At 43.4% G+C, this 104500-nt stretch overlaps 2 protein-coding genes across 3 annotated transcripts; both read right to left on the reverse strand.

Moving 5' to 3' along the window:
• Positions 1–14148: 14148 nt before the first annotated feature.
• On the reverse strand, positions 14149–75948 carry LOC310773934 (sodium/potassium-transporting ATPase subunit alpha-1-like). 2 transcript variants are annotated; one of them, XM_083633941.1, is made up of 23 exons: positions 75794–75948; positions 53057–53170; positions 51773–51832; positions 49843–49944; positions 48329–48430; positions 47390–47503; positions 45579–45713; positions 37224–37341; positions 36665–36933; positions 35789–36097; positions 34155–34289; positions 33755–33947; positions 31243–31418; positions 30887–31023; positions 30147–30297; positions 22800–22968; positions 22500–22654; positions 21312–21435; positions 19527–19672; positions 16703–16833; positions 15719–15820; positions 15390–15481; positions 14149–14496 (listed from the first exon to the last, which is right to left on the reverse strand). In XM_083633941.1, the coding sequence occupies exons 1-23, from the start codon at positions 75803–75805 to the stop codon at positions 14468–14470; spliced, it is 3075 nt and encodes a 1024-aa protein (XP_083490067.1). In that variant the 5' UTR covers positions 75806–75948; the 3' UTR covers positions 14149–14467. The 2 variants fall into 2 exon arrangements, with proteins under 2 accessions (XP_083490067.1, XP_083490068.1); XM_083633942.1 differs by lacking the exons at positions 33755–33947; positions 34155–34289; positions 35789–36097; ... (7 more) ...; positions 53057–53170; positions 75794–75948 and adding an exon at positions 33500–33522.
• A 4735-nt stretch (positions 75949–80683) lies between these two features.
• Positions 80684–101590, reverse strand: LOC310773936 (sodium/potassium-transporting ATPase subunit alpha-1). The gene is made up of 21 exons (XM_083633944.1): positions 101558–101590; positions 99019–99120; positions 98569–98670; positions 98316–98429; positions 97294–97428; positions 96840–96957; positions 95593–95861; positions 94538–94846; positions 93810–93944; positions 92602–92794; positions 91981–92156; positions 91320–91456; positions 90070–90220; positions 89467–89635; positions 89192–89346; positions 88790–88913; positions 88071–88216; positions 87757–87887; positions 86002–86103; positions 83455–83546; positions 80684–80866 (listed from the first exon to the last, which is right to left on the reverse strand). Exons 3-21 carry the CDS (start codon positions 98650–98652, stop codon positions 80838–80840), a joined length of 2769 nt encoding a protein of 922 aa, XP_083490070.1. The 5' UTR covers positions 98653–98670; positions 99019–99120; positions 101558–101590; the 3' UTR covers positions 80684–80837.
• Between the last annotated feature and the right edge of the window lie 2910 nt (positions 101591–104500).

Genomic DNA, 104500 nt, shown 5'->3' on the forward strand with positions numbered 1-104500 from the left:
CGTGTTGTGTTGTTGTTTAATATCATTCATAACAACACTTTCACTAACGTTAGTGGAGACCAGACTAGTTAATTTACCTGTTGGACCAGACCAGAGTAGACTTGAAGCTAAATTAAATTAATGTGGCGTCAGTAGCTCTGTCTGTAACGTTAACGAGTCTGCAAAAAAACAGCGAGTTTGACGGACAAACAAACGTTATTAGCTAGCTAACACTACATAAAACAAACACAGAAGAAAGGCTAGATACGTCGGACAAGCATGTTTACCAACCGTTTAACCATTTAAATTGAAAGTAGTCGGCCGAAAACAACGAGAGGGTTTGACAGCATTTATTTGACAACACGCACATTTAAACCTGCCGCCTTCCCCAAGTGGTACCCGGAAGTAAATTTGTTTACATGGTGACGTCACGGTGATTTGGTCTTGACCACAGGTAAAACAGCTGGCGTTTTGAACAGGAAGTCGTAACACAAACGGGTCAAGTGGGCAGGGCTACATAAGTGGAGATGTAGACAAAGAGAAGCAGAAAAGTTTAAGAAAGATTTAAACTTTGAGACCATTGAGATGTGGATTGCACAAAAGGGGCAGTTTCATGTATTTTTGTCTCATCTACAAGCTGAAGTTTATTTTTATTTTGTCTTTTAGGACAGGCAGCCTAACTGTGCCAAAAAGGAATATGGATGGTAATGGCTCTGATATAAATTTGTGGGACGAGGGTATTGAATTTCAGGTCTCAGCAAGGATAGATATCAGATAATAGAAACAGGAAGGAGCAGGGACAGATAGGAGTGACATGTAACAAAGGAGGTAGACACAGATCCATACTGTACACATCACAAAACCCACATGATGTTTAGTGAGCATCAAAGAGCACTTATGAAGAACGATTGGTTTAATGATAACATCTGGGTCCCTATAATGTTATTCTACATCAAGACAGGTCAATATTACTGCCAATCACAATCCAGATACAGTGCAGTGCAGGCTACCTTGAATAAAGTATCACTCACTTCACAACAAGTCACTGGAGTCATATCATTATTTGGTGGCTCAGTGGTTAGCACTGTTTCTCAGAGCAAGAATGTCCCGGGTTCGAACCCTGGTCTGTCCCAGGTCCTGGTCACTCCTCCACTCCCTCTGCCGATCTGGGGAGAGCCGTAGACTAGCACCATGCTTCCTCCGACACATGCACAGTTACCAGCCGCTTCTTTTCACCCGACAGCGGGGAGCTTCACCGGCGGAACGTAGCACATGGGAGGATCAGGCTATTCTCACCTAGCCTGGGTAAACCCATCCCCCACGTGACCTGCTCTCAGACCTGTTCTAATTCTCACCAGTTCCCTTCTGCCCCAACCAGGCGCCCCGACCGACCAGAGGAAGCGCTAGTGCAGCGACCAGGACAAATACCCTCAATCCAGCTTCCCACCTGCAGACACAGACAATCGTGTCTGTATGGACGCCTGAGCAAGCCGGAGGTAACACGGGTGCGCGAACCTGTAACCCTTGTGTTTGTCCCAGGTCCTTTCTGTTTGGAGTTTGCATGTTCTCCCCGTATGAGTTCCCTCCGGGTGCTCCGATTTCCTCCCACCATGAAAATGCATGTATGTTAGGCCAAGTCAATGGGTTTCAGCCAGAAGCAAATACAGAGACAAGAAATGCTAGTAGCCTAAGCCAGTGCTTTTCAAAGTGGGGGCCGGGGCCCCTGGGGGGCCGCCATTAGGGGTACCTCAACAAATTAATGGAAATGCTTAAAAAAATCTTTATGGGGAAGGAAATGATTCAGTTATATTTGAGTTGAGTTGAGTTGAGTTGAGTTGAGTTGAGTTGAGTTGAGTTGAGTTGAGTTGAGTTTAACTTTATTGTCCCATAGGGAAATTTGTTTTAGGCATTTGTGCAGCAGCAATAGAGCGTGACAAACGTGACAGACAGTACATATTATATAAATGCAGCACAGCTGATGACAAACAGCACATAGACAATAGGACAACATAGTCAGACATGATGGCAGCCTGGGCTACGGGTTAACAACCCTACCTAACCAAGTATTGCACTGTCCCAAAACCGCATTTCATTTCATTTCATCACATAAAACCAATACCATCATAAAACCATAGTTCCTTAAAAACCATTAAAACCACTAACTGTAAAAGGATAAAAGATACAAAGATAAAAATGTATATATAAAGCTAAGGCAAGATAAGATAAGACAAGACAAGACAGGCTGCAGGGACAGCTGAGATCGAAGTGAGCTACCATGTGTAGTACAGTGTCAAGGGACATAAGGGACACTACCCCCTAGTGGGAGGACAGGCAGTTTATTTAATAAGGCTAAAGATGTTGGGAGGAAGGAGCGCTTGTAGCAGTTACTCTTGTAGCTACAGGCTCATAAGAGCCTTCTGGAAGGTAGTAGCTCATAATCAGGGTGTAGAATGTGGGTGGGGTCGTCCAGAAGTTTGAGAGCCAGATTCACTACCTTTTTTTCGAAGATGGTCTGGAGGGGAGGGAAGTCCCTCTGCCCTATGATCTTCATAGCTGTTTTAATCATTTTATTGATTTTAGACTTGTGCTGGACAGAGAGGGTGCCGAACCATGCCTCCATACCATACCTTATTAGGCTACCCAACACTCCATTGTAGAATGTTAGCATAATCATAGAGCTTACTCCAAACAGTCTCAGCCTGCGGAGAAAGTGGAGTCTTTGGGCTAATTTGCCGCACATATAATCGACATGTATGTTCCATTTTAACAGGTTGTCGATTTTTACACCCAACTAACTTGTTCGATGCAGCTCCCCCCTATGACCACTGGGTCGTGGACTTTGACCGCTTTGGGATCAAAGATCATTTCTTTGGTTTTAGATGTGTTTAGGATTAGATTAGATCGTTGTCCTCACACCAGGCCTCAAAAGCCAAAATCTCCCTGTGATACACTGAGGGACAATCATCTGCACACAGCAGGCTCAAGATTATTGTGTCATCTGAGAATTTCTTAATACTACAGTGGTAACACTTTATAATGACGTTCAGTCGAATGAATGAATGAATGAATGAAAAGTTTGGGAACCCCTGGCCTAAGCTATAATAGCTTAGCTTATTCTCCATCTCTCTGTCTCTTTATCTCTCACTATAAAGCTCACAGCATCTGTCACCATAAACTAGTCGCCTCAAAGTATATCCTCAGAGACACAGAGGGGGGAGAGAGAGAGAGATGTGTGTGAGCGATGTGAGTATGGCGTTGACGACACACGCTCTCTGGAGCACTAGGAGGATCAGACACACACACACACACAGAGGCTCTGTGTGCGTTTCTGTGTCAGTTAACACTTCAGCTCTGTCAAGATATCACCCATCTCCCAGCTGACCCGAGTGACAGCTCCGCCACTCTGAAGTCTGTGTGTGAATGTAAAGGCTATATGTGTCTTTTCCACTTAAAGTGATCATGTCTGCCTGTACAGTAATAGAACATTTGCTAACACTAGTGTATGGAAGCTGTAGAATGCTGTTATGTGTGCTCTCGAGATAGCAAAGCTCATTTTCATCACGGGTTCATCAATCAATTACTTTATCTCGTTATCTTGTGAAAACAAATGAAAATGAAAAATGGAATTTCCATCTGTTAGACCTTGATCATGCGTGGATCAGTACTCCTTGATCTGACGTTTTCAGCTTAAATCAGTTGCTACAGTTGTCAAGATGTCATCTATCCATGCTGGCATGGCACGACCTGATCTCTGATAAACATAGTAATAAGGGGAGATGACATTTTGTTTCCTCGTGATAACGAGTTGATTATCTCATCTCAAGCTTATTTTCTTGAGCTAACGAGATAATTAACTAATGATCTCGAGATAACAGCATAAACAATATTGCAAGCATGTCCGTTCTCAGCTTCGTTCTCGGCTTCCGTAGAAGCGTGCCTTTTGAAGCAACGTGCGTGCTACTGTATAAATTGGTTATTATATGTCTTCCTCTTCCACTATAATCACATTAGAAAGTTACATGTTTATTTGTTTAAAATCATAATTAAAGTTGGAAATAAGGTCCAGGTTGTAATTTTTTTTTTAATTCTCCTTTAATCCTTCAAGTTATGAAGCTGCTCTTACTTATACACTGTTGCCCATTCATAAACTCAATGTGCAAAGCATCTTTTCTCTCTGAGATCCATGTCATCTTTACATGGTCCCTGACAAATAAACGTAATAAACAAAACTAAAATGAACAATCCATACCGTCCTCTCTTATTTAAAATGTGTTCCCCATCACTTCACACGATAATTTTATACCCAGAAGAATATTGTAAAGGCGTTCAAACCTTTGACCCCCTTACTATACGAGGGATCAGCCGAGCAGCATTTTGGTAAACAAACCACGTCACTGGGTGGCAACGGCAATGGAACCCTATGGAGCGTGAGTTTGAGCGTCTGACTCTAACCAGCTGACCGTGTTTACAATGTAAAAACTGCGACAGTTCACACAACTTTAACACGACATGCATATACATCAAACTCTTGAGCTAATTCTGCTCTCACTCAGAATGTCAAAATATAAGCGATGTGTTGTATACTTTTTGAGATATTAATGTTTGTTTGTCAGAACTAATACTGGTTAACTGCCGCGGGGTTCCGCATTTCTGGGTGGCAGTGACGTCGCGCTGATTCGTCCTATTGATGTAATGTTCTATCGATGTGTACTCTTGCACTTATTGTACAAGAACATTATAGGTAAAAACTTGAAATGTAAATGTAAAAATACTAAAACTAAAAAATACTAAACACTGATTTATTATGCATTAACTAACCTTAACCCGAAGCCAAATTAAATATAACGTCAAGTAAATGAGCTTTATGTCATAATTTTGTTAGTAAATGTAAACTTACATGGTTTGGCTGTCTATTCTAAAATATTATTAATTCTGAAATAAATTAAAACATGCATGAATCGAAACAGTCCAATTTCATCAAAGAAATCCACTTCAGGATCATTATTTATGAATCTAGGATGGTAAAGAAGCTCCCAGATCAGCCAGTCTCAGCTTCATATCTAGATGAAAGTCGGTACAATATTGAACATGCAGCATGGCTACTGAATTAATCAAAACACAAGCACTTTAATCAGTTGTCAGGTGTCACTGCTAAAAAGATATTTAATTGGGACATCCCTGGGCAAATTAAGTGAAATCCCTCTTTGATTTGCCATTTATCTTTCATAGCAGGTTACTTTGTGACACCCGAGAGACTATGAGTAATATGTTTATTATGGTCTGTTGACTTATGGTATAAACCAAAACTAAGAACCTATCATCTCATAAAAGACAGTTACTGTGTAGAACCCTATGTGAAGTTTGATTTTAACAGATGAAAAAGATCTCTGTGTGCACACAGTTACACTAACTCTTCCCTTAGGTTTAATGCTACCCCTGAAGAGGGTAGACTCTGTTTACTACGTTTGTTGTGAATTACGTGAAATTGAAAACGAGCCTATTTATGTAGACTTTTTTGAGTTGGACGATTATGAGAAACTTGAGCTGTGTTTTAAAAAAAGAACCTTCCCCACAGCAAATTTTATTTGTCAGGCATGGGAGCAAAGACGGAACTTTTTGTTTGGAAAGTGATGTAGCCTATTGATCTGTATTGTTGTCTGAGCAGTGTGCTGACTTGTGACCTGTGATATTTTAAATGTACCATTGTAGCGATGTATTGTTGTATTTGTATTGTATTTGTATTTTGTATTATTTTGTATTGTGTCTTGTAAACCCATGAGGGTTGGGCTGTGAAGTGCATGACACTTATCAATCAATTATTCAATCAATCAATCAATCAATCAATCAATCACGCTGCTTGTTTTACCGGGATGACGGCTTAGAACTGAACAAATGCCAAAATAAACTTAAATGTATACTGAGCAGGATTTCTCCCCTTGAAATTGCATTTCATCCAACATCCAACTAAAGTCACTGGAGTTTTGGTCAGAATGAATGTGTGTGTCGTTAGCTGACAACTAGCCTCCGTTAGCGCAGTAGAAAAGCTGATAACTACAGTAAGCTAACCAGCAGGTACCTGTCCAACAGAAAACAGGCCGACTCCTCCTCGCTCTTAATCCCCATTCAATACTCGCCAACGGGTGAACACAAAGCCCAGATTCACTGTGATGTTGGAAAGTATCTTGCCTGCTTGGCATTTCAATGTTGCAAGTTGTGTTTCAAAGCAGCAAAATACAAAAAGCTACTCAGTAGTAGGCTATGCCTCAACAAGGAACTCAAGGATTGGCTTAGGATAAAAACCAATGTCTTAATTTAGTCATCACAAAAGGGGCCAAAAACATGAATAAAGACATAGGCTAAATGAAAGCTCTCTGTGTTATTAGAGGACTGTTTCATACATTAGGCTTTTAGCCTCTCTCTCTCTCTCTCTCTCTCTCTCTCTCTCTCTCTCTCTCTCTCTCTCTCTCTCTCTCTCTCTCTCTGCTTGAGGTGGGAGTTTGTCAAGTTTGCCAATGGCTTTAGAGCTTATCGCTAGCTCTCTCTCTCTCTGGGAATATGCCTCATAAATAAGATACATCATATTTTTTATCTGAAATCTGTCTCTGTCTCAGAGAGTGTGTGGGAGTGTAGCTAGGCTACAACCGATAGTGTCTATCTTATTCTTAAAGTCTCGCACTGCATCGTCTTTTCTGTGTGTGTGTGTGGGTGGGAGGACAGACCACATAGCAGCTCTAAACACCCAGCTGAAGCGTATTGGATTAGGCATTCCAGTGCCGCTTATAGGGAACTAAAACACACACACACACACACACACACACAGCTTCTGTAAAGTTCACACAATGTTATGAATTATCTATCTATTATCTATCAATCTATGTATCTATGTATCTATCTATCTATCTATGTATGTATCTATCTATCTATCTATCTATCTATCTATCTATCTATCTGGTGGCTCAGTGGTTAGCGCTGTTGCCTCACAGCAAGAAGGTCCCGGGTTCGAACCCCGGTCCATCCCAGGTCCTTTCTGTGTGGAGTTTGCATGTTCTCCCCGTGTTTGTGTGGGTTTGCTCCAGGTGCTCCGTTTCCTCCCACCATCAAAGACATGTATGTTAGGGTTAATACTCCTGGCTGTCAGTGCCCCTGACCAAGGTACTGGAGTTGGTCACTGGGTGCTGCACTGCGGCTGCCCACTGCTCCTAGTTCTAGGAAGGTTCCTAGTAGAGGATGGGTCAAATACAGAGGATGAATTTCCCTATGGGGATAATAAATAAAGGATAACTTATCTATATATCTATCTATACAGGCCTACCAGTTGAATTTAATATTTTACTAAGTTATTCAGAATCCTCTTTATACAGACCCCCCTCCCAATCATTGACCAGCTGACTCTAGAATAAAAATAATTATAAATAGTTAGTCATAATAGTTGTATGTGTTCCCTGTGGTTTTCTGCTGTTCCTCTCCTGTCTCTACAGCTCTGCCCCTGCATGCAACTAACCAGTCCTCCACCAAGTGGGTAAATGCTCCAGGCTCCTGTTCCAGGGGGAGGCGGTGTGGGCTGCTCTCAGCCTGGGAGTTTAGTGCTCCAGGCTCCTGTTCCAGGGGGAGGCGGTGTGGGCTGCTCTCAGCCTGGGAGTTTAGTAGGGCCGTAGCCTACCCAGTACCATTTTTTCACATTTGAAATGTGTTTGTTGTTGTATTTGAACTATTGAGGTTTTTCCACGAATATTCGAATAACTGCCGTGACATCATCCTAAATGATATAAATAAATAAATAAATAAATAAATAAATAAATAAATAAATAAATAAATAAACAAACAGTACAAAACAAACTATGCACTATAGCCTATTCACTATACTGCCCTCCAAATCAAAACCGGAGTAACTACAATTTTGGTCAAAATTGAGTTATTATTGAAATTGAACTTTTAGATATCTGTTTTATCATGTGACAAATTTTCTAAGTTCAGTCTTGCTCTATATTTGAGAAAACAGAGTATAAAAGTTGCAGTAACTACGAAATCCAACCAAAAACCAGACAAAACTGCAGTAACTACACTTACTGCACTTTGATTTGCTTTCACAGAGCTTCAGCTGGACTTAAACAGAGATAAATGCAGTAACTACACTTTGAGGTGTAGTTACTGCGTTTACAGACTGTTTTTGGTTGGATTTTGTAGTTACTGCAATTTTCCCGCTCTTTCCATAACAAAGCCCAACATATCAATCACTCATAATGGCACAATCTGTTTAGTTAATCCAGTCAATTCCCAATATGAGAGCGCACTGACAGCTGTCCAAATTGTTAATGAATGAGTCTTCAGTGTCTTTAAAATTGTAAATGCTGTATTCCTAGCTAATAATCCATAAGAGATCATCCACTCCACTGGGAAGTGTTAATCTGGCTGTAGATAGTGATAATTGTTTGGTATCACTACCTAGCTCATCAGGACAATCTTTTTCATTGCTGGATAAATTATCAGCATTCAGACTCAGTCTGTAATTAATTTTATTCAAAATAATTGTAATATGCTATGTAATATACTGTATATGTTCTTGTATGAATTATCAATCTGAAAAGCTGATCTGATTTGTAAAGAAAACCTGTTCTAAATTAAGATAATAAAACAACTGTGCTCATTAATTAATTGTGTCAGAATGATGACCAAAAAGCAACACCAGTGGTGAAGATTACATCAACTGACTTCAGGATTCCCTGAATTTATCTGTTACTTATCCATTTAAATGTTTTAAACATGTAAACAATAAAACAATTAAATACAGATATGATGTGGTATCGAAATCAAAACCGATTACAATTGTCTCATGAAAAACAAGACAGGAGAAGCACATTAGATAGTTACTGCGCTTTTCCCTTGTACTACCTACACATCTGTTTAAGGTAATACACAGACAGAGTGCCGTATCTGCATTTCTGGGGTCATAGGTCAAGTAATTGATAATTGTTTTGCCCCCAAAAAATACTTTAAACATATACATATTTAATAAGCGCATTGCCACTTTTCAACCTATATCTAATTTGGCTGGACAGTCAAAAAACTTTAAAGCCATTTTTCTCAGTTTCAGTGTTGGCGTAGTTACTGCGGTCATGATTTGTAGGGCAGTATAGTGAATGATAATTTTAACAAAAGTTACTGTAGATTGAATATATGAATTAAAATTGTGAGAAAAAGTAGTTTTCCACTATGGTTCAGGCCAAACAAAGTGAATTGTGTAGGTGATCGCACCCTTAGGTGCCATTTAAGAACTTCCAAGGACTTGTTATTGTGCTCTTTTTGAGTTCAGACTGGGACTATTTTCTTTTCTCTTAATACTTATTCTCAACTAAATTATATTTTATTCTTTCAATTAAAATGAAGTAGTCAGCCATTATGTGCTTGGCTTTCATGCCAGGGAGCATATATGACCCCCCCCCCCCCCCCCCCCCCCCAGTCTGCAGCCCAAACACAGGCTTTTAATTAAAACATCACAATGCTGTGATACCATGGGAGAAACATGACCATATCTCACACACACACACACGCACGCACGCACACGCACACACACACACACACACTGTATCTACAGGAATGCTATCAACCAGTAGCACACTCAACTGAGAGGGGCTGCCTGATAAGACTTGCCCTTGTTCTGTTGATAAAACACACGTCACACACACGCACGCACGCGTGTGACACACACACACACACGCACGCACACACACGCACACACACATGCACACACACAGATAGCAGCCCCAGTCTGACCATTGAGTCGATCTCGCCAAGATGGCGGCACGGTTTTGATGTCGGTTGTTAGCTACAGGAGGTAGACAAACCAAAATTGTATATAAGGGCATTTCTAGCCTATTACCTTAACTGGCTGCATATCAGCTGTTTCTACAATGCCAGTGGAATTCTAGATTGAGAATCATTTATCTAGAAAATAAATTGCTGAAGGCTCCAATGTGTTCAAATCCCAAACCCAGCATGGAAATCAAGTTTTGGGAACACAGTTTACCCTGTAAACTTTACAGGGTTCCTACACATTTTCCATTTAAAAATTCCATATTTTTTTCAGACTCAAATTTCCAGACTTCTCTGTCAGACCATATTTGAGATCTGAGTACACAAGGGCATCACTTTGTGTTGAAAAGTGGTTGGGGGCGTCCCCATTGTAAATGACACCTATGGCCACACCATAATTTGGAGGTTTTGGGGTTTGAGCCTCAGTGAAATCTTGGACTTTGAAGAACTTTTCAAATGAAGACAGAAAAGCTCTGACAGAAATGTTTTGACTTTGTCAGACTCAGTGCCTCACACAGTTTGGTTGCTGCCCAGCAGTTTTGAGGTTGTCAAGCCTCAGTGAGTTTTGAGTTTTCATATCTATTCTTATATCACCATATTACCATATCCAAAATCTAAGACCATATCTAGTCTCATATCACCAAATTACCATATCCAAAATCTAAGACCATATCTAGTCTCATATAACCATATAACCATATCAACATCTAAGAACATATCTAGTCTTATATCACCATATTACCATATCCCAAATCTAAGACCATACAGTATCTAGTCTCATATCACCATATCCAGCATCTAAGACCATATCTAGTCTCATATCACCATATTACCATATCCAAAATCTAAGACCATATCTAGTCTCATATAACCATATAACCATATCCAAAATCTAAGACCATATCTAGTCTCATATCACCATATTACCATATCCAAAATCTAAGACCATATCTAGTCTCATATAACCATATAACCATATCCAAAATCTAAGACAATATAGTCTCATATCACCATATTACCATATCCAAAATCTAAGACAATATAGTCTCATATCACCATATCCAACATCTAAAACATCTAATATCATATCACTGTATTATTACCCCGACATCTAAGACCATATCTTAACCTCCACATGTGCATTACAGATATCAACAACTGAATGGCTTCAAATTTTCTACAGTTAAACACAGATAAAACTGAGATCATCGCAGAATTACATTTCCTCCCATCTTGGCCCCTTCTCATCTAACATTACTAACTCTTGTAGAAATCTCGGTATCATATTTGACAACTATCTCAATTTCGAATTTCTAAATTCCGTTGTCAAATCATATTTTTTCCAATTAAGAAAAATTTCAAAAATTAGGTCATTCTTATCCACTAGAAATCTGGAAACAGTAATTCATGCATTTCTCTCATCACGGTTAGACTACTGCAATTCACCTTTCTCCTGTCTCACACAACAAAACATCAATAAACTTCAGTTAATTAAAAATGCCGCAGCTAGACTCATATCCAGGTCCAACAGGATAGAACATATCTCTCTTAAAATCACTTAATTGGCTCCCAGTTCATTTTAGAATTGATTTTGAAATTTTAATGATCACTTTTAAGGCTTGTAGAGGACTGGCTCCAGAGTATATAGTTGACCTCCTGAACCCCTACGAGCCAAACCGCAACCTGAGATCCTCTGGGAGGTCACTCCTGGCCATTCCTCCATCCAAACTTATAACTAAAGGTGACCGGGCCTTCTCTGTTCAGGCTCCCCGGTTATGGAATGACCTCCCAGAGGAGATCAGGGAAGCGACCACACTGTCTTCTTTTAAGTCATCTAAAAACTCTATACTACTATTTTAGACTTGCTTTTTATTGATCTTATTGTGATTTTATTGTTTTATTCTCCTTGTTTTTCATTACTACACTTTTACATGTATATTTTATGTCTACCTAGTGTCTTTTAATTGTATGCAATTTCATGTATTGTCTGCCTTTTGCCTTTTTTAATCTGTATGTAAAGTGCTTTGTAACTTGTTTTGAAAAGCGCTATATAAATAAAGGTATTATTATTATTATTATTATATCTGGTTGTTTCAGGCAAGTAAAATAACGGTTGGGTTTAGGCAACAAAAGCGACTTTTAGTTGGGTTTAGGTACTGTAGGGCTGGGCGATATTATTGAAATCAAGATAACCATATAAACTGATCAACTGTTTAGATCCCAGAAGTAAAACCTGAATTGATTAAGACTTAAAAAGGTTTCACACCCGACAATGTCATACTTTCAGATACAAGAGTTTGCCAATAGTGTGGACAAAAGTTACATGTGCATTTCTTGAACAAATTGAGCACAAATTTGCCATCACAACTGTTTCCTGAAGTGACATCTGTGGAAGTAGGATGTGCACCCCTATAATCCTCTAAATCTGTTTAATTGTATTAAAAACATGGATTTCCACTGTGCTCAACTCTAATTAGGGCTGTCCCACGCACTTACAAGAGTGGTTCTCAAACCTTTTTCTTTTTTTTTCACGTCAAAACTGACAAAAATTAGACCATGGACCCCCATTTGATAAGATTTTGTCCCAGGGTTCCCGATCTGATAAGATGTTTTTGCTTTTAGATGTTTTATTACATAAAGTACATGAAACGCATGACCAAAATTATACACTGTCATTGTGTTACTTATGGATGGAATTATAGTGAAAATAAAGTCCCAAAAATCCCCCCTTTTGCTGGGGACCCCCTGGAACACCCTCAAGGACCCCTGGGGGCCCCCAGACCCCACTTTGAGAACAATTGACTTAAAAGATGGGCTGAAAAGCACACATCACGACTGTTTCCTTCTTCTTCTTCTTCTTCTTCTTCTCCTCACATCCTCAATGGACACAGATATTGGAGTTCGTATGGTTTCTTGCTCACTTAGTTCAAGCAACAGGCAGCAGCATTGTGGTGTTATCCAACCTAAGCCACCTTACTCACACATCTCAAGATGCTGCATCTTGAATCTTCTCAATGTGAAATAATTACACTTTTCTACTTTCTATAGCTCAAGAGTGGTATGGGTTGAGTCCCAGTCAGTGTTGCCAACTAGCTATTGGCTGCTCAAAAAGATGCTAGAAGTTGCCCGATGATGTCATGTGGTCATTTGCATATCAATACAGTCTCCACCATAGACTGTAAAATAGGTCTCCACTCGCGGCGGAGGGAGGGAGGCTACACTGTGTGTGGGAAGCGCTGTGACCGCTCTGGATGACAAGCAAGTAGCATCAGCCATACTAATTTATTGGTAAATAATTATAGTGTATATTCTTGGGATTCAACATTTTAGCATTGTTTCCATTGGTCATTGTTCCCCATTGTCAGAAAAAGTCGCTTTTGAGAAATGGTCACCAGAGGGTTCTGAGAAGTCGCTAAATTGAGTGACAAAGTCACCAAGATGGCAACACTGCTCCCAGTAAATTGATCAAACTCCTTCACTCAGACTGTTAAATTAGCTGGGAAGGGACAATGAAGTATGGCATCAAAAGCAGCCATGACGGGCCACACCCACTGCTCTTGAATAAATCTCTAAATATTAAGACTCAACAGAAAAAAGACAGCTGGCAATCCTACATGTCTTACAGTAATAGCCTTATTCAGGTTAAGCTATGCAACTTAATAGAGAACCAAAGTGGAACGTCACTTCCTGCTTCAGCACTTTACCAGAGATTTTCATCCGCCATTTATTCTCCCATAGACATTTCATAAAATGCTTATAAAAATAGTTTTACTTGTTCAAACCAAACGGTACAGATATATTTAGAAACTGGAGAGATCGCATAACATTTCACAAAAATGCGGGTTTAAAGAAAATATTTTAACAATGTTTTTTGTTGTTTTTTGGACAAAGTGAAATGTTCTATGGCCTCTCCCGATTCTAAATATAGCTGAACCGTTTGGTTTGACCAATTTTTATAAGCATTTGTACGAAATGTCTATGGGAAAATAAATTGCGGAAAAGAAGATCTCTGGTACAGTGCTGAAGCCTCTCTATACAAGTAAAGAAAAGATTCCTGATATTGCCATGAGGCAAATGCAAACCATGGAAATCAACATTCAATGGATGTTTAAAGTTAAACATTAAAGTGTGTCTCATTACCTTAGTATCAGCCTCAAGCCAGTAATGGAAAATAATGATACATGTTGACACTCTTTGGTTGGGGGTAATTGAACCTATGACCATTCAGTTACAGAACATCGGCACACCAACTTGTGTGCAATAGATGCACAAACACACACATTTCACACACACACACACACACACACAAACACATGTGCGCGCACGCACACACACACACCAGAGGAAACGTTTGTGGGACCTGACGCGAGCGCATTTTTATTGAACGTTTATAACTGTTAAAAACATGTATAAAATTGGTCCTGTTTCAGAAACAAGGCACGCATAGTCATGTCAATGTTCATAGGTCATGTCATTACTAGCATTTATCATTATCATCATCAGCACGTTCCATCTCAGTGTTTGTCTAATAGTAGTATCAAGCATTCCCTAATATAAAAACACCTTCCAATTTTTTCACAGAGGTTAAAATTTTAATCCGAGCAGCAAGACAATATTCATGCAAAGACGGGAGTGGAGGAGAAGACGCGGGCTGACTTGACTGACAGGCTGACGGGTCTTAATAGTAGGTCTCCCGCTCCACCCAACCTGGACACACAGGGAAAGAAAACACAACACAAACAGGATTTAGCGTCAATTTATTGCACTCCTTAAGTGACTATGGCTGTTTCAATTAAGTGATCCTAAATATTGCCAGGAAACGAGAGTATGTACGAGCAGAGAGGAAAAGCCTGGGGGGTGGGAGCGGGGGTGGGAGGTAGGAGGGGTGTCCACATGAAATCAGGCGCTGTGGTGAAAACGCGTCCTGCAGGGTTGCCACTCTTTTGTAATGTTACATTTGAAGGACTTTTCAACGGCAAATTATTTCAAAATTACGGGCCAATAATTCACAGAGATGTTCACATAAGTGTATTTTGTGACGCAGGTCAGTGGTTCTCAGACGTTTTCATGTCAAGGACCCCTATAAACTGACACAAATTATACCACGGCACAGACCCCCGATAAGATTTTGTCCCAGGATCCCCATCTGATAAGATTTTTGCTTTTAGATGTTTCATTACAAAAAGTGTATGAAACCCATGACCAAAATAGTCATACATTCTGTCATTGTGTTACTTATGGATGGAATTATAGTGAAAATAAAGTATTCCCATTTTTGCTGTGGACACCCTGAAACCCCCTCAAGGATCCCTGGGGGTCCCCAGACCCCACTTTGAGAACCACTGACATACTGTAGGTAATACAGGTTTCAGCAATAAAGCTGAACAGATGATGATGATGATGATGATGGAAGAGAGACTGAATGATTATAGGAATAGTATGAGCAGCATCGTGTGTCAGTCTGCTCTGTTTGAACGATGAGCCCTGTGTGTGTGTGTGCGCGTGCGTGCGTGTGTGTGTGCGCGCGCAACGTGTGTGCGTGTCAGTGTGTGTGTGTGTGTGTGATGGGAGTGTAATGAAAGCATGGACTCTGGTCTCACCTCCCGGGCTGCGTCTGAGGATCAGCTTACGGATTTCATCATAGACAAAGATGAGCAGGGAGTAGGGGAAGGCGCAGAACCACCAGTTGGGTCTGCAAAACACAAACACACAGGAGAGATGAGAAATCACAGTCCAGAACTGATCCAACGCCCCGAGCCTGGATGGATCCAGTGGTGTGTATTGCAGGAAGTGGGATTACACAGTCAGGCAGATATGCACTCAACTTCAGCTGGGCTCAGATCACAAATTAAGTTTTAAATCCTAACCAAGTTTGTGTGCGTGTGTGTGTGTGTGTGTGTGTGTGTGTGTGTGTGTGTGTGTGTCTCACTTGAGAGGGTACATTCTGAGGGCGACGTCCATGCCGGGGCAGTAGGAGAGGAAGGCAGCCAGGGCCGTCTCCTCAAACAGTCCAAAGATCAGGATCTTGTTCCTATAGCAGAGGAGAGAGCACTTAGTTTTCCTTATATAGGATATAGGGCTTCCCACACTTTCTGTCAATAGGCCTCGGAACCCCATTTTGTCTGATTTGATTGTCCCAGCGATCCAAATCTGACACAATTTCCAGTTCAATTTCAGGTGTCTACACTGTAATTGGGGAGATAACAGTGGAGAAATTGAAACCTGAGACAAAAATGTGGTATTGTGTATGTGTACGAAAGCAGGTGTGAAATTGAACTATTCCTCATTTTTCAGGGAGTCAATCTCTGGATTTTATATTCTTGACACTGAGCCCAGACACAGAAAACATAGTCTGAAGTGGGGTTTCATAGAATTCATCTTGTTTCAAGCCTAAATTAAATATAGAGGGGTAGCTGGAGTTCTTCGCAGGAAAGCAGAAGAACTACATTCAGGAAAGGAGGTGTGACATTCAAAACGGCACCTGTGTTTTCGATTCAGTTGCTGAAGATTTTATGATGAGAACTAAATTAATTTGCAGGCGCAGCTCTGATCTTCAACATTTTCCATCCAGAATTAACAGATCAAACTAAGTGGATGTTTGAGGCAAATTTGAAAGAAATTCCCTCAAGGCGTTCCTGAGATACTGCGTTAACGAGCATGGAACGGGCAGTCATGAGGACACAGTGACCTTGAACTTTGACCACCAAAATCGAATCAGTTCATCCTTGAGTGCAAGTCGATGTTTGAGCCAAATTTTAAGAAATTCCCTCAAGGTGTTCCTGAGATATCACGTTAACAAGCATGGGACGGACGGACGGACAGACAGACAGACAACCTGACAACATAATGGCTCCGGCCATGTCTAGCACCAGCGGAGGCATAATAAAAATTGGACAGGTGTAGCTGTACTCACTTCATGCCCTGCTGGAAGACAGAGTTCCTCCTGGTCTTACAGATAACCAGATCGGACCACTGGACGATGACGATGCTGACGAAGAACGCCGTGTGGCAGGTGAACTCCACGATTTTTCTTTGCTCGTAGGTCTGAGGGGAAGACGCACGTTGTCAGCACAGTTAAACCAGGCAGTGATGGATAAACCAAATACCAATAAGAGTGCAAAAGTCACGCCCTCTTCCTGGTTCGGCATACTCACTAAGGGATTTCACCCGCCATTCATTTTTCCCGAGACATTTCAGAAAATCCTCATAAAAATAGTTTTACTTGGGCAAACCAAGCGATTCTGCTATATTTAGAATGAGAGACCATATCTGTGATTCCCAATCTGAGGGCCACGGCCACAGGGAAATACATCATCTTAGTCTCATGTGTTGATCAGAGTTGTGATTAAAGAATTGGGTGGGCCCCGGAAGATTTTCAGATTTCAAAGTGGGCCGCAGTATTTTCAAGTTTGGGAACGCCTGTCATAGAACATTTAACTCGGACTAAAACATAGAAAGAAAAAAAAGGCGGATAAAAAAATAAAAGAATTAGCGTTGTCTTTTTAGTTTTGGCCCAAGTGAAATGTTATATAATTGTATGTCTATGGAAAAATGAATCTCAGATGAACTCCCTTGCTTAGGCCTAACCCGGAAGAGGGCACGACTTTGGCACTCTATGTTCATTTGGAAACAGAAGGTTGACAATACTTGTGTAAGTACTGTAGTAACACTGGTATCTAAAGCTGTTTTATACTAGCCTGCTGTAAGTACTGTAGTAACACTGGTATCTAAAGCTGTTTTATACTAGCCTGCTGTAAGTACTGTAGTAACACTGGTAAGCTGTTTTATACTAGCCTGCTGTAAGTACTGTAGTAACACTGGTATCTAAAGCTGTTTTATACTAGCCTGCTGTAAGTATTGTAGTAACACTGGTATCTAAAGCTGTTTTATACTAGCCTGCTGTAAGTACTGTAGTAACACTGGCAGCTGTTTTATACTAGCCTGCTGTAAGTACTGTAGTAACACTGGTATCTAAAGCTGTTTTATACTAGCCTGCTGTAAGTACTGTAGTAACACTGGCAGCTGTTTTATACTAGCCTGCTGTAAGTACTGTAGTAACACTGGTATCTAAAGCTGTTTTATACTAGCCTACTGTAAGTACTATAGTAACACTGGCAGCTGTTTTATACTAGCCTGCTGTAAGTACTGTAGTAACACTGGTATCTAAAGCTGTTTTATACTAGCCTGCTGTAAGTACTGTAGTAACACTGGCAGCTGTTTTATACTAGCCTGCTGTAAGTACTGTAGTAACACTGGCAGCTGTTTATACTAGCCTGCTGTAAGTACTGTAGTAACACTGGCAGCTGTTTATACTAGCCTGCTGTAAGTACTGTAGTAACACTGGTATCTAAAGCTGTTTTATACTAGCCTGCTGTAAGTACTGTAGTAACACTGGTATCTAAAGCTGTTTTATACTAGCCTGCTGTAAGTACTGTAGTAACACTGGTATCTAAAGCTGTTTTATACTAGCCTGCTGTAAGTACTGTAGTAACACTGGTATCTAAAGCTGTTTTATACTAGCCTAGTGTAAGTACTGTAGTAACACTGGCAGCTGTTTTATACTAGCCTGCTGTAAGTACTGTAGTAACACTGGTATCTAAAGCTGTTTTATACTAGCCTAGTGTAAGTACTGTAGTAACACTGGCAGCTGTTTTATACTAGCCTGCTGTAAGTACTGTAGTAACACTGGTATCTAAAGCTGTTTTATACTAGCCTACTGTAAGTACTGTAGTAACACTGGTATCTAAAGCTGTTTTATACTAGCCTAGTGTAAGTACTGTAGTAACACTGGCAGCTGTTTTATACTAGCCTGCTGTAAGTACTGTAGTAACACTGGTATCTAAAGCTGTTTTATACTAGCCTGCTGTAAGTACTGTAGTAACACTGGCAGCTGTTTTATACTAGCCTGCTGTAAGTACTGTAGTAACACTGGTATCTAAAGCTGTTTTATACTAGCCTAGTGTAAGTACTGTAGTAACACTGGCAGCTGTTTTATACTAGCCTGCTGTAAGTACTGTAGTAACACTGGTATCTAAAGCTGTTTTATACTAGCCTGCTGTAAGTACTGTAGTAACACTGGTATCTAAAGCTGTTTTATACTAGCCTGCTGTAAGTACTGTAGTAACACTGGTATCTAAAGCTGTTTTATACTAGCCTAGTGTAAGTACTGTAGTAACACTGGCAGCTGTTTTATACTAGCCTGCTGTAAGTACTGTAGTAACACTGGTATCTAAAGCTGTTTTATACTAGCCTAGTGTAAGTACTGTAGTAACACTGGCAGCTGTTTTATACTAGCCTGCTGTAAGTACTGTAGTAACACTGGTGTCTAAAGCTGTTTTATACTAGCCTAGTGTAAGTACTGTAGTAACACTGGCAGCTGTTTTATACTAGCCTGCTGTAAGTACTGTAGTAACACTGGTATCTAAAGCTGTTTTATACTAGCCTACTTTAACACTGGCAGCTGTTTTATACTAGCCTGCTGTAAGTACTGTAGTAACACTGGTATCTAAAGCTGTTTTATGCTAGCCTACTGTAAGTACTGTAGTAACACTGGTATCTAAAGCTGTTTTATACTAGCCTACTGTAAGTACTGTAGTAACACTGGCAGCTGATTTATACTAGCCTGCTATAAGTACTGTAGTACTGGTATCTAAAGCTGTTTTATACTAGCCTAGTGTAAGTACTGTAGTAACACTGGCATTTGTAAATGCTCAAGCACCAACAGGAGCACTACTGACCCACTGTTGTCCATAGCTGTCTTCCAGGTCGTTGCAGTGCTTGTTGTCCCAGGACACTCTGATTCCCAGCAGGCGCGAGGGCAGGAAGCCGTTCTCAGCCAGGATCACAAAGTAGGTGAAGAACCCGGCCAGTGCCTGGATCATACCTGCAGGAGACACGCATGGGCAGATGATGGCTAAATATTTCTCAGTTGATGAATTAAAACAATTCAATTTGTGATTCACTTTGTAATTAATTGTGATCCCCGGCTCCTCCAGTCTGCATGTCGAAGTGTCCTTGGGCAAGACACTGAACCCCAAATTGCTCCCGATGGCTGTGCCAGCACCCTGCTGGTAGCTGGCCGCCTTCGGTGTGTGAATGGGTGAATGTAGGCACATTGTAAAGTGCTTTGGATAAAAGCGCTATATAAATGCAGTCCATTTACCATTTACCATGATATTGTATGAGCTTTTGATGAAAATTGGCCTTCTGGTTTTTTGGGGAAATTAAGACAGATCAGTACATTTGATTAGTCTTTTGAGGAATTGTGGGTATTGAATCATTATAGTATCCGTGGATGATGAATAACCAAGTAAATCAATGTGTGTGATTACTTTGTATTTTGAGCAATTTAATCAGGTGGCTTATTAAGAATAAATGACTAAATAAATGAATAGAATTTTATTTAAATGGATTAGATAAAGCTACCTTGCTTGGCTAGCTATAGACAATTTTAACAAAAGGTCCCCTGGCCCTTGGGTATAGATATTTCAGTATCCCTGCCTTAGATGCACAAACCCCAAAATACCCCTTTTTTACAGATTACGACCCGTCAAAATGTTGTCACTTTGCCAAACAGTGCTTGTTTCTAAAAACAGACAGACAATCAGCTGGTTCCCCTGATGACTACCAAAGCAGGTGCCATGCTGAGCTATTTAACCCTCCTCTCACAACCAGCCCTTCTGGGCTCCCTGCAAAACATCTTCAACTTGTGTTCTATCTTCAATTATTTTTGTTATGAGCACAAGGGAAGGACTTTGACAACAGGATTTTATTCAAACAAGAGTGAGTAAATCCCGGACAAAATGTCAAATTGTCTCAGTCCAACTGATCTCCCCCACCCCTTTCAATCAGAGTAGAAACAAATGAATTGAGTTCAGAGCACGAGGTTAAATCACTTGTTAAAGATGAGGATTTCAGACTTTTCAAGAAGCAGGCTCTTATAAGGAGGTTCAGGAAGTGTAAAGGTCAAACATTACTTCATTACCGAAGAGGGAAAATCAAAAGCCAGCGGCACTGGCCCATCATCATCACTCACTCACTCACTCACACACACACACACGCGCATGCACACATGCGCGCACGCACGCGCATGCACACACACACACACACACACACACACACACACACACACACACACACACACACACACACACACACACACACACACACACACACACACACACACACACACACACACACACACACACAAGACCCAGTTCTCTATCAGTGGGAGCCTATTTCTAGTGCATGCCTCTCCTCCAGTTATCTCAGTCAGGACCACCCAGATACGGACCTGCCTTTCTGGACGAATCCTGCAAGGCACAAAGGCTTGGAGGCCAAGCTACTTAAATGCCATTAAAGGTTTTATATATAAATGTAAAAATCAGCCCTAGCTGAATGAACAGATTCAGCTAAATCTCTTCAACATAAATGGTGAACAAGTGAAAACAGAAATTAGTTGGGGCAAAAAAAATACCAACTGCCACCATTCCAAGGTTAGAAGAACTTAAAGAAGTGTTTACCAATCTGTCCGTAGGCTATACTGATGAGCCTCTCATTGACCAGTTTGTCTGTTTTGGGGTTTCTGGGCTGCCTCTTCATGATGTCGCTCTCAGCTGCTTCGTAAGCCAGGGAGATGGCAGGAACCTGGGAGGCACGGAGAAGACATACATTCACATCATTTGTACAAGTGAAATTCCATCTTAATGTGAAAATATGTTCCAGAGAAATCAGAATTTTAGGTGTATTGTGGTCGGACATCATCTCATCACCAGTCTATCTTTCTGGCTCTTGGAAACATCAATGCTTGGTTTCAGAAACACACTGCAGGATCGATGTGAAAAACCTAAGCTATTATACTCCAATGTTGCCAAAGGATAAAAAAAAATAGGAAGATTACAGAAATACTGTATTGATATTTAATAACACTTAAAATGTTACACTAGAATATCTTAGAAATGCAACACATTATTCAGTGGCTCTTTTCGCCTGGTAAGTAAAATACATAAACTGATTGCTAAATTGTACTGTCCCTTGTTGTGACTATTCATGGCCATATTGCCCAGCCACAGTATATTCTGTTCTGCTCTCCTCTTCCCCCCTCCCCACCTCCTCCCTTTCCCTGCTCTCTCCTCCCCCATATTCCCTGTTCCCCACCTCCTCCCTTTCCCTGCTCCCTCCTTCCCCACACCCTCCCTCACATTCCCCTGTTCCCTGTTTTTACTGTCCCTTGTGACTATTCACGACCATTATTGCCCAGCCACAGTATATTCTACCTGTTCTGCTCTCTCTCCTCTTCCCCCCTTCCCCTGCTCCCTCCCCACCTCCTCCCTTTCCCTGCTCTCTCCTCCCCCACATTTCCTGTCCCCCCCCCACCTCCTCCCCAACATTCGCCTGCTCTCTCCTCCCCCACATCCCTCCCCACCTCCTCCCTTTCCCTGCCCTCTCCTCCCCAACATTCCCCTGTTCCCTCCCCACCTCCTCCCTTTCCCTGCTCTCTCCTCCCCCACATTCCCTCCCCCTGTCTCCCTTTCTCTCTGTCTCTCTCTATCATACGATTGTTCAATCATGTTGTGTTATTATTACTACTGTAATTGTTATTGTTGTGTCAGCTAGATTTAGCTAGACATATTCTCTGTGAAGTCCTCTGAGACATGCTTGTGAATTAGGGCTATAGAAATAAACTTGACTTGACACGTGTGGGTCCTCACCATATCAGTTCCCAGGTCGATACAGAGGATGGTGACGGTGCCCAGAGGCAGAGGAATGTTGGCGATGATGAAGAAGAGGAAGGGCGTGATCTCAGGAATGTTACTGGTCAGGGTGTAGGCGATGGACTTCTTCAAGTTATCAAAGATCAAACGACCTGACAACAATATGATACATTATAAATACAAGTCAACATAATTAATCGTTTCATTCCGGTTTGGAAAACTGGTCTGGACTTTCCCAACCTAAATAAACACTAATTGAAAGTATTTTGTCTCATCCTGTAAGAATGGCTCTCTTACCCTCTTCCACTCCAGTGACGATGGAGGCAAAGTTGTCATCTAACAGGATCATGTCAGCAGCCTGTTTGGAGACGTCAGATCCGGCGATGCCCATGGCGACGCCGATGTCGGCCTTTTTCAGAGCTGGAGAGTCGTTCACGCCGTCACCTGTCACAGCCACGATGGCTCCCTGCAGAGAGAGGAGAGAGAGTTAGATGGACTGATGTCACACTGTCACGATGGCTCCCTGCAGAGAGAGGAGAGAGAGTTAGATGGACTGATGTCACACTGCCACGATGGCTCCCTGCAGAGAGAGGAGAGAGAGTTAGATGGACTGATGTCACACTGTCACGATGGCTCCCTGCAGAGAGAGGAGAGAGAGTTAGATGGACTGATGTCACACTGTCACGATGGCTCCCTGCAGAGAGAGGGGAGAGTTAGATGGACTGATGTCACACTGTCACGATGGCTCCCTGCAGAGAGAGGGGAGAGTTAGATGGACTGATGTCACACTGTCACGATGGCTCCCTGCAGAGAGAGGGGAGAGTTAGATGGACTGATGTCACACTGTCACGATGGCTCCCTGCAGAGAGAGGAGAGAGAGTTAGATGGACTGATGTCACACTGTCACGATGGCTCCCTGCAGAGAGAGGAGAGAGAGTTAGATGGACTGATGTCACACTGTCACGATGGCTCCCTGCAGAGAGAGGGGAGAGTTAGATGGACTGATGTCACACTGTCACGATGGCTCCCTGCAGAGAGAGGGGAGAGTTAGATGGACTGATGTCACACTGTCACGATGGCTCCCTGCAGAGAGAGGGGAGAGTTAGATGGACTGATGTCACACTGTCACGATGGCTCCCTGCAGAGAGAGGAGAGAGAGTTAGATGGACTGATGTCACACTGTCACGATGGCTCCCTGCAGAGAGAGGGGAGAGTTAGATGGACTGATGTCACACTGTCACGATGGCTCCCTGCAGAGAGAGGGGAGAGTTAGATGGACTGATGTCACACTGTCACGATGGCTCCCTGCAGAGAGAGGAGAGAGAGTTAGATGGACTGATGTCACACTGTCACGATGGCTCCCTGCAGAGGAGAGAGTTAGATGGACTGATGTCACACTGTCACGATGGCTCCCTGCAGAGAGAGGGGAGAGTTAGATGGACTGATGTCACACTGTCACGATGGCTCCCTGCAGAGAGAGGAGAGAGAGTTAGATGGACTGATGTCACACTGTCACGATGGCTCCCTGCAGAGAGAGGAGAGAGAGTTAGATGGACTGATGTCACACTGTCACGATGGCTCCCTGCAGAGAGAGAGGAGAGTTAGATGGACTGATGTCACACTGTCACGATGGCTCCCTGCAGAGAGAGGGGAGAGTTAGATGGACTGATGTCACACTGTCACGATGGCTCCCTGCAGAGAGAGGAGAGAGAGTTAGATGGACTGATGTCACACTGTCACGATGGCTCCCTGCAGAGAGAGGGGAGAAAGGGCTTATGAGAAGAAGAAAAAATGTTTGTGCAAATGATACAGAGGAAGAGAAAAAAAATGTATGTCATTCCCCCATCAATCAAGATGAAAGGTAACCATAGAGCTGCAACGATTAGTCGACAGAAAATTAATGGCCAACGTTATATACATGTATAAAATCGATTAATCGTTTATTTTAAGAAAAAATATATATACTCTCGTTCCAGCTTCTTAAAGCAGCTACAGGGAACTTTCGCTTTATTATTGTTGCGGCGCCTGTGGACAAAAGTGGTACTGTTCGCCTGTAAAGAAAACAGCATTAATTGATAATGTAGGAAGCATGTGTACAGCTGTTGCCAGTTTCCAGGGGCACTATTGCTGCCATGGCAGTAAATGTACTAATACCATTTGAATCTGTGGTTTCTCAGCTTTGAAAGCAGCCAGACATGCAGCCAGACATGTAATCACTTATAGTATGTTTTCTGTCGTTTTTGTATTTTTGAGTGTACCTTACTATCTAGGTTTCTTTTTGAGTGTGCTCTATTAATTATGTATGTAGCTCTTACTGTTTTATATTCCTCTGTTTTTATGTTTCGTGCTAAATCCGGCACTTTTTACACTTTTACCATGTTTCAGGTGACTGTATCTGTTTCATGTTTTATGTGTTAATTAATTGTGCATTGTCCCGTCCAAATAAACAAATAAAGTAAAGTAAGCTTTCATTTGCCATCTTGTTGGACTTACTAGTGCAAACAAATAGAAAAAATCCAACCATTACATTGACCACTGTGCTGTATGTACTGCCCTTGGAAACTAGTAACATCTGTATGAATACAATTATTTTTGTAATTGTGTATTAAGTTAAGTTAAGTTAAGTTAAGTTAAGTTAAGTTATCCTTTATTTATCCCCGTGGGGAAATTCATCCTCTGCATTTGACCCATCCTCTACTAGGAACCTTCCTAGAACTAGGAGCAGTGGGCAGCCACTGTGCAGCGCCCGGGGACCAACTCCAGTTCTTTTGCCAGTACCTTGGTCAGGGGCACTGACAGGAGTATTAACCCTAACATACATGTCTTTCTTGATGGTGGGAGGAAACCGGAGCACCCAGAGAAAACCCACACGGACACGGGGAGAACATGCAAACTCCACACAGAAAGGACCTGGGACGGACCGGGGTTCGAACCCGGGACCTTCTTGCTGTGAGGCAACAGTGTTAACCACTGAGCCACCGTGCCGTCCGGTAATAAGTTAAGCCCACTGAAAGTTGTAATGTTAGCTTGCTCACCAGCTGGCTCAGTTGCCAGTTGGCTGAAACATTCACTATGTACTGAGTGCTGGCAGCACTAAAAATGATTTGATGGAGATGTGGTGTGATGTCAATTTTTGATATCAACATTTTTCAAACCTGCATTTTCATTTTCAAATTGAAGTACATGAGTACTGACTTACCAGAAAATTGTAAATAATTTTTCATCTGTAATTCACAAATTAATTCTTATCCTACTAGACAAAGCAATAACCTTAATATACCATTGTATCGTACATCCAGAGGTCAATTTTCATTAAAATATCATGGAGCCAAAATATGGAATTCAAACTTACATTTATTGACTGTTTCTCTATCCCTGTCTGTGTACAAAAAAAAACTAAAAGGTTTTCTAATGTCTGGTACATTTGGCACTGAGTGAGCTATGGCATTTCTGAGAGAGGTCTAAAACCTCATTCTCATTTTTATTTCTCTTTTTATTCCTATTTTTTTTATTTTTTTATTTCTTTCACTAATCTGAGTTATCATTGCATTGTAAATGGCCTAAATGGTAAATGGCCTGCATTTATATAGCGCTTTTATCCAAAGCACTTTACAATCAGTAGATAGTCTACATTCACCCATTCATACACCAATGGCGGCAGGCTGCCACGCAGGGTGCCTACACACCATCGGGAGCAAGGAGGGTTAAGTGTCTTGCCCAAGGACACAACGACAGCAGCTGGGAGGGAGCGGGGATCGAACCGCCAACCCTTGCGTCATTGGCCGACCCGCTCTACCTCCTGAGCTAAAGCCGCATTGTAATGTTTGTTCAATGTTAACTGAGTAGCTTGTATTATTATGTTTTTCTCTTGAGGTGAGATCTTTATATAAACCCGTAGTGGGTTTCTATCTCACCTGCACATGTTTTTTTCTCCAATGTTGTAAAAAAAAAAAAAATTGTTTCTGTTTTCCTTTAATGTGCAAATAAACATAAACATAAACATGGAGGTGGGAAAGCCATGGGACAGAGAAAAGCTTTTATAAGATCTATTTTTGAAGGAAGGAATTGAAAACGAGGGGGAAGAAATAATGTATTTTCTTAGCATAACAAATGTTTGAGTTGATATGATGAAGCCATCTGGATGAAGAGGCGAGTCTATAAAAAATCAAATTCCATGGTGGTACTAAGTGCTTCTTCCTTTGAGAGACTTCTTCACACAGAATAATGTTCTGTTCCATTTTTATTTTGGATTCAGTTTGCGTGCCCATGAGGCATGAAGCTGGCGGTTCTTGCCAGTGTAGTTTGCAAGCAATCAAGATTTAATGCTGCCAAGTGCTAAAAGCGTGTTAATGAACTAAAATTACCATAATTCATTGCACCTATGACACAGTGCATCTGTGCTCCTTAGAGTCACTACACTGTGTGTTTGAAACATAGCCAATAATCCGATAGAAGTATCTAATGTGGCAAGACTTCAGTGCCTGAAGAAAATATGAGTTACTGGGCTCGCTAAATGAAATGTCAATAACAAGTCATCAATAACGCCGCTCCTGCTGCTGGCAAAGTAAACCTACAACCTGTGGGCAACACTGGAATATGTACATCAAGTTTATTTGTTCTGCAAGTTTTCTTCAGAAGAAAAATAAGAGACTGTTCTTTCAGTACTTGCACTTCTACTTCAAGCACCACAAGTGATCTTAGAAAGCAAGAAACTACCGTAGATATGCTAAGCTACTACGTTGGAAAAGAGGTTAGGTCCACACAACATTCCACTGCTCAGCATGGGCGAAGTTTGTGTTAGTTAAAGGGGTTCACTGAACCCCCTAGTGGCTGTAGCAAAAAAATTATGTAGGAATTTAAATATGATCTATAGTTAAAAGAAATATATAACATAACTAATCTTTTATTGTAATGCATTTCTCTAATGCATCTATACAAAGGGTAAACTATATGTGACTGGGATTATTTTCAATGTTTATTATAAAACATTGGTTCTAGTCTAATTTCGCTCTCTTATCATTTTGCACACAGAATGGCTCCAATAAAACTGGCTCTGGAACCGGCAGCAGTCATCTACATATCATAACATTTAAACATGAATTAATGTAAATGGATGTTTATTGCTAGCCTGGTAAACCAGCCCGTCACATTTCATTTGGTCCTGCGTGACGGTCTGGCCCCAAAGCCAGTGGGGGGGTTTAGCAGAAGCGGAAGAGCGGAAGAGCCAATCAGCGACTGCGCTGTGATTGACAGCGCAAGTTGGCCAATCAGGAACGCTACTAGCACTGCACTAACAAAACAATAATGGCCGCCTCCTTGCCTGATCATCTCGAGGAGTAATGTCAGTGTTTGTCTAGTTTAAACAGCCATAAAGGGCAGTTATTGCAGAAATAGCCTCAATAACAACAATTAAACAAGTACAGGAGTATCGCCGCAACCGCAGAGTTTTTCGGCTTTTGTTTTTGCCATTCTCCCGAGTGGATTTGGGTTTAACTGTAGACTGATTGGCTGAAGGAGTTGTCTGTCAAGGCAACTACGCCCGCCCATTCTCCCGCCCCTGCTAAGGACTGGGTGAAGAGTTGGGGCCAGACCGTCACGCAGAACCAAATGAAATGTGAGTTCACGTGATGGGCTGGTTTACCAGGCTAGTTTATTGCATCCCTATTAAAATTCAATCGTGTTTAACTACATACTGATTTAAGAATACACAATTTACATGTGGGTAAAACATCTCTTCTCTCTCTGCATGCTGAGGCATTTGCGCTTTTGTCCATCACGTTGCTGCAAATAGGTCATTGTATGCATTGTTTGGCTCTTATATTTGCGCATTTGCAATGATATTTGATTATCTGCATCTGCCCGCTCATTTGGGTGCGCTGCTACTTTAGTAAATGCGCTGGCGGTACAATTTTCACTGTAATTGCTTTTGTGCTGAGCCTGGCGGTAGGTCCACGTTAATGTCAATGTTCAACATGTTAGTAGATCCGGGCCCTTATGTTTGTGTAAATTAGGCTACTTAGATTGGAAGTGAGGAGATTTGTTCCAGCAGACGGCTGAATTTAAATTTTGTTTTCTGAATTTCTATGGAAGGCTTGAATTTATTGAAGTTAGGCTATTTGGTTCAGGTTTTGTGGTTTGTGAGAGTTTGGTTTCTATGGTAATTCCCTCAATATTCCATCACTTACTGGGCATATTAGTCGGGATATGAAAATGCACCTGGTGGTGTCCTAATTATACAATTTTCTCTAGGTTTTCTGTGAAGCCCCAACCTTAAAGTTCAAACTTTGCCTATGCTGCTCAGCCTAAGCCCTTGTTCACATAGGATGCCTAACGTAAGCAGAATTGAAGCTTGAGGCAGGTGCGGGTGGTGTGAACGGCTTCGCCTGTTAACACGTTCACTGCCATTGGCGAGTCAACTCGTCAAGCAGAAACCAACGGTTGACTGCCAATGGCGAGTCAACTCGTCCCAAAAAAAAAAAAAAAAATTTGACGGTGGGACGTTGATCTAACCCTTTTACATCTCCTATATAAATATGGGAGCCACCGAACGTGTACAACCCATTCCACCGACCCACTAAGTAGCGACAGTGCTCTCCAGACTAGAAAAAGCCGAGCCAAAACTGCAGGGGAACGCGTGAGGAAACCATTCTCATACTGTAAAGTGGATTGGCGAAAACGCTTTCGCTTTCGCGCATTATCGCGCTGGGAGCTGGCGGTGGGGGATTGCAAATTTGCATAATAGATTATGGGTGCAACACACTTGGAAACACCGGCAGAAAGCCCACAATCGCACGCAGCTTCATTCCAGCTGAGCTCACAACCGAAACGAACGAGCCCCATGCAGACTCGCCCAAAGAGCAGCCGCCAGCAGCCAGGCAGCACAGACAGGCAGAGCCTCGCTTGTACCGCTGCAGCCCCGGAGGGAGGAGAACACACACGGAGGGAGGAGTTTGAAGGAGAGGGGGGTTTCCTGCTGCTATGGAGGAAATTACTGTTCAAAACTATTGTTTAGATGTCTGACGTCTTACGCCAAAAATAAATGGTTAAAGTGACTGTTCTATCGAATTTCACAAAAAGCCATTTATCTCAGCTTAAATTTTCAGACGCTGAAACCATGCTGTATTCAACTGCTAATGTCTACATAACTACTAACTCTACAAACTAACTCTTTTAGACAGAGAAAGCACACATTCTATTAGTTCTTTTGAGATATTTTGTGTTCACAAAATCTTAGCAGAAAAGAATCCTCGGCTCTTGAAAGATGAGCCAGAATCCTCAAAAAAAAACCTTGGCAGAAGCTACCTACAGTATTGAAAAAACGGCTGGCAGTGAATGTGTTAACAAGGACGCCTAAATGAAACTTGTGGGTTCGGCGTAGGTTGAGCTTATGTTGAGCGTTGCTTTGGCATCCTGTGTGAACGGGGGCTAATCATATTCTCATGGATGCTTGATTCGTCCATGACGTTAGTCTTCAGGTCAAACTGATAATCATTATATTCATATATTCATTAAATTCATTTACACATCATGGCTTCGGCACATGTAGTACCAAACTAAAAACACAAGTACAATCATTCATTGCGAAAGTTCATAATGGCAGTAAACTCTTTTTCATCACACGTACACCCTCACTGGTGTTTCTACCTGTCTCTGGCAGCCCTCTACAATGATCAGTTTCTGCTGAGGAGAGGTTCTGGCGAAGACAATCTCAGTGTGGTACTTCAGGATGTCATCCAGCTGCTCTACGCTCAGATCCTTCAGGTCTCCACCATGGACCACGCAGGCCTTGGCATCTCTGGAGCGGAGAATACAACACAATGAGGACACTCTCTCACTCATCCTCACTTTCACACTGACATATTACAGACCATAGCATTCCTGAAAGGGAGTCACGTTATGAACACCTCTCTAAAACAGAAATGGACTTTGGCACTGAACCCAAATTCCTTACAAGAGCACAGATGGAGTAAAAATCCCCAGATCTTCTGCTGAGACATCTGCCAGAATTACAAATAGTTGGAAACTTGGGTTAGGAATATGGAGTAGGTCAAAGGTTGCGCCTTAGGTTACACAAGTGGTATCCCAACAATACATCAGCCAATTTTACCAATTAGCACACGTTCAAGCAGAGGGAGCAACTAGAAGTGAACTCACTTGGTATAATGATCATAGCGAACATTAGATTGAACATCAATGAATTAGACAATAACTTGGCTTTTTTTATACACAACAAAATGGGATCAGAACAGACCCTTGGGGTACTCCACGGACAAGCTGTGGAACGAGTAGCACAGCCAAAGACAACAAGCTGTATTGATTATTGTTGTAATGGTAACACGTTTGGCCTTGTACTTGTGCATGCACACTTTTCAGTAGAGTCGTACCTTGGGTTGACTTCGTTGATTGGAATGTTCAGACGAGCTGCGATGTCCTCAACGGTCTCGTTGCCTTCGGAGATGATGCCCACACCCTTAGCGATGGCCTTGGCTGTGATTGGATGATCACCTGTTACCATGATCACCTATGAGGGAAGGAGAGCGATCAAGCGTTTGTGCTGCGGAGTTTGGAATCAAAAGGGGACACTTGATTTAAGCCTGAATATCATATTGATATGATATTGTTGTGCTGCCATTTGTAAAAAATGTGTTTACCCTTGGTGAGACAAAAGGCATACAACAAATTATACAGAGAGAAAGAAATGGCTCTAGGCATATAGAAGTATGAGTATTTCAGGGTGTACCTTGATTCCAGCGCTCCTGCATTTGCCCACAGCGTCGGGCACGGCAGCACGAGGAGGGTCGATCATGGACATGAGGCCAACAAAGCACAGGTTCTCAGTGGGGAAGTTCACCTCCTCTGTGTCAAAGGCAAAGCCCTCTGCAAACTGGTCATCGGGGAGACTGTAATGACAGAAACCTGGATGGGAGGCAAGGCGAGAGGCAGTTCAGGTACCGAAGAGGCGATAAAGTGATCTCCTACTACTCCATCGGCTCATTTATTCATCCGCGTTTCCTTCTTCAGATTTCTATTGAACACATTGCACAAAGGTCATCCATCTCAATCCCTGACTCCTTAACCAGCACACACACTCCAAGGCCACACATTTATAGGCAGTTGGTGCTCTGGAAGGCAAGCTCAGACACCCTTTCATGCACGCACATCTCCTATTGCTCAACCAACCAGCCAACTTACCCAGTACTCTCTCTCCAGCGTACCCAGTACTCTCTCTCCAGCTTACCCAGTACTCTCTCTCCAGCTTACCCAGCACTCTCTCTCCAGCTTACCCAGCACTCTCTCTCCAGCTTACCCAGTACTCTCTCTCCAGCTTACCCAGTACTCTCTCTCCAGCTTACCCAGCACTCTCTCTCCAGCTTACCCAGTACTCTCTCTCCAGCTTACCCAGTACTCTCTCTCCAGCTTACCCAGCACTCTCTCTCCAGCTTACCCAGCACTCTCTCTCCAGCTTACCCAGCACTCTCTCTCCAGCTTACCCAGTACTCTCTCTCCAGCTTACCCAGTACTCTCTCTCCAGCCTACCCAGCACTCTCTCTCCAGTTTACCCAGTACTCTCTCTCCCAGTTTACCCAGTACTCTCTCTCCAGCTTACCCAGTACTCTCTCTCCAGCTTACCCAGCACTCTCTCTCCAGCTTACCCAGCACTCTCTCTCCAGCTTACCCAGCACTCTCTCTCCAGCTTACCCAGTACTCTCTCTCCAGCTTACCCAGTACTCTCTCTCCAGCTTACCCAGCACTCTCTCTCCAGTTTACCCAGTACTCTCTCTCCCAGTTTACCCAGTACTCTCTCTCCAGCTTACCCAGTACTCTCTCTCCAGCTTACCCAGTACTCTCTCTGCAGTTTACCCAGTACTCTCTCTCCAGCTTACCCAGTACTCTCTCTCCAGCTTACCCAGTACTCTCTCTCCAGCTTACCCAGCACTCTCTCTCCAGTTTACCCAGTACTCTCTCTCCAGCTTACCCAGTACTCTCTCTCCAGCTTACCCAGTACTCTCTCTCCAGCTTACCCAGTACTCTCTCTCTCCCAGTTTACCCAGTACTCTCTCTCCAGCTTACCCAGTACTCTCTCTCCAGTTTACCCAGTACTCTCTCTCCCAGCTTACCCAGTACTCTCTCTCCAGCTTACCCAGTACTCTCTCTCCAGCTTACCCAGTACTCTCTCTCCAGCTTACCCAGTACTCTCTCTCCCAGCTTACCCAGTACTCTCTCTCCAGCTTACCCAGTACTCTCTCTCCCAGCTTACCCAGTACTCTCTCTCCAGCTTACCCAGCACTCTCTCTCCAGCTTACCCAGTACTCTCTCTCCAGCTTACCCAGTACTCTCTCTCCAGCTTACCCAGCACTCTCTCTCCAGCTTACCCAGTACTCTCTCTCCCAGCTTACCCAGTACTCTCTCTCCAGCTTACCCAGTACTCTCTCTCCAGCTTACCCAGTACTCTCTCTCCAGCTTACCCAGTACTCTCTCTCCAGCTTACCCAGTACTCTCTCTCCCAGTTTACCCAGTACTCTCTCTCCAGCTTACCCAGTACTCTCTCTCCAGCTTACCCAGCACTCTCTCTCCAGTTTACCCAGTACTCTCTCTCCAGCTTACCCAGTACTCTCTCTCCAGCTTACCCAGCACTCTCTCTCCAGTTTACCCAGTACTCTCTCTCCAGCTTACCCAGTACTCTCTCTCCAGCTTACCCAGCACTCTCTCTCCAGCTTACCCAGTACTCTCTCTCCCAGCTTACCCAGTACTCTCTCTCCATCTTACCCAGTACTCTCTCTCCAGCTTACCCAGTACTCTCTCTCCAGCTTACCCAGTACTCTCTCTCCAGCTTACCCAGTACTCTCTCTCCAGCTTACCCAGCACTCTCTCTCCAGTTTACCCAGTACTCTCTCTCCAGCTTACCCAGTACTCTCTCTCCAGCTTACCCAGTACTCTCTCTCCAGCTTACCCAGTACTCTCTCTCCAGCTTACCCAGTACTCTCTCTCCAGTTTACCCAGTACTCTCTCTCCCAGGCCTCCCAGTACTCTCTCTCCAGCTTACCCAGTACTCTCTCTCCAGCTTACCCAGTACTCTCTCTCCAGCTTACCCAGTACTCTCTCTCCAGCTTACCCAGCACTCTCTCTCCAGTTTACCCAGTACTCTCTCTCCAGCTTATCCAGTACTCTCTCTCCAGCTTACCCAGTACTCTCTCTCCAGCTTACCCAGTACTCTCTCTCCCAGGCCTCCCAGTACTCTCTCTCCAGCTTACCCAGTACTCTCTCTCCCAGGCCTCCCAGTTCCAGGTAGGCATTCTGGAAAGCGTCTTTCATCTCGTCGTCCAGAGGCTGCTCTTTGCCTTGGTTCAAGATGGTGGAGCAGCGGTCCAGAATCCTCTCTGGGGCACCTTTCATCACCAGCAGGTGCTTGGACTCTTCAGGTGTGCTATTCTTGTGAATAGACAGCTGGGGGGTGCAGAAATAAATGCATTAATGGCTATTAATGTTTTATAAAGTGATTTACAGAGAAAAAAAACTAAAACATAGAAGAACAAAAGTACAATCATTTATAAGCCAGGCTGCTGCACTTGTACCTTAATGAATCCAGCTCCTTAACATTCCCTAATGATTCAAAGAAACCCCACTAGCTGCAAGCTAGCAAGTTGCCATTACCTGGTACTTGTTGGTGGAGTTGAATGGAATCTCAGAAATCTTGCTGTTTTTGTCTCTCATTTCGGCAACTGATCCGCAGCACAATTCAATACACTTCAGCAGAGCGGACTCAGAGGCGTCACCAGCCACGTCTCTCTGGTAATGGAAGATGGACAGGAAATCAATCATTTAAAAATTGCAGGCACAAATCAAATAATCATGAATAGGGGCTGCAACATATTTCAAAAAGAAAATAACTAGTTGTACACATTGATATAGGTTGATATGGATAATATATTGTTCACCAATTGGAATTGTGGTGGCATGTTGAGCTAAATTCTTGTGATTTGTCTTTATTTTTGTGTGTGTCTTCTGACTATTGATATGAGCGCTGCCGCTACACTGCATTCTTACACTAAATCAAATTCCTCGTGCGTAATCTGATTACCTACTGTGGCAATAAAGGTGATTCTGATTGTGAAATAAGTAACATTCTAAGAGGCTAAAGTTAGCCAGACTTTAATTACTCAACAGTCCATCACAAATAATTTCCTTAGCCTTTAATCCACTGGATGATCCTATTTGCATCACAATGTCTGTCTTGGTGCAGCATATTACATGCCTTTCTCTATTAACCTAGAATGCAACAAATCTCTACTTAGACAGAAATAGAAAGTCAGTGTGTCTGCTTGGGAACTTGGCCATAAAGAAGAAGAATGCTACTTTTCTAGATGTTTTTCCTATATAATTACTGGCCTTTATAAGCACAAAACCTGTGCCATGATGCCAGCTAGACATTAGGTGATTAACACACACACACGCACCCACGTGCACACGTTCACAGGTGATTAATGCAGGGTGGAAACCAGAGACAAGGCTCCAAGGATATTCTAAGAGCCAAGAGACACGTGTGTGTGTGTGTGTGTGTGTGTGTGTGTGTGTGTGTGTGTGTGTGTGTGTGTGTGTGTGTGTGTGTGTGTGTGTGTGTGTGTGTGCGTGTGCGTGTGCGTGTGCGTGTGCGTGTGCGTGCGTGTGTGTGCATTGGTTAGGAATAATGATGTGGTTAAAACTTCTATGTGTGTACAACACTCAAGGGAGAGTGGTATGAGCTGGAAAACAACCCTGCTGGAGTGGTAAACATCTCAGCAGAAACTAAATAAATTTGTAATTACAGCATTGAGCCATTTTGTCTCAGCAGAATTTGATGTTGTTGTCATCATGAAGGTGCCCTCACACGTAGCTCAGACATTTCAAAATTGGCAAAGTCCACCATATGCCTCAGGTCGGTTTTTTACAAAATAGCCAAGATTAAAATAAATAAATAAATAAATCACTTGGTTCCTCTATAATTTGAAATTCTTCTGAAAAAGGGTACACTATGAGTAGAAAATGAGTAGGATGTTTGGTAATTATTATTATTTTCTTATTTTGTTGTCTTGTTGAACAAAGCTTCAGACAATACAGACCTAAGAACCCCCCTCAAAACTGACAGTCACAATGACATTGCAAAATAATGTACCGCTATTTGGAATATTAGTTTAAAAGATAGTAGAATAATAATAATAGTAATACGTTTTGACACTTGTTTTAGATGGGTCTTAGTATTGGGCTTACTAATTCAAATAAACAGGAGAAGAAATTCAGTTGCAACTTACCTTCAGGATGGCAATGTTGCTCTGCTCTGCCAGGAAGACGGCGCGGTTGCAGAGTCCGGCGACGCGGGCCAAGGCGGCCCAAGTGGCGGAGCTCTTGTCGAAGGATGTCCCGCTCTGGTTCTCGGTGGTGTCGGCCTCATGGATCTGGTTGTCGAACCACATGTGGGCCACGGTCATCCTGTTCTGGGTCAGCGTGCCCGTCTTGTCGGAGCAGATGGTGGAGGTGGAGCCCAGAGTCTCCACGGCTTCCAGGTTCTTCACCAGGCAGTTCTTCTTGGCCATGCGCTTGGCTGTCAGGGTTAGACACACCTGGAGATGGGAGGGCTTGGTCAGTTAAAGGGGCTGGTAAATGACAAAGGAGAGACATTTCCTCTGGTTTGTAAAGTACAGGTCAACCCAACAAGCCAAAATCTACCTCGTGGATTATTTGATTTGTTTAAATCAGTAAGCATTCCATCACATCAGCACTGGGCCATTTTGAAAGGCAAACAAAGGGTGGCAGAAGCAACACATGGTACTCTTTTGGATGAAGAAAAAAGTAAAGTCCTTAAGTTCACAGGTGCTCCAACTAAACAGGAACCAGATTTGTAGAAAGAGATACTACTGTAGCTCTGAGAATGAGAACCTCCAGTGAGAATAAACTCCTTTTAAGCTGTACAATATCCAAGATGCTCTAAATCCAATAAGAAGAAAAGCATGAAAGCTTTAAACCTAAAAAGCCTTTATTGTCATGGCTTGGACCCAATATGTTTGGACCATATGTTTTTCATCAGGACAAAGGCTGAGTACAGGCAAAGATCAGTGTGCTATACTGGTGGAGACATTCTTCTGGATCCAGGATTGGACCTTTATGACACAGGGCGCGCCAGGACTCACAGTGACGGTGGCCAGGAGACCCTCTGGCACGTTGGCGACGATGATGCCGATGAGGAAGATGACGGCCTCCAGCCAGGAGTACCCGAGGATGAGGGAGAGGACAAAGAAGGACACGCCCAGGAAGACGGCCACACCGGTGATGATGTGGATGAAGTGCTCGATCTCTATGGAGATGGGAGTGCGTCCGACCTCGAGTCCGGAAGCCAGGGTGGCGATACGGCCCATGACGGTACGGTCTCCAGTGCTGATCACAATACCATGGGCGGTTCCTGGGACAAAGATGGTAAAGAATGCAATGACAGCAAAGATTGGATTAGACCATTAGAGACAACACCACATGTATATATTTCTGCGTATGACAATAACACTTCAGTTCCTACAAGTACAATAAAGATTACATATCATTCTTTCTGTGCTACTCTATTGATGTTTAAATAACTCCCAGTTAGCTGGTTCCAGCAAAAACTCCTCTGGCCCCACTACCGAGCCTCCCAAACAAACTGTAGCCTTGGCAATGAATAGCGGAAAAAGGTTGTTTTGATGCAGCCTCTAATCATACCTTCAACACAGTTGGTGGAGAAGAAAGCGATGTTCCTGGTCTCCAGTGGGTTGTCATTGGAGAAGTCTGGAGTACGAGTCTGGGGCTCTGATTCACCAGTCAGAGAGGAGTTGTCCACCTGGGAAATGGGAAAAGTGAAAAGACCAACAAATTACACATTAGCCGTTTTCCCACATGCGTACCGGAAAATTACCTGTAAGTCAATATCGGACATTTCCCTTCACACTTCGGCTCGCGCATGTGGGAATCTATCAGCGAATTTGCCTGTATGTTGGGGGGCGGGGCGGCACTACAGAGCGGGTGGGGAGTGACGTGTCGGCAAAACTCTGAATGGTGAAATACAGTACGCTTGCTTGTTTATCCGTTCACCTGCGTCGCGTTGAAGCACTTTTTACAGACTGGCTTCGTTTGATGTGTCCGGGCTTGCCTTCGCTGTCGGCAACGTAAGCAAAATACTTCCACATTTCGCTTCGTGCATTTGCTTCGTCTGTGTCCCTGTCGGGCTGTGACTGAAGGAGGAGGAGGACTGTGGCCACAGAGAGCGAGCAGGCAGCAGAGAGGAGAGGAGAGAGGGGAAAATCAGCACGCCCACACATTATTATCACAAGATCATTTCGCCAGTTTGCTTTAATGTGCGCGAATGATTAGATTATGCCCGCTGGAACATTAAGCAACGTGTGTACACCTCGCCCATGAGAGTGTCGCGGGAAATGACTGGACCCGTTCTACACTTGAGTCCGCTATAGCGCATACCGCTCTTCTGACTGGCTCAAAACTGGTGAAATCTCCGCGATGACGGGCTCGCGCTTATACCGGCACGACGACTTTCTCACATGCAGGCATTAGACCACGTTCCGGTCATTTAGCGGTACAAAGCGCATGTGGGAAAACGGCTATTGAAGGTGATCATGAAAAACAAAGAAATGTAGCTTTGTCCACTTTAGGGGGAAAGAATCAAAGGTGTTAAAGGAACACGCCAATATTTTGGGAGATTCGCCTGTTTGCCATCTTCCCGATAGTAAGGCGAGAAGATAGATGCCTTTCTGATCTCTGTGTGTATTAGTGTGTTTAGTGTTTTTAGCTGAAATCTTCACTGTAGCAGGCTACAGTATCCGCTGGCCACCTTCTTGCAGCACCTGGCTACAGTTACTATTTCAGCTAAAACGTTGTTTTTGCGTGTGGTGTAAATTACATTTTTTCAAGTCAACTTGGCATCTCAAGGCTTGTGGAGACTTGGATTACGCCAGGTGAGCAGTATGGGAACGTGATCTTTGCCCCCCCCCCCCTCCCCCTTGTGCTTTACATTTTTGTTTGTGTTAATGGGAGTAGGCTAGCCAGTACCAATGATCCATTCATTGTGCTAAGCTAACTACTACTATCGAAGATGGCAAATAGGCAAACCTCTCAAAACTGTTGCTGTGTTCCTTTAAATGTGTGAACTTAAGCTACTGTACTGTCCCCTCCACTGTTGCTGCCTTCTCTCTATGGTTAAAATAACAACTGGGGGGCAGATGGATGACAAGGCGTGTGGCAGATTTGGGTCAAGTGGCACTCTGTGGGTCCATAAAGGAGAGACAGCAGCACTGAATGATGCAGAGGTGGGCGGCAAGATAACAATGAATGATGCAGTGGTTGATGCAAAGGCGGCACTGGGCATAATTGGGTCAAGTGTTGTTCTTGGGTCTCTGAGTTTAGTTCAGGACCCAAAACGGATCACAGACTTGTTTCTGTCCCCATATCGGACTACTAGTCACGACAAGGCATGATGCAAATGACTAGAATCGGGTCTTTGATGGAAAAGTTTAAGAGGGCAAAGTAACTGTAGTACAAAGACAGAGACTAGTGAAGTACTAGCCTAAACACCATCCTGAGAATGTGATCTCACACATTCTGTTTCACTCTACGTATCAGTCTGGACTCCAAGCCGTCCACATCGAGTTCAGTGGCAAGTGGGAGTATTTGCCTTGACAGACAACTCCTTCAGCCAATCAGCGTTGCCAAATAACTGCACTTACAGCTGTGTTTACTCAACTAAGGTTACAGTTACTGCTCATTGCTTCGGGACCCGACATACTGTTTTGCAAGTGTCCCTGATTGGTCTTCTTTTTTTTTTCTTTTTTTTTTTTTTATTATCTTTAAGAAAGAACATGAGGTATAACATACATGGACCATCATACCCCACATCCCACATCCCCCACAAAGAACATCAAAACACAACAAAACAAAACAAGAAAACTGCATAAAATACACAATAATCCATGACCAAACAAAACCACTGGACAAACAACACAAACAAAAACAATGCATTCAGTTCCTATCCTAATAAGCCTAATGACACTGGGGTAAGAAGTTCTTAAAGTCAAACTCTTCATGTGATTGCCATATTTTGGAGATGTCTAAGAATCTGCCTTTGCTCTTGTAGTAAATATTATCCAACGTATGGTAGCTTGAGAGTTCATTCCACCAGTGAACTACAGCTGGGGGATTGGATGCTTTCCAATTTAAAGCTATGCATTTCCTAGCTGCCAACAGGGCAAGATCTATGTATTTGCTTTCATATGTATCCCAACTATCAGACCTACAAGTTCCCAAAAGACATAAGCGAGGTGAAAGGGGAATAGATACATGTAAACAATGTGATATTATCTTGGTTACAGATTTCCAAAATAAACAAAGTGAATCACATGACCAAAACATATGAAAAAATGTTCCTTTTTGTTTTTTACAACGCCAGCAAAGAAATGACATCTCATTGTTCATTTTGTTGAGTTTTTCTGGAGTATAATACACCCTATGTACCATCTTAAATAAAGCTAACTTATGTCTTAGGTTGTAGGAACATTTATGAACTTTCGTACAAATATACGACCAATCCTCCTGCTGTATTTCAATATGGAGATCTTGTTCCCACTTCTGTCTTACATTATCTGTATTTACCGTTAGACTTCCAATAAGAGCGTTGTAGATCCTTGATATAACTTTTTTCTTGTTCTTTTCCTTATTATTTAATATAACATCAATTTCTGATGGTTTGGGTTCTTGGAGAGAACCCTGCTCTGTATTTACTACATTTCTTATTTGGAAAAATCGAAATAAATGGGAAGAAGGAACTCCATATTTGTGTTGGATTTGAGAGAATGAAAGGAAAGTCCCATTTTCAAACAGATGAAGAATTTCCCTTATACCTTTATCAAACCAAGGTTTAAACGTATCATCTTTACAACACAAGAGGCTTGGATTTTTCCAGAGTGGAGAAAAGGGAGAAAGAGGATTGGTGTAACCCAACAACTTATGGGACACTTTCCAAATACGTAAACTGTTTAATATAACAGGATTCTTAGTGATTTTGGCCACATCTCTGAAATCAATGTATGGTAGGTGTTCCAAATTGTATGGACAAATATTTAAGGATTCTATTCTTTTCCATGAACATGTAGTGTTTACAAACCACTGTTTTATCTGAGTAAGTTGAGCTGACAAAAAATAATAATAAAAATTGGGAAACTTCAAGCCACCAGTTTCATATGGTAAATACAACACTGAGATCCGAACTCTTGGAGATTTACTGTTCCAAATAAAGGAAGACAACAGACTCTGTACCTTTTTAAAGAATGACTGTGGTGGTATGGTAGGGAGATTTTGAAATAAATATAAAAATTTAGGCAAAATCGACATTTTAACTATATTAACTCTACCCATAAGAGAAATTGGGAGCTGGCCTATTCTCTTTAAATCCTCTGTAATTTTATTAACTACCGGAAAATAATTCAAACTGAGAGCATCTTCTAATTTTCTAGGAATGAACATACCTAAATATTTAATACATTTATTGGACCATTTCCAATTGAGCTGATTCTTCAGTGTTGTATAGTCAAAGTTGGAAATCGGCATTATCTCTGTTTTATCCCAATTGACTTTGTAACCTGACAGTTTCCCAAATTTTTCAAATAAAGATAACATAAAAGGTATTGAATTTACAGGATCATGGAGATATAACAAAATATCATCAGCATACAAAGAAATAAGATGCTCCTCCTCCCCAATCTTAACACCTTTAATATGTTGATGAGATCTAATCATTGCAGCCAATGGTTCAATAGCTACAGCAAAAAATGCTGGGGATGTTGGACAGCCTTGCCGCGTCCCTCTTGAAAGCAGGAAGGGTTTAGAATAGTTTATATTTGTTTTAACAATGGCCATAGGGGAATTATATAGAATTTGTACCCAATTACAAAATTTTGAACCAAAATTAAATCGTTTGAGGACAGACATAAGGTATTTCCATTCAACTCTGTCGAATGCTTTTTCAGCATCGACAGAGAGAATTACATTCTGAGAATTAAGTTCATCAGTATGGTAAAGAATATCAAAATATCTGCGTAAGTTATCTGTAGAAGTACGACCATAAACAAAACCAGTTTGGTCTAAGTGAATAAGACTTGGTAGGACTTTCTCAAGCCGTAAAGCAAGGACTTTAGCAATAATTTTATAATCTGCATTAAGAATCGAAATTGGCCTATAGGAGGCACAATTAAGAGGATCCTTATTTTTCTTATGAAGTAGGGTAATGGCAGCCATACATAGAGATTGAGGAAAACAACCCTGGTCTAAACTAGCATTGACCATGGAAAGAAAAAGAGGAAGTAAATATTTTGAAAAACGTCGATAAAACTCAATTGGAAGGCCATCCAACCCCGGAGATTTGCCATTTTGAAGTATAGCCATAGCAGTTAGAAGTTCGTCTGAGGATATATCTTCCTCTAGAGTTATTCTATCCACTTCTGTTAGAGTGGGCAATGGAATATCATCTAGAAAAGATTTGCACTCATTCGGTTCATATTGTGAGGTAGATGTATAAAGTTCAGTGTAATATGCTTTAAATGTATCGTTAATCTGAAGAGGGTCCATTGTGATGCATCCATCTTGTTTTCTAATCCTAAGAATTGTTCTATCTTCTGATTCCTTTTTTATCTGCATAGCTAATAATTTCCCTGCCATTTCACCCTGATCTACGTATGATAATTTGGATTTTATTAGAGCAAGTTCAATGGCATATGTATTAATAGAATTATATTTTAATTTAAGATTGTCTATCTGCAATAATATTTGAGGATCTTTAGTAGAACAATGTTGCCTCTCCAGATTAATTATATCGTACTCAATACATTTTAGCTCATTCCTTGTTTTCTTTTTCAAAGACGAAGAAAAGGCTATTACACATCCTCTAATATAGGCCTTAAGAGTGTCCCATATTATTAATGGACACACTGAGCTATTTCTGTGTGCCTCAATAAAGGTTTCTAAATGAGTATTAATATAAGTTGTAAAGTCATCTTTAGAAAGTAATGTAATGTTAAATCTCCATGGTTTTGGATTTGGTGGTAGTTTTTCCAATTCTAATTCAAAACTCAATGCAGAATGATCTGAAAGAATTCTGGCATGGTAAGAGCAACTTGTGATTCTTGAGATGTAGTTAATTGGTGTAAAGAAAAAATCAATTCTCGTATAAGAATTGTGCACATGAGAGTAGAATGAGAATGCACTTTCCTCAGGATGAAGTGTTCTCCAAACTTCATACATTCCTAGGTTTCTTGTACTGTTTACCAAAGCTGTTGACATATTGGGTAGTGCATATTTACTTTGAGAAGATCTATCTAATTTTACATCCAGAACACAATTGAAATCACCACCCCAGAATATTGGAATATTATACTGCAGTAACATAAGGTAAATATCATTAATAAATTTAGAATCATCGGAATTAGGACCATATGTGTTTAATAAAATGACCTCTTCTTGAGCTATAAAACCTCTAATGAAAATATATCGCCCATAGGGGTCAGTTCTAATTTCTTCAGAGGAAAAGGGTATGTTCTGACGAATCAGAATAGCAACCCCTCTGGAGCTGGATGTAAATGTGGAATAGTACACTTTCCCAAACCACCTAGATTTAAGCTGATCATGAGCAGATGGTAAAAGGTGAGTCTCTTGTAAATAGGCTATGTCTATTTTATTTTCCTTTAAGTATGACAAGATTTTCCTTTTTTTAACAGTGTTCCCCAACCCCTTTACATTCCAACTTAAAAACTTATACTTTGGCATTATCTGAAAACAACATAGTAAATATGGACCTGAAATGCATTACATACAAAGACAAGACATACACTACAAATAACACCCCATACATTAAACCCGCCCCCCACCCCCCTAACCTTAGATACTCCCTGTGGAATTCCCCTTCTATCCGATGATAGAGGTGCTGCATGTAGTAGTCAGCTCCCATGTTATTTTATGAATAATCAAATTTGACTGTATCCTATAATTACTATCAATAATAGCAATCAAAACTAAACAATATCCCCATTGAGTGGTTCTACAGGCCGTTGGGTCATTTGTAGGAAAGATAAAAAAAGAAAAAAGAAAAAATAAGATTTTTTTTTTTTTTTTTTTTATTTAAATAGGCTATATATAAAAAATAAATAAATAATAATCAGCCAAAAATGTAAGCTATTCGACAAGTTTATCCATTATCAAAAGTTAATTCAGTGTGTGAATCCAAATGGCCTTATTTCCTTCACCCAAATTTTTCATTTAAGTAGGCTAATATAAGGCAGCATAACTAATAAATAGGCTACATCAAATAATAGGTCATATTAGTGATCAGTCGGGCCATTATAGCTCAAAACATACAGCAGTGCTGCCAGTGCATAACATAAAGGCCACTTTGGATTCAATCAATGTTAATGTGTCTGGCCCATGTGAACATAGTGATGTCAGCAATCATCATGTCCCATGTTATATCCCCCCCCCCAAAAAAAAACAAAAAAAAACATTGGCATTAGTTAGAAATAAACATTTAGGAAAAACAAAGAGAAAAGGAAAAAATGCACTCTCGGTCACGGAGGAATGGTAGCCTATTATACCTGTGTTCACCAGTCCTTGCCTCAAGCATCAGTTAATGTGTCGTGGTCTCTCCCGGTGCCGTGCGTAAAACAGAGGATGCTGCTTCAATCTGTCATTTATGGGCACGGAGATGCCAGCAGTCTCTATGTCCATGTATATACTGGCAAAAAGGAAAAGAAAAAAAAAAAAAAAAAGAATAACACGCTCACTCTAAAGGGATGGTTTGATTACCTGTTCATAATAAGTCATCGCTTCTTTAGCATCCGTAAATGTCACCGTGGTCTCTCCGTGGGTGATTATCAGCTTACATGGATGTAGAAGACCGTATCTCACTCTTGCTTCTCTCAGCCGCTCTTTAACGTCTTTGAATGCTGCTCTCTTCGTCAACAAGTCAGCCGAAAGGTCCGGATAGATGTGTAGTTTCTTCCCCTGAAACTTCAAATTCCCAGCTGCAACCCGGGAGAGATTCATAATGGCCCGTTTGGTTTCCAAACTGAAGAGTCGAGCAATCATACTTCTTGGGCGCGTCGGGGAAAGAGGGCCTGTACGGTGTGCAATATTCACATAGGGCTCCGGCCCAAGTTTGTCAGCGTCCACGCCAAACATTTCCTTTAGAAGGGCGTTCACAAAGGCAGATGGCTTTCCTTCTTCTGCTCCGTTTGGAATTCCAATAATCCGAATATTGAATTTGCGGCTGTGATCTTCGATTTGTTGAATCTTCTCTCTCAGTGAGATATTTTCTGAGTGTATGCTGTTATATTTCGTCTCCATTTCGTTCAGCCGGCGGTCGTTGTCTGAGACTGCATCCCCCACCTCCCGCAGCTTAGAAGTTGTATCTTTCATTGTTTCCTGCAAAGCGTCTATTGACTCCTTTATCGGCTGTAGTTTTAAATCAAATGCTTTACCAATTTCGTCTCGAATAACCTCACGGATAATCGAGGTAAGCTCCGCACGGTCCATGGCTGGTTCTTTGTTACTTCGCAGATTCCAATTCTTCCCCGGGACTTTTCCCCTTGGCATTACCGACTTATTTAATAAGTAGGCGAATCAGCAGGTAAATCAGCGACATATTCAGGCAATCTGGTTGAAGATATTAGTAGTAGTCTTGACTAAAATCAGTCATATTAAGAACTTTTTAAGAGGGAGCGACGCGGTGGCGTTCACTTCATGCTGCCGGAACCAGGATTGGTCTGATTGGTCTTCTTGTCTACTATGAGGCAGGTCCCTGATTGGTCCATGCACTTAATGTAATTTCTGGAAATCACTGGGGGGGGCGGGCTGGAGGCCAGACTTATCCGCAGAACGAAACAGAATGTGAGTTCACGTGATCGGGATGGTTTACCAGACTAGTGAAGAACAACAGCATCGTAAAATGATTGCCTTTAATGTTATGATGAGGAACATTTTGAAACTACATTTCTTGAACATGCGTACCGGGCTGGAAGCACCCACCTTGCAGCCCTGAGCAGAGATGATACGCAGATCAGCAGGGATCCTGTCACCTCCTTTCACTTCCACCAGGTCTCCCACCACCACCTCCTCAGCGTTTAGGTTCTTCTTCTCACCGTCACGGACGACCAGGGCTTGCTATGAGACCAGGATGACAGCAAGATTAGCAACACTTTTGTAAGACAAAGGCAAAAGTGACACTCACAGCTCTGCATTTTAATTAGTTCCAGTTCCATTTCCTTTGTGTAATGCCTTATGTCTTATTACAATGAAAGCAGTTGTCATTATTAATCTCCAAATCATTCAACATAGGTCTAATGAGACTCACATGTCTAGAGGACTGCATTGTTTTAGGTAATGTTACTTTGTCTTCATAGATTTTAATTAGGATTTGACTAGATGATGATAGTGAAATGTTTTTCACTGCAGTGGATTGCAGGGCTGTTTTGAGTGAGTCACGGATGTGTGCATGAAAAAAAAAGTTTTTCATTTTCAAATCTATAGCGAAGATACTGGTATCCTCTGAAACTAGAAGACCTAAGGCACCCATTGGTGCCAGACATGGCATGCTAGCTTGTAGGGGTGTCACGGTACACAAAAGTCACGGTTCGGTACGTACCTCGGTTTCGGGGTCACGGTTCGGTACGAAAGGAAGGCAAAGGAAGGCATATCCCCCCACTTTAAATCTTTATTGTACACAAGTTTGTAAACATAGTGCATGTGTGGAGTAGCCTATTACTCCCATCCACCCCTCCCCCACTGTCTGACAGACAGCGGGGTGGGTTTAACTTTCCCAAGTATGCTAACGTTATTGGATGCAAGTTTTGTTTACCATAATGATTACGTTCGTCATCATAATGGATTATTGGAACATGACAAGGAGTCATCCCCTCTTCCTCACCGCATCTTGCTTGTCATCCCACGCGATGTAAGTTGCTTGTTTACAAGTTAACAGCTTTGTCAGTGTTGTGTAACGTGTTAGCCGCAACGCGCAACTATAAAGGACTTTGTCACGGCTACGTAACGTTACATTAGCAAGCAGAAGACAGACAGAATTTGCAAAACAGCTTATTGCCTGAGTAATAAAAGTCATTAGGATACTGCTCTGCACTTTTTTGACGACGGTGAATGGGGAGCAGCTGGACGCTTCAATGTTGTTGTGGTTTTGTGAAGTAGCATGGAAGCTACGGCTTGTAAACATGCTGGAGCGACCCCCAGTAATGTTTCCTCTCCACAAAACGTTCCATTCAGTGAACGCGGATTTCTATAGCCTTTGTGTTGTTTTGGTGTGTCTTCTGTGGTGTATAATTCAATTCAATTTAATGGCGTTCAAACAGTGTTTAGGTGCTTTACCACCACTTCTGGATTTGACGTATTCGTCATGTCGCTTCACGCACCGAACCGTGACACCCATACCGTGAATTCACGGGACGAATACACGTACCGCGACACCCCTACTAGCTTGTCAGGAAGGCTAAATAATGCTCCAAAGTTAGGCTACATTTTGGCGAGGAAAAACTGGCATGGCCATTTTCAAAAGGGTCCCTTGACCTCTCGCCTCAAGATATTTGAATGAGAATGGGTTCTATGGCATGCCCACGTTATGCTAATCCCATGCAGTATATTTAGGGCAGAAACAAGAAGAGAAAATCTGATATTTGGGTCACGACTTAATGACTAAGGAAGAATGTGGGTCATGAGGCTAGATCACTTGAGAACCACCGATATCCAGTTTGTCATTTCTTCTGTGTAAAACAGATGGAACAATGAAAATAAATTGATGGATGGTCTCAATGAAATGCATGGGGTAATACCTGTGGGACCAGGTTCTTGAAGGAGTCCATGATCTTGGAGCTCTTAGCCTCTTGGTAGTAGGAGAAGCAGCCAGTGATGATGACGACAGCAGAGAGCACAACACCCAGGTACAACTGTGCAAGTCAAAATATAACAGCATTTATATTTGCACTTAATGCATGATGAGTTGGGAATGATAGGGACGCTTTCTCCTCACTTTTCAATAGACACACATCGCCACATACATCGTCAGCTCTCCTGAGATATTGTGCCATAATTTTACATCAACCCTTATATTCTGCACAATCATAAGCTAAAACAAAATCTGTTTGCATATTGCAAAGTATTAATGCAACATTTTCAACTTGCCAGCCTCAAACATGAGCTGGAAATCTTTAGCTGTCCAATATTTTTGGTCTTCATTACATAATTATTGGTTAACTGTCATTCTGAGAGAATCTTATAATATCAGTTCAGTTCAGTTATGTTTATAGCCCCTTATCACAAGAATGTCTCAAAGGGTTTTACATAACATCATCACAGTCATATACATAGACATCATACACACAACATAGGTTACATATTTCATATACATACTACACATTTTACTAGCTTACAATATAATACTACACAAACAATACAATACACTACAATATCTTTGGACTGTGGGAGGAAACGGGGCACACAGAGCATGCAAATATGGGGAGAACTCCACACAGATTTGAACCCACAACCTTCTTGCTGTGAGGTTACAGTGCTAACCACTGACCCCCCGTGCCGCAAATCAACATATTGATTGATTAATCAGACACACAAATGGACAAATGATACAAAGGACCTCTTGAAATAGCAACATATGACAAAATAATCATAATAGATACTTGTCAGTTTTTGAGTTTTACATTAATGTGTGACATATTGTCATATCAAAACAGTATATTTTAAGGGTGTTTTCTTACATTGTCATTGGCTGGCTCGTCCTCCATGACAGCCTGGATTCCATAGGCCAGGAAACAGAGAAGGGCTCCGGTCCACAAAAGCATGGAGAAACCACCAAACATCTGAATGAGAGAGGAAAAGGAGTGACTTTCTGTCTCTGAGGTTTGACCGAGTACCTTCTGATTAGCTTAATACACAGAAGATGAAAACCCTTAAAGGGACAGCTCACCCTAAAATCCAAAATACATATTGTTCCTCTCACCTGTAGTGCTATTTATCCATCTATATCGTTTTGGGATAGTTGCCTGAGTTTTGGAGATATCGGCCATAGAAATGCTACCTTCTCTCCAATACAATGGAACTGGATGGCACTCGGCTTGTAGTGCTCGAAACACCAAAGAAATACATTTGAAAAACTCACCAGGATTGTCTCTTTCCAGAAATCATGACCCGGTTACTCAAGATAATGCACAGACTTTGTTGTGAGCAGTTTCATGTAGGAACTATTTTCTTTTGCAGTCTCATGTAGGAACTAGCTAGCAGCTAGCGGCTGTAGTTCGGTCAAAAGAAAATAGTTCCTCCATGAAACTGCTCATGACAAGGTCTGTGGATTATCTTGAGTAACGGGGTTGTAGGGAAGTTTGTGTGGTTGCCTTGTGTGAAGTGTGAAGTTGCTGGATCTTAGGTAAGGGCTCACGGGCAGTGATCGGTTAGAACCACAGAGATGTCTTTCAGGCGAATTTATTGGAATATCAGGCAGAAGCAGTATACAGAGTGGCATACAGATTGCAGAAAGGGGAACATAGGACACATATCATAGCAGAACAACACCTTTTATACCCCCCCCCACATTCGATGTATGATATCGTTGGTGATGTCACAACGTCCGGGGAGGTATGACATCATCGGTGACCTCATAAAGTCACGTCTGCCATCACAGTCAGCCTAGACCGTCTGACTTCGCTGATGACCTCACAGGGGAAACTCTGACATCACCGATGACCTCACGAGGTGAACTCTGACGTCATCATCGATGATGTCACGGCGGTGTCATCATCATTACGTCGTTGGCGCCTTGGTTCGTGGGCGTCAATTGCCCCAAGAACAGGCCTGATGGTGGGCCATTATGGACCATTTTCCATAATGGTCCATTGGAAAGAGACAATGCTGTTGAGTTTTTCAAATGTATTTCTTTGGCACTTTGAGCATCACAAGCCGAGTGCCATCCAGTTCCATTGTATTGGAGAGAAGGCAGAAACTCTGCGGCCGATATCTCCAAAACTCAACGATATAGATGGATAAATAGCACTACAGGTGAGAGGGAACATATGTATTTTGGATTTTAGGGTGAGCTGTTCCTTTAAAGGCAATCGCTTATACTTACTGTACAAGAGTTAAATGAGAGACAACCTCTGTGTTAAAGAAACTAAGATTTGACCGTTTTGACCTCCCTTTATGGTCAGGCTCAAACATTTTGAAACATTCTCAACTCCAGCCAAAAATGTCAAATTCAAAACAGAGATTTTGGTTTGACCTGTTTGCAGAACTTGACCCACTCTGGGGTGGTGGGGGGAGGGGTGAGGGCGTTGGGTCCGTCACGGGCTAGGATCTCTGCCGCCCTCGCACTAGTTAGACCCTAAAGTAGAGGAGAGAGACAGAAAGAGAGAGGGAGAGAGAGAGAGAGAGAGACAGAGATATGTTTCTTCTTTATTCTTGGCAATAAACTATTTTGATTTTCTTTCCCAGATGTTCCAAGATGTGTTCAATCACTGGCAGATAGGTAACAATACATAGTCCTGTTCTTATACATGTAGGTGCTTAGGAATAAACCACAAGGCGTGTATGATTTACGCTGAAGGTAAATAGTGTGGGAACTTCATCCAATGGCAGATGGGTGAAATATAGCAGTGCCACAGTGAGAACTAAGAGATTATTTGGCCAGATGGAGCCACATCATAGGCAGGAAGCATCACTGGGAAGACATTTTGGACTTGGCTTCTTCATCAAAATAGACTAATCAACAAATCTCTCTTCTGCATTTATGATAACATCTTAATAGTCTGCCACGTCTTTTATTATAATGAATATTGATGCAGAACTTTTAACCAAGTCTTATGCATATTGCCTGCCAGGCACCCCCCCCCACACACACACACACACACACAAAACAAGCCTATTGCTAACATGCATGCAAGTTCTGCTGGTGCTCCTAGTTGCCTAGCAACAGGGCATCAACAGAAAAACAGGGCCATCTCCTCCATCAGAAGGTAGGAGGAGGAAAACGGAGGAGGAAGGCAAAGAGTGTAGCGGCCAAGAGGCGAAGATCTGGTGTTTTTTTGACAACAGCGCATTTTGGCCTGAAAACGCCTCCTTGCTCCAATGGGAAACAGCACAGAACCATGACAGAGACACACCGTGACGGGGAAGAACACAGGCCGTTTCTGTAGAGGTACTTTTGTACAGCACTTTGTAGGCAGGACGTATTACTGGTGTCATTATGGTACTCTCCTTCAGACCAAAATGGCGGATTTGCTGTGCACTGATGTTGCAATGGAACAGCCTATTAGCCTTCTGTTCTTAGCAATAAGCTCTTTGAGTAAGGAGATGAGAAGATTCAAAGAGAGGAAGTAAACGACGGGAGGAATGGAGAGGAGGAAAAAGGAGGAGAGGAGGCTCTATGAAATCAGTGCAGAGGGGCTTCTGGGGGGGGGCGCTAAATTATTCAGTAGTGCTGCTCACTCACTCTCTCTCTCTCTCTCTCTCTCTCTCTCACACACACACACACACACACACACACACACACACACACACACACACACACACAAACACACACAAAGAGCTTGGAGACTCAAGTTTGGAGGCACTGATTAACCATTCTCCTTGATCTCCCCTGCATGACCGAGAGCACATTTGCATGAGGAGAGAGGCTGGCTGGCAGGGAGGAAGGGGCGTGTTAGAAAGACAGGAAACCAGAAACAAATAGTTCAGACGAGAAAGAAAAACCATCCATCGCTTTACCTCCTCTCCTCTCCATTCACCTCCATTTCCCTACCCCCTTCTTCCTCCTCCTCCTCCTCCTCCTCCTCCTCCTCCTCCTCCTCCTCCTCCTCCCTCTGATCGATGGACGCTCTTTAATAAACACTGGGATAGCTGAGCCTGTAGCAGCTGATCCCACAATCAATACCTCTTCCTTGATCATGTAAAGGAAATCCACTCTTATGATCTAAGGTGCTGTTAGTGCCGTGGACAGTTTGACTGAAACACTCTTCAAATATATATGTTCTCTAGAGGATGTCAAAATGATGAAATCTCATCTCAGTACGATTTAAAAAAGGCAGGCAGCAGCAGGTGAGACGCATCTCACGCACTAAGAAGTGGACACACATACACCACACACACACACACACACACACACACCACACACACACACAAACAGTAGGCTACAGTAGAAAACTCTGTCTTACCCTGTTGAGGTCTGTTCCATATTTGCGATTGAGCTCATCCAGGGTCAGCTTGTGATCATCCTATTAGGACACAGAAAAAAGGTGGTATCAGTCCTGTGTGTGTGTGTGTGTGTGTGTGTGTGTGTGTGTGTGTGTGTGTGTGTGTGTGTGTGTGTGTGTGTGTGTTCCATATTATGTCAAAACCTGGTGACATTCTCGGCACATTGTGCTCTGACCTTTCAATTTTAAAATGACTACCTTTCACAGGGTGAAACTACCACACTGTCACACAGAGAGAGAAACAGCCACAGGGGCCAGAGAAAGAAAGAACACAGAATAGACAGGAGGGAGGGAGGACGCCAGAAAGAGAAGAGGTAAAAAGGGGAGGCAGAGGATAAGACGTTCATAAGAAGAGAAAAGCAGCCTAGTTCCAATTGAACATGAGCTAATTAAAGTTCTGAAGTTCTCAATGAGCAGTAGGCTAGTAGATGATGGCCAACTGTGTTTATGAAAGCAGAAGTGATGAAATCAAAATGTGTTTGGCATATTGTATAAAAATTATACAACAGGTAGGTCCAAGCAAGCAATCTGAGTGTATTCACAATGTTTTTCTGCACGCACCTATTTGACCCTTATTATGATTATGAACGGTAAGCTGAAATCATCTAACCTAAAAGTAGCTAGCTTGGCTAGCTTCAGCCGGGAAACAGTTGACCTGTTGCTTGGCAACACTTGGTAGAGTTAGTGCAATCCTGAGAGAACTGCTTTGGTTGACGGAGACAAAAATCATCTGTTGTCTCAAATGACTTTAAAAAAGACTGACTTGATGAATAGCTTTTACAACTGTTGTATAAAAGCAATATCACACCTTATCATCACTAAGATTATGTTCGGCACTCGACCTGAGTTGCTATCCAGAAGAACAGCTGTCCCTTTTTGTGTGATACTGCTTCAATATTGCTTAATTGAAAAACAACCCTGCATGGGTCTCGTGTTGCTGTATTCAAGACATTATTAATACTTTCTCCGTCTTATAGCCTTGAGTTTGTGTTTTTTGGTCTTATGAAAGGGGGAGAGGTGACAGAGAGTGGAGGCTTAAGAGGAGTGGTAGGAGAAAAAGACCTTACAGTAGAGAACAGAACAGAAGGAAAGGCACGCATTGAGTCAAATTGAGCTATTGGACAAACAGAGAGAGAGACGTCCAGAGTGAGAGAGAGACGTCCAGAGTGAGAGAGAGAGACGTCCAGAGTGAGAGAGAGACGTACAGAGTGAGAGAGAGACGTCCAGAGTGAGAGAGAGACTGACCATGTCCACTTCTTTCTTCAGTTCATCCATATCCTTTTCTTTCTTCTTGCCCTTGGCTTTCTTCTTGCCGCCCTGCTCCGAGGTGGCAGCCAGCTCATACTGCTCACGGCCTTCCTGCAAGACCAAAACAAAGGAAAGTGTCATGATGAGAGAAAGGAGAATGAAATCAAAATAATTCAATCAAATGTGACGATGAATGAAAGAAGAGAGACAGAAACATTGTTTAGTGACCTATATATAACAAAAAACATTGAACAGATTAGCTGTGAAAATCTCTCCCATACGAATATGTGGATGATATTAGAGACGCGCAATATTGCCTTCACCAGAGATGAGAACTGACACAAAAAGCTGGCCGATGAAGAATGATACCACGGCTGCTTTCAACCAGCCAATCCAAAGAGGCGTTGCATCTGTTGCTATGTCGACTCTTGTGGCAAACCAGGAGCTAGTTAGCAATCTTTCTTTTCTCTGGTTTCTGAGTCCTATGTACTGCATGATGTACTGCATTAGAGCAAACCTTTCAGCCAATACACATCTGTACCAATGTGAACCATGAACCAAAAGTTTGGCAGAGGCTTTGAACCTAATTTCTACCACCACATCTGCAATTTAGCAGTGATCTCACTTTGAACTGAGCCAAGATAACCAAGAGAAAGCATAGATTGGTCCAAAGTAGATTTAAGAAAATGAGGGAATTTAATAAGTAAATGGGTATAAAACACTTACAGAGTTCATTCACAATAGTGCCAATTACCTTCTCACCACTGTGATGGAATCCTGTAAGCAAGGACCCTTTGTGTTATAATGTACCGTGTACACCACACACCAGCACACGAGGTCCTGAACAGATTCCTGCTCAGATGGACCAAGAGACAACATTCTGTGACTTAGATTGTTTCAAGTTTGAACCAAATTTCTAACCATCACATCTGCAATTTAATTAGGGGGAATCACCAGAAGGATGAATCGGTAAAATCACACTTCCAGAATTCCCTCACAACTATGCATAATCTAAGATGTAATTATGCTGCATATGATTTCGCTCACAAGGTAGAAAAATATGTTAATAATTTTGCACTGTAACCTTTTTACCTTGTAACACCTTGCAATTGCCTCTGTGTATGAAATGTGCTATAGAAATAAACTGCTTTGGTAACTTTTCTATAAAAGCCACGATCCACATGAGGATATTCTTAACTGTGATTATGGGAACTGCAGTGCTGCTGACGGTCCTCTGCCGCCCTCTAAGGTCGTGGGTTATCGCTACATTTGAGTATAATGACAAAAGAATGTTGGCCATAATCGCTGGCAGAATTGCACTTTTCCATTCCCTCTAAACGTTGCTCATGTGTCATGGCCTTTGGGCTGGGATACTTGGCAGCTCTGAAAGCAATTTAAAAAACGAGCAATACTCCCGGCAACGTGTACCAAAGTGAGACGCTGGGTCAAAACTCAGTGTGATGAAAGCAGCGAGGTTGTGGGTTGGGCCTGTGCATCACAGCAGTTAAAAAAAACAGACAAAACTGTGTGAAGACTCCTGAAGTGAGGGGGAAAGGGGCCATAGGGATAGGAAGGTGATAGAGAGTGGGTATTGGAGGGATGGGTAGGATTAGTTTCTAAGGGGATATGGGTGGAGTTGGGTGGAGTTGGGTGGAGTTGGGGGAAAGTGGTGCCATGGTCAAGGTTTGCGCTTGTTGTTCCTGGACCTTCACATCCCTCCATCTTTTTTTTTCCTAGGTTTGTGTGTGTGTGACCCTATTAATAGCAATAGTCTCATGCAACACTGTTTGTGATTGTATGTAGGCTACACACCAAGCCTGGCCACAAAGCCCCGCTTTGGTGTATTTTGAATATTCGGTACTCCATCTACAAGCAATAGTCTAGAATAAGAGAATTATGACAGGAAAATAAGATTCACATCAACAACTGAACTCTTATGGCACAGAGAGCACCAGCGGCTGCTGCAATACATTACTGGCTTTCCTGGGAAAGCTAAAGCAGCTCTGGTCTAGGATACTCCTTGGATGGGAGACTGGTGCTAGAGGTGGTGTTGGAGGACCAGTAGGAGGTGCTCTTCCCTCTGGTCCCATGAATAATCTCCCCAATGCCCCAGGGCAGAGACAGAGACCCTGTCTGTGAGTGAGCACCGTCCTTCGGATGAGACATAAAACTGAGGTCCTGACTCTCTGTGGTCATTAAAAGATCCCATTGGCACTCTTCATAAGAGTAGGGTTGTCACCTCGTGCCCTGGCTACATTCCCAAACAGGCCTTCCTTCAAACATGGCCATGTTTCACCCTCCTCCCCTCTGGCCACAAATACAGACAACCACTCTGCAAAAAAGAGTTTTGTCCCCTCAGCTACAACTGCCTTAAAACGCCTGGGCAAATAGTTAGAGACCTGCGTGTGGTGTCTCTCTTGTTGTCTCTGTGTGTTTATTTGTTTCTAAATGTTTGTTGTACAGACTGTGGAATAACATTTCCTCCACAGAGGACAAAGTATGAATCTGAATCTGAATCAAATTGGCACATTCAGTCCACCGTGATAGCTGATGTGTGGTGAGCGTTCTGGTGCAAACTGGCTGCCGTGCATCACCCAAGTGGCTGCTACACAGTACACATCGGTATTGGTCGGATGAGTTGAGCCCCACCCTCACAACACCCCTCCCACCCCCTATGTGAGGCACCTTGAGTATCTAGAAATGTGCAATAAATGCAACCAATTATTCTTATTCTTATTACCAGACAGTCATCAGTCGCTGTTCTGTTCTGTTCAGATGACACAACTTGCAGTCTTGTGGGAGACTTTGTGTCGTTGTGGATTTCACACTACATTATATGACTCAGCGGCGACAGGGGATCACGCATTAATGAATCCATCCCTGACGAGTCCACAAACACAGTCTCACACAGGTCTGCTCACGGCTTGATCTCTAAACACACACACTCTGGCACAACATATGGCTCATTGTACACTGTACAGGTTCCAAATTATTAAGTCAGAGTTATGAAGTTTACTGCTATCTCAAATATTATTCCGGGTTCTGTTAGATAATAGAATGATTAAACATCATTATTATGTTATGTTATTATGTTATGTTCGTGTGGGTTTCCTCCCACCACCAAAAGACATGTATGTTAGGGTTAATACTCCTGTCAGCGCCCCTGACCAAGGCACTGGCAAAAGAACTGGAGTTGGTCCCCGGGCGCTGCACAGCGGCTGCCCACTGCTCCTAGTTCTAGGAAGGTTCCTAGTAGAGGATGGGTCAAATGCAGAGGATGAATTTCCCCATGGGGATAAATAAAGGATAACTTAACTTAACTTATGATTAAAATGCTTTAAAAAAATAGTTTTTAGCTGTGGGACAGCAGTTTGCACCAATTCGATAGAATCCCCCGTATTCTTTTCTCCGTCTTTGTAAAGTCATTGCGTGTCTTCTTGCGCTCTCATTGGCTGTAGCACGTTGATGGCTCTCCCCCTCACTGCGCTCTCATTGGCTGTAGCACGTTGATGGCTCTCCTCATCACTGCGCTCTCATTGGCTGTAGCACGTTGATGGCTCTCCTCCTCACTGCGCTCTCATTGGCTGTAGCACGTTGATGGCTCTCCTCCTCACTGCGCTCTCATTGGCTGTAGCACATTGATGGCTCTCCCGACACGACGTGGGGCCTCTGTGACTCATCGGTGAGCTCTCTGCGAGCTCCCCGCTCGCATCTGTTCACACATAACAATCGAGGGCCGATTTGCGAGGGCCGAGGGTTTGTCGGCAAGCTCCAAAAAGTGACATCGAGGGCTCATAGAGTCGAGTCTGAACTTGGCTTTAATCTTTTTAATCTTTTCACACATCAGCAGAATATTTTTCGAATCGATGAAAATCTACAAGACATTTAGCTATGGAAATAAAAAGTGCTCAAGGGATCAATCAAGTTAACGAATGACACTTTTGCTGTCGGTGTCAATAATGATAGCCAGGGGAGGAGAGCACGTAGGTGTGTGTGTGTGTGTGTGTGTGTGTGTGTGTGTGTGTGTGTGTGTGTGTGTGTGTGTGTGTGTGTGTGTGTGTGTGTGTGTGTGTGTGTGTGTGTGTGTGTGCGCGTGCGTCTGCGTGTGTGTGCGTGCGTGCGTGCGTGCGTTTTTGGGTAAATGGGAACTTAAGCACATTTCTTGCATGGTAAGGGAATTTCTGAGGCTTTGGGTAAAACAAAATTGACACACACGACTTTTGCAGTACAGCACGTCTCTCCCTCAGGCAAAAATACAATTGTATTCATGCCCTAACTAAACACTTCTCCTTACCCAATACAGTAAATACCTCTGCATAAAAGAAGCTTGTTCCATTGTGTGGACTAAAGCGGTAATTTTCTGGTAATCACATTTTAGGGACACCATGTTGGGGATAACTGTCCAACCCTGATTTCCAAAGCAAAACGTTCCCTTGTGGGGCAAAAAAGATTTTATGATCATTTTTAAATTAAACCAAACACGCAGAAACACACAAACACACACATGTTGAGTCTCCCCACTGTGTCGTAAGGAGATAAGTGATCAAATATATGTTTCTCAGACAAAGCAACACACACACACACACACACACACACACACACACACACACTTCAGCAGCTCCAGAAACGTCTTCTCAATTTCGCCTCTCTCTTCATCTGGCTCTTTCTCTGTATTCTGTCTGGACGTCCCCTATCCTGATATCATCAGGGACTTTGGCAGAGTGACAGTCTCTCTCCCTCTGTTCTCTCTCTCCATCTCTCTTTTTCTGCCTCCCTCTTTCATCCATCACAGCCCCCCCCTCTCATTATCAGCTCTGCCACTGTAGCTGACAGAGCAACAAAGGCCTGGGCAGAGATTGTGTCTCCTATGGCTGTAACCCAGAGGGGGTGAGAGAGAGTGACAGAGGGAAAGTGTGTGTGTGTGTGTGTGTGTGTGTGTGTGTGTGTGTGTGTGTGTGTGTGTGTGTGTGTGTGTGTGTGTGTGTGTGTGTGTGTGTGTGTGTGTGTGTGTGTGTGTGTGTGTGTGTGCGTGCGTGCGTGTACGTGCAAGTGAGAAACAGACAGAGAAATACTTTATCAATGCTTTGGCAATAGATACCGCTGTATCAAATGTCAATAAACACTTTCAATTGAATTGAATTGAATTGAATTGAATTGAATTGAATTGAATTGAATTGGGAGACAGAGAAACTGTGCTGGTAAGAGGACAGTGCAACACTAGAAGCCAAGCAATCGATAAACGGTTAGCTCTCATCTATAATTCAGCATGTACAGGGATCAGGGGTGTTAGCATGTTAGCAAAGAGACAGAGAGAGAGAGAGATAAACAGACAGAGAGAGAGAGAAAGAGAGAGAGTGCCAGTCCACACAAGTTCGGATTCCATCCACCTGTTTTTATGCAAAATTTCAGATTGCGCATTAAAATCCTGAGCGGAAACAGCAAAAAATTCAATAAAACCTCCAAATATCGCAAAAAAGTTTTCACGCCTGAGGGAGGCGGAACAGTATGGGTGTATCGATAAAAGGAAATGCGATAAATGTAGTGGAAACAGCTTTAGCGAATGTGTAACCAAACTCCATTAAAAACATGCAGTTTTAACGGGGGAAGACAGCGAGATAACAGGTGACTCACATCCAGAATTGACATTTTATTCACTTACAGTAAACCTCTGTGGATATATGCCGAATTGAAGAGTGGCGTCTGGTAATACATTTTACGTACCTCTGTAGGCCTATAATCAAGAACCGTTAAATTAATATGTGATGTTTTTCATAGCGAGACAACGGCACGCACGTGTAACGTTAGCAGAGGCAGACAGCAGTGTGCTCTCCGTCACCAAGCCATCATGATTTACTCCACTTCAGTCTGAATATAGGATGTTTTCTCTTACCTCACATTTATTCAGAGAACGGGGTTAATTTCCCTCATTTGAGGGTTTGACTGGCACCTGGCGATGTTTTAATCACGTCAATGAATTGCCCCTCCTCTTCACCATTCCTGATATTACGCATAACGGTAGTGGGTGGAAACGTGCAAAATATCGTATTTTCTTTTGCCGACTTTCTGAAAATTCGATTAAAAGTTGCGATACCTTTGGATGGAAACCCAGTTATTGTCACCAAGTGATTACTAATGAGCAACTTGTGCAACCCCAAATGGTGTAGCAGCCATTTTGAATCCCATTCAGGAGGCAAACATGGGTGACCCAAGTGGAGGTCCCACACACACATCAACATGTGTTGCACATATCCCTCATCATGAAAATATATGAAAAGCAATATTGTATTTGAAGTGAATTATCCCTTTAAAGATTCCCAGGGAGTTAGCTGAGCTGTGTGTGATCCCAGCACATGTTGTTGTTGCTGCTCCAGGCGGCCCCCTGGCTGGCTAAGCTGGGAAAACACCGGGCCGCATGGTCCTGGATCAGCCAGGCCACATATTGTGTCTTGTGGACCCCTGAGGGCCACGGGGGGATTTGGGGGCTTTATGCAAACCCGTTATGAGCTGTAGAAAACAGGGGCTGTGTGCTTCTTTCTGTAGGTCCTCAAATGGTAATAACAGTATGGCTAGTTTGGCTACCAGCCTGTTTTACTTGAGCCTGAGTCCTGAGCAAGACCAGGTTACATTCACTGATTTTTATCCTGTGCTGAAATGTAGCTATATTGATAGTATTCTGTTAAATCACCACACAGCCATCTTGGTAGGAAAATAACAGGTGATTGTAATCAATTAACAGGTGATTACAATCACAAAGTGACACAAACAGCTAATGAGCTGTGTGTATTATAGCACCATATTGGTAGGCAAATGCTTGTGACATCATGGGAATACTATACAGTAAGCTACACGATATCACTGATACAGGCACTGTTCTTCACTGATTATACAATAGTGATGGCAGAGCAGAGTTAAATTCAAGACTTTAGGTCCTTTTTACTGCCAGTTAGAATGAAATCTAACACAATTTTTTCAGTTCCAGACATCTTATCCAATTGTGGACACTGCCGACACTCTCCTGGCGTGTCTTGCAGGAGTCTGGTGCTGGGGTCGTTCAGGCCCTTAAGCCTTGTCATACCTCATCTCTAACATGAGTTATCTCTAACATTGTGACGGAGGGTTCATATTAAAACGAGGTTATCAGAAGTGATCAGCTAACCCTGATTTGAATTAGAAGATAAGGTACAAATTACATTCAATTCAGGACATGATGCCGTGCATCACCCAGGTGGGTGCTACACTGCTACTACACATCGGTGTTGGATTTGTTGAATCCACCGCACCCCCCCCTGCCCACTTCTGATGTGTGAAGCACTTTGAGTATCTAGAAAGGTGCTATATAAATACAATACATTATTATTCATTATTATGATGATAAATTTATGACCAACTTAGTGAAAACACCATAATAATAAGACATTTTAAGAGTTTTACAGGACCTGCAGATCATCCACATCCCTGAAGTAGCCATCACAGAAAAGACTGTTTTGAATAGGGAGGTTACAAACACATGTAGTGACTGAAAAGGCTGTTTTGTAATAAAGAAAGATACACTTGTGACCAAAACCGAAAAACATGAGAGAGCTCACTTACTACTCCTTACTTACTTAGCTCCTTGGTTACCAGACGAGACTGCATAGCAACCAACAAAACCAGTATCTCAACATCCAAATAGGCTATCTGTCATTTTAAGTATACCACTTCAAGTATTCACAAAATCAATAGGGGCCAAGAGAAAAAACAACATTAACCAATTTCAGTGCTCCTCATCTTCAGCTACAGCTACAGGCTCACACTGTTTATTCAACAAAGGGCTGTTCTGGACGGCTGCTCCTATGTTACACTGCACAGTTGTTTACTTGTTTACTATGTTACACTGCACAGTTGTTTACTTGTTTACTATGTTACACTGCACAGTTGTTTACTTGTTTACTATGTTACACTGCACAGTTGTTTACTTGTTTACTATGTTACACTGCACATTTGTTTACTTGTTTACTATGTTACACTGCACAGTTGTTTACTTGTTTACTATGTTACACTGCACAGTTGTTTACTTGTTTACTATGTTACACTGCACAGTTGTTTACTATGTTACACTGCACAGTTGTTTACTTGTGAAAACAGCCGGCCGTCCCTGGTGTGTGCACTCTGCACTTGACATTTCCTTAAGCGTATTGGAAAAGATGTCAAGATGTCAAGATGTCCGACTGAGCCGTCTCCATGTTTACACGCGGGACAAACTTTTCCGTCTTCATCTGACTCTCTCTCTCTCTCTGCATTGGATTGGCTGCAGTAGCTTTGACTTTCTACTGACAATCAAGTCTTATTTTTAGCTGCGACCAGCAGCTCCAGAAGTCACTCTGTCGGTTGGTTGCTTGGTCGGTCGGTCCACAAAAGGTTCACCACCCTTTGGCGGCCACAGTTTTGGGCCTAGGAGGCTGAAATTGGGTCTGTAAAGGTTTATGTTCATGCCAATTGGCTAAAAGGCCGTCGGTGGGGGGGTCACATGTTTCTAAATGCAGGATGGTAGAGGCAGAGTATAGGCTGCACTGCCATGTGGGGACATTATGTCATTATATTAGTATTAAATGCAGGATGGTAGAGGCAGAGTATAGGCTGAACTGCCATGTGGGGACATTATGTCATTATTATTAGTATTAAATGCAGGATGGTAGAGGCAGAGTATAGGCTGCACTGCCATGTGGGGACATTATGTCATTATATTAGTATTCCTCACTGAAGCTACATTCTACCATAGCAGACAGTATCCATTTATCTCAAATATGAAAGCAAACCACACCAGCAAGCACTTTGTCTGATTTGTTGAATGATAAATATCAAAATATCACATTATCAGGACATCATCTGGTCAGACTAACAGCAGCTTTACACTATCTTGTCACTGTGTAGCAGGCGGTATCATGTGGCATTTTCAATCAGACAGACTATTCAGACTAGAGTTCAAGATAGGTCTGGGATTTATCGTATTTTCATCGTCATCGCGATATGAAAATGCGCAATGAACACATCGCAAAAGTCACGTGTTATCGCAAAAAAAAAAAAAAAAAAAAAAATTACAGTGCACCTGAACGCAACATGCAAGATACCGGCTGAATAAGTGTCCAAATGTTCATGTCATTCTGGCCAATACTCCACTTCTGTTATAACATTTCAGTCTGGAATATGGAATAGCTTTCAATAATCGTTATGACTAAAAGGCTAAAAGTAATCTCATGTGTAAGAAATGACTGTTCTACATTGAAGTAAAAATGTAAATAACTAACTTGTTGGTTTTGGATTTCTTTTAGCTTCAAGAGTGCATTTTTGTTCGTATGACCCTCAACACAGGCTTTGAGAATCCCGTGCCACTTACTGATACGTATGCTTAAATTAACACACTCATATTGCAAAATGAATTTAGGCCCTCACTGTAATACTTCAGAAGTTGAATTTGAAGTTCAGCATTAACACGTTGACTGCCACTGACGTATATATACGTCAAAAAAAATCCAGCGGTTCACTGCCATTGACGTATTAATACGTAAAAAAAATCGATTTTTTTTTTTTGACGGTGCTACGTGGATCAATGCCCCCCGCGTCTCCTATGGAGATATTGGAAGTATTGAATGTGTATAATCTATTTTACCGACCAGCTAGGTGGCGACGGTGCCCTCCCGACAGAGAGAAAGTCAACCAAAAGCAGCCGCCTCCCGCGGCTGCTTCCTCCATTCTCAAGGAAATGGCTTGCCGATTTTACAGTCATCAGTCACCAGACTCGCCGCTCTCGGGCCGCGCCAGCAGCAGCACACGGGGGATTGCAAATTTGCATAAGCCTAGAGTCGCACGGGGCTTCATCGGGGCTCTCAAACCCAAGACCTATCCACACTCGCTGCCAGGGAGGGAGGCTGCTCAAACTCGCTGCCAGGGAGGGAGGCTGCTCGAACTCGCTGCAGCAGCAGCAGCAGCAGACCACTCGCTTGTGACAAACGCAGGCTGAAAGCCACTAGACACGCCCACGGAGGGAGGAGTTGAAGGAGAGGGCGTTCGGAACTATATTGTTTGGATGTCTGATCTCTCACTGATGCCAAAAATAAATGGTTAAAGTGACTGTTCTGCCTGTTTGATTGAATTTCACAAAACTGCGATTATCTCAGCTTTCACTCTCAGACAGCTGAAACCATGCTGTACTCAACGGCTAATATCTACATAACTACTAACTCTACAAACTAACTCTTTTAGACAGAGAAAGCACACATTCTATTAGTACTTTTCTGAACTTTGTGTTCACAAACTCCAAGCAGAAAAGAATCCTCGGCTCTTTTAAAATGAGCCAGAATCCTCAAAAAATGGCCTGGCAGAAGCTACCTACAGCAAAAAAAAACGGCTGGCAGTCAATGTGTTAATACATTTGTCATTTTTTGTCTTAGATTTACCTTTGTGTGTTATTGCAATATAAAACTACATAATTGAGAATCGATTCTAGATTCTGGAATCGAGAATCGTTGGAATCGAGAATCGATTCTGGAATCGGATCGTGACCCCAGGAATCGGAATCGGATCGGATCGTGGCTTAGCCGGATCGGAGCACCCCTACCCATTAATATTTTTGTTTATAGCTTTTATTTATCGCAGGTCATATCGTCATCGCAATATTGAACAGTGTTATCGCACATCGCAGCTTTTCCTCATATCGTGCAGCCCTAGTTCAAGATCAACAAAACAATCAGCCATGATTTGGGAAATAAGGGAGGAAATGCACACAAAGACAGTGATCAAAGAAGAAATGGATGTCAGGAGGAATAGATCTGCAGATAGAAAGACCAACTGAACGGAGAAATGGCAGGATGCACTAAAGAGAATCTATCAGTCTTGCTGCTCTGAAAACCAAACACGACAACATAGTGACTAACAAACTGGTGTGGAATCTCTCACTGACAGACAGACACACACACACACACACACACACACACACAAAACTGGGCCCAGAACAATGGCCCTTTGTAGCACTTTTACAAAGGTCTATCAAACACAGAAAAAGGCTGAGAAATGGTTTCATGTGACTGTTAAGACCATCGACACGTGGGCAACTTTGTTTTAGTCCCAGAAGAAACGACCCTTCAAAATAGCTTATGTCTGTCCTGGAAATGCTCAATAAAGCTACAGGGCTTAGCTAAAACGAATCACATTCTTACTGCAGATTACACACTGGAACGCCATATTCAGTGATGTCATGGGAAAATAAGGTGGGCAAAGCATGAACTCTACTGAATTACAATGAGTCAAACACCCACAAAGAAGATGAAAGGTGTATTTTCAGGAGAGTAATATTGAATCTTCACCAAAACACCATATTTACAGGTCACTTAGATCGCTTTGATAGCATCGACTATGAGGTGAAGTATGAAGGTCCATCATTGAGACCATATTAGCTGAAAAGTGTGCGTAGTGCGTACACACAAGTCACAACATGTACATAGAGCTTTTTGGCGCTGTTAGAATGTGTGTTTTTGGTGACTTGAACGGCTGTACCGTTTACTCCAATCTAACTAAGTGAACGGCTGTACCTCACAGCATACTGCGCGGAGAGTGACGACAAAGGCATTGTTTATCTTGTTTATATATGGGCGATATGGCAAATAGGTGAATCTCCCAAAAAGTTGGCCTATCCCTTTAAGTGTGAGTGAATGGGCCCTGGAGCAGTGGAACAGTGCGTGGGAACCTTCTCTACAGGCTGCAGCAGAGGCGCCTACTCTGGCAACCCTCAGCGGAGATCAGGAAACTGAATGACGGGTAATTGGATTTCGGTTGAGAATGGGAGGAGAGAGCGAGCTAGGGTCTGCATTTGAAGAACAGAGAGAGAGAGAGAGAGAGAGAACCAACCCGAGGATGTGTGCTAGAAGGAGTGAGAGACAAGTGCACTTGAACAGCTTCTCGCTCGTTCATTCAAAACGTGTTCCGTCTCTCATAAGTGAACACATTTTGAACGAACAGGCGAGAAGCTGGACGGACACTACCCAGTGGTCAAAGTTGTCAGAACGCTGTTCTTTTCAGATTATACAACTTGCTGTCTTGTAATGGCGAGTGTTAAAGTCATTGTGGTTTTCACTTGACTAAACTGCGACACATTACAAGATATTTCACCAGGAGAATCCCCGACGAGTCGACAAACACAGTCTCACACAGGTCTGCACTGTAACGGCTTTATACACACACACCCTCGCACAACATATATGGGCCATTCTACACAATTGGTTCAAAGTCAGCGTTATTAAGTTTCCTACTATCTCAAATATTATTGTGGGTTTCAATAGATACAATGATCTTAGTAAACAAACATCTAAGGGTAGTTTGTTCCTTGTGGGACAGCATTTTGCACCAATTTGGTAGAAAGGCCAATTTCTCCGTCTTAGCTCCTCAGACCAGTTGCCTGGAGGAAAGTCACCCCGTGTCTTGTGCTCTCATTGGCTGAAGCACATTGATGTCTCTCCTGACACCAGCAGATATTTAGCCTGCTAACAGATATCTGTCAGGTGTTGGTGACTCATTGGCGAGTCTGTGGACAGACTTCAAACAGAGCAATCGAGCGCCGATTTGATAGCGGCGAGCCAACGGCAATTTGCCTCTGATCTGGGGGGGTTGTTGATCTGGGGGGTTGTTGATCTGGGGGGGTTGTTGATCTGGGAGGTTGTTGATCTGGGGGGGTTGTTGATCTGGGGGGTTGTTGATCTGGGGGGGTTGTTGATCTGGGGGGGTTGTTGATCTGGGGGGTTGTTGATCTGGGGGGGTTGTTGATCTGGGGGGTTGTTGATCTGGGGGGGTTGTTGATCTGGGGGGGTTGTTGATCTGGGGGGTTGTTGATCTGGGGGGGTTGTTGATCTGGGGGGTTGTTGATCTGGGGGGGGTTGTTGATCTGGGGGGTTGTTGGCATCGGTGAACTCCAAAAACTATCGCAGAGGGCTTGCTGAGGGGTATCGTCATGTAATCTGAATTTAGCTGAATGCAACTCAACCAAGAGTTTCTGAACAGAAGAGGCCTCCCTCTCTCTCTCTCTCTCTCTCTCTCTCTCTCTCCCTCTCTCTCTCTCTCTCCCTCTCTCTCGCTCTCTCGCTCTCTCGCCTGAGAGAACGACGACGTCCTATGGCTCAAACAAACATCAGATGAGAGCGTTCGGTCAAGCGGCCGCATATTTTAAAGCACACACACACGCACGCACGCAAACACACACACACACACACACACACACATTTCACAGGCAGACTCGAATTCCTATGAACAGTCATTCCCAGTGCCTGGGTCTTTTGCCAAATACACAAGCTGCCCATTCAACCATGCTCACACACACGCACGCACGCACGCACACACGCGCACACACACACACACACACACACACACACACACACACACTTCTGGGACTTTGGTCGGTTGCTACCGGTGACCGTTGCCACACCTCTTGAGATATGTGAATGGACAGTCACATGTTTAAGCCCCCCCCCCCGTCCCTTCCCCTCTCTCTCCATTCCTTCCCTTAGTCTCTCTCTCTCCCTCTCTCCCTCCTTGCTCCCACACGTTTCTCTCCGTCCTCCTTCCTTCCTTCATTTCCTCTTAACGATCCCTTTCTGTTTGAAGAGAGAAAAGCGGTGTGTTAATTTACGTGGGTCCGTGTTTAACACTCCCACCACGTCCGGAGCGACTTTCAGCGTTCCCGAAACAGAACAAAAGCTGATGAATGAATCAATGCCTTTCCTTGTTTGGAACGTGGCAGGCACTCCATGGCTGCTGGGTGAAAGCAGGCACTCCATGGCTGCTGGGTGAAAGCAGGCACTCCATGGCTGCTGGGTGAAAAGGGGAACGCAGGGTTTTCCACTAGTGCATTCACCACTCAAAGGAAGAATTCACAAACTGTCACTGTCACTTTGCCAACTCCAAATGTATTAGGCCTATTATTTTACCATCATGGAGAGTTGCCATTGCCATCATGACTCCCATATGTGGAGACTGTTCACTGACCACCAGACATAGTCAGCCACATCAGTGACTACTCACTGTAAAAAATAACATGGGAGTCAATGGAAATCTCTTCACCCACTTACTGAACTAATGAATGATACAATCTTACTGTCCTCGCTGAGCAGATTACAACAGGAAACTAACTCTCAAATGGACAATTCACAAAATGAAATGAATAGTGTTATGGATTTCCTTGGGGTTTTTATTAAGAGGCTTCAAAGGAACCATTTCATATTGCTGTCGTTTACATACTGATCCCCATCGCAAAATGCTCTCTTCACTTTGCCCTGTCCAGGGAAGTGCCTTGCCCAGGGACACTTCAGCAGGACAGATGCTTGTTGTCACAGGGTTGAATGTGGGCCTTTGCCTGAAGGCTGGTCTCCCTGCTTATAATATGCTGCTAACACACAGAGCCTGCTTATAATATGCTGCTAACACACAGAGCCCGCACGCACACACACACACACACACACACACACACACACACACACACACACACACACACACAGCCCGCATGCACAAACACACAGATCAGGCCGCATTCAAATTCTTTTCAAAGGTTTGAGAGCCAAGTATCTATTTGATCAGGTATCGGAAGAGTTTCATTCCAAATTACCCCATATCCATTTGGTAAAACCAACTAAAATGCTGTAATTTCTCATAAATAGAAGTGTTACCATTTTGTTAGCAAGCCTTCAACCATATTGCAAGGTGTCAGTTGTATTCAAAACGGTGAATATCTCAATGAATCAGTCAATCAACCGGCTCTCTTTACTTCCTGCCCTGGCCACGCCTCCAACACACACGCTGCTAGAAGTTTCATCATTACCCCCAAGTGTGTGTGTGTGTGTGTGGGGGGGGGGGGGGGGGGGGGGGGTGATGATGACTGCTGGACCTGTTTCACATGTATTTCTATCAAATATTCAAAACACTTTGTGGTTTCTTCTTGTGACGAATCAGTGAAAATGTCCCTGTGATTTTTCTAAGTGTTGATACTGCTCCCCTCAGGTGCTACTGACTCCACTGTTGTGACATCAAGGCAGCCATGACTCTACTGACTCCACTGTTGTGACATCAAGGCAGCCATGACTCTACTGACTCCACTGTTGTGACATCAAGGCAGCCATGACTCTACTGACTCCACTGTTGTGACATCAAGGCAGCCATGACTCTACTGACTCCACTGTTGTGACATCAAGGCAGCCATGACTCTACTGACTCCACAGTTGTGACATCAAGGCAGCCATGACTCTACTGACTCCACTGTTGTGACATCAAGGCAGCCATGACTCTACTGACTCCACTGTTGTGACATCAAGGCAGCCATAACTCTACTGACTCCACTGTTGTGACATCAAGGCAGCCATGACTCTACTAACTCCACTGTGGTGACATCAAGGCAGCCATGACTCTACTGACTCCACTGTTGTGACATCAAGGCAGCCATGACTCTACTAACTCCACTGTGGTGACATCAAGGCAGCCATGACTCTACTGACTCCACTGTTGTGACATCAAGGCAGCCATGACTCTACTGACTCCACTGTTGTGACATCAAGGCAGCCATGACTCTACTAACTCCACTGTGGTGACATCAAGGCAGCCATGACTCTACTGACTCCACAGTTGTGACATCAAGGCAGCCATGACTCTACTGACTACACAGTTGTGACATCAAGGCAGCCATAACTCTACTGACTCCACTGTTGTGACATCAAGGCAGCCATGATGACTCTACTGACTCCACTGTTGTGACATCAAGGCAGCCATGACTCTACTAACTCCACTGTTGTGACATCAAGGCAGCCATGACTCTACTAACTCCACTGTTGTGACATCAAGGCAGCCATGACTCTACTGACTCCACTGTTGTGACATCAAGGCAGCCATGACTCTACTGACTCCACTGTTGTGACATCAAGGCAGCCATGACTCTACTGACTCCACTGTTGTGACATCAAGGCAGCCATGACTCTACTGACTCCACTGTTGTGACATCAAGGCAGCCATGACTCTACTAACTCCACTGTTGTGACATCAAGGCAGCCATGACTCTACTAACTCCACTGTTGTGACATAAAGGCAGCCATGACTCTACTGACTCCACTGTTGTGACATCAAGGCAGCCATGATGACTCTACTGACTCCACAGTTGTGACATCAAGGCAGCCATGACTCTACTGACTCCACTGTTGTGACATCAAGGCAGCCATGACTCTACTGACTCCACTGTTGTGACATCAAGGCAGCCATAACTCTACTGACTCCACTGTTGTGACATCAAGGCAGCCATGACTCTACTAACTCCACTGTGGTGACATCAAGGCAGCCATGACTCTACTGACTCCACTGTTGTGACATCAAGGCAGCCATGATGACTCTACTGACTCCACTGTTGTGACATCAAGGCAGCCATGACTCTACTGACTCCACTGTTGTGACATCAAGGCAGCCATGACTCTACTAACTCCACTGTTGTGACATCAAGGCAGCCATGACTCTACTGACTCCACTGTTGTGACATCAAGGCAGCCATGATGACTCTACTGACTCCACAGTTGTGACATCAAGGCAGCCATGACTCTACTGACTCCACTGTTGTGACATCAAGGCAGCCATGATGACTCTACTGACTACACAGTTGTGACATCAAGGCAGCCATGACTCTACTGACTCCACTGTTGTGACATCAAGGCAGCCATGACTCTACTGACTACACAGTTGTGACATCAAGGCAGCCATGCCTCTACTAACTCCACTGTTGTGACATCAAGGCAGCCATGATGACTCTACTGACTCCACCGTTGTGACATCAAGGCAGCCATGACTCTACTGACTCCACTGTTGTGACATCAAGGCAGCCATGACTCTACTGACTCCACTGTTGTGACATCAAGGCAGCCATGACTCTACTGACTCCACTGTTGTGACATCAAGGCAGCCATGACTCTACTGACTCCACTGTTGTGACATCAAGGCAGCCATGACTCTACTAACTCCACTGTTGTGACATCAAGGCAGCCATGATGACTCTACTGACTCCACTGTTGTGACATCAAGGCAGCCATGACTCTACTGACTCCACTGTTGTGACATCAAGGCAGCCATGACTCTACTAACTCCACTGTTGTGACATCAAGGCAGCCATGATGACTCTACTGACTACACAGTTGTGACATCAAGGCAGCCATGATGACTCTACTGACTCCACTGTTGTGACATCAAGGCAGCCATGACTCTACTTACTCCACAGTTGTGACATCAAGGCAGCCATGACTCTACTGACTCCACTGTTGTGACATCAAGGCAGCCATGACTCTACTGACTCCACTGTTGTGACATCAAGGCAGCCATGACTCTACTGACTCCACTGTTGTGACATCAAGGCAGCCATGACTCTACTGACTCCACTGTTGTGACATCAAGGCAGCCATGACTCGCTCTGCTGAAATGTGACATTCTTCACTTTACATGAGCCATATTGGGACTCTCAGGGGAAGGAATATTACTAAATGACAGGACAAGACGTTGGCCTGGACTCGGCCATGTCTGCTTGGAATGGAAATGTTTTTTTACGAGTTCCTCGTTTTAGACAAACAGGGCCGGAGAGCAAACCTGAGGAGAGGAGAGGAAAAGCACTGAGGAGGGAAGGGAAGGGAAGGAGGACACTGGAGCTTGTTTTCTTTACGCGGGCGCTCCACTTCTGCTGAGCAACGAGCGCACAGTGAAAGTTCAAAGACTCGCCACAGAAAACAGATCGCACGGCACAAGCTGCTTAACCAAACAGAGGCAGAGACAGCGGGCAAGAGAGAGAGAGAGAGCGCTGGCATGTGAACGAATGAGAGAAAGAGAGAGAGGGAGTCAGAAAGAAAAGCAGGGAGGAGAGAGAGAGAGAGAGGGGGGGGGAAGGATAGAGAGAAAGATAGCAAGGCAGGGATAACAGAGAGCGACAGAGCATGAGACAGGACCAATATAAGAGGGGAAAAGATGGAGAGAAAAGAGGCAAGAGGGTGTGAACAATGAGAGAAAGTGAGTCCAAGATGGAGTGAGGGAGAGAGAGAGAGAGAGAGAGAGAGAGAGAGAGAGAGAGAGAGAGACGGAGAAAGAGTACGCTGTGTTCTGTCACAGGGATGGGGTGGCGTGTGACAAAAGCCCCAGTTAATACACAATGACTGCCAAGCGGAAAGAATGTTAAATCCTCGGAGAGAGAGAGAGAGAGAGAGAGAGAGGGGAAGAGAGATGGAGAGAAAGAGAGAGAGAGAGGGAGGGAGAGAGATGGAGAGAGAGAGATAGAAGAAGAGAGAGAGAGATGGAGAGAGAGAGAGCGAGAGAGATGGAGAGAGAGAGAGGGAGAGAGAGAGAGATGGAGAGAGAGAGAGAGCGAGAGAGATGGAGAGAGAGAGAGAGGGAGAGAGATGGAGAGACAGAGAGAGAAGGAGAGAGAGGAAGAGAGATGGAGAGAGAGGGGGGGGAGAGAGATGGAGAGCGAGAGAGAGAGATGGGGAGCACAGGAAGAGAGGCACAGGGGATTGGGGAAAGAGAATGGAAGAGGGAAGCAGAGCCTGGCTGAATGGATGCAAGGAAGGGAAGCAACGCTGGAAAAAAGATGGAGAGAGAGAGACACAGAGGGAGGGAGAGAGAGACACAGAGGGAGGGAGAGAGAGAGAGGCCTCCCTGCTAGCTTAGTTTAAGGTGTGGAATGACAAGTGAAAAAGAACAGGGTTGAGTCCACACTACAGTTGGGGAGAAGCAAGTTGGACATGGTCTGAAAGCAACAGTGTTGCCATCTGTGGCCTTTAAAATAAACACCTTGGTTGCCATTTATTGGCTCAGGGTCCAAAATGAACACCCGCCAAGCGCCAAACGCAGGTAAATTTTGAGTTTGGCAGATTCAAAAGAATGAGGTCACTCACCAGCTGACTGGTAAATAATTCAGAATCACAGCATAGTTTATTATGTGCTTAGACCGGCTGAGACTAATGTGACCCTCTCTAGGGCTGGGCAATAAATCAATAGCAATATATATCGGCCATAGACAATTCATCAATACAATAAGAAAATACTTCAATATATATCGATATGTCCCTTGATAATGGAGCGTGTCTTTTAATTATGTTAACATTAAAATGATTACATGTGTGCCTTGATAAATAAGCTGGTTCAATTTAACCTTTTTTCTTTTGTCGTCTTTCTTAAAGATAGGTATTTAAAAATATCAATAATTATCGATACAACTGATAGGAAATATTTTATATGGATAATTTTTGGGGCTATATTGCGCAGCCCTACCCCTCGCTGTCCACCGTACCTATCCCGACATTTGATTTGATCAAAGCAGTGCTGAATCAAAACAAGCAGGCAGCAGCGTACTAATATTTTGTGCTTTCTACAAAATGTTTAGAAACATTCCCGGTGTTAAAGCCACAAAAACTAAAACATAAAGACGAAGAGAACCATCATGGAGGACGCCGTTTTCCAATAATAATAATGCATCGTGCCGTCTTATGTCCAGTAAAACATATTTGTGCCTGGTAAATTGTCTCTGGTTACCCGTCAAGGCAGATGAGCCAAAAAGTTAATGTTGGACCGTGCTCCACTGCCCATCATCAATGCCTCCAAATTGTTGTCTATGTATTGGGTCTGACTCTGCCACAGCTGTCAATGAACCTCTTTCAAGCCTTCAGACAAGGAACTGTGTCAACTTTGGAATTATTGATCGACCAACAGCTTGAATAGACCCTCCAATTTGATGAGATTTGGCCCCATGGATCCATACTGGATCCCCATACTGGAGTCTTTTTGTTGCCTTTGTTGGTTTAGTATTGATTGATTTCATAACGGCATGTGTGAAGAGATCATACTGAAATTCTCAATTTCAATAGCCATCCTTGTACATCCTCCAAGTCTTGTGCTTTTTATTATTATTTTTATTTAACCTTTATTTATACAGGTGAATCACCTTGAGACCTGGATCTCATTTTCAAGTGCGACCTGCTTTAGGAAGCACTACTCTTTATCACTAGAATGATCACAACTTACAACATCTTCAACAAGAAATATACAGCCTAAAATAATACAATTTGAAAACAGCCATCATCTGAAAGTCAACTTGACGGCATTATCTAAAGGGTGCATTCATGGTCAGTCTATGAATGCTTCTTCAAAAATGTGTTCTGTCGCTTCAGTTTTGGGATTCAATATAAAAAAATTTTGTTGTTGGCTGAAGTGGACGAGCCAGGTAAGATTCTGAAATACTCAACTGACTTTACCTTGCACTATTATCTCTGCCGTATTACTGCACTCGGTCTTGCCTTCCAAATCAGCTGATGTGTCATATTTGATAAGCTCTATGCCTAAATTATATCTATTGCGGAAAAACAACACAAACCCAAATATCATTATTCAATCAGCTCTAGATGAATCCAGGATATAAAAGAGTTTCATTTTGACACCTGAGGACCTATCCTTTCCAAATTATCATTTATTTTACTGCTATTGTATCAATATAACGATGGATGCTGCATTTGGGGGAGAAAAACACCAACTTTATTTCTCTGTTTTCAGCCCCACCCATCCCCCCCCCCCCTCCCTCCCTCCCTCCACCCCTCTGCCTCTCCTCTCGCAATGCGGCAACTGGTGCCTCTTTCTTCTCTATCTGATTCCTGAAAAAAGACAAAAACAGCATCCTCCTCTCCTCCCCCTCAATGCGCTCTCGCTCTCTCTCTCTCTCTCTCTCTTTTCTCGCTCTCTCTCTCTCTCTCTCTTTTCTCGCTCTCTCTCTCCTCACTGCAGGAATGATTATCTCTTCCAAGTCTAGCAGCTATCCATCTGTGGCAGGAGTGACATGTATTGGAGAAGATGCAAAAGAGTGCAGAAGGAGAGAAGAGGAGAGGAGAGGAGAGGAGGAGCGGGGGGGGGGGGGGTTAGGAGAGAGGGAGAGAGAGGGGATATGCAGGGCAGGGGTGAGATGGACGGGGGCAGGGCATGGCTTTCAACACTTATGGCAAAAAGAAATTATGCCAGCAGCCAAGGAGGAGAGAGAGAGAGAGAGAGAGAGAGAGCAAGAGAAGGGGCAATTGTATATGAGCATGATGAAGAAAAGGAGGAAGGAAGCGAGCCTGAATGATCTCCCGCCAGCTTTCTCTCTCTCTCTCTCTCTCTCTCTCTCTCTCTCTCTCTCTCTCCCTGTCTCCATCCATCCCTCCATCTCTTGTAGGCTGAATCCATAATGAGTGTTTCTATTTGTGCAGCATGGCAGGGTGTGGCGACTCTTCTGATATTGCATAAAATATAGTTAAATGTTTAGGGGAAATAACATGCCTGTCATTCCTAAAAAATATATAGTTTAAAATCACAATTATTTTGACATGACAGCCTCAATAATACAGTCATCCGATAGAGTCATATGGTCAGTGGAAATGATGAATGGTAGTCTTCTATATTAATATTGGAAGACATGTTGACATGCACATGAATGTATGGACCATACAACAGCTGTCAATGCATACAAGATAGCTATTGCTCAAGACCCTGCAAAGGGAGAGAGAGAGAGAGAGAGAGAGAGAGAGAGAAGCCTGCAGCGCAGTCTACACAAAATATTATTATTCATGTCATGCTCGGTATAATATCCAAGCCTTGTGATGTTGTGGTGAATAAAAAGGCGGCAAATCTAATCTAACAGCCACCAATATAAACACAAATCACTAAAACAGCCTATATTGTTTCAGTCTGATGCCATTTTTGAGATTATACTGAATTTGCATCATACGCACTTAAGTCAGCCTTGAAAGTGGGTGGACTCTATATCTAACTGTTACTTCAAGAAAAGCTGGGTTTGTTGAGTTTAGATGGGGTTATCCTCCACTACATCCCTAGTCTATACCTATCCTATTTACCTATCCCTAGCCTGTGCTCAAATTCTCCCAACAAAAAATGGGTTGGACTTTCTGACATAGCCCTCCCACAGTGACCAATACAACGTTTTCGGAAAGGAAAGAAAAGTCTACTACTAGCCCACATTAAAAAAAACAAAATATTCTAAAACATCAACCCTGCACAAAGTTGAGTGGAAAGAGCCAGGGAATAAAAACGTCTCTTCCACAAATGATCGATGGTGGAAACTGTCAATCATATGCATCATGTTTTAACAAAAGTAACAGACTGCATGCGTGTGAAGAGTGTTTTCTCCTTCGTTTTACACTCAAATAACGCTTTCACACCATTAAAAATGAACAGCCGTTCACATGGTTTCATTTCAGTTCAAACGGTTATATTTGCACATCCGCAAGATTGTAACTGAAACTACCATTTACAAAGTAACAAAGTTTGACAGCCGATCAAAGCGTTTGGAAACATCCCGTTATGTAACCGGACACCGATCGCTGTTTGAAGCATCTTTTGCGAGAAGAAGATGGAAGATGATTCTTTAGTTACTTTCTCTGGCAAAGCTTGATAAAAGGTTGGTGTGTTGTGGGTCTGGGGGTTAAAACGCGGAAGTAGACCCAAACTACTTTCACACAGCAGCAGGCATTTTGAGAGAAAGAGGCTGGTTATCTTGATCTTAACACACATGTGACCCCCCTCCTCCCTCACCGCAGAGACAACATCGATGTAGAAAACCACTTGTTTGAATGGTAAACTTTCATCCCACATATTCCTCCACCCACCGATCATAACAACAAGTTTAGGAACATTTACCAGTCAGAGAAAAATAAATGTAATACTCACTCCTCTGCCCATGTTTGCTTGAAAATCTTCCCAGTTCAAGTAAAAAAAATGAAAACAAAATCCACTTTAAAAGTATGTACAATTATACAAACACCAAAATGCTTTAAAACAATAAAAGCACTCCTGGATGTGCCCTTATTTTGTCGGATTTCTTGTTTCACACGTGTCACTCCTCCAGGACACGCAGCCGAGCTTGCGAGCCGCCGCGGAAGACCCTCCAATACTTATAGACGCGTTCCTTCCATTGTGACGTCACAGCCGTTTGCCATGGTAACCCCACGGATGGGGGCGGGGCGTCGTTATTGCTGTTTCTTTTCTTTTTTTCATCTCGCCATGCAACACACACACAGAGCACACACATTATTCACCATGGATGCTGGGATGTTCACTGAAGAAAGAACTATGGTAATCCATCCTATAGTCAATTTTTAGGGCTGCAAAAATTATCGATTAATCTATCAATTATTTTCATGATCAATTAATCTGTCGATTATTTTCTCGACTAATCGATTAGTCGTTTGGTATATAAAATGTCACAAAATGGTGAAAAATCTCAATCACTTTTTCCCCCAAAGCCCAAAATGACATCCTCAATGTCTTCTTTTCTCCTGACCAACAGTCCACAACCCAAAGAGAATCGGTTCACTGTCATAGAAGAGTAAAGAAACCAGAAAATATTCACATTTAAGAAGCTGGAACAAGATATCTTTTATATTTTTGTATTTTTCTTACAAAAAAGGAGTCTAAGCAATTAATTATGAAAAATTGTTGGCGATTAATTTTCTGTTGATCGATCAATCGACTAATCGTTGCAGCTCTATACATTTTAGAAGGATACTATAGGACGAATCAGTGTGACGTCACTTGACACCGAGAAATGCTGAACCCCACGGCAGTTAATAGTATGAGTTGTGCCAAACAAACGTTAATATCTCAAAAACTATACATCACATCGCTTATATTTTGACATTCTGAGTGAGAGCAGAATTAGCACAAGAGTTTGATGTATAATATATGCATGTCGTGTTAACGTTGTGTGAACTGTCGCAGTTTTTAAAATGTAAACAGAGTCAAGCCGTAGAGCAGACACTCACGCCTCGCGCCACTTGGGCTCCATAGGGTTTCATTGCCGTTGCGGTTTGTTTACCAAAATGCTACTCGGCTGATCCCTCGTATACAGATGTCACAGTTTTGCTGTGTATAGGAAGATGATGGTGAAAGCATTAAGGCAACCTTTTTCATACCCCTAATTTAGTTCACATTAGGGACACAGACCCCCATTTGATGAGATTTTGTCTCTTGGACCCAAATCTGAGAACATTTTTATTATCAGATGTGATTTTGTCCAGAATTCCATGACTGTCTGTATTGCAGGTAGAGAGATAACAGTGAAAGGATGATCAAATCAGTCATTCTTCTACAATCTCTAATTGTGTTAACTTCTTAAATGAAATTATGGTGAAGTTTGACCATTAATCAATTTGTTGGGGACCCCCTGGAACCCATGGTGGTCACCGGACACCACATTGAGAACCGCTGGCATAGGGATAAAATATCATAATATAATCTCACTACTGGGTGCCACAGACATAACAGAATAAGTGAATTATATAAGTATTATGGTGACCCTCCCCCCCTTATGGTTTAGCTGAGACCAAACACACACAGACACACATGTACATGCACAGCTGTGAAACACACAAACTCACAAACACACAGACATGTGTTCTGCAGACATTGTGTGCCTCCGCCTGTTAATCCCCGCTGTTAGGACTTGAAACGCTCTCAGGCTGTGGGACACTTATGTTTTGCTTATTTCATGGGCGTTAATCTGTATGGCGGTGTGACAAAACCTCAATATCAATCGGTCTATAATCTCGACCTCACCCAGACACGCACACTGACACAGACACACACCCCTGATTCAGACACACCTCACCCAGCTAACAGCGAGGAGCGCAGACACCTCCCCTGCTGCTTGGACAAGGCCACTGTGCACTGGTGTAGCGGGATGCCCCGCGTCTGAACCCCCCCTGCTTCAAAGTCCAGGGCTTCAGAAGCAGGCCCATCTCTCCCTGTGTTGACGCTGCCACAGCACTGGCACATTCCCATTCCAACTATAGGGATGCTGACCTTGGAATTCCATGACCCCTGACTAGATGTGACACCCCCCCCCCCCCCCATCTCCCCCACCTCTCCTTTCTGAAGGCCCTCTCTTGCCCGGGGCCTCCTGAAAGTATTCCCCCTTGTCCCCCCTCTCCCCAGTAGTGAAGCCCCTGCCCTGCATAACATGTTTTGGTTGTCTCCGCTGGCCCCTGCCCTGCATAACATGTTTGTCACCGCTGGCAATTGGGCTGTAAAGTGATAAGACCTAATAACAGACACAAAGAGGGGCGGGTACTTGTTAGACGCCCTCCTTCCACGGGACGGCCCAGGATCGACACCTTTGACCTCTGAGTGGAGAGAGAGCAGGGACATACAGGGATCAATTAAAGTACCACAAGTCGAAACGCGAGCTCTTCATCCCAGGACACAGATGCAAGATTTAAGGCTAATGTCCACCAGCTCCGGAACAGATGCGCTATGGCTCCGGTACGGCTACGAACAGACCCACCCTCATGTAATCTGTCAGACGGATGCGGGATCCGATAAAAATAGAACAGGCGCATCATTTTTCCGTACTGCACGTATCGCCCATCAATTAACATGGGCGAGAATCGATCTGTCAGTTTTACCGGATCCGCAATGCAGCCGTAACGCATCTGGTGTACATTGCCTGTTATCATCTTTGGACCTGGATGACTGAAAACATTCAGCCACTTGTGTTGTCTGTGAACACAAGGTTTAACCTATAGGGGCGTTTCTCATGTTTTATACATTTTGAAGACAAGATACTGTAACTAGTCAATTAAAGATCAGTAATCAGAAAACACAGTGAATTTATAATGATTTAGTTTGAGATCTTTCATATAAGCCTCTTGGTGTGGGGGAAAGGGGGGGGGGGTGTGGCTGCACAAATGAGCAACCGTTTCCCCTTCTTTCTGCATTGGTCATCTTATCCGGTTTGACTCAGGCAGATTGTGTGGATGATGGTGAGGTCTCAGAGTGGCATGGTGAGGTCTCAGAGTGGCATGGTGAGGTCTCAGAGTGGCATGGTGAGGTCTCAGAGTGGCATGGCGGCCTGATAGGTAGACGGTGGTGCATTCTAATAGGCCTTATCAGCAGGCTGGAGAAGAGCTCTCTGCTCCGGCTGACAAGATAAACCCCAGACAGATCAAACACTATCACACAGACCCCCTGTCGCTGTCTGCCTGCCTGGCCTCAGTGTGACTGATGACATTTCATCTTTATCTGTCACTCACTCTCTCTTTAATAGTCTCTCTCTCTCTCTCTCTCTCTCTCTCTCTCACACACACACACACACACACACACACACTACCCTTTTCCATGCAATTCTGACCTGTACACATAGACCTGATTCACAGATGGGCACACAGCAGCAAGCTCCGGCACTGTGGAGGAGTGTGTGTGTGTGTGTGTGTGTGTGTGTGTGTGTGTGTGTGTGTGTGGTGTGGGGGTAAGGGGGAGGGTGTGTAGCCTATGTGTGCATGTGCTTGTATAAATGTGTCTGCTTTCTATGTGTAGCCGATGTATTTATTTTTATTCTCTTTATGTATTTGTTTGTTTATTTTATTTTTTGAGAAGTGCATTCACATCCATGCGATATGTGTGCAGTGTAGCATGCGTGCTGCTGGTGTGTGCTATAAATAGACCAGATTTTATTTAGATGTTGGGGGGCGTGAGAGGCAGAGAGAGAGAGAGAGAGAGAGAGAGAGAGAGAGAGAGACTGAGTTGCCATAGCAACAGGCACGTTCCGGGGGCCCTGCTTGTGAACGACGGTTGAAGGCATGATAATGTTAGTCTCTCTCTCTCTCTCTCTCTCTCTCTCTCTCTCTCTCTCTGCTTCGCTCTTTCTCTTCTATTTCTCTTCACTCAGTCAAATTAATTTAATTTCAATTACTTAATTGGCATGACGATTTATCAGGAAGAATATTGCCCTGGCATTATAGAAAATGGCAATTTTCAGAACCCACAAAGAAGCGTTTCAAACCATATTGAGATGATGAATTACAGTATTCGTGTTGAAACCACTAATCACCAACATCTATTTCCTCTCTCCCCCCCTTTTCTGTCTCCCTCTCTCTGCCTCTCTCTCCTCTCCCCACATCCTCCATTACTCCCCCTGCTGGCTGTCTTTAGTCTAGCTCCCTCTGGTGTAAAAGATATCACCTGTGAAGTTACACACTGACACATTTACCTACAGGTGAACGTCTCCCAACTGAGCGAAGCTAGCCATGTGATTGTGAGATCAGGTGTGTGTAATGGGGTCCACACACACAGACACACACGCACGCACACACGCACCCACGTACACACCACACACACACACACACACACACACTTTCAGTTAGTCACTTATTCCAATAAAGGTATATGAAAGCAGGATTTTGATGAGGCTCGTTTGCTCTGCAAGGTGCAACGTTTTCTGTCTATCTGGATTCTCGATCTTTGTTTTAATTCTCTTCTGTGCCTCCCTTTGAGATCTTCGCTCCCCCCCTCAGGGACAGACGTTTGGGAAGCATCGATGTGGATGATCCCTCTATGAATGGGTCATCACATTCCACGGACCCGACTCATACATTGTGCAAAGCTGTTTGGTGTCTGTTGGCGGCAGGAAAACCTAGAAACAACGTCCTCTTCCTACATTGTGACTCTGAAATGTTGTTTTCGTCCCGTACGCGCATTAATCAGACAAACCCCCTTTAGAATCAACTCTTATGGGACAAGAAGAGCGTGTACAAAAGGAACAAACTTCCAAGCAGCCTCATGTACATTGGTACGGAAAAGTTTTTATTGTGAATGACATTTTCATGACCAAGACGTCCTTAATACATCCACACTTTGTTTTCTTTGCGTTGACTTGGACAGAAATGTAACATGGGAGTTAAGATAACAATGAAACACTGAACAATCCTGCGTTGACTCAGTAGTAAGTCTCCTGTTCCACCCAACCTAGAAACCAAAAGGAGACAGAATTAGGGACAGGGTTCGGGCCGGGGGGACGTCTTCGTCTCGCAGATTCCAACTCCTCCATGTCTTTTAAAGACAAATCCCGCATACGAGAGAGGGCAAAAAAGGGTGTGGTATTTTCACGTTATGTTTGGGCCATGAGATGCTATCATCCCACACCGGCTGCCTAACCTTGTGAGGCAGCTGGATTCGTACAAGTCATGACATCACGATCACATGACAAATAAAGACATGTTGCATGTTCCAATCTATAATGGTGGTTCGCACCAATCAGCATCCAGAGGCAGCTACGGGCAGGATTCAGGTGTAACGACAGCGAGCAGCGAGCCTGTGATAGACATGATAGACAGATGGTTCGTCCAATCACCTGCCAGTTTTTTTTAAGTGCATGCCTCGAATAAACGGTTTCCCGAACAAGTTCCCAGATGGTTATGTGAAACAAACCATCTGGCAGCACCAGGTTACCGGCTGCCAGCCGCGCATGGAGAAATAAGACGGGGGTCGCAGCATGTGAGCAGGAGCGAGTCACTCCTTGAATTTAGAAACGAGGACGCCAAGACACGATGCTATTAAGAGCCTCGTCCTGGAACGTCTCCCTCGGCGGGGGACTGGCAGGCGGACAGACAGGTTGTGACATGTTTGTCTCGCAGTGGGCCATGAGAGGATGATATCATCCCACGAGCCAGCTAGCAGGGGTAATCTGCCAGGGAAGAAATGACTTGGCCGTGGGACTAAAAGGGGATGCTGGACTCGTCGACCTGGTCCTGTGGATTGGGGTTTAAGTCCCATGCCATATTTTTTGGTTAGAAGTGTCAAATGGCATATTTGAGAAAACTGGGCACAAAGTGAGTTTGAATTAAAGTTTGAATTATGTGATTTAGAGCCCAGAGGAGGATAAAATCTGGGCTAAAATCTTGGTTACCACTTTAAGGTGAAAGTGTGTTAACCAGGGTACAAGGGTACCCTTTTCCGATTTTTCTGTCATTTTCTCCCAATTGTATTTGGCCAATTGCCCCTGCTGTCACAGTCATTGCTCCACCCCCTCTGCCTATCCGGGGAGAGCGGTAGACTAGAACATGCTTCCTCCGATACATGTGCAGTCTTTTCACCTGACAGTGAGGAGTTTCACCGCCAGGATACGTAGCGCGTGGGAGGATCACACTATTCCTCCCCAGTTCCCCTCCCCCAGAACAGGCGCCCCGACCGACCAGAGAAGGCACTAGTGCAGTGACCAGGACTCATACCCCACCGGCTTCCCACCCCCAGACATAGCCAATTGTGTCTGGAGGCACATCTGACCAAGCCAGAAGTACCGCTACCAGGAATTGAACGCGGTTGTAGGCGAGTGCTTTTACCTCTACACTCCCCAGTCTGTACCCTTTCCTTGAGTTATTTTTTTATAATAAATATTAATTGTTTTTCTGAATGTTTTTCTTTTAAAAAGATAGAAACGGGGGACTTGGATATGTGTTTTACTCTCTCATCTTAACTGGGGTACAGAACACATTATTAACCATGGATGGGCAATGGGATGTTCACTGATCTGTGCTGCGAGACTCAGATGTAGCAGACAAATTAACACACAAACACACACACACACACACACACACACACACACACACACGCAGCTGTGACACAGCTAACATGCATGCAGGTTGAGCACTGTTCAGTGGGTGGAACGCAGTGTTCACAATGGCAGGGTTGTGGGTTCATTTCCCACCGGGTCGTCGTGACGGCCATGTCGTGACGGTCATATGTCGTGACGGCCATATGTCACGCTTCACCCGTCTGTATGCAGACTCAGTGATACATGTAACAGACCACAGACACGTGTGTGGGCGCACACACACACACACACACAGAAACATACACACCTTCACACATATATAAGCACGCACACACACACACATGTCATTCAGCCTTATCATCTGTCACTACCCTTCCTGTACACCGACCTCTCTCTTCCTATCTAGCAGTGCTCTGCTCTTTGTATTTGGCAGCGTATATGTCAGCATCAGGTGAAGTCAAAGATCTGGTATCATGGCAACACTGATATAGTGTGAAAATGTTTTACACAACTTAGTGAAACCAGTGTTCAAAAAATGAAATTGCAAACCACAGCTTACATTTAGTATTAGGGTATATGGTATGATTTATGATGGTATGGATGATTTATAAGTAAAAGCATCACATCATCTTATAGAATCATTTACCTCTTGCAGGGCAAATGATGGCAATCAGCAGGTTGGAATAATAATTGTCTTTTACTTTTTATACATGCTCCTTTCACTGCATTGAAATTAGAGCTGAAATTAGAGAATAATTCATCAGAAAAAATATATAAATCTTTGATCTCTTGATGAAAACCTTTCATCATAAAACTCAGTAAATCCTGCACCCTAACATCTATTTTTGTTGAACAATAAACAAACAAAAATCTTTAATCAAAAAAAGTAGGACAAGAAAAACTGATCCAATCCTTGACATCTATCCAGATACAGAGAGTAGAGGCACTGTTTCACAGTAAAGGTGAGCAGGTACAGGTAGAAACAGCCAGTAAAAGCTCTTACCGCCTGGGTTCCGTCGGAGGATGTATCTTCTGGCTTCATCATAGAGGAAGATGAGGAGGGAGTAGGGGAAGGCACAGAACCACCAGCATGGCCTGGGATGGATGGATGGATAGATAGAGAAAAATAGTTACAAATTAGTGTGACAACTATACTAAGACCATAAGAGCTATTTCCCCATGCTTTTACTGAGACAGAGGTAAACATGAAGTTATGAACCTATTCTTAAGTTCTATCAAACTATTAGAATTCATTGAGAAGCTGTATAAAGCAAAATGAGTCACACACATGTGTTAAATGAATGTGTTGCATTCTGGGCTGAAGAGGTAAGAGTTTGCGAGTCCTTTCTGCCCGCAGCGATCACACTTACAAACCCAATGAGACAAAGCTCGGAAGGTGCACACAACCACGCGCGCGCACGCACGCACGCACGCACGCACACACACGCACACACACACACACACACGGACACACACATACACACACATACACACACACAAACACACGCTCGCTTGCACGCACACACACACACATGCACATGCACGCACAAACAGACCCTCACAAATTGTTTTGCCTTTTAAATGACTAGGAATCTCATGCGATCAATATGATGGTTACTTATTATTCTTGTGTATGCTGGTACTGGTACTGGTGTGCTTTTTCTGACTCATTAGTGAAGTATCTCACTTTTCCTTCTCTTAAGGGCCTCTGACCTACCCAGTGCCCGGGGAGGGGGGGGGGACTAGGCTACATGAGAGATTACAGTAATCAGCAGAGAAATCTCTGCCTTTGCCTCTCTAAATGTCAAAATATATATTCATATTGAAAATCATGATGAAATGAAACCCTACAATATCCTCGGGGGAAACACTAACACATTGTTTGATTGACAGGTTAATTTACTGATTGGCTGGGCGACTGATATGATGCCGAATTCCATGTTTGATTGCTTTAATATTTGCTGTCACTGCTTCTTCATTATTCGTAGCGAGATCCCTTCATACCTTAATTGGCAATTCCTTTGGCAACAAGTACCTTTGTATTTCAGGCAGATATCTGAATCTTAATTGAGAGAGAGAGACAGAGAGAGAGACAAAGGGGAAATAGAGATATATACAGAAACACAGAAAGCAAACAAGACATAATAGGGACAGGAAGAGAGAGAGACTGGGAGGAGAGATAGATAGACAGATAAAGCGATAGAGACAGGGGGACACAGGGGGCCAACCATGGTTAAACATCAGCAGTCACCTGAAGACAGAGGTGAGCGGGTGGGTGAGGAGGTTGGAGAGAGAAAGTGGAGAGGAGACAGAAAACACCAGGAACTAGGGTCGTCAGCATACTAGAATTTCTAACTTCAATACAGATACCCAGGAAAATATTGATACTCGATCATATTTTCGATAGCACGAGCTGGGGGGGTGGGGTGACGTGACAACTCATCAAGAGGCATAAAAATAAACAAAGACAGATGGACGGACAGATGCACGCTTCTCCATAATCTAGGCCCAATAAAACTTGGCTCTTACACAGCAGATCACGGCTGCTCTAGTCATCAGCCTATCAGAACACGTTGAGCTTGTTGAAGCAACATATTCAATGATAGGGAGGGGAAATCAGCAGTATGCTTGATTTTTCCTTAAGAGAAAATGAGTATTGTATCTGTAAAAAATATATATATATACTTTAGACAACCGTTCTTACAGTATAGAGAGATAAACCGAAGAGAGAGGTGAGTGAGTGGGATGGTGGGTGAGGAGGAGGGAGAGAAAACAGGAACAGATGAAAAGGCAGCAGCTGCAGAAGCCAGAGAAAGGGAAGAAGCGCTACAAACAACAACAAGGAGAAGGAGCTTTAAGTGGGTAATGAGCCTAACTTAAAGGTCTGATGCTGCTTTCTGCTCTCTGTCAGGCAGAGCATCTCATTATAGCTCTGCTTCTGTAGAGAAGATTACCTGAGACGGTCTACCATCTGCAAGATCATATCCACCCAACACTACGAGTGAGCACTTCAAAAGTTTCAGAGTCATTTTATGTGCACATTGTAGTCCAGATACCAGCTCAGGGAGTGATGCATTTCACATTTCAATCATTGCAACAGTGAAGAAGATGGAACGATGTGCTGTCGCCTAGTCATAGCTCAGTAGTCTATCCTCAGTAGATAATGTTGACCTGTTGGGTTCAGTAACCGCATATCTGAATTCTGAAATCTAGGATTTTTAGTTAGTTTAAAAACGTAATACTTGGCAATCACAAATAATAAATACTATTTTTTTTATTTCAATCTCAATAATGTGAAGTGTTTACTTTCTTGGGTATATGAAGCTTCCATTTGGAAGCAATGATGCTTATTTTAGTTGCTGACTTTAGGTCTGTGTGTGTGTGTGTGTGTGTGTGTGTGTGTGTGTGTGTGTGTGTGTGTGTGTGTGTGTGTGTGTGTGTGTGTGTGTGTGTGTGTGTGTGTGTGTGCGCGTGTGTGCGTGTGTGTGTTGGTGGGTGTGTGCGTGTGCATGTGTGTGTGTGTGTGTGTGTGTGTGTGTGTGTTACTCACTTGAGAGGGTACATTCTGAGGGCCACGTCCATGCCGGGGCAGTAGGAGAGGAAGGCAGCCAGCGCCGTCTCTTCAAACAGTCCAAAGATCAGGATGCGGTTCCTGAGGAAGAGCAGAGTGAAAAACACAATTAGAACCTTTTTTTTTCTTTTCTTTTTCTTAGCAGCTATGCTTTTTTTATTATGTATATCCCCCCCCCCCCCCATTTTTTATCCAATTTTTATCCCCCATTAGTGCTAATTTTAATTTATTTATCCTGGTTGCTGCTCCACCCTCTGCCAATCTGGGGAGAACCGAAACTGCCTCCATGCTTCCTCCGAGACATGGGCAGTAGCCAGCTGCTTCTTTTCACCTGACAGGGGAAGCTTCACCAGTAGGTCATAGCACGTGGGAGGATCACGCTATTCCAACAAGCTCCCCTCCCTCCGAACAGGCGCCTCGAACGACCAGAGGAGGCACCACATCAGCGACCAGGATATTGCATGTTTTGGTGAAGGGGTTCCTATATGAAGGAAACCCCCAGGGAGCACGGGGAGAACATGCAAACTCCACACAGAAAGGCCCTTTTGACGACCCCACCCGGGCGGCGAGCACTCGAGGACATGAGGACGGGCACGCACTCCTTCAGCACTCACAGCGTCCGAGGTGGGAATCGAACCCAGGACCTTCTAGCTGTGAGGCGACAGCGCTTACCACTGCACCACCATGCCCCTCACAATTAGAACCTTTAAATGATATCTATGTGATTACTGATTAAATGTTAGGAGGATCACCAAAATACCTATAATTACAACTGAATATGTCATTGACATTTTCATCAAAGTAAAAACATACTGTATGAGAGTAAGACCAATGCTTAATAGCTCTCTGGTTAGTACTAGTTAGTTATTTTTCATAAAGCCATATGTGACTTATCAGATTACTTTGCTGAATTTAACAACAGCAAATGTTTTTGTTTGCTTGTTTCTTTCTTTTGAGGTGAGATGTTTTCAAGGTGCCTTACATCACCGTTTTATCTTACCTGCACTGCAGGTATCTGTCATTTTATCTTTTTATCTCCACCAAGGAGTGTCTGTCTGTCTGTCTGTCTGCCTACCTGCCTGCTCCCATGCCTGTTTGTCTGTCTGTCTGTCTGTCTGTCTGTCTGTCTGTCTGCCTGTCTGCCTGCCTGCCTGCCTGTCTGTCTGTCTGTCTGTCTGTCTGCCTGTCTGTCTGTCTGTCTGCCTGTCTGTCTGTCTGTCTGCCTGTCTGTCTGTCTGCCTGTCTGTCTGTCTGTCTGCCTGCCTGCCTGCCTGCCTGTCTGTCTGTTAGTATAGTATCTTATGCTGCTTCTCTCCCAAGACTAAAATATGATGAATCTCTGCACTTCACATACTCCACAAATGAGTCTGTGCCACTTTGCAGCCCCCGCTGGCCCCTGCTGTTTTGAGGGCCGGCTAGTGGTCAAAATGTAATGACTGACAGGTCGTAGCACCAATACTCTTATTGGTGCTACGACCTGTGGCTCCTTTTCAAAAGTCAACAGTCAGGTTGGGTGGGTGCGCCTGATCACTAAATTCATTACTATTTGATTACAACAGGGACAACCAATCACTGGCCACTAACCAGCAGTTTGGAGCTAGAAGTGTCCCAGACCCAGAGAGAGATCTCCAGCATGCAGGCTACATGAGTACACAGCTTTATGGTATGAGAAAATGTTTGGAAAATGCAGGTTTGAAAGCCACGGCTGTATCTTATGGCTCCATGTATACATACTTCATTCCTTGCTGCAGGATGGAGTTCCTCCTGGTCTTACAGATAATCAGATCGGCCCACTGGACGATGACAATGCTAGCGAAGAATGCTGTGTGGCAGGTGAACTCTACGATCTTTCTGCGCTCGTATGTCTGGTGAATAGAGAGGGAGAGTAGAAATAGATTACAACTACGCCATTCATCGTCAACAATATGTTCATGTGGTTCAATTAAATGTTATTTTATCCGGTCCTCCACTGCTGTCTGTAACAGCTTTTCTAGTGACATGGTGCAGCATTAGCAAGGTAAACTAAATAAAAGATCAGTGTTACTTACCCACTGCTGTCCGTAGCTGTCTTCCAGGTCGTTTATCATCCTGTCGTCCCAGAATACTCGGATCCCCACCAGGTCCATGGGTAGAAAACCATTCTCAGCCAAGATCACAAAGTAGGTGAAGAAGCCTGCTGTGGCCTGCATCATACCTGACAGAGGGAGAGAGCAGCAGACTTGGGTCAGAACAGTGCAGTGCAGATATTGTATGCTTTGGTTTTCTGCATTTGTATGTTTGGGTTGGGTTTTGGCAGTTTGAGTTGTTGGTCCAGGGGACACAGATTAAAAAGACATCAAGAGTCATTCACTATTTGGGGACACTGCATGTTTGCCAATTGGAAAGAATAGACCCTTTTCACGGGGGCCATTTTGTGTCAAAAAGGCAGAATAAACACAGGTGCGAGCAAAACACTAATGAGGGTTTCCACATTCAATCATGGAAGTTTGAAACCCTCATTAGTGTTTTGCTTGCACCTGTGTTAACCCTGCCTTTTTTGACACAAAATGGCCCCCGTGAAAAGGGTCTATCCTGCCATATATTCTGGAAAATCATTTCTGACAAAGAAATGATGAAACATAGAGTTTGAATAGATCCATATCTTATCTGACTGACCTCAAACACAAACATGCACACACTTCATTTCAGATCACAGAGGTTCAACAATAAAGGGATAACATTGTTATCATTATGTGGAAAAGCTGAAGTAAGAGTTGACCCCTCGTACCGATCTGTCCGTAGGCTATACTGATGAGCCTCTCGTTGACCAGTTTGTCTGTTTTGGGGTTTCTGGGCTGCCTCTTCATGATGTCGCTCTCAGCTGCTTCGTAAGCCAGGGAGATGGCAGGAACCTGGGAGGCAACGAGAAGACGTCAACACATGATGATCAGAGGCCACAGAGTAGATTGATGCATCCACATCCACATGCAATTTGTTTTCATGCATAGATCAGAATGATCATGGTTGTCTTTATATGTCAAACTTGCGTGATCACAAGGAATATGATGTTTGTCTGTTGTGCCACACAGTTCGAAATTTGATCTGATCTTTGCCCACATTTCTGAGCCCTTGTAGGTCTATCAGCATGATACACAGGAGAAACCTCAATCAATCCAATCAAAAAGCTCACCATGTCAGTTCCCAGGTCGATACAGAGGATGGTGACGGTGCCCAGAGGCAGAGGAATGTTGGCGATGATGAAGAAGAGGAAGGGTGAGATCTCAGGGATGTTACTGGTCAGGGTGTAGGCGATGGACTTCTTCAAGTTATCAAAGATCAGACGGCCTGTAATTTAAGACAAGAAGAAGAATGAATGTAGTGAAGAACCCAACGTGGGCAGTGTGAAGCTTTCGTTGATTTTTAAAGGAAGCCTTCCCTTGATCCCTCGGCCATAAAAAAACATACCCTCTTCCACTCCAGTGACGATGGAGGCAAAGTTGTCGTCGAGTAGGATCATGTCAGCAGCCTGTTTGGAGACGTCAGATCCGGCGATGCCCATGGCGACACCGATGTCGGCCTTTTTCAGAGCTGGAGAGTCGTTCACGCCGTCACCTGTCACAGCCACGATGGCGCCCTGCAGAGAGAGAGGAGAGAGAGTTAAGCTCAATTTATGCTTTGTCTGCCGACACTTTTGAAACGGTCGCCGACAGAAATGAGGACTTGAGTCGACACTTTCAAGTGTCGGCGAGCAGTGTCTGCTACCTAGTGAAATGTCTAGTGTCGCTGACTACGTCATAGTATCGCGCAAGTCTGATTGGCTATATAGACTTGACTTCCTTGTTTTGGTTTTCACTCGATTGAAATGAATGAACGTGTCTATGCTCCGCAGTCGCGGGAGTGCGCTCAAAACGGAGAATTGGTTCTAAACATGCAGCCCATTTGACTAAGGTGTGGTTAAGAGCAGGAGTTCACTGCATGTTTAGAAACAGCTAAACTGTGTCCCTGGATCGGACCGGAAAAGGTCAAAGCCCTGAATCCTCGCCCACGACTGTGAAAGCGGCTGCTGACCTGTCTCTGGCAGCCCTCCACGATGATGAGTTTCTGCTGAGGTGACGTTCTGGCAAACACGATCTCAGTGTGGTGCGACAGGATGTCGTCCAGGTGCTCCACGGTCATCTCTTTCAGCTCCCCACCGTGGACCACGCAGGCCTTGGCATCCCTGGAGAGGAAAACACAGCAGCATTAGGAAGGCACTTCTGATCTGAGAGCCTGCGATCGTGGGGCAACGCGAGCACACAAAGGGGAAATAATGAAAGGAAAAGGCGAGCAGGCAAAACAGGAAATTCCACGAGAAAACAGACAGCGCCGGCCTTGGCGTCCCTTGAGAGGAAAACGGTGGAGCCATCAGCAAAAAGTTAGATTTAGAGTAGAGGGTTCTAAATCTTCAGGTCTGGCTGAGACGCTGTATCTCAAAAGAGCCAATAACAGCTTCAATAGTGTATCTTGGTCCCAGGGAAATTTTATATTTTGTCCACATTGTTGACACCCTCTGTCAATTATATTAAGAAAAGGGCAAAATAAGAGATAGGAGTTTACTGCAGGACACTGGCTATTTCTAGAATAAAAACAATCTTCTGTTTTCTTTGAACTGGCAGTATTTCAGATGTAAATTACTGGAGACTAAACTGGTTGAATCGGCAAACACATATAGCCATATGTAGATTTATGTGTCTGCTCTGACTCGATGGTAAAAGGCTTTTTGGCTGAGCAGATTGCTGAACTTGTTTTCCAATGCAAATTTTATTTGGCACCATTAGTACTAATTCATTGGCTACCTCCAAATACCACATGAGTAACTCAAACTAAACTTCTTCACAAATAAATTGAGCTCAGGACATTTGGTGACCAGAAATTAATAATAATAATAATCATTTACTTTTTTAATGTAATAATTTTATTTTAAAACACAGCACTCTTCAACAAATTCATTTTTACCATTTCCCATGAGTGCTAAAAACATGCTAATGGCTCAGTTGTGTCGGGGTTATGGAGATCTAACTGTAAATGATGAAAAGAAAACAGTGTTGTGAAGAAAGGATCCTTGTGGACATGCAGCCTTGTTCTGCTCAGCCACCAGGGGGCGCTAGGAGTGTATGGGGCCAAGTTCCTGTAACTTCTCGACACAGTCTTCTTTTATTTTATTACTTGTATCAAGATTACCCTTGATTGAAGATGAAGATGATGTTGATTTGCAGTTGAGCAGGTCTTACATGACAGAACTGGTGCAGTGTTGTGTTGAAGACAGTGAGTGTACAAACCTGGGGTTGACCTCTGACACTGGGACGTTCAGACGAGCAGCAATGTCCTCAACGGTCTCGTTGCCTTCGGAGATGATACCCACACCCTTAGCGATGGCCTTGGCTGTGATTGGATGATCTCCTGTTACCATGATAACCTGAAGGGGACAAGATAAGACAAGACTCTCAACCTGAAAGTTGTGCCAAGCTTCACAGAAACCTTTGCCCAAATGTCTACTTTATCAAGAATTGAGAAAAGTTGGCTGATTTAACGGTTTACCCGCATAGATTTTGACAGTGTTATATTTTTACAATATATTTGCAAATGGTTTGTTTTGGCTGACGAGCAATCAGTGCAACTCTGTTCACATTCCTTTGAGGTTTGTTTGACAGATACTGTGGTGGTTGGAGGTTTTAGGAACTGAAGAACAATATCATTAAAAAAACCATTAAGGAAAATCATTATCCTGGACTGTGAGTCAGAAAGTGTATAAGTCAGCCATGTTTTTCCGCAGAGATAGGGATGGAGCAGAAGCCTGGAGCAGAGGCCTTTAAACTGCTGCTTGTACCCATGTGCTTTATGTCTCTGTGTTTTTACACTCGCTGCAAATCAATTTGCCCTTCTGGGACACTTAATAAACTTGAATCTTGAATCTTGAATCTTGAGACAGTGGAGACATACCTTGATTCCAGCGCTCCTGCATTTGCCCACAGCGTCGGGCACGGCAGCACGAGGAGGGTCGATCATGGACATGAGGCCAACAAAGCACAGGTTCTCAGTGGGGAAGTTCACCTCCTCTGTGTCAAAGGCAAAGCCCTCTGCAAACTGGTCATCGGGGAGACAGAAATGGCAGAAACCTGGATGGGAGCATAAAGAAAATACATGTCAATCTTCATTTAAAGACAAGTCTAGTTTATTTATATAGCCCTAATTCACAGGCAAGTCTCAAAGGGCTTCACAGAAACTAGTCTAGCTAGATATAACTAAACAATCAAAACTGAACTACTTATGTAAAACATGCATGGCAGATGAGGGAGAAGAGAAGGAAAGAAAGAAAGAAAGAAAGAAAGAAAGAAAGAAAGAAAGAAAGAAAGAAAGAAAGAAAGAAAGAAAGAAAATAAACGATGTATTCCACAGCCTAACCTACCACCTAACCTACTCTACCATCTACCTTCAACCATGACCCTAACAACTATAAAACAAGGTGGCAGGAGAGGTGCGCTGTACAAGAAGCTGGAAAAGAAAGGTAGGGCTGTCCCAGAGTCTATTTTTATTTGAAAAATAGATTGAGCTGGACCTTACCCAGCACTCTCTCTCCAAGCCCTCCCAGCTCAACATAGGCGTTCTGGAAAGCGTCTTTCATCTCGTCGTCCAGAGGCTGCTCTTTTCCCTGGATCAAGATGGTGGAGCAGCGGTCCAGAATCCTCTCTGGGGCACCTTTCATCACCAGCAGGTGCTTGGACTCTCCGGGAGTCGTGTTCTTATGGATGGAGAGCTGTGGGATAGGAGGATGGAGTCCAAATAGAATTTGTCAGTCAAAGACACTGTTGGGAGTTAAGACAATCAGACAAACAAAAGCAGATAGCCTAAAGGTTAGAGAAGCGAGCTTGTGACTGGAAGGTCGTCGGTTCGAACCCCGGGACCGGCAGTGTAAAGTAGTGCTTGCCCCTCCCTCATGTCCACCACCAAGGTGCCCTTGAGCAAGGCCCTTAACACCAACTGATCCAGTGGAGCTGCTTAGTGGCCAACAGATCAGACTGTGGTTGTACTGGTCAGCTTCCAAGTATACTGTGTGTGTGTGTGTGTGTGTGTGTGTGTGTGTGTGTGTGTGTGTGTGTGTGTGTGTGTGTGTGTGTGTGTGTGTGTGTGTGTGTGTGTGTGTGTGTGTGTGTGTGTGTGTGTGTGTGTGTGTGTGTGTGTGTGTGAGTGAACAGGGCACTCCTGAAAGCAAAAAGCATTGCTCTCAATGAGATAAGTATTATGATAGATAAAGTTTAAATAAAAGTTGACTTTGTGGGTGAAGGAATGGAGCCTGCTTTGGATATTGTCTTACATTGTTGATACCTATTGTAAGGCTAAACTAAGTTAAGTTAAGATAAGTTAAAAGTTATCCCATGGGGAAATTCATCCTCTGCATTTGACCCATCCTCTACTAGGAACCTTCCTTGAACTAGGAGCAGTGGGCAGCCGCAGTGCAGCGCCCGGGGACCTTTTGCCAATGCCTTGGTCAGGGGCACTGACATGAGTACTATGAACCCTAACATACATGTCTTTTGATGGTGGGAGGAAACCGGAGCACCCGGAGAAAACCCACACGAACACGGGGAGAACATGCAAACTCCACACAGAAAGGACCTGGGACAGACCGGGGCAGGGCCTTCTTGCTGTGAGGCAACAGTGCTAACCACTGATCCACCAACTATGTCCAAACTATGTCCAAACTATATTCAAATTAAACAATATCCCATTAAGTGGTTCAGCTAATAGTCCTACATGAGCTGAATTGTTACCTGGTACTTGTTGGTGGAGTTGAAGGGGATCTCAGAGATCTTGTAGTATTTTTCTCTCATTTCTTTGACAGAGCCGCAGCACAACTCAATACACTTGAGTAGGGCAGACTCAGAGGCGTCACCAGCCACATCTCTCTGTTGAATTATACAAAATATCAAGAGATGGATCAGTGCCTTTGGCTCCTTGACAAGCAGGGTTAACAGATGAAGTTACACCAAATGTCAAAGCTTCTATACATGTCCGGCTTCTTGATATCGTCTTGCAATGTTGAATAATTCACAACCTTTTGTTGCGGGCTCAATGAGTTAACTAGAGCAAAGCGATACTGTAATTAAGTTCTAATGGCTGATGTGTGCATGATAGACTGGCACCTTCAGTAGGGCTGCTTGATTATGGCAAAATTCTTAATCACGATTATTTTTGACTGATTTTGAGGTTACGACTATTTAACGTGATTATCACTGACTGGCAACATCATGCATTTCTTGAACTTGGAAATGTTTTATCTCTTTTTTAATACTGAATTTCTTTTCACTTTGAATATAATTTAACTGAAAGACAAGGACATAAATCAGAATAAAAGTGGGGGGAAATAGATAGATAGATAAATAAATAGGCTAACTAAAATAAACAATATATATAAAAAACATTTATCTTAATTATCTTTTTTTTATAATAGCCAAACTTGTAATTGAGATTAGAGTTTGTGTAATTGCACAGCCCTAACCTTCAGGATAGGAATGTTGCTCTGCTCTGCCAGGAAGACGGCGCGGTTGCAGAGTCCGGCGACGCGGGCCAAGGCGGCCCAAGTGGCGGAGCTCCTGTCGAAGGATGTCCCGCTCTGGTTCTCGGTGGTGTCGGCCTCATGAATCTGGTTGTCGAACCACATGTGGGCCACGGTCATCCTGTTCTGGGTCAGCGTGCCCGTCTTGTCGGAGCAGATGGTGGAGGTGGAGCCCAGAGTCTCCACGGCTTCCAGGTTCTTCACAAGGCAGTTCTTCTTGGCCATGCGCTTGGCTGTCAGGGTTAGACACACCTGGAGATGGAAAGCCAGTGATTAGCTATCATATCTTCAATGGTAACTTGCGTCAAATACTCTGTGTATATACAGTATATTGTCTAATGAAAGTGTCTCCTCCAGCCATGTTTTGGCTTTTTGTCCTTGTTTATTTATGGTTGAACAAAGATTGGGACGTCGACTTTGAATATATATCTCTATCAGCACAAGTCAGGCATTATAAAGTGATAAGTACAGCAGCCAGTCATAAATTGACGCAGACACTCCAAGGTCTCTAGTGCTATCAAACATGTCATTTTAACTCAATGGGAAAATATGGATAATGGAGGATATCATTTGTAAAGGTGACGTAATGATAGTATCATAAATCCAATGTTTAAAAAAAAATCATAGATTGTACACTTTGAATGTTGTTGTAAAAAGTAAAAAAAAAAAAAAAAAAAAATCTTTAGAAAAAATTTAACTATTAAATTGGCCAGTCAGAACATTGTCAGATTGTTATGTTGAAAGCTGAGTGAACCAATCATCTTTTGTTCAGGGCAGGGAGGGGCGGAGCCTCTGGCACTACCAGCCAATCAGAGCAGTGTTTTTTGGGGGCTGCTAGAAACACCCCCAAAGCAACCTGTAGCTCTTTAGGTGAGACTTGGACACTAGAGAATAAATTACTACAAATATTTATGATTTTTCTTTTGCATGAAACAAAGGAGAATATGAAACAGGAGAATATGAAATTCAGTTGAAACACAAAGCACGCTGTAACTCACAGTGACGGTGGCCAGGAGACCCTCTGGCACATTGGCGACGATGATGCCGATGAGGAAGATGACGGCCTCCAGCCAGCCATACCCGAGGATGAGGGAGAGGACAAAGAAGGACACGCCCAGGAAGACGGCCACACCGGTGATGATGTGGATGAAGTGCTCGATCTCCTTGGCGATGGGAGTCTGTCCGCCCTCCAGACTGGAGGCCAGGGTGGCGATGCGACCCATGACGGTACGGTCTCCGGTGTTGATGACGACTCCTCTTGCAGTACCTGGACGGCGAGGGGGATTTTTTTTTTAGTCACAAAATAGTTGATTACATTTTTCACATGACATCAGACAAGTCGTCTGGGTAGTGCAGCAGTAGATTCCCTGCCTACCAACATGAGGGTCACAAGTTCGAGCCCTCATGTTACCTCTGGCTTGGTCGGGCATCCATACAGGCACAATTGGCCCTGTCTGTGGGTGGGAAACCAGATTAAAGATATGTGTCCTGGTCGCTGGGGCCGCTGTTCAGGGGGGGAGGGGAACTGGGGGGGAATAGCGTGATCCTCCCACGCTATGTCCTACTGGTGAAACTCCTATTTGTTCAGGAGCATTTATTGTGTCCACTTGCTCGACTTTAGATAGGAACATTTCAGACTGTGTTTCGCCTCAAAAGGCCACAAAGGAAAAGGTTGAGTTTTATCAGAGTCAAATGTTTATTTTCTTTTACTGGTTTTCCGTGTAAAAATAAAAGGATCGCCCTGACGTTTGGCAAATTGTGGCCATTTTTCTCTTTCGCTCCCATCTTTCAGTGCTGAGTACGTTTTTCTGTTGTCCTATGAAGGACAAATGCAGGTGTCTGGACTAGGTCCAGCACCTAATCCAAAATGGGGGAGTTGATGGAATTGTATGCATGCTGCTGACGCATTCTACCATTTGAGCCTTGGTATTATTTATAGTCCTGACAGACCCCTATGGTCTATCAGGACTACAACCTATATATGGAATAGATGTCTAATTATAGAAATAATTGTAGGGTCCAGCAAGACTCAAAGACTATACATGGTCTTCATGCTTACAATTCCATCAACTTCTCAAGAGAATACCAAGGCACACATGGTAGAAATAGTCAGCATGCATACAATTCCATCACCCCTAAAGTTAAATTTAACCTAATACAGATTTATCACAAATTAATCTTGACCCCATAATCCCCTTCCAGAGCCAGTGATTTCTCCATCTTCCAATGCTGCTTTGTTCTCTACCTTCAACACAGTTGGTGGAGAAGAAAGCGATGTTCCTGGTCTCCAGTGGGTTGTCATTGGAGAAGTCTGGAGTACGAGTCTGGGGCTCTGATTCACCAGTCAGAGAGGAGTTGTCCACCTGGGGGGAGATGACACATTTGGGAATGTCTTTAAACCAAGAAACAAACAAGACAACGTATGAACTAAAACACTTTGGTTTTGGAGGCTGAATTAAGGTAAACTTCACTTAAAGGAATGTGCAATTTTAACATCATCAGGTGATAAGCAAGCTTAACCGTGATTTACTGAGACTGTATGTGAGGAAATCATCGTTTCCCCTTTCCAAGGCCAGTAGGCCACCTCCCCTACAAGAGTTGTCATCTAAAACACATCTTAAAGGCATTGCTCTCCAGGAGCCACTGGTCCATACAAATGTCTTTCAGGAGAGGTGAGGGCAGACTCTGAGGAACGGTACCTTGCAACCGTGAGCAGAGACGACACGCAGATCAGCAGGGATCCTGTCTCCTCCTTTCACCTCCACCAGGTCTCCCACCACCACCTCCTCAGCGTTGATGTTCTTCTTCTCACCATCGCGGATGACCAGGGCTTGCTATGGGACAGCAATGACAGCAACATTAGATTTTAAAGGTGATTTCTAAACTATAAAGCTGACATTTCAGAAGTACACCAGTGGTTCTCTTTTTTTTCTTCTTCTTCTTCGCGTCAAGGACCCCTAAACTGACACAAATTAGACATTTGATAAGATTTTGTCACCCAGGGACCCCCCTCTGATAAGATTTTTGCATTTGGATATTTTATTACAGAAAGTGTACATGAAAACCATGACTGAAATAGTCATACATTCTGTCATTGTGTTACTTATGGATGGAATTATAGTGAAAATAAATCATTCCACTTTTTGCTGGGGACCCCCCAGAACCCCCTCAAGTACCCCTGGGGGTCCCGGACCCCACTTTGAGAAGCACTGCATTACACTGCCTGAATAGATTTTTCTTTTGTGGACTGAGATATACGATGAGTAATTTTTCTTTTTTGCAGCATCGCTCTAAGAGTTGACTCAGCAGAAAGTTGGATAACTATTCTTTCTTTATGTCTCTTGACAGGACAGGAGTTGCCAAATATTGGTGATACACCCACGAGTTTTGGGGCTACATAGATGGGCGATGTTCTCAGCAGCAGGAAATGAAACAACCCAGAGTGAAAATGTACAATCGGTGCTCAGGTAGCTCCCTCAGCACGGTACAAAATGTTCCCCTGGTGGATCACTTCACTGCCTTCAACGTGATGATCTGTGAGCAGCCCCTGGAGACTGCAAACCACCTGTCAAGATCTGATGACGGGCGGATATATGAATAACAGCGATGAGGAACTTGGCAAAGAATTACTCCCATCATCGGTATGCTTTTCCCCCATTTAGGCAAATTATTTTAACCACACAATTACCTCAAACTAGCACTGGAATATGTGAAATCTCACCTGTGGGACCAAGTTCTTGAAGGAGTCCATGATCCTGGAGCTCTTAGCCTCTTGGTAGTAGGAGAAACAGCCAGTGATGATGACGACAGCGGAGAGCACAACACCCAAATACAACTGCAGGGAGAGGAAAGGGGTGTCTTTTTAATAACCAAGTGGCAGTTAATGAAGTTGTTTATTGTCCTTCCTTTTGGCGAATTTGGCCAGCTTGAAGGTAAATGATGACAGCTCTTTCATTTAACAAAGTTCTCCTTACGTTATCATTGGCCGGTTCATCTTCTGCTGCCGCCTGGATGCCGTAAGCCAGGAAGCAGAGGATGGCTCCGATCCACAGCAGCATGGAGAAACCACCAAACAGCTGACAACAAGAGGACATGCATTCAAGATTCACCTCTTTATTGACAACAAGATGAAATACATTCAAGGTTCAAGTCTTTATTGACAACAAGAAGAAATACATTCAAGTTTCAAGTCTTTATTTGCCACATCAAGTTGGCCAGAAAGTGTTTGTGTCTCAGTGTGTTCTGGATCAAATAGCTCCTACACTCAGTATGCCAATACAGTTAACTTCATCTTACTGCACAGGACTCTTATTTGTGTTTCCAAAATTTGAATATAAAAAAAATGCTTACAAGCAAAATGTTTTGCATGTAAATTGCCACACTCCCGTCTATGAGTTCCAGTGAAATCCCAAAGACGCATTTACCTGCCGACAAAACTTGACCCATTCAGGCGTGGTGGGGGGAGGGGTGAGGGCGTTGGGGCCGTCCCGGGCCAGGATCTCCTTTGCCCTGGAGGATGACAGACCCTGCAGAGAGGAGGAGGAGAGAAGAGGAGGCGCAGTTAGGATCACAGTCAGAGGAGCAGGAGAACGATGGAGAACAAACAAGGATGATGTCAACCAAGATTGGTAATGCAATATTCAGGCAGTGTTGCCCCATACAGGTGTGTCTAAAAAGTGATGTATCACTTCACTACAGAGAGAATGAATTAGGGAGGAGGTTTGACTGAACACGTGGAGCAAAAACACGTTCTTCTTTACAGCAACAGCCTCGGGGTTGAAGGAAAAGGGGGAGATTAAAGAGAAGAGCGAGTTAAGTGATCACACCTGAAGCCAGAAACTATCTAAAGATTACTTGTAAAAACAAATGGGTAACCACTAATGCCAACATTAATGCATGTGTACTGTGTGCGTGTGTGTGTGCGTGTGTGTGTGTGTGTGTGTGTGTGTGTGTGTGTGTGTGTGTGTGTGTGTGTGTGTGTGTGTGTGTGTGTGTGTGTGTGTGTGTGTGTGCGTGCGTGCGTGTGTGTGTGTGTGGGACCTGTAATTTAATCCACATTAGAGATGAGATTTTGTCTCAAATCTGAGAATGTTTTTATTGTTAGATAAGATTTTGTCCAGAATTTCATGACCATCTGTATTGTAGGTGGAAAGATAACAGAGAACTATGATCAGAACAGTGATTATTACATTCTCTAAACTGTGTGTTAACTTCTTTTAAATGAAATGGTGAAGTTTAACAATTTAACAGTTTGCTGGGGACCTCCTGGACCTCCCTCGAGGACCCCTGGTAGTCCCTGGACCCCACGTTGACAACCACTGATCTAAGGAAAACTACACAAGAAAAACCTGTAAGTCTAGTTTTTCCCCCCTACTCTCACTTCCCCCTCTCAAGCTACTCCGTTTGCCCCCGTTTACTGTAGGGTAACAGGACGAAACGTGAGACAGATCCACACACACACACACACACACACACACACACACACACACACACACACACACACACACGCACACACACACACACACACACACACACACACACACACACACACACACACACACACACACACACGATACCTCCGGAGATGCAGGTTTAGAGTTCGGCTGACAAAACAGAAGACAGCAAATACACGGGAGCAGAGTAATCTGAGTAATCTTTAAATCACCGCTTCCTTCCGCACTCCCGCAGTTTAGTGTAATTAAACAGAACAAAAACAGTATGTGGTGTGCTAAATTATGTATGCGGTAATTAAGTTGCGAGTTGTGATACAGAAACTACGACACGGCCAGGAGAAAAGGAGACTGAGGAATATCTTCTTTCCATTATCAATGAATCCTTCTTTTGCAAAGCAGTCAGTGTATTGCCTTACAGGTTGTTCCAGTGTTATTACACTGTAATACTGAGTTAGCCTGTTAACCATCCTGATCATGTGAGCTCACGTTCTGTTTCCTTCTGTGGATCAGTCTGGACCGCCCCCAGAGATTTCCACAAATTACTAAGTGCACGGGCCAATCAGGGACCTGTCTCGTAGTTGACAACGTACCCAGCCAATCATAGACTACTGACAAAACAGTATGACGGCTCCCGAAGCAATGAGCAGTAACGTTAACGTGAGTATGCAGCAGCGGAGTTTCTCGGCGGAAAAGATGCTTTCGCCGTTCTTCCGGGTGGATTTGGATTAGATTTGGTGATGCTGATTGGCTGAAGGAGTTGTCTGTCAAGGCAAGTACTCCCGCCCACTGAAATCGATGTGGACGGCCTGGAGGCCAGACTGATGGGCAGAATGGAACAGTGAGTTGACGTGACGGTGATCACAATGGTTTACGTGGCTAATTGGATAAATACTAAGGGAAAAGGAGCCGTAACCTAAAACATCTGAGACGTCTTTGGAGGAGCTGCAGGTTTTCTTCTGTTGGTCGGCCAATGAGAGCAGTGCTCCTGTGTGAATGAAGGCCTTGTTTTGGAGGTAAAACCCAGACTGATCAGATTTCAACAGATAATCATCAGTCAAGGATTTGGTCAGTGTGGGGTTGTATTGTATTGTGTAATAGAATTCTGAGTCTGTGTGTGTGTGTGTGTGTGTGTGTGTGTGTGTGTGTGTGTGTGCGTGTGCACGTGCGCGTGAGTGTGCATCTGTATTGTATGTGTATGTCCTCTATTTGTACGGCATGAACGCGGCCTTGACCCTTCAAATCGCCAGCCTCCGTTTACCCACGTGAGAATGTGTGTGTGTGTGTGTGTGTGTGTGTGTGTGTGTGTGTGTGTGTGTGTGTGTGTGTGTGTGTGCGTGCGTGTGCGTGTGCGTGTGCGTGTGCGTGTGCGTGCGTGTGACCTCGGTTTGTACTGCTAGATCTTAGCCTCTGGGTTTATTATCCTCCATGTTATTACAACCAGTAGAACAACTTTTACTATCAAGCCAGTCCGAGGACACGTTTCCTCAGACACACACACTCACTCACTCACCCTGGTTAGGTCGGTTCCGTATTTCCTGTGAAGTTCATCCAAGGTCAACTTGTGATCATCCTATGGAGAGAGAGAGACAGAGAGACAGAGAGAGAGAGAGAGAGAGAGAGAGAGAGAGAGAGAGAGACAGAGAGAGACAGAGAGAGAGAGAGAGAGAGAGAGAGACAGAGAGACAGAGAGACAGAGAGACAGAGAGAGAGAGAGAGAGAGGGGGGCGGGGGGGTTAGAGATTAGAGACATTGCGTAAAACAAGACCAAATCCCCGTCACTTTAAAACTAGAGATCTGATGCTTTGGCTGCCAGGATTACAATGTGTCCTATCATTTCCTCCAAAACAATACAGGGATTAGAAGGATGACGGGGCAGAAATGTGAATTCTGATGAGGATTACAGATGTTTGTTTACAGTGTGATTTCAGATTAAGTCAAAGCAGTCAAGTCATACTAGATTGAAAACTCTCCGCCAAACATGAGAGCTAATCCATGAGCTCATATAGACGCAGAGTCATTTTGCCACAAGCGAATGGAATCAGTGAACGCAATTGATTTGTATACTGTGGAGTTACGCTGACTGTCTGACTCACGGTTGAGCTTTTAAAGTCATCATCATCACCAACATGAATTCATCTTTAAAGCATCCACCTCAAACTCATTTGATCTTCTACGGTTTTGTTTGTTTGGTGTTTGTGTTTGTTTTTGGATGAGAGAGAGAGTGTGTACTTCCCAAACATCGTTTGCTATACACAATAGATGTTACAGCCTCGTCAAGCAGCAATCTCATGTCAAAAATAAATAAATAAAAATAAAAGGCACATATAAAAGCGGCTCTGAAAATGCTCAAAGCGGAGAGGCTGACGCATTTGCGTGCCCACACTGTTTCGCCCACAGTGGAAGAATGAGGAGGGGAATTGTCTGCGTGCTACATAATTTAGTGGAATTTCATCTGTCATTATTGTAGGCATTGGGAGAGCACGCATGGTCATCTTTAGTAGACACATGCACAGTAAAGCACCACTGCTTTAGGTCATCTTTAGCAGACACATGCACAGTAAAGCACCACTGCTTTAGATCATCTTTAGTAGACACATGCACAGTAAAGCACCACTGCTTTAGGTCATCTTTAGTAGACACATGCACAGTAAAGCACCACTGCTTTAGCTCATCTTTAGTAGACACATGCACAGTAAAGCACCACTGCTTTAGGTCATCTTTAGTAGACACATGCACAGTAAAGCACCACTGCTTTAGATCATCTTTAGCAGACACATGCACAGTAAAGCACCACTGCTTTAGCTCATCTTTAGTAGACACATGCACAGTAAAGCACCACTGCTTTAGGTCATCTTTAGTAGACACATGCACAGTAAAGCACCACTGCTTTAGATCATCTTTAGTAGACACATGCACAGTAAAGCACCACTGCTTTAGGTCATCTTTAGCAGACACATGCACAGTAAAGCACCACTGCTTTAGCTCATCTTTAGTAGACACATGCACAGTAAAGCACCACTGCTTTAGATCATCTTTAGTAGACACATGCACAGTAAAGCACCACTGCTTTAGGTCATCTTTAGGAGACACATGCACAGTAAAGCACCACTGCTTTAGCTCATCTTTAGTAGACACATGCACAGTAAAGCACCACTGCTTTAGGTCATCTTTAGCAGACACATGCACAGTAAAGCACCACTGCTTTAGCTCATCTTTAGTAGACACATGCACAGTAAAGCACCACTGCTTTAGGTCATCTTTAGTAGACACATGCACAGTAAAGCACCACTGCTTTAGGCTTCCTTGGTACTTTATTTTGCAACATTTTGACCTCAAATATGTGACAAATGGCTGCTGTGGCTGCATGAACTGATGCTGAACAAACCACTAAACTGACATTAATCCTGTGTGCAAGCATTTGTTTTCCATTTTCAGTATCGCAGACATACATTAAGGTGATTATCTTTTATGAGCAGTAATTACTTTCCCATTAAATATAATTGACTTTTCCTAAGCCCTGCCCCTATAATGGCAGCCTATAAAGTCAGTGAGATTGAATTGTGACATCACACACTCTAAGCTGGCTCCATAGGCCGTCATTATGAAGGTTGAAAAAAGCATAAAACGTAAACTGCGACTTCTCAAAAAGTACAAAAGATATCTAAAAGCTGAATAAGAGTAATATAGCATGAGGTGGTGACCTGTCGAAAGGAGTTTCTCGCATGAAGTATGAAGGAGGAGTTAGAGTTCAAAGAGGGCATGGTTTGAACAGTCCTCCCATAGACTTAGGGCTAATGTCCACCAGCTCCGGAACAGATGCAGTACGGCTCCGGTACGGCTGCCAACAGACCCACACTCGCATGTCATCTGTCTGACGGATGCGGGATCCGACAAAAATAGAAACAGGTGCATAATTTTTCCGTATCACATGTATCGCCCATCAATTAACATGGGCGAGAGTCGATCCGGCAGTTTTACCGGATCCGCAATGCAGCCGTAACGCATCTGGTGTACATTGCATGTTACACAGTGTCTAGTATAACAGGAGGGGATAGTTGGCAGAGGAACTAAAAAGGGGTGCAGTGCTTAGGAAAGGTCAATTGTGTTGGATCTGGGACAGTATACCACTCTGTGCCCCTTCATGCTTGTATGCACTGCTGTATGTATTAGCAAATCATTGGAGACATTTTATATTATGACTTTCCTTTGGACTGTTAAGAGAATAGAATTATCTCTTAAAGAAATGACTTGTATCCCTTGTAAATTGCTATATTATTGTACTATACATTTTAGCTTTCAACTCAACCAATGTTGGTGCATATACTGTAAGAAATGATGAGAGAAATGAATGAATGAATGAATGAATGAATCTTAGTACTTTGATATCCTTCCACTAGTACAAATTTTCTTTCCTTTGACTTCTTCATGTTTGTTTGTTTGTTGCTAGCATGAC

The sequence above is a fragment of the Poromitra crassiceps genome, assembly GCF_964638095.1.
Source record: "Poromitra crassiceps genome assembly, chromosome: 3".
NCBI lineage: Eukaryota > Metazoa > Chordata > Actinopteri > Beryciformes > Melamphaidae > Poromitra > Poromitra crassiceps.

Bases quoted from the DNA above. Each gene is read 5' to 3' on its own strand.
- LOC310773936 (XM_083633944.1), bottom strand. From the start codon at position 98,652: ATGCTGCTGTGGATCGGAGCCATCCTCTGCTTCCTGGCTTACGGCATC. The intron at 93,945-94,537 runs GTTAGGGCTGTG...ATAATTCAACAG, and splicing joins GCAACATTCCTATCCTGAAG to AGAGATGTGGCTGGTGACGC. The intron at 91,457-91,980 runs GTATGTCTCCAC...TGTCCCCTTCAG, and splicing joins GCAGGAGCGCTGGAATCAAG to GTTATCATGGTAACAGGAGA.
- LOC310773934 (XM_083633941.1), bottom strand. The intron at 45,714-47,389 runs GTATTACCCCAT...CTGGTCTCATAG, and splicing joins TCAAGAACCTGGTCCCACAG to CAAGCCCTGGTCGTCCGTGA. The intron at 31,024-31,242 runs GTACACCCTGAA...CTTCCCTCATAG, and splicing joins GCAGGAGCGCTGGAATCAAG to GTGATCATGGTAACAGGTGA.